The 144179-nt window shown below is 47.0% G+C and overlaps 1 protein-coding gene and 1 pseudogene across 1 annotated transcript; one reads left to right on the plus strand and one right to left on the minus strand.

Annotated features, from left to right (window-relative positions):
- The first annotated feature begins 34159 nt into the window (after positions 1-34159).
- On the plus strand, positions 34160-36887 carry LOC123727323 (dynein heavy chain-like). Its single transcript, XM_045696121.1, has 2 exons — positions 34160-34507; positions 35526-36887. The coding sequence occupies exons 1-2, from the start codon at positions 34160-34162 to the stop codon at positions 36885-36887; spliced, it is 1710 nt and encodes a 569-aa protein (XP_045552077.1).
- A 3348-nt stretch (positions 36888-40235) lies between these two features.
- LOC106573003 (constitutive coactivator of PPAR-gamma-like protein 2) lies at positions 40236-116928 on the minus strand (annotated as a pseudogene).
- Positions 116929-144179: the final 27251 nt, after the last annotated feature.

The following is a 144179-nucleotide window of genomic DNA, read 5'->3' on the forward strand; positions in this document are numbered from 1 at the left end:
TCTCTGTCTCTGTCTCTCCCTCTCTGTCTCCATCTCTACTCTCTCTGTCTCCATCTCTACTCTCTCTGTCTCTGTCTCTCCCTCTCTGTCTCCATCTCTCCCTCTCTGTCTCCATCTCTACTCTCTCTGTCTCTGTCTCTCCATCTCTCCCTCTCCCTCTCTGTCTCTCCCTCTCTGTCTCCATCTCTCCTTCTCTGTCTCTGTCTCTCCATCTCTCCCTCTCTGTCTCTCTCTCTCTAAGGCACACTATCTCATGTCCTTGTTTCTGGCCTTGTCTCAGACATATTACTCCCGCTACACCCACACACAAACTCTCAGACCCTTTCCTCCGATAGCTGATTAAATCAGTTTCCGGTAAGAGACTCAGCCTGTCTAGCTGAAATACTGTAGTATAGACCAGGGTACAGCAGAGAACAGGACAGAGAGAGTGGATAGGGAGAAGAGAAGGAGGGGGAGGGGGGAGAGAGAGAAAGTAGTACAGAGGGAGAAAGAGAGAGTGAGAAAACGTTTAAGGAATAGTGAAAGGGGTTAACCACTTTATCCAATTAGAAAATAATAAATCCACTCATGCATTAACAGACATTACACTTACTGACACACACACACACACACACACACACACACACACACACACACACACACACACCATACACACAGACATCACACACACACGCACTGTACACACACACACACAACGTACACACACACAACGTACACACACACACACACACACACAATACACACACACACACTGTACACACACACACACCGTACACACACACACCGTACACACACACACACACACACACACACACACACACACACACACACACACACACACACACACACACACACACACACACAGTAGACACACAGTAGACACACACACGCACTGTACACACACACACACCTTGCCTCTCTATGCTGGTCCTGCATGGTTCCAGTGCTGTTCTCAGTGTGCTGACAGCTCCCTCTAGAGGATATTGGACGATTCACACGTCAGATAAATAATACTACTAATGAAATCCAGCAGATAGTTCCCTCTCCTCATAAGGAAAACATTTACCCATAAGATCCACCGTGATGGAATTTACGCTATTTACAATTTTGCAAAAACACAACAAAAACGCTTGTCTTTTGATATGGCCGATGTGCACGAAACTTGATATTTGGCATCTATGGACAAAGGTCTCTCAACTCAATATTTTCCAGATTCGGACCTAAAACAAGATGTCCGCAATTGACCAATAAACATTAACATGGGTGTGGTCTTGCACAAAAATACAGAAAAATCAGTCAAGGATATTCAAATCAAATCACATTTTATTGGTCACATGCATGTGTTTAGCACGTGCATTTAGTACAAAAAAAATGCATGAAATGAAAATGAAATGTATGTATTCACTGGATAAGAGCGTCTGCTAAATGACTAAAATGTCAAATGTAAAATGTAGCAGATGTTATTGCAGGTGTTGAGGACTGGCCACCCCTCATAGCCTGGTTCCTCTCTAGGTTTCTTCCTAGGTTCTGGCCTTTCTAGGGAGTTTTTCCTAGCCACCGTGCTTCTACACCTGCATTGCTTGCTGTTTGGTGTTTTAGGCTGGGTTTCTGTACAGCACTTTGTGACATCAGCTGATGTAAGAAGGGCTTTATAAATACATGTTATTGATTGGTTGACGGAGAAATGATTGTGTTTCTAGCTCCGACAGTGCAGTAATATCTAACAAGTAATATCTAACAATTCCACAACAAAAACCTAATACACACAAATCTAAGTAAAGGAATGGAATTAGAAGGTATAAATATATGGATGAGCAATGTCACAGCGGCATAGAATAAGATACAGTAGATAGTATAGAATACAGTATATACATATGAGACGAGTAATGCAAAATATGTAAACATTACTAAAGTGACCAGTGATTTCCAGTTTATGTATATAGGCAGCAGCCTCTAATGTGCTAGTGATGGCTATTTAACAGTCTGATGGCCTTGAGATAGAAGTTGTTTTTCAGTCTCTCGGTCCCAGCTTTGATGCACCTGCACTGACCTCGCTTTCTGGATGATAGCGGGGTGAACAGGCAGTGGCTCGGGTGGTTGTTGTCCTTGATGATTGTGACAGGATGCTCTCATTTGTGTATCTGTAAAATTTTGTGAGGGTTTTAGGTGCAAAGCCAAATTCTTCAGCCTCCCGAAGTTGAAGAGGCCAGTTGCGCCCTATTCACTACACTGTCTGTGTGGGTGGACCATTACAGTTTGTCTGTGATGTATACGCCGAGGAACTTGACACTTTCCACCTTCTCCATAGCGGTCTCGTCAATGTGGATAGGGGGCTGCTCCCTCTGCTGTTTCCTGAAGTCCACGATCACCTCCTTTGTTTTGTTGACATTGAGTGAGATGTTATTTTCCTGGCACCACACTCCCAGAGCCCTCACCTCTTCCCTGTAGGCTGTCTCATCATTGTTAGTAATCAAGCCTACTACTGTTGTGTCGCCTCAATTGGGTTGAGGTCAGGTGATTATGGAGGCCAGGTCATCTGATGCAGCACTCCATCACTCTCCTTCTTGGTCAAATAGCCCTTACACAGCCTGGAGATGTGTCGGGTCATTGTCCTGCTGAAAAACAAATGATAGTCCCACTAAGCGCAAACCAGATGGGATGGTGTATCACTGCAGAATGCTGTGGTAGCCATGATGGTTAAGTGTGCCTTGAATTCTAAATAAATCACTGACAGTGTCACCAGAAAAGCACCACCACACCAGCACACCTCCTCCTCCATGCTTCACATTGGGAACCACACATGCGGAGATCATCCCTTCACCTACTCTGCATGTCACAAAGACACGGCGGTTGGAACCAAAGATCTCCAATTTGGACTCCAGACCAAAGGACAGATTTCCACCAGTCTAATGGCAATTGCACATGTTTCTTGTCCCAAGCAAGTCTCTTCTTCTTATTGGTGTCCTTTAGTAGTGGTTTCTTTGCAGCAATTTGACCATGAAGGCCTGATTCACACAGTCTCCTCTGAACAGTTGATGTTGAGATGTGTCTGTTACTTGAAGTCTGTGAAGCATTTATTTGGCCTGCAATTTCTGAGGCTGGTAACTCTAACGAACTTATCCTCTGCAGCAAAGGTAACTCTGGGTCTTCCATTCCTGTGGCGGTCCTCATGAGAGACAGTTTCATCATAGCGCTTGATGGTTTTTGCGACTGCACTTGAAGAAACATTCAAAGTTCTTGAAATTTACCGTATTGACTGACCTTCATGTCTTAAAGTAATGGACTGTCATTTCTCTTTGCTTATTTGAGCTGTTCTTGCCGTAATGTGGACTTGGTCTTTTACCAAATAGGGCTCTTCTGTATACCAACCCTACCTTGTCACAACACAACTGATTGGCTCAAACGCATTCAGAAGGAAAGAAATTCCACAAATTAACTTTTAACAAGTCACACCTGTTAATTGAAATACATTCCAGGTGACTACCTCATGAAGCTGAATGCCAATTCAAATACAGGGTTCAATCCCGGGCTGTATCACAAATGGCCGTGGTCGGAAGTCCCATAGGGTGGCGCACAATTGGCCCAGCGTTGTTAGGGGAGGGTTTAAGCGGGAAGGCCGTCATTGTAAATAAGAATGTGTTCTTAACTGACATGCCTAGTTAAATACAGGTAAAAAAAATTGAATGTTATTTGTCACATGCTCCGAAATGCTTATATACAAGCCCTTAACCAACAAAGCAGTTCAAGAAATAGTAAGAAAATATTTACTAAACAAATTAAAGTTAAAAAATATATATAAAAAAGTAACACAAGAAAATTACATAACAATAATGAGGCTATATACAGGGTGTACCGGTACAGAGTCAATGTGGAGGCTATATACAGGGGGTACCGGTACAGAGTCAATGTGGAGGCTATATACAGGGTGTACCGGTACAGAGTCAATGTGGGGGCTATATACAGGGTGTACCGGTACAGAGTCAATGTGGAGGCTATATACAGGGGGTACCGGTACAGAGTCAATGTGGAGGCTATATACAGGGGGTACCGGTACAGAGTCAATGTGGAGGCTATATACAGGGTGTACCGGTACAGAGTCAATGTGGAGGCTATATACAGGGGGTACCGGTACAGAGTCAATGTGGAGGCTGTGTACAGGGTGTACCGGTACAGAGTCAATGTGGAGGCTATATACAGGGTGTACCGGTACAGAGTCAATGTGGAGGCTATATACAGGGTGTACCGGTACAGAGTCAATGTGGAGGCTATATACAGGGTGTACCGGTACAGAGTCAATGTGGAGGCTATATACAGGGGGTACCGGTACAGAGTCAATGTGGAGGCTATATACAGGGGGTACCGGTACAGAGTCAATGTGGGGGCTATATACAGGGGGTACCGGTACAGAGTCAATGTGGAGGCTATATACAGGGGGTACCGGTACAGAGTCAATGTGGAGGCTATATACAGGGGGTACCGGTACAGAGTCAATGTGGAGGCTATATACAGGGTGTACCGGTACAGAGTCAATGTGGAGGCTATATACAGGGGGTACCGGTACAGAGTCAATGTGGAGGCTGTATACAGGGGGTACCGGTACAGAGTCAATGTGCGTGGGTACAGGTTAGTCGAGGTAATTTGTAAAGTGACTATGCATGGATAATAAACAGCGAGTAGCAGCAGTGTAAAAACTAAGTGTGGGGGGGGGGGGGTGTCAATGTAAATAGTTTAGTTGTTCATCAATCTTAAGGGCTGTTTCCTGAAGTCCACGATCATCTCCTTTGTTTTGTTGACGTTGAGTGAGAGGTTGTTTTCCTGACACCACACTCCGACTGCTCTCACCTCCTCCCTGTAGGCTGTCACGTCGTTGTTGGTAATCAATCCCACTATTGTTGTGTCATCTGCAAACTTGATGATTGAGTTGGAGGCGTGCATGGCCACGCAGTCGTGGGTGAACAGGGAGTACAAGAGGGGGCTGAGCACGCACCCTTGTGGGGCCCCAGTGTTGAGGATCAGCCAAGTGGAGATGTCTCCTACCTTCACCACCTCGGGGCGGCACGCCAGAAAGTCCAGGACCCAATTGCACAGGGCGGGGTTGAGACCCAGGGGACAGTATGCATACAGTGAGGGAAAAAAGTATTTGATCCCCTGCTGATTTTGTACGTTTGCCCACTGACAAAGAAATGATCAGTCTATAATTTTAATGGTAGGTTTATTTGAACAGTGAGAGACAGAATAACAACAACATAATCCAGAAAAACGCATGTCAAAAATGTTATAAAATGATTTGGATTTTAATGAGGGAAATAAGTATTTGACCCCCTCTCAATCAGAAAGATTTCTGGCTCCCAGGTGTCTTTTATACAGGTAACGAGCTGAGATTAAGAGCACACTCTTAAAGGGTCAGGGTTAGGGTTAGCATTTCTCTACGGCTGGCCATGCTTTCCTCCTGGCTACCCCAGCCCCGGCCAACAGCTCCGTCCGCCCTGCAGCTACTTGCCCGAGCCTCCCCAGCTTCCTTAATGACAGTACTGTGCAGCCGTATTCATCGACCTGGCCAAGGCTTTCGACTCTGTCAATCACTGTATTCTTATCGGCAGACTCAATAGCCTTGGTTTCTCAAATGACTGCCTCGCCTGGTTCACCAACTACTTCTCAGACAGAGTTCAGTGTGCCAAATCGGAGAGCCTGTTGTCCGGACCTCTGGCAGTCTCTATGGGGGTGCCACAGGGTTCAATTCTCGAGCCGACTCTTTTCTCTGTATATATCAATGATTTCGCTCTTGCTGCGGTTGATTCTCTGATCAACTTCTACGCAGACGACACCATTCTGAATACTTCTGGCCCTTCTTTGGACACTGTGTTAACTAACCTCCAAACAAGCTTCAATGCCATACAACACTCCTTCCGTAGCCTCCAACTGCTCTTAAACACTAGTAAAACTAAATGCATGCTCTTCAACCGATCGCTGCCCGCACCTGCCCGCCCGTCCAGCATCACTACCCTGGACAGTTCTGACCTAGAATATGTGGACAACTATAAATACCTAGGTGTCTGGCTAGACTGTATACTCTCCTTCCAGACTCATATTAAACATCTCCAATCCAAAATCAAATCTAGAGTCGGCTTTCTATTTTGCAACAATGCCTCCTTCACTCACGCCGCCAAACTTACCCTCGTAAAACTGACTATCCTACCAATCCTCGACTTCGGCGATGTCATCTACAAAATAGCTTCCATTACTCTACTCAGCAAACTGGATGCAGTCTATCACAGCGCCATCCGTTTTGGTACCAAAGCCCCATATACCATCCATCACTGCGACCTGTATGCTCTCGTTGGCTGGCCCTCACTACATATTCGTTGCCAGACCCACTGGCTCCAGGTCATCTATAAGTCTATGTGTAACAATGTAGGTTCCGTCCCTCTCTTCGCCCCAACCCGGGCTCGAACCAGGGACCCTTGCACACATCAACAACTGACACCCACCGAAGCATCGTTACCCATCGCGCCAATGAAGAAACCCGGTGGCTGTACCGACTCTGACAACATATCCCGAGAGAGCCATGTTTCCGTGAAACAGAGAATGTTACATTCTCTGAAAGGCAACCCTTGCCCTAATTTCATCTACCTTGTTGACTAGAGACTGGACATTGGTGAGTAACATACTCGAAAGCGGTGAGAGAATGCCAAGAGTTTGCAAAGCTGTCATCAAGGCAAATGGTGGCTAGTTACTACATGATTCCATGTGTGTTATATCAAAGTTTTGATTTATACCATGGTATAGATCTGAATCATGGAACTGTACCATGGTTTTAACCTGCATTCTACCATGGTATAGATCTGAATCATGGAACTGTACCATGGTATAGATCTGAATCATGGAACTGTACCATGGTTTTAACCTGCATTCTACCATGGTATAGATCTGAATCATGGAACTGTACCATGGTTTTAACCTGCATTCTACCATGGTATAGATCTGAATCATGGAACTGTACCATGGTTTTAACCTGCATTCTACCATGGTATAGATCTGAATCATGGAACTGTACCATGGTTTTAACCTGCATTCTACCATGGTATAGATCTGAATCATGGAACTGTACCATGGTTTTAACCTGCATTCTACCATGGTATAGATCTGAATCATGGAACTGTACCATGGTTTTAAACTTTGAAGTATGATGGAACTGCCATGCACCCAAATAATACCATGTTATTGCATAATTTTTACCATGGTAGATGTGGATTATGGAAATACCATGGTTTTAACCTGCATTATACCTTCTACCAGGTTAACGCACGATTGTAATAAATGGTACCAAAAATTATCATATGGGACCATCTGTGATTAATTGAGCGTTACCATAGTACAATGGAGGTACAATGCATGAAATAAATAAACCCCACAAGGTCAAATGAAGTTGGTTGGTATTGATGAATTTATATAAACTCAGCAAAAAAAGAAACGTCCCTTTTTCAGGACCCTGTCTTTCAAATATAATTTGTAAAAATCCAAATAACTTTTAAAGCGTTTAAACACTGTTTCCCATGCTTGTTCAATGAACCATTAACAATTAATGAACATGCACCTGTGGAACGGTCATTAAGACACTAACAGCTTACAGACGGTAGGCAATTAAGGTCACAGTTATGAAAACTTAGGACACTAAAGAGGCCTTTCTACTGACTTTTTGAAATAAGTCAGTAACAGTATTTATAGTCAAGGTTGTTGTGCCTGTTTCGGCCCGCAGAGGGAGCCTCTCGCGCCTTCACGCTACAGTGGCTCTCGCGCTAGCCTGCCGAGTCAGTTGAATGAGAAAGCCAACCGCAGGGAGAAGAACCAGATAAACAATATATTACAAACGTTATCATCACGGTGAGTGAGTTATAAAGCATAGTGTATAAAACACAAAGTTAAGCGGAGTGTAATGATATAATTGTTTTTTTCTATGATGTTTTGATAATTTAATTAATTTATAAAAGACCATTAGCATAGGGTTAGGGTTAGGGTTAGGCTAAGGTTAGCTCCAGTCAAGCTAGCCTGTCGTAGTCATGGCGACAGGACAAGCAAATGTTCAGAGTGTAAACAAAGGGAAACGTTGTAATGTGCTGTTTTTAGGGATATGCCGAGAATTACATGATGAAAATGTATCTCTGACATGATAATTTATACCTTTTTACACATTTAATTTTTTTGGGAATTATTTCTGTTTAGAATTGTACCGTAGCCAATTCAGTTGAATGAGAGAGAGCCAACTGAAAATTGTATTGGAGAGACACACCAGATAAACTATTTTAAATCTTCAAGGTTTCAGACTTTCTTCATTCTTCTCACCATACCCTATCCAGATCTCAAGGTTTGAGGGATACACTACACTACTAGACCGTGTGTTGTGGTTTTTCACAATGAGTTAAACGGGTTTAAGAGGGTACTATGCCTACGCTTTGCCATTGCAGGGTGAGTAGTCCATGTTGCATTATGTGAGTATCATAAATTACTATGTTTTTGGTCACTTTACTCAAAAAACAGTGGGACACAGACCTGCATAATACATTGTAAACAGCTACCATGCTTTCATGTTTCACTACATGCTGCTAGTACAAAAACATGGTATTTTCTTCATTGTACTACCATGGTATATTTTTGTAATCAAATCAAATGTTATTGGTCACATGCACATATTTAAGGGGCACAAGTACAGTGAAATGCCTTTCTTCCAGCTCTAAACCTAACAATGCAGTAATCAATATCAATGTATTACTAAAAATAACAAACTACAACAAAAACACAAACAATTTAAATAAAAAATAAGAAAAACAAGAGAACGTAAGTAAGCATACTACACTGAACAAAAATATAAACGGAACATACAAAAATGTCAAAGATTTTACTGATTTACAGTTCATATCAGGAAATCAGTCAATTGAAATGAATTCATTTGGCCCTAATCTATGGATTTCTCATGACTGGGAACACAGATATTCATCTGTTGGTCACAGATACCTCTAAAATAAATTGGAGTGGATTAGAAAACCATTTAGTATCTGTTGTGACCATTGGCCTCATGTAAAGCAACACATCTCCTTCGCATAGAGTTGATCAGGCTGTTGATTGTGGAATGTTGTCCCACTCCTCCTCAATGGCTGTGAGAAGTTACTGGATATTGGTGGGAACTGGAGCACTCTGTCATATGCCTTGATCCAGAGCACCCCAAACATGCTCAATGGGTGACATGTCTGGTGAGTATGCAGGCCATGGAAGAACTGGGACATTTTCAGCTTCCGGGAATTGTGTCAGATTCTTGTGACATGGGGTTGTGCATTATCATGCTGAAACATGAGGTGATGGCGGCGGATGAATGGCACGTCAATGGGCCTTATGATCTCATCACGGTATCTCTCTACATTCAAATTGGGATTGTAGTGCGAGCAGTCGCACTACGCTTCGCTCCACAGGTAATATTACACTTCATTACATTACAACGGTTTGATTTGTTTGATCTGAGCAATTTTTCTTAGCTGGCTACATAGCCGTCTTTGTATCAAAGATAATTGTGTAGTTTAGAGTAATTCGAGTAATTATTGAGGTTAGCTATCTTCGTCCTAACGTAGTCATCACTGCTAGCTAGCTAGTCAACACTGCTAGCTAGCCAACCAGCCAACTTCTACCGACTAGCAGCACTGTAGAAACTATTACATTACAACGGAACGACTTGATTAGTGTAGTGTTAGTGTTAGTTAGCCAGCTACATAGTTGTCTTTGCCGTCTTTGCGTGTAAGATAATCGTGTAGTTTAGAGTAATTATCGAGGCTAGCTAGCCAGCCGCGACGCGACGCCAGACTTAGTCAACACACCTAGTCATCATTAACCCACTGCTAGCTAGCCAACTGTTACCGACTAGCAGCGCTGTAGATACTAATACTTTACAACGGAACGATTTGACTAGTGCAGTGTTAGCTAGCTAGCTACATAGTTGTCTTTGCCATAGCTTGATAATTGTGTAGTTTAGTAATTATCGAGGTTAGCTAGCCAGCTATTTCCGTCCCCCGCGACGCCATTTTTCCAAACCCAGCCAACTATTACCGACGAACAGCATTGTAGAAACTAAATACATTACAAAGGAACATCTTGATTAGTGTTATGTTCGCTAGCTACAAAGTTGCTTTTGTATCATGACATGGTGTAGTACTGAAACTATCGAGGTTACCTAGCCAGCTACACGTTCAAAGTCAACAACGCAGCCACTGCTAGCTAGCCTACTCCACCAGCCAGCAGTACTGTATCATTTTCGTCATTTTAGTCAATAAGATTTTTGCAACGTAAGCTTAACTTTCTGAACATTCGAGACGTGTAGTCCACTTGTCATTCCAATCTCCTTTGCATTAGCGTAGCCTCTTCTGTAGCTTGTCAACTATGTGTCTGTCTATCCCTGTTCTCTCCCCTCTGCACAGGCCATACAAACGCTCCACACCGCGTGGCCGCTGCCACTCTAACCTGGTGGTCCCAGCGCGCACGACCCACGTGGAGTTCCAGATCTCTGGCAGCCTCTGGAACTGCCGGTCTGCAGCCAACAAGGCTGAGTTCATCTCAGCCTATGCTACCCTCCAGTCCCTAGACTTCCTGGCGCTGACGGAAACATGGATTACCACAGATAACACTGCTACTCCTACTGCTCTCTCCTCGTCTGCCCACGTGTTCTCGCATACCCCTAGAGCATCGAGCCAGCGGGGTGGTGGCACTGGAATCCTCATCTCTCCCAAGTGGACATTCTCTCTTTCTCCCCTGACCCATCTGTCTATCTCCTCATTTGAATTCCATGCTGTCACAGTTACCAGCCCTTTCAAGCTTAACATCCTTATCATTTATCGCCCTCCAGGTTCCCTTGGAGAGTTCATCAATGAGCTTGACACCTTGATAAGTTCCTTTCCTGAGGATGGCTCACCTCACAGTTCTGGGTGACTTTAACCTCCCCACGTCTACCTTTGACTCATTCCTCTCTGCCTCCTTTCCACTCCTCTCCTTTTTTGACCTCACCCTCTCACCTTCCCCCCCTACTCACAAGGCAGGCAATACGCTTGACCTCATCTTTACTAGATGCTGTTCTTCCACTAATCTCATTGCAACTCCCCTCCAAGTCTCTGACCACTACCTTGTATCCTTTTCCCTCTCGCTCTCATCCAACACTTCTCACTCTGCCCCTACTCGGATGGTATTGCGCCGTCCCAACCTTCGCTCTCTCTCTCCCGCTACTCTCTCCTCTTCCATCCTATCATCTCTTCCCTCTGCTCAAACCTTCTCCAACCTATCTCCTGATTCTGACTCCTCAACCCTCCTCTCCTCCCTCTCTGCATCCTTTGATTTTCTCTGTCCCCTATCCTCCAGGCCGGCTCGGTCCTCCCCTCCTGCTCCATGGCTCAACGACTCACTGCGAGCTCACAGAACAGGGCTCCGGGCAGCCGAGCGGAAATGGAGGAAAACTCGCCTCCCTGCGGACCTGGCATCCTTTCACTCCCTCTTCTCTACATTTTCCTCTTCTGTCTCTGCTGCTAAAGCCACTTTCTACCACTCTAAATTCCAAGCATCTGCCTCTAACCCTAGGAAGCTCTTTGCTACCTTCTCCTCCCTCCTGAATCCTCCTCCCCCTCCCCCCCTCCTCCCTCTCTGCGGATGACTTCGTCAACCATTTTGAAAAGAAGGTTGACGACATCCGATCCTCGTTTGCTAAGTCAAACGACACCGCTGGTCCTGCTCACACTGACCTACCCTGTGCTTTGACCTCTTTCTCCCCTCTCTCTCCAGATGAAATCTTGCGTCTTGTGACGGCCGGCCGCCCAACAACCTGCCCACTTGACCCTATCCCCTCCTCTCTTCTCCAGACCATTTCCGGATACCTTCTCCCCTACCTCACCTCGCTCTTCAACTCATCCGTGACCGCTGGCTACGTCCCTTCTGTCTTCAAGAGAGCGAGTGTTGCACCCCTTCTGAAAAAACCTACACTCGATCCCTCTGATGTCAACAACTACAGACCAGTATCCCTTCTTTCTTTTCTCTCCAAAACTCTTGAACGTGCCGTCCTTGGCCAGCTCTCTTGCTATCTCTCTCGGAATGACCTTCTTGATCCTAATCAGTCAGGTTTCAAGACTGGGCATTCAACTGAGACTGCTCTTCTCTGTGTCACGGAGGCTCTCCGCACTGTTAAAGCTAACTCTCTCTCCTCTGCTCTCATCCTTCTAGACATATCTGCTGCCTTTGATACTGTGAACCATCAGATCCTCCTCTCCACCCTCTCCGAGCTGGGCATCTCCGGCGCGGCCCACGCTTGGATTGCGTCCTACCTGACAGGTCGCTCCTACCAGGTGGCGTGGCGAGAATCTGTCTCCGCACCATGTGCTCTCACCACTGGTGTCCCCCAGGGCTCTGTTCTAGGCCCTCTCCTATTCTCGCTATAGACCAAGTTTCTTGGCTCTGTCATATCCTTACATGGTCTCTCCTATCATTGCTATGCAGACGACACACAATTAATCTTCTCCTTTCCCCCTTCTGACAATCAGGTGGCGAATCGCATCTCTGCATGTCTGGCAGACATATCAGTGTGGATGACGGATCACCACCTCAAGCTGAACCTCGGCAAGACGGAGCTGCTCTTCCTCCCGGGGAAGGACTGCCCGTTCCATGATCTCGCCATCACGGTTGACAACTCCCTTGTGTCCTCCTCCCAGAGTGCTAAGAGCCTCGGCGTGACCCTGGACAACACCCTGTCGTTCTCCACTAACATCAAGGCGGTGACCCGATCCTGTAGGTTCATGCTCTACAACATTCGCAGAGTACGACCCTGCCTCACACAGGAAGCGGCGCAGGTCCTAATCCAGGCACTTGTCATCTCCCGCCTGGATTACTGCAACTCGCTGTTGGCTGGGCTCCCTGCCTGTGCCACTAAACCCCTACAACTCATCCAGAACGCCGCAGCCCGTCTGGTGTTCAACCTTCCCAAGTTCTCTCACGTCACCCCGCTCCTCCGCTCTCTCCACTGGCTTCCAGTTGAAGCTCGCATCCGCTACAAGACCATGGTGCTTGCCTACGGAGCTGTGAGGGGAACGGCACCTCCGTACCTTCAGGCTCTGATCAGGCCCTACACCCAAACAAGGGCACTGCGTTCATCCACCTCTGGCCTGCTCGCCTCCCTACCTCTGAGGAAGCACAGTTCCCGCTCAGCCCAGTCAAAACTGTTCGCTGCTCTGGCACCCCAATGGTGGAACAAGCTCCCTCACGACGCCAGGACAGCGGAGTCAATCACCACCTTCCGGAGACACCTGAAACCCCACCTCTTTAAGGAATACCTGGGATAGGATAAAGTAATCCTTCTAACCCCCCCCTTAAAAGATTTAGATGCACTATTGTAAAGTGGTTGTTCCACTGGATATTATAAGGTGAATGCACCAATTTGTAAGTCGCTCTGGATAAGAGCGTCTGCTAAATGTCTTAAATGTAAATGTAAATGTAATTGCGTTTGTCCGTAGTTTATGCCTACCTATACCATAACCACACAGCCACCATGGGGCACTCTGTTCATAACGTTGACATAGGAAACCGCTCGCTCACATGACTCTGTCTGCCATCTGCCCGGTACAGTTGAAATCGTGATTCATCCATGAAGAGCACACTTCTCCAGTGTGCCAGTGGCCATCGAAGGTGTTCATTTGCCCACTTAAATTGGCTGCAGTCAGGTCAAGACTGCAGAGGAGTGGGAGGCCCCGGTGCACAGCTGAGCAAGAGGACAAGTACATTAGTGTCTAGTTTGAGAAACAAGTGCCTCACAAGTCCTCAACTGGCAGCTTCATTAAATAGTACCCACAAAACACCTGTCTCAATGTCAACAGTGAAGAGGCGACTCCGGGATGCTTGCCTTCTAGGCAGAGTTCCTCTGTCCAGTGTCTGTGTTGTTTTGCCCAATTTAATCTTTTATTTTTATTAGCCAGTCTGAGATATGGCTTTTTCTTTGCAACTCTGCCTCGAAGGCTGACTCAATCTCAATTGCACTCCACGCTGCCCTTTCCCACCCGGACAAAAGGAACACCTATGTCAGAATGCTGCTCATTGACTACAGCTCAGCGTTCAACACCATAGTACCCACAAATCTCATCGCTAAGCTAAGGACCCTGGGACTAAACTTCTCTCTCTGCAACTGGATCCTGGACTTCCTGACGGGCCGCCCCCAGGTGGTAAGGGTAGGCAACAACACATCTGCCACGCTGATCCTCAGCACTGGGGCCCCTCAGGGGTGTGTGCTTAGTCCCCTCCTGTATTCCCTGTTCACCCATGACTGCGTGGCCAAGTACAACTCCAACACCATCATTAAGTTTGCTGACGATACAACAGTGGTATGCCTGATCACCGACAACAACGAGACAGCCTATAGGGAGGAGGTCAGAGACCTGGCAGTGTGGTGCCAGAATAACAACCTCTCCCTCAATGTGATCAAGACAAAGAAGCTGATCGTGGATCATAGGAAAAGGAGGACCGAACAGGCCCCCATTAACATCGACTGGGTTGTAGTGGAGCTGGTCGAGAGTTTCAAGTTCCTTGTTGTCCACATCACCTACAAACTATCATGGTCCAAACACACCAAGACAGTTGTGAAGAGGGCATGACAACACCTTCCCCCCCCCCCAGGAGACTGAAAGAATTTGGCATGGGTCCCCAGATCACCAAAACGTTCTACAGCTGCAACATCGAGAGCATCCTGCCCGGTTGCATCACCGCCTGGCATGGCAACTGCTCGGCATCTAACTGTAAGGCGCTACAGAGGGCAATGCGTACGGCCCAGTACATCACTGGGGCCAAGCTTCCTGCCATCCAGGACCTATATATTAGGCTGTCAGAAAAAGGCCCAAAAAATGTTCAGACTCCAGTCACCCAAGTCATAGACTGTTCTCTCTGCTACCGCACGGTAAGCGGTACCGGAGCGCCAAGTCTAGGACCAAAAGGCTCCTTAACAGCTTCTACCCCCAAGAGAGAGAATACAGTAGACGGCATGTGTCCGAAAGTGATTGATGACCTATTTTATGTGTCACGTGGTTATGCCCATTTATTTACATCCTGTCCGGATGTTCTCAAGCTATGTACATCCTGTCCGGATGTTCTCAAGCTATCGAGTGAGTGCTTATGTAACCTGATAGTGCAGCTGTTTTGGGTAAAGAATGTGTTTGCAATAAAGCTGTCCTGGTGATTGATGTGTAGTGACCTTGTTGAACTGTGGAATGTGTTTGAACATCTGAAAGAGTAGGGAAATGTTGTAGTGAACTTATGGATCTGCTGTTTGGGGAACCTGTATATGAAACAGTCATTTCTGGGGTAGGTATGCCTCAGTATAAGTAAGAGCTGTGAACACTACGAGCGACAAGAAACCTCAAGAGAGAGAAACTACATAAAACATGTCTTCTAGACCAATTGTCGGTGTATTGTGTCCTTCGTGTCATGATCACAATGACAAAACCATCGATGCCGTTCTTTGAGAGGCCATATGGGGGTACATTTTCCAACCGTATGATTCATCGGTGAAGATTTTCACAAAAAGCTACCTCATAGCACACTTTTTTCAGCCAAAAACAGTGAGTTTTTCTCCTGCATTGCGTATGAGAGAATGGCTTAAGGTAAGACTTGCTCTATGTCAGATTGAACAGGCCCTGAGTGGAACATCCCTGCCAGGGTACACATTGGAAGAGGAAGTCTGTGGGCCAGATGATTTGAAAGCCATAAGAATCTCTTCAGTGGCATATAGTCCAGACTCCAAAGTGACAATTTTAGGTTGTGCCGAATTCAATAGTTCAAATGCAACCAAATCAGTTAGTTCGTATGTATTTTCAAATGCCTGCACAGAGGTCAACTATTTTGTGTCTGTCTTTAGCTTTAGGTGGGGAGATTATTTTAAAGTCCTTGAAATGACGAAACAAGTGGAAAATCTTTTCCAACATCGTGAACATTTACAGCGATGGGCCCTTTTGTCCTCAAAACATAAGAATTTGCTACTTTTTTAAATATTTGCTACTTTGGTCTACACTGAGTGAGAGAGAGAGAGTAGTATTACACTATGAAATAATAGATTATCCCTCCCACACACACAGACAGACATGGCTTCATAGTTGTTCATCATTTATTTTCATAGCCATAGTTTCTAATTACTTGATTATTTTCAAGTCCTTGAAATTATGAAACAAGTAGCACATCCAACATTGTGAACATTTACAGCAATGGGCACTTCTGTCCTCAAGACATAACTTGGGCCTAAAGGCAAGAATGTTGATCTATCAATATATATATATAATATATCTATCTATCATGGAAAAGAAAACATACGAAACCTGGAAGGTGCTGGAGATCAGGAAGAGACAGGAAGAGATCTGTCTGAACCGGTCTTGACGAAGGAGATTTAGAGATCGATGGGGGTGTTGGTTTACAATAGATCCTTCACAAGGCCTTTTTCTCTAAGAAAGGAAATAAATAATAATTACATATAAACATGAATATGTATTATTGTTCAATAATAGCGTGTAATATGTATGCATTTCGGCACTAAAGATTTTAAAAATGTAATTTACATTGAATAAAATATCAGGCTCTCTCTCTGTCTCTTTCCCTCAAAGGTTGTGTGTGTGTGTGTGTGTGTGTGTGTGTGTGTGTGTGTGTGTGTGTGTGTGTGTGTGTGTGTGTGTGTGTGTGTGTGTGTGTGTGTGTGCGTGTGTGTGCGTGCGTGCGTGCGTCTGAAAACAGTGGGGGTCCTGTGGCGTCTGAGGAGCTCATGACCTTTGTCTCCCCCCTCGGGGTGTGTGTGTGTGTGTGTGTGTGTGTGTGCGTGCGTGCGTGCGTGCGTGCGTGCGTGCGTGCGTGCGTCTGAAAACAGTGGGGGTCCTGTGGCGTCTGAGGATCTCACCCTCGGGGATGTGACATCGTTCATGAGATCCATCAAAGAAGAGAACATGCCTGACGTGCTCACAGCATGACGATTTACAATAGCCCCTTTTTCTCTAAGTAAGGCATTAGAGAATAATTACATATAACAGGCTCTGTCTCTGTCCCTCAAAGGTTGTGTGTGAGCATGTGGGTGTGGAAGGTCTTTGAAACAACTATCTGAAAGCAATGAGGTCCTATGGCGTCCGAGGATCTTATGACCTCTGAACTTCCAAAAGACTTCTCAGCATATCCATATATAGGGTCAGCAACAACAACAAAAAATGTCAGAAAACAGACTCGTGAGGTCTCCTGGGATGGCTGTCTCAATCAATCCTACCATCCTCTTTTTGAAAGGGTAATTGTACTCTAACTTCTTATGGATGAGTGGCAGTATTGAGTAGCTTGGATGAAGAAGGTGCCCAGAGTAAACTGCCTGCTACTCAGGCCCAGAAGCTAAGATATGCATATTATTAGTAGATTTGGATAGAAAATACTCTGAAGTTTCTAAAACTGTTTGAATGATGTCTGTGAGTATAACAGAACTCATATGGCAGGCAAAAACCTGAGAAAAAATCCAACCAGGAAGTGTAGAAATCTGAGGTTTGTAGTTTTTCAAGTGATTGCCTATCCAGTATACAGTGTCTGTGGGGTGATTTTGCACTTCCTAAGGCTTCCACTAGATGTCAACAGTCTTTAGAACATTGTTTCATGCTTCTACTATGACTGGGGAGAGAATAAGAGCATATGGAGTCAGATGACTGAGAAAATGACATGAGCTCAATCACGCGCACCCGTTTGACATGTTTCTATGAATCAAATCAAATCAAATTTATTTATATAGCCCTTCGTACATCAGCTGATATCTCAAAGTGCTGGAAAGAAACCCAGCCTAAAACCCCAAACAGCAAGCAATGCATGTGAAAGAAGCACGGTGGCTAGGAAAAACTCCCTAGGAAAAACTCCCTAGAAAGGCCAAAAACCTAGGAAGAAACCTAGAGAGGAACCAGGCTATGAGGGGTGGCCAGTCCTCTTCTGGCTGTGCCGGGTGGATATTATAACAGAACATGGTCAAGATGTTAAAATGTTCATAAATGACCACCATGGTCAAATAATAATAATCATAGTAGTTGTCGAGGGTGCAACAAGCACGTCCGGTGAACAGGTCAGGGTTCCATAGCCGCAGGCAGAACAGTTGAAACTGGAGCAGCAGCACAGCCAGGTGGACTGGGGACAGCAAGGAGTCATCATGCCAGGTAGTCCTGAGGCATGGTCCTAGGGCTCAGGTCCTCCGAGAGAAAGACAGAAAGAGAGAAAGAGAGAATTAGAGAGAGCATATTTATATTCACACAGGACACCGGATAAGACAAGATAAATACTCCAGATGTAACAGACTGACCCTAGCCCCCCGACACATAAACTACTGCAGCATAAATACTGGAGGCTGAGACAGGAGGGATCAGGAGACACTGTGGCCCCATCCGATGAAACCCCCGGACAGGGCCAAACAGGCAGGATATAACCCCACCCACTTTGCCAAAGCACAGCCCCCACACCACTAGAGGGATATCTCCAACCACCAACTTACTGTCCTAAGACAAGGCCGAGTATAGCCCACAAAGATCTCCGCCACGGCACAACCCAAGGGGGGGGCAGCCAACCCAGACAGGAAGACCACGTCAGTGACTCAGCCCACTCAAGTGACGCACCCCTCCCATGGACGGCATGGAAGAACACCAGTACACCAGTACGCCAGTACTGGTGTAATATAACTTTTTTGACTTTTCGTCTAAACTTACTGCGCGAGCACAGTGCATTTGGATTACTCGACTGAACGCGCGAACAAAAAGGAGGTATTTGGACATAAAGGATGGACTTTATCGAACAAAACAAAAATGTATTGTGGAACTGGGATTCCTGGGAGTGCATTCCGATGAAGATCATCAAAGGTAAGTGAATATTTATAATGGTATTTGTGACTTCTGTTGACTCCAAAATGACGGGTATCTGTATGGATTGTTTTGATATCTGAGCGCTGTACTCAGATTATTGCAAAGTTTGCTTTCGCCATAAAGCATTTTTTGAAATCTGACACAGCGGTTGCATTAACTTGTTATGGATAGGGGGCAGTATTTTCACGGCCGGATAAAAAACGTACCCGATTTAATCTGGTTATTACTCCTGCCCAGAAACTAGAATATGCATATAATTAGTAGCTTTGGATAGAAAACACTCCAAAGTTTCTAAAACTGTTTGAATGGTGTCTGTGAGTATAACAGAACTCATATGGCAGGCCAAAACCTGAGAAGATTCTGTACAGGATGTACCCTCTCTGACCATTTCTTGGCCTTCTTTGTCATCTCTATCCAAAACAAAGGATCTCTGCTGTAACGTGACATTTTCGAAGGCTCCCATAGGCTCTCAGAAGGCGCCAGAACGTTGAATGATGACTTTGCAGTCTCTGGCTGAAAAACAGTAGCGCATTTGGTAAGTGGTCGATCTGAGAACAATGAGACGGGCGCGCGCGTGCACGTGAAGAGTCCATTTTACTTTTTCAGTCTTTGAACGAAAACAACGACTCCCGGTCTGAATATTATCGCTATTTTACGAGAAAGATCGCATAAAAATTGATTTTAAACAGCGTTTGACATGCTTCGAAGTACGGTAATGGAATATTTGGATTTTTTTTGTCACGATACGCGTCCGCGCGTTACCATTCGGATAGTGTCTTGAACGCACGAACAAAACGCCGCTATTTGGATATAACTATGGATTATTTGGAACCAAACCAACATTTGTTATTGAAGTAGAAGTCCTGGGAGTGCTTTCTGACGAAAAACAGCAAAGGTAATCCAATATTTCTTATAGTAAATCTGAGTTTGGTGAGTACCAAACTTGGTGGGTGTCAAATTAGCTAGCCCGTGATGGTGAGCTATCTACTCAGAATATTGCAAAATGTGCTTTCACCGAAAAGCTATTTTAAAATCGGACACCGCGATTGCATAAAAGGAGTTCTGTATCGATAATTCTTAAAATAATTGTTATGTTTTTTGTGAACGTTTATCGTGAGTAATTTAGTAAATTCACCGGAAGTGTTCGGTGGGAATGCTAGTTCTGAACGTCACATGCTAATGTAAAAAGCTGGTTTTTGATATAAATATGTACTTGATTGAACAAAACATGCATGTATTGTATAACATAATGTCCTAGGAGTGTCATCTGATGAAGATCATCAAAGGTTAGTGCTGCATTTAGCTGTGGTTTTGGTTTTTGTGACATTATATGCTAGCTTGAAAAATGGGTGTCTGATTATTTCTGGCTGGGTACTCTGCTGACATAATCTAATGTTTTGCTTTCGTTGTAAAGCCTTTTTGAAATCGGACAGTGTGGTTAGATAAAGGAGAGTCTTGTCTTAAAATGGTGTAAAATAGTCATATGTTTGAAAAATGGAAGTTTTCGGATTTTCGAGGAGTTTGCATTTCGCGTCACGCCCATCATTGGATATTGGAGCAGGTGTTCCGCTAGCGGAACGTCTAGATGTAAGAGGTTACGGAGAAGTGTATCTTTAATTCTGTGCATAACACTTGTATATTTTATCAAAGTTTATGATGAGTATTTCTGTAAATTGATGTGGCTCTGCAAAGTCACCGGAGGTTTTGGAGGCAAGACATTACTGAACATCACACGCCAATGTTAACTGAGATTCTTGGATATAAATATGAACTTGATCGAACAAAACATACATGTGTTGCGTAACATGAGGTCCTATGAGTGCCATCTGATGAAGATCATCAATGGTTAGTGATTCATTTTATCTCTTTTTCTGCTTTTTGTGACTCCTCTCTTTGGCTGGAAAATCACTGTATTTTTTTGGGGACTAGGTTCTGATCTAACATAATTGTTTGGCGTGCTTTCGCTGTAAAGCCTTTTTGAAATCGGACACTGTGGTTGGATTAATGAGAATCTTATCTTTAAAATGGTGTATAATACTTGTATGTTTAAGGAATTTAAATTATGAGATTTTTGCTGTTTTGAATTTGGCCCTCTGCACTTTCACTGGCTGTTGTCATATCGATCCCGTTAATGGGATTTCAGCCGTAAGAAGTTTTAAGATGGGCCCTATACTTATGACTGAAACAGATCCATTTTACCCCCTTTAAATAACCTTTTAATGCACAGGGCTAAATCAGGGGCACACAGAGTGTTTCTTGGTAGTCTTAAACATATCTACTGCGAAACAAAAGTGTACACCTCACACACAGGGTTATGGACTTAAAAAAGAAGACACCTGTAATATGTCAGATATAGTTTAAATGTATTCATTTATGAGTTTGCATCCCAATATGACACTTTAAATAAATCACAGAAGACTGAAATGTAACAAAACGCCTATTGTGTTTATTGAGATGTACACTGAGATGCTCAGTTGGTCAATATTCCCCTCCGGTGAGTCCCCAACATCTTGTCAACATGGGACCCAAAAATGGATCAGATACAGGTGAAGTCGGAAGTTTACATACACCTTAGCCAAATATATGTAAACTAAATTTTTCACAATTCCTGACATTTAATCCTAGTAAAAATTCCCCGTCTTAGGTCAGTTAGGATCACCACTTTATTTTAAGAATGTGAAATGTCAGAATAATAGTAGAGAGAATGATTTATTTCAGCTTTTATTTCTTTCATCACATTACCAGTGGGTCAGAAGTTTACATACACTCAATTAGTATTTGGTAGCATTGCCTTTAAATTGTTTAACTTGGGTCAAACGTTTCGGGTAGCCTTTCACAAGCTTCCCACAATAAGTTGGGTGAATTTTGGCCCATTCCTCCTGACAGAGCTGGTGTAACTTAATCAGGTTTGTAGGCCTCCTTGCTCACACACGGTTTTTCAGTTCTGCACACCAATTTTCTATAGGATCGAGGTCAGGGCTTTGTGATGGCCACTCCAATACCTTGACTTTGTTGTCCTTAAGCCATTTTGCCACAACTTTGGAAGTATGCTTGGGGTCATTGTCCATTTGGAAGACCCATTTGCGACCAAGCTTTAACTTCCTGACTGATGTCTTGAGATCATCAAATGATGTCAATTAGCCTATCAGAAGCTTCTAAAGCCATGACATCATTTTCTGGAATTTTCAAGCTGTTTAAAGGCACAGTCTAGTAGTATGTATATAGTGTATGTAAACTTCTGACCCACTAGAATTGTGATACAGTGAATTATAAGTGAAATAATCTGTCTGTAAACAATTGTTGGAAAGATTACTTGTGTCATGCACAAAGTAGATGTCCTAACCGACTTGCCAAAACTATAGTTTGTTAACAAGAAATTTGTGGAGTGGTTGAAAAACAAGTTTTAATGACTCTAACCTAAGTGTATGTAAACTTCCAACTTCAACTGTATATATTTACCCCAAAAATATATGGAGGATTGGAATTGACGCAGACAATTACATTGATGGAAACCACAATCTATCTGCAATATTAAAGCTGATCCACCCTATATATTGTTTTATAAATAAATACAAAATGTAAATTAAAAAACCCTCTGCATAATCATTAACAGCAGACTCGTACATTTCCTCAGGGAAAACAATGTACTGAGCAAATGTCAAATTGGCTTTTACCAAATTATTGTACGACAGACCTCATATTCACCCTGCACACCCTAATTGACAAACAAACAAAACAAAGGCAAAGTCTTCTCATGCTTTGTTGATTTCAAAAAAGCCTTTGACTCAGTTTGGCATGAGGGTCTACTATACAAATTGATGGAAAGTGGTGTTGGGGGAAAACATACGTCATTATAAAATCCATGTACACAAACAACAAGTGCGTGGTTAAAATTGGTTAAAAAAAATATATATCTTTCCACAGGGCCGTGGGGTGAGACAGGGATGCAGCTTAAGCCCCACCCTCTTCAACATATATATCAATGAATTGGCGAGGGCACTAGAACAGTCTGCAGCACCCGGCTTCACTTACTAGAAGTCAAATGTCTACTGTTTGCTGATGATCTGGTTCTTCTGTCACCAACCAAGGAGGGCTTACAGCAGCACCTAGGTCTTCTGCACAGATTCTCTCAGACCTGGGCCCTAACAGTAAATCTCAGCAAGACAAAAATAATGGTGTTCCAAAAAAGGACCATAAATACTAATTCCATCTAGACACCATTGCCGTAGAGAACACAAAAAAACAATACATATCTCGGCCGAAACGTCAGCGCCACAGGTAACTTCCACAAAGCTGTGAACGATCTGAGAGACAAGGCAAGAATTCCCTTCTATGCCATCAAAAGGAACATAAAATTTGACATATCAATTAGGATCTGGCAAAAAAAATACTTTAATCAGTGTGCGTGTGCATTTGTGTGTGTTGTTTATGTCAGGGTCATTAGATTAGCAGGTTCTGTAGAGATTAGACCTCAGAGAGAGCTGCTGCTGTAATCCCCTCCTACTGCTGCTAATGAACACGCACACACATGCATTCACACATGCGTTACGAACGCACACACATGTGCGCGCGCACGCTCGCGTAACGAACACACACAGCTTCTAAAGCCATGACATCATTTTCTGGAATTTTCCAAGCTGTTTAAAGGCACAGTCAACTTAGTGTATGTAAACTTCTGACCCACTGGAATTGTGATACAGTGAGTTATAAGTGAAATAATCAAGAAATTTGTGGAGTGGTTGAAAAACGAGTTTTAATGCCTCCAACCTAAGTGTACGTACATTTCTGACTTCAACTGTATTCTATACCAACCTATCTCTATAGACATGTATCCATAACCAGGACTAGGAGGTCCCTATAGTGTCCAAAAATCTCTCCAAAATGTGACACATTTTAAGTATCTTTATTTTCATGCATATAACTTGTCAAAAAATATTTTTATGACCAAATTCACATTCTTTGGTGTAGACATACATTTTTTATGATTTCATGACTGTTTGATAGTAGATCCCTGAATGGTAAAAAAAAAACTCTTCAAATAGAAGTATGTTTGTAGCACAAAATATCTTACAGGTAGGCCCTCTTTCACTCACTCATCATGTAACAAGCAGACAGGCTCCCAGAGGCAGGGCCATAAAAGGCCCCAGCTCACTCAACTGCCCCAGCTCACTCAACTGCCCCAGCCCAGAACAGCCATCAGCCCAGAACAGCCATCAGCCCAGAACAGCATGAAGACAGAACAGCCATCAGCCCAGAACAGCCATCAGCCCAGAACAGCATGAAGACAGAACAGCTAAAATATCATCTGGGAATCCTTTTTGAAGGTGAGTTGAATATTCAGTGGGTTGTTTGTATATAGATATATATTATTTAAGAATGATATGTCTTAATTGTTTTCATGGACATGTATGTTGTTTTAAAATGAAGGCTATTTATCCACTGAGCAGTAGCCATTGTTTTAAAATGAAGGCTATTTATCCACTGAGCAGTAGCCATTGTTTTAAAGGAAGGCTATTTATCCACTGAGCAGTAGCCATTGTTTTAAAGGAAGGCTATTTATCCACTGAGCAGTAGCCATTGTTTTAAAATGAAGGCTATTTATCCACTGAGCAGTAGCCATTGTTTTAAAATGAAGGCTATTTATCCACTGAGCAGTAGCCATTTTATTCATACTGTTTGTAAACAATAGCTTCTGTCCTCTTAGGGTCTATTTGATATCAAACCTATCAGACTAGAAACTATGATTAGAAACTAAGATTAGAAACAATAATTAGAAACTATGGCTATGAAAATAAATGATGAACAACTATGAAGCCATGTCTGTCTGTGTGTGTGGGAGGGATAATCTATTATTTCATAGTGTAATACTACTCTCTCTCTCTCACTCAGTGTAGACCAAAGTAGCAAATATTTAAAAAAGTAGCAAATTCTTATGTTTTGAGGACAAAAGGGCCCATCGCTGTAAATGTTCACGATGTTGGAAAAGATTTTCCACTTGTTTCGTCATTTCAAGGACTTTAAAATAATCTCCCCACCTAAAGCTAAAGACAGACACAAAATAGTTGACCTCTGTGCAGGCATTTGAAAATACATACGAACTAACTGATTTGGTTGCATTTGAACTATTGAATTCGGCACAACCTAAAATTGTCACTTTGGAGTCTGGACTATATGCCACTGAAGAGATTCTTATGGCTTTCAAATCATCTGGCCCACAGACTTCCTCTTCCAATGTGTACCCTGGCAGGGATGTTCCACTCAGGGCCTGTTCAATCTGACATAGAGCAAGTCTTACCTTAAGCCATTCTCTCATACGCAATGCAGGAGAAAAACTCACTGTTTTTGGCTGAAAAAAGTGTGCTGAGGTAGCTTTTTGTGAAAATCTTCACCGATGAATCATACGGTTGGAAAATGTACCCCCATATGTCCGTCAGTCGTATCCAGCACACCATTAAAACAATCAGGGGCCTCTCAAAGAACGGCATCGATGGTTTTGTCATTGTGATCATGACACGAAGGACACAATACACCGACAATTGGTCTAGAAGACATGTTTTATGTAGTTTCTCTCTCTTGAGGTTTCTTGTCGCTCGTAGTGTTCACAGCTCTTACTTATACTGAGGCATACCTACCCCAGAAATGACTGTTTCATATACAGGTTCCCCAAACAGCAGATCCATAAGTTCACTACAACATTTCCCTACTCTTTCAGATGTTCAAACACATTCCACAGTTCAACAAGGTCACTACACATCAATCACCAGGACAGCTTTATTGCAAACACATTCTTTACCCAAAACAGCTGCACTATCAGGTTACATAAGCACTCACTCGATAGCTTGAGAACATCCGGACAGGATGTACATAGCTTGAGAACATCCGGACAGGATGTAAATAAATGGGCATAACCACGTGACACATAAAATAGGTCATCAATCACTTTCGGACACATGCCGTCTACTGTATTCTCTCTCTTGGGGGTAGAAGCTGTTAAGGAGCCTTTTGGTCCTAGACTTGGCGCTCCGGTACCGCTTACCGTGCGGTAGCAGAGAGAACAGTCTATGACTTGGGTGACTGGAGTCTGAACATTTTTTGGGCCTTTTTCTGACAGCCTAATATATAGGTCCTGGATGGCAGGAAGCTTGGCCCCAGTGATGTACTGGGCCGTACGCATTGCCCTCTGTAGCGCCTTACAGTTAGATGCCGAGCAGTTGCCATGCCAGGCGGTGATGCAACCGGGCAGGATGCTCTCGATGTTGCAGCTGTAGAACGTTTTGGTGATCTGGGGACCCATGCCAAATTCTTTCAGTCTCTTGGGGGGAGGGAAGGTGTTGTCATGCCCTCTTCACAACTGTCTTGGTGTGTTTGGACCATGATAGTTTGTAGGTGATGTGGACAACAAGGAACTTGAAACTCTCGACCAGCTCCACTACAACCCAGTCGATGTTAATGGGGGCCTGTTCGGTCCTCCTTTTCCTATAATCCACGATCAGCTTCTTTGTCTTGATCACATTGAGGGAGAGGTTGTTATTCTGGCACCACACAGCAAGGTCTCTGACCTCCTCCCTATAGGCTGTCTCGTTGTTGTCGGTGATCAGGCATACCACTGTTGTATCGTCAGCAAAGTTAATGATGGTGTTGGAGTTGTACTTGGCCACGCAGTCATGGGTGAACAGGGAATACAGGAGGGGACTAAGCACACACCCCTGAGGGGCCCCAGTGCTTGTCACATACACATGGTTAGCAGGTGTTAATGCAAGTGTAGCGAAATGCTTGTGCTTCTAGTTCTGACCGTGCAGTTCTCAACACTGGGGCCCCACAAGGGTGCATGCTCAGCCCCCTCCTGTACTCCCTGTTCACCCACGACTGTGTGGCCATGCACGCCTCCAACTCAATCATCAAGTTTGCAGATGACACAACAATAGTGGGATTGATTACCAACAACGACGTGACAGCCTACAGGGAGGAGGTGAGAGCAGTCGGAGTGTGGTGTCAGGAAAACAACCTCTCACTCAACGTCAACAAAACAAAGGAGATGATCGTGGACTTCAGGAAACAGCAGAAGGAGCAGCACCCCTTCACATCGACGGGACAGTAATGGAGAAGGTGGAAAGTTTTAAGTTCGTCTGCATATACATCACAGACAAACTGAAATGGTCCACCCACACAGACAGTGTGGTGAAGAAGGTGCAACAGCGCCTCTTCAACCTCAGGAGGTGAAAGAAATTTGTCTTGTCACCTAAAACCCTCACAAACCTTTACAGATGCACAGTAAAGAGCATCATCTCTTGTCCGGGGGTATCATCGGATGGGGCCACAGTGTCTTCTGATCCCTCCTGTCTCAGTCTCCAGTATTTATGCTGCAGTAGTTTATGTGTCGGGGGGCTAGGGTCAGTCTGTTACATCTGGAGTATTTCTCTTGTCTTATCCGGTGTCCTGTGTGAATTTAAATATGCTCTCTCTAATTATCTCTTTCTAATTATCTCTTTCTTTCTCTCTTTCTTTCTTTCTCTCGGAGGACCTGAGCCCTAGGACCATGCCTCAGGACTACCTGGCATGATGACTCCTTGCTGTCCCCAGTCCACCTGGCTGTGCTGCTGCTCCAGTTTCAACTGTTCTGCCTGCGGCTATGGAACCCTGACCTGTTCACTGGACGTGCTACCTGTCCCCGACCTGCTGTTCTCAACTCTCTAGAGACAGCAGGAGCAGTAGAGATACTCTCAAAGATCGGCTACGAAAAGGCCAACTGACACTTGCTCTTGAGTTGCTGACTTGTTGCACCCTCGACAACTACTATGATTATTATTATTTGACCATGCTGGTCATTTATGAACATTTTAACATCTTGACCATGTTCTGTTATAATATCCACCCTGCACAGCCAGAAGAGGACTGGCCACCCCTCATCGCCTGGTTCCTCTCTAGGTTTCTTCCTAGGTTTTTGGCCTTTCTAGGGAGTTTTTCCTAGGGAGTTTTTCCTAGCCACCGTGCTTCTTTCACATGCATTGCTTGCTGTTTGGGGTTTTAGGCTGGGTTTCTGTACAGCACTTTGAGATATCAGCTGATGTACGAAGGGCTATATAAATACATTTGATTTGATTTGATCCTGTCTGGCTGTATCACAGCTTGGTACGGCAACTGCACCGCCCTCAACCGCAAGGCTCTCCAGAGGGTAGTGACGTCTGCACATCGCATCACCAGGGGCAAACTACCTGCCCTCCAGGACACCTACATCACCCGATGTCACAGGAAGGTCAAGAAGATCATCAAGGACAACAACCACCCGAGCCACTGCCTGTTCACCCCGCTATCATCCAGAAGGCGAGGTCAGTACAGGTGCATCAAAGCTGGAACCGAGAGACTGAAAAACAGCCTCTATCTCAAGGCTATCAGACTGTTTAACAGACCACTAACACAGACTACTGCCTACATACAGACTCAAATCATTAGCCACCTTAATAAATGGATCACTAGTCATTTAAAATAATGCCACTTTAATAATGTCTACTTATCTTACATTACTCATCTTACATGTATATACTGTATTTAATATCTATTGCACCTTGCCTATGCCGCTCGGCCATCGCTCATCCATATATTTAAATGTACATATTCTTATTCCATCCCTTTACATTTGTGTGTGTTAGGTAGTTGTTGTGAAATTGTTAGATTACCTGTTAGATATTACTGCACTGTCGGAACTAGAAGCACAAGCATTTCGCTACACTCACATTAGCATCTGCTAACCATGTGTATGTGACCAATAACATTTGATTTGTACGTGGTATGTGACATTAAAACGTGACATTTAAGTCAGGAGTGAAGATTTAAAGTTAATAATTAATGTTTGTGCATAAAGGTGATGACCAAACTGTTTTATTTATTTTTAACCTAAGTGTATATAAACTTTCGACTTCAACTGATATAGATAGATAGATAGATACTTTTTTTAGAAACCCTACCACCCTTCCCCCAATTGGAGTAAACTAATAAACAATAACACCTTGGCTTCCACCTTCAGTTTATACATATTGTACACATTTTACACAATCTATTTTACATTAGTTATATTTTGTTTGTTTTTAGTCCTTCCTCTATTTCTGATGTCCATGCAGTTTGATTTCTATTTGTAAAATGTGCTATTTCACAAAATTTCTTAACCTATATACATTTTACAGACCCCGTGTGTTTCACATTGGTTATCTACATTTTACAGACCCCGTATGTTTTACATTGGTTATCTACATTTTACAGACCCCCGTATGTTTTACATTGGTTATCTTGTTATTAGTCCCACCCTTCAGCTCCATTCAACCCCTCCCATCTATCTCTTAACACCATTCAGTTTGGATTTCTATTTGCCATATATTTAACTGTGCTGTTTCACAAAAGTACTGAACCTTTCTATTCTCATAGCTTCTACAGATTGTAAATTAAAGATAAAGTTTTTGCTAAAATAATTATTATATTGATTGATTGACTATGACTTTTCAAATCACCCAGTATTGCTATGTGCAGCATTAGTTCTAGGCAATTCTTCAGCCATTCCTGGACCTGTGACCAAAAACGAGCTACATATGGACAGTACCAAAATAAATCATCTAATGACTCTGCCTCCTCACAGCAGAATCTGCAGAGATGGGAAGATTATTATACAAAACGGGGGATACAATTTAAATTGGAAAATTAGAAGTTTTGAATCAGGCCTTGTTTTGCGTAGTCAATTCATAAACCATGTGAAATGGAATGGGTACATCGAAAATCTCTTCCCAACTATTTTGCATTTATATAGCACAGCTGTCAATTTTTTGGTCCTTCAATGAAATTGGTATATATTTTAATTTATCACAATTTTCTTTAACCATTTATGATCTTTAATGCAGACATAGAACTGCTCACTTTGGGTTGTTTGAAAACATAGAAGTTCCTTACTTTTTCCCCCCTTCTACTTGCCTCTTCCATTTTTGTGGTAATGCTGCAATTAGTTGGTTGTAATTTTGGGTAGAGCAGACATTTCCATATGTCTGTGTTAGCTGCATGTGTGACATAACTCCACCAGTCCTATGTATGATATCATTTACAAAAATTATACATTCTTTAAAATTTTATCTTAATTTTTATTTATTTTTATCAATTAGTATATTTGAGTTTAACCACAATATTTATTGTATTATTTGTTCTGTCTTGTGAGGTGGATTAAACTGAAATTGCAACCAACTTATTATTATTTCCTTTTCAAACGACTGAAAGTGAGCAGTTGTAATCTGAGTAAATGGAAAAAGGCCATTCTTGAACATAGGGTGAGACATTCCTACCAATTTATTAGAGAACCATTTTGGATTTAAGTGTAACTTTTGTATGACTGATACCTTTAGTGAGAGGTCTAATGCTTTAATATTTAATAATTTCTGCCCTCCAAATTCATATTTGTTATATAAATAGGCCCTTTTTTTGTCTGGCTTGCCATTCCAAGTAAAATTGAACATTTTTTGTTCATATAATTTAAAAAGCATGTCACTAGGTGTAGGCAAAACCATAAGCAAATAGGTGAACTGTGATATGACTAAAGAGTTAATCAGGATGATTTTTCCACTAATAGACAGGTATTTTCCTTTCCATGGTAGCAAGATCTTATCTATTATTGCTAACTTCTATAAAGATGTATTGAAGTGAGATCATTTCTTTCTTTCGGGGTATATATACTGAGTATGTCCACATCTCCGTCAGACCATTTTATTGGTGAACTACACGGTAAAGTAAAAGTTACATTTTTTAGTGATCCAATACGTAATATAACTGATCATAATTTGGTTGTAATCCAGAGAGGTCAGCAGAAGAATCTAGATCCTCTATGAGGCTGTGGAGGGATTCTAATCGTGGTTTTAAAAGAAAACATGAATTATCAGCGTACAATGACACTTATTTTTTAATCCACGGATTTCTAATCCCTTAATATTATTGTTGGATCTAATTTTAACAGCTAACATTTCGATGGCAACGATAAATAGATATGCCGATAGTGGACAACCTTGTTTTACTCCTCTAGATAGTTTAAAACTTTCTGAGATGTAGCCATTATTTACTATTTTACACCTAGGGTTACTATACATAACTTTAACCCATTTTAGAAGAGATTCCCCAAAATTGAAATATTCGAGGAATTTATATATAAACTCCATTCGTACTTTATCAAAAGCCTTTTCAAAATCAGCTATGAAAACCAGGCCTGGTGTCCCTGATTAAGTGTTTTATTAGGAATTTTCAAATCTGACTTCTCTATGGAAATTGGTTTTCTGAGCCGGGATTCAGTTAAACTGCAGTACTGAAGCAAGACTGTAGAAGCATGATTTGTTATTATGCATGCCTGCATCCTGGGAGTAGGGGAGTGTGTACTTAGGTTTTGCCCTGAGTGTGTTGCACGCTTTTTCACGTTTTGCCCAACATTCTAAATTCAACATGTGGTTACCCGCACCACTAGGCTAATCACAGGTAGCCTAGTTGTTAGAGCATTGGACGAGTAACCCAAAAGAAGTTGCAAGATCGAATCCCTGAGCTGACAAGGTAAAAATCTGTCGTTCTTCCCCTGAACAAGGCAGTTAACCCACTGTTCCCTGGTAGGCCATCATTATAAAGAAGAATTTGTTCTTAACTGACTTGTCTAGTTAAAAAGAAGGTAAAATATATATATATATTTTTTAAATTGTATGTGTGAACGATGGCCAGCTCCTCGAATGATCCCAGTCCCTTGTATTGTGCATCTGTTGTAGAAAGAATTGACGATTCGCAGAACATATGTGCTCTACACACGTTTTATTGTCTTTTGGATGCAGAGAGAATTCTGATTCATTAAAACAACCTGATCTCCAAAGTCCACGTCTATAGTCTCAATCAACCCCACACAGCGCAGAGCTACAGTACAGCACCAGTTACACACAGCGCAGAGCTACAGTACAGCACCGGTTACACACAGCGCAGAGCTACAGCGGTACAGCACCGGTTACACACAGCGCAGAGCTACAGCGGTGCGGTACAGCACCGGTTACACACAGCGCAGAGCTACAGCGGTACGGTACAGCACCGGTTACACCGCGCCCAGCGGGCATACAGCACTGGTTACACGCAGAGCTACAGCGGTGCAGTACAGCACCGGTTACACACAGCGCAGAGCTACAGCGGTACGGTACAGCACCGGTTACACACAGCGCAGAGCTACAGCGGTGCAGTACAGCACCGGTTACACACAGCGCAGAGCTACAGCGGTACGGTACAGCACCGGTTACACACAGCGCAGAGCTACAGCGCGGTACAGCACCGGTTACACACAGCGCAGAGCTACAGCGGTGCACGTACAGCACCGGTTACACACAGCGCAGAGCTACAGCGGTGCAGTACAGCACCGGTTACACACAGCGCAGAGCTACAGCGGTACGGTACAGCACCGGTTACACACAGCGCAGAGCTACAGCGGTACGGTACAGCACCGGTTACACACAGCGCAGAGCTACAGCGGTGCAGTACAGCACCGGTTACACACAGCGCAGAGCTACAGCGGTACGGTACAGCACCGGTTACACACAGCGCAGAGCTACAGCGGTACGGTACAGCACCGGTTACACACAACGCAGAGCTACAGCGGTGCAGTACAGCACCGGTTACACACAGCGCAGAGCTACAGCGGTGCGGTACAGCACCGGTTATACACAACGCAGAGCTACAGCGGTGCGGTACAGCACCGGTTATACACAACGCAGAGCTACAGCGGTGCAGTACAGCACCGGTTACACACAGCGCAGAGCTACAGCGGTACGGTACAGCACCGGTTACACACAACGCAGAGCTACAGCGGTGCAGTACAGCACCGGTTACACACAGCGCAGAGCTACAGCGGTGCAGTACAGCACCGGTTATACACAACGCAGAGCTACAGCGGTGCGGTACAGCACCGGTTACATTGGTGCCTTCTAGACCCGGATTCATCGTTGATCGACGTCAGCTCAATCACCGCGGCGCTGCTGCTCTTGAGACTATGTTAGGTACTCTTGCTGCCTTGTGGTAAAAAGCGGAACTGCAGTCTATTTTCTTTACTGTTCAGTTTTTTTTCTTTAAACGATGTATTGAGAGGTTATGGTTAACAGAAAGTTTAACATAACATTAGTGGTTTAGTGATACGTCATCTTATAATGATGAACCCAAATTCACTGCTGGGAGGTTTTTTCTCATACTCTGATCAAACCCCTGTAAAGCGTGTAGGTGCAGCAGGTTCCCCCATGTTTTGCTCCATTCTGATGAAAGCCCTTCATCTATTGTTAATCTAAATTCCCCTGTAGATTTTCTAGCTGAGCTGGTCACTCAGCTGGTCCAGGAAATGGGGAGCTCCATTAGGGAAGAACTACAGAGTGGCAGGTCCAGTACTTATGGGGTTAGGGTTAGGGTTAGGGTTACTTCACTAAACTTGCCCATGCAGAAACCAGACAGCCAAGCAAGTAGCTCGTAAACTGTGGGATCATGTCTTCTGTGGCTACGGATTTGCATCAAGGATCCATACTGATCAGGGCACAAATTTTGAGAGCGAGCTAATAGCAGAACTGCTTATGCTCTCCGGTGTCCAAAAGTCAAGAACCACAGCATATCAACCCATGGGGAATGGAGAGGCTGAACGCGTCAACAGGACTTTAGGCAGCATGCTCAGGAGTCTGCCCCTGAAACCAAAGAACATTGGCCTGAACAAATCCAGTCATTGACATTTGCCTACAATGCCACTGTTCATGAGACTACGAGCTATGCTCCATTCTTTCTCATGTTTGGTAGGATCCCTCGGCTACCAGTGGATGTGATGTTCCACAATGTTTTGGACGACTCCAGTGTTGTGGATTGCAACAAGTATGTTGAGACTCTGATCACTGGGCTGAAGGAAGCTATGAGTGTTGCCCAAAGGCACACTGACAAGCAACAGAGACGACAAGGTCGGGAGTATGATAAGCGGGTTAAAGCATCAGTTTGTCTATAGGGGATCGTGTCCTCATCGCCAACAAAGGTGAAAGGGACCGCCGCAAATTGGCTGACAAGTGGAATCCTGGGATTTTCACAGTGACTTCAGTCAATCCACAAACTCACACATACATAATCCAAGACTGTTAAGGCAGAGAGAAAGTGGTTCACAGGAATCTACTGCTGCAGGTGAGTTTCCTGCCATTTGAAATGGATGATTCAGAGCACTTCAAAAGACAGTGGTGCTGCAGGACCTTCTATCAACGTAGATGCAGGAGAGGCCACCCACTCTGGCGATGGACAGGGAAGACATGGAGGACTCTGGGGAGGAGAGTGCATCTCGGCTGGTGGAGGATTCAAGCGATTACTCCGAGCTCTGGACATCGGATGGAAAGTCAGAACCAGAAGAACCTTGCTTGCCTGAGGAAAATGACCTGGGAAGCACCTCTGAGATCCTGGAGCTGATTCCTTCAAACCCTCCTCTCATCAATGATCTAAGGCCAGAGCCAATGTTAGTCACCATGGCCACTAGCCCAGTTCAAAACATGCAGCGGCAGACCACGTTTAACAACACCTGCATAGGATCGGTACATCAGAACATCACACCTGCGGGACAGGTACAGGATGGCAACAACAACTGCCCGAGTTACACCAGGAACGCACAAATCCTCCCATCAGTGCTCAGACTTTCCACAATAGGCTGAGGGAGGCTGGGCTGAGGGCTTGTAGGCCTGTTGTAAGGAAGGTCCACACCAGACATCACTGGCAACAATGTCGCCTATGGGCACAAACCCACCATCGCTGGACCAGACAGGACTGGCCAAAAGTGCTCTTCTCTGACGAGTCGCAGTTTTGTCTCACTAGGGGTGATGGTCGGATTCGCGTTTATCGTCGAAGGAATGAGCGTTACACCGAGGCCTGTACTCTGGAGCGGGATCGATTTGGAGGTGTAGGGTCCGTCATGGTCTGGGGCGGTGTGTCACAGCATCATCGGACTGAGCTTGTTATCATTTCAAGCAATCTCAATGCTGTGCGTTACAGGGAAGACATCCTCCTCCCTCATGTGGTACCCTTCCTGCAGGCTCATCCTGACATGACCCTCCAGCATGACAATGCCACCAGCCATACTGCTCGTTCTGTGCGTGATTTCCTGCAAGACAGGAATGTCAGTGTTCTGCCATGGCCAGCGAAGAGCCCGGATCTCAATCCCATTGAGCACGTCTGGGACCTGTTGGATAGGAGGGTGAGGGCTAGGGCCATTCCCCCAGAAATGTCCGGGAACCTGCAGGTGCCTTGGTGGAAGAGTGGGGTAACATCTCACAGCAAGAACTGGCAAATCTGGTGCAGTCCATGAGGAGATGCACTGCAGTACTTAATGCAGCTGGTGGCCACACCAGATACTGACTTTGATTTTGACCCCCCCTTTGTTCAGGGACACATTATTCAATTTCTGTTAGTCACATGTCTGTGGCACTTGTTCAGTTTATGTCTCAGTTGTTGAATCTTATGTTCATACAAATATTTACACGTTAAGATTGTTGAAAATAAACGAGTTTATGTGCTCTACAAATGCTTTGTCTTTTCTTTTGGATGCAGAGTGAATTCTGATTCATTAAAACAACCTGATCTCCAAAGTCCACGTCTATAGTCTCAATCAACCCCACACAGCGCAGAGCTACAGTACAGCACCAGTTACACACAGCGCAGAGCTACAGCGGTACGGTACAGCACCGGTTACACACAGCGCAGAGCTACAGCGGTACAGCACCAGTTACACACAGCGCAGAGCTACAGCGGTACGGTACAGCACCGGTTACACACAGCGCAGAGCTACAGCGGTACGGTACAGCACCGGTTACACACAGCGCAGAGCTACAGCGGTGCGGTACAGCACCGGTTACACACAGCGCAGAGCTACAGCGGTACGGTACAGCACCGGTTACACACAGCGCAGAGCTACAGCGGTGCAGTACAGCACTGGTTACACGCAGAGCTACAGCGGTGCAGTACAGCACCGGTTACACACAGCGCAGAGCTACAGCGGTGTGGTACAGCACCAGTTACACACAGCGCAGAGCTAAAGCGGTGCAGTACAGCACCGGTTACACACAACGCAGAGTTACAGCGATACGGTACAGCACCGGTTACACACAGCTCAGAGCTACAGCGGTGCAGTACAGCACCGGTTACACACAACGCAGAGTTACAGCGATACGGTACAGCACCGGTTACACACAGCGCAGAGCTACAGCGGTGCAGTACAGCACCGGTTACACACAGCTCAGAGCTACAGCGGTACGGTACAGCACCGGTTACACACAACGCAGAGGTACAGCGGTACGGTACAGCACCGGTTACACACAACGCAGAGCTACAGCGGTGCAGTACAGCATCGGTTACACACAACGCAGAGCTACAGCGGTGCAGTACAGCACCGGTTACACACAACGCAGAGCTACAGCGGTGCAGTACAGCATCGGTTACACACAGCGCAGAGCTACAGCGGTGCAGTACAGCATCGGTTACACACAACGCAGAGCTACAGCGGTGCAGTACAGCACCGGTTACACACAGCGCAGAGCTACAGCCGTGCAGTACAGCATCGGTTACACACAGCGCAGAGCTACAGCGGTGCAGTACAGCACCGGTTACACACAGCTCAGAGCTACAGCGGTACGGTACAGCACCGGTTACACACAACGCAGAGTTACAGCGGTACGGTACAGCACCGGTTACACACAACGCAGAGCTACAGCGGTGCAGTACAGCACCGGTTACACACAACTCAGAGCTACAGCGGTGCAGTACAGCATCGGTTACACACAGCTCAGAGCTACAGCGGTGCAGTACAGCACCGGTTACACACAGCGCAGAGCTACAGCGGTGCAGTACAGCACCGGTTACACACAGCGCAGAGCTACAGCGGTGCAGTACAGCATCGGTTACACACAGCGCAGAGCTACAGCCGTGCAGTACAGCATCGGTTACACTAGCTAAATCAGCTGCGGGTCCCAGGTTATTTCCTGTTTTATTCCGTCCCGACCACCAGACCAAACCCTCGGTCAGGCTTCTATTCTATACACTTTGGGTGATAGGCCATGGGGTAGAGCTGGACCTGCCCCTAACCCTGGTCCTCTGCCCTTCCCTGTAGGTCTGTTTTCATGCCATCTGCATTAGTGATGGGTCGTTCGCGAATGAACAGCTCTTTTTGAATTGATATTTTTTTGGGTGAACGTCGGGAACCGAATCGCGTCGGTGAAAGAGCCGTTCATTTGGCTCCCTGATTTGCATACTGCTGCTTTTTGCGATCAAACCATTTTTCTGTAGATAAATGACAAAATAATTATCTAGAGGGTGAATCCTCACTTCAGAAACAATTCAGTCGGGAGAGCTCATTAATCTGGTCCACGCTGATTTGTTGCGTGCATAAAAAAAATGTTTTTTTTTTGCAGGGCATCTAATATGGCCAGGTAAACATTTGAACTCGCATTACATTGGAAATTTGCCATTTTTTTCATAGTTCAAGGTCAATTTTTAAGCATTTTGAACCAACCGGCTCAGTGAAAAGACTCGGAATGCCACCACTAATCTGCAATGGAGCGCTGGGTGCTGTTGAAAGGCTGTGTGAGATTCCATGAGTTTCCCTGCAGGCAGTTTGTGGGCTCGTTCGATGTGACCAATTTGCAGCGGGTAATGCTGCACATCTTCAACTGCGGCTGCTTGGAAAATGAGCAGTGTAGTTTGGGATAATTTGTTAGGTACTGTGAATAATAAGAAACTAACAGCATAAGAATAATCTGACCACTGGAAAGCTAAAGGTGTGGCTTGTTGCAGTGTGACTGCACATGATTGCATATTGTTTGTTCCCACAGCATTCTCACTTCCTGGTCACAAAAAGACAAGACAGTAGTACTTTTTTTTTTTTACTAAAAGAATAAATTTTATTTCAGCACTGTAAGTCGTTTCTCAACCGTACAAACACGACCACCATCTTTACATCATCAAGCCTCTCCTCCTGTTCCAGTCTTCCTTTGTGAAATCACTTCCTCCACAGCCAGACGAATATAAAAGGGCTCTCTCCACAACATTCTGGTGCTTCCATTTTAGCTAACGATGACAAATTATACCGATCATAATTATAACAGCAATAATAGTAGTGATGAAGATGAACCTTTTACTGCACTGTTGTTTTGAGGGGGGAGGGGGCTTACAGTACATGATACAGTACACATTACTGCTGGTTTACAGTTGATGTATTACATGTGTTACAGTTGCTTCAGAAGGCGTTGGTACAGATACTCACAGACTCGACACCTGTATGATGTTATATCATCATCATGTGACCTGAACTGACCGCTCACTCCATATCCTCCCTAGCTGCATCCCAAATAGCATCCTATTCCCTTTCTAGTACACTACTCATGACCAGGACCCTGCACCACAAGGTCAAAAGTAGTGCACTATTATAAGGAATGGAGTGAAATTTGCAATGTAATCAACTGTCTTTATTACCTGTAAGCCTATCTAGTCTGGACCACCAGGCAGTGTAGCCATACATGTACTGAAACCTTATAACACAGTCCTACAGTAACCAATACAGCTCTGTTCTACTCATCACAAAACTCCACTCTATAAGGGGTAAACCAATCACACGTGCTGTGATGTCATCATAGAATCGCTCTCATGATAGGCCATTGTATTTTTCTGGGGACTTCCAACTCTGTGCAAAGTACAGCTTCACTTGAGTCGACCATGAAATCTTTATAAAGGGACGTTAATAATACGAGAATATACGAACGTAGTGCAGAAACGATTATCATTTAAAAAGCTTTTGACGGGCGATATTTAACTGACATAGTAACAACGACAAGGTGATCTTTAAAATGATTTATGGCATATCAAATACCAAGAAGGATCATCGTTAATGGTTCCAATATAAATCTCTATGTTTGGCTAAAGCCTCTTAGAACTAACGGTTGCTTTGATAGATAGAAGGGGTTAGAAGACATTAAAAAGAGTAAGAAAAAAAAAGTGAAGCACAATTGAATAAAACAGATTTTTTTTGTTGCAGACTCTGGCTAGTTTACAAAGAGAAACTGATCATCAATAATAACATCGTTCACAAAGAGAAACTGATCATCAATAATAACATAGCCTCTACTGTTAGTGTGGGTGGTTAGGGGCGGGGTCAGAAAACAGCCAATAGAAATGGTCCTAGAGGAAACAGATAAGGGCTGATACAGTGATCCATCCATCGGACAGACTGCCTGTGTCGGACAGACTGCCTGTGTCGGACAGACTGCCTGTGTCGGACAGACTGCCTGTGTCGGACAGACTGTTGGTGAAAGGGTGTAAAGACTGTTGGTGAAAGGGTGTAAAGACTGTTGGTGAAAGGGTGTAAAGACTGTTGGTGAAAGGGTGTTGGTGAAAGGGTGTTGGTGAAAGGGTGTTGGTGAAAGGGTGTTGGTGAAAGGGTGTAAAGACTGTACTCTATGGGCTGCTTTAAAGCGGAACGACCTAATGAGGGGGACAGAGGGAGGAAGAGAGCGAGAACGGTGAAGACGGGGGTGAAGAGAGAGGTGGGGTTGAAGGGCGAGGTGAAGAGAGAGGTGGGGTTGAAGGGCGAGGAGGGGGGTGAAGAGAGAGGTGGGGTTGAAGGGCGAGGGGGGTGAAGAGAGAGGTGGGGTTGAAGGGCGAGGGGTGAAGAGAGAGGTGGGGTTGAAGGGCGAGGTGAAGAGAGGAGGGGTTGAAGGGCGAGGGGTGAAGAGAGAGGTGGGGTTGAAGGGCGAGGGGTGAAGAGAGAGGTGGGGTTGAAGGGCAAGGGGGGGGTGAAGAGAGAGGTGGGGTTGAAGGGCGGGGGGGGTGAAGAGAGGTGGGGTTGAAGGGCGAGGGGGGGTGAAGAGAGGTGGGGTTGAAGGGCGAGGGGGGTGAAGAGAGAGGTGGGGTTGAAGGGCGAGGGGGTGAAGAGAGAGGTGGGGTTGAAGGGCGAGGGGGGTGAAGAGAGGAGGGGTTGAAGGGCGAGGGGTGAAGAGAGAGGTGGGGTTGAAGGGCGAGGTGAAGAGAGGTGGGGTTGAAGGGCGAGGGTGAAGAGAGAAGGGATGTTGGTATATAGAGGAATATTAAAATAAGCAATAAAATCACTGATCAATAAAATCTAATACAACTAAATCAGACACGGATAACAATGGGAGAGTAATTATGTTGTTGTTGACTTTATCCATACTAGCTAGTGTCTAACTCAGGGTGTGACATCAATGTGTGTGTGTGTGTGTGTGTGTGTGTGTGTGTGTGTGTGTGTGTGTGTGTGTGTGTGTGTGAGTGTGTGTGTGTGTGTGTGTGTGTGTGTGTGTGTGTGTGAGTGTGTGTGTGTGTGTGTGTGAGTGTGTGTGTGTGTGTGTGCACGTACTCTTACGAGTGAGTCAAGAGGGATGTGTGTGTGTCAGACTGCAGCTCGGTACAACTGTAGAGTTACCAAGTGTCTCTGCTTCACCCACAGACAGTAACTGACGAGGAACAGCAACATCACTTCAGCACAAACACAGAGAGGGCTGGTAACAACTACTGTGTGTGTGTGTGAGTAAGTATTCTTACGAGTGAGTCGACAGGGATGTGCGTAATTTTGCCAGCTAGCGGAGCGACTTAAGTTAGGCCCACTCCTCCTCCTGGCTGAACAGAAATAGTCATGACCTGCAGTGTCCCGTCATCTTATTGTGCTACAGTAACGTCATGTGAAAAGGTTAAAGCATTATTCATGGAGTGCAAATTCCGTCACAATATTGTTTAGAACGTTCGTTTTGAACTGATGCACGACTGAGCATTCTACTCAATGAGCGCCGATGAAGATTTCATCAAAAGTGCATTACAGTGGCTTGGGAATACAATGACACTCAAAAGGAGGCAAATAATTAGTAGGAAAACCTTTTGATGTCGCCAGATTGACTTTAGATACAGTATAACGTTAGCTAGCTAGCTAAGATTGAGGTGAGGCCACCAGATAGACTTTAGATACAGTATAACATTAGCAAGCTAAGATTGAGGGGAGACGACCAGATTGACTTTAGATGCAGTATAACATTAGCTAGCTAGCTAAGATAGAGGTGAGGCCACCAGATAGACTTTAAATGCAGTGTAACGTTAGCTAGCTAGCCACCAGATTGACTTTAGATGCAGTGTAACGTTAGCTAGCTAGCCACCAGATTGACTTTAGATGCAGTGTAACGTTAGCTAGCTAGCCACCAGATTGACTTTAGATGCAGTGTAACGTTAGCTAGCTAGCCACCAGATTGACTTTAGATGCAGTGTAACGTTAGCTAGCTAAAATGGAGGTGAGGCCATTTTTTTTATTAGGTTTTTGACAAACTTTGCTAGCTAATGACAACATTGCAATCAAAGTAAATTTGAAGGCATGATAACGCTTGCAAACTTTTTCCTACTAAATACTTGACTACTTTAGCAATGTCATTGTATTTCCAGAATTACTTTTTTTTAATCGCAACTTTAGGGCGCCGCCGATAGAGGCCTGCTTGAGAACGTTCACAACAATGGCATGATGCGACATAGTGAGGGAGGTGCATCCTATGAATATGTACTCTCTGTGTGTGTGTGTGTATATATATAAAAAATATATGAGTCGTAGTCGTTCAGTCATGCTGGGTATTATATGACCAGTGGGGCTCTTCTCTAGCCAGTCTAGGGGTTCAAATCTGTCTGCTAGATAGCCCTGAGACGACTGGATTAAAAGACTGTTGTTGTTCTCAATACTTCATGTGGGATTAAGATCCAAAGTCTCGTTTTACAACAACCATCAGAAGGCAGAGATGATTTGCTTGTAAACAGTTCCACAACCCTTGCACGCCATGGAGTCTTGAGCCGCAGCTTTCCAAAATCATTTTGGTTGAAGTGTATTTAGATGTTATGTTTGCTTTGGCAACTTTGGGCTTTGTGGGGCTATGTAGATGCTACTAAGGTAGTTGTGGTTGGAACTGGACTATTTAGCAGACAGAATGTCACCCTTTCTGTTTGTGTTTTAACTACAGTCCTGTAGAGTTTAGTCCAATACTGTTACTACTGTCCTACAACTACAGTAACAACACTCCTAACAATTCTCTGTACGCTTCAGCAAGTCATATCAATAACCAGCCATCAATAAGACCCTGGTTTTCATTTGGTAGTTGTTTGTTGACAAGTTAACGGGCCGTTTGTTGTGTCTCAGTGTAACGGATCTTAACGGTGGGCTCAGTGATTTAAATATCAACACTGACTGTGTACCCTATGAGTATAAGGCTGAAGATCAACAACAGAGGCAGTCTTGTGGAATCCTTAGGTTCTTCACAGGAACGAAGAGGATCAGTCAGAATGTAGGGAATAGGGTGCCATTTCATCTGGGCAGGGTTTCCTTCAGTTAAACAGTTAAGATTTTAGACCAGCGTTTCCCCAACTCAGTCACCCCCCCCCTCTCCCGGGTGCACCTTTTGGTTCTGACCCAGCACTACACAGCTGATTCAATAACCAACTCATCGGCAAGCTTTGATTATTTGAATCAGTTGTGTAGTGCTAGGGGGGGGGGGGAAACCCCTTGGCGTCCCCAGGTACGAGTTTGGGAAACATTGTCTTAGGCCTAACCATCAGATAGATAGAGCATCAAGTCTTTGACATGGTCTCCTTCTGTTGCCTTGCCTTGTCAGGGGTTCATATAGGGTGCCTCCCAAATGGTACCCCATTCCCTATATAGTGCACTACTTTTGACCAAAGCCCTATGGGGGTAGCCCTATGGGCCATAAACAGAACTAGTGCAGTAGAAGGACTAGGAGTCCTTTGGGCAGCATCCATGTCCCTACGCTGGTTAAATTGAGTTGATTCAGTCCATGTTATTTCTACAGATGTCCAGGAGACAGACAGATCAATCCTACTACTCTGCTCTGTCGTCTACTAACATTAAAACAAGACAATACTCTGATTCCTCTCAGAGCACACCTATTAAGGGAATACTTATTTTGTCCTCTATCATAATTATAAAACTATTTAGGATCTTTAGATTGTGGGCAGAACATTCATGTGTTCCCACCCCAAACCCCTGCTGATTGTGGAGGTAGTTTGGGGGAAGTGCTTCTTGTTGTTGGTTAAAGAGCTGAGAACGGCTGTGCTATCGCCGTGGCGACTGCTAACCAATCACCAGGCGGGGTTGGGGAGGCGGTGCTACCAGGCCTGTCCTGATTGGCCAGCCAGCTGACAGGGCTGGTGTGGGTCTATGCTTTGGGACTTCATCAGGTCTTGTCTATAACGGCAACCTACCCCCCATAATGCACTGCTTCTGATGAACAGGAGTAGTAGTGCACCATGTAGGAAATAGGGTGCCATTTGAGACGTGCCAGTCAGAGGGGCAGCACTCTGACCCCCGACGTGGCACCATGTTTGTCCTGACTGTGTTTTAACCTGTTAGGGGATCCAGTGGGACTCTTCTGAAGACCACTGCTCACATTTAAACAGCTATTGTTAACAAGGGGCATATTAACACACAAAGGAGTCTCTAAATGTGTCTAATGTTAAAATAGATCTCTAGAGGTCAAAGAAATGTCCTAGGTCACAGGGGAACCCTATCAGACAGACTGTCAATTCATCAATAATCACAATGAATGCAACATTAGTTAAGTGCTCCCCATTGGGATATATAATAAGAGCATAGGGGATAATGCAGTAATATAATATAGGGGTAAGAGCTTCCATACGTTGGAGCGTCAGGTTAAGGTGCGTACATAAATCTGTGGTCAAGGGGGTCTCAACACGGCTGGGCTAGGCTAAATTAGCATGCTACCATATTAACGTAAGTGCTAATGTTATTCAAGGGTCTGGCCTACGTTAGCATGCTAACGCATTAGCGGTGCAAATGCTACTGAAGGGGCTAAGCTATACACCGACGCTCAGGGTAATATTTTATATTTTTGATGTAACTTTTATTTAACTAGACAAGTCAGTTAAGAACAAATTCTTATTTACAATGATGGCCTACCGGGGAACAGTGGGTTAACTGCCTTGTTCAGGGGCAGAACGACAGATTTTTACCTTGTTAGCTCGGGGATTCGATCCAGTAACCTTTCGGATACTAGCCCAACACTTTAACCACTAGGCTACTTGCCGCCCAGGTAGTGTTGTGATTAGCAAAACAACGCAGCGTAGCTAATACAGATGGGTCTGGAGGGAGGGGTTAGAGGCGCGGCTAACGCTAATAGATCATTATCGGTGGTGTATTTAGCAAACGCCATGTCATCCTCCTCTTCCTCTCTGACCTCACATGGAACACCGCTTGCCACGAGGTCCCTATGGCAACCATTTACATCTGTGGTCATGGGGTCTCAACACGGCTGGGCAACTAAACTTGTAATGGCTACCAAGCCGAGGAACTAACAGACTAGCCAACACTGTGTGTTTAGTGTCGACGTTACTGTGCGTGTAAACCCACTATTACTACCACTAAACACTGTAGTTCCAAGTCTAACTGTGCGGACCTCGGTAGGGGAGTGTAGATCACATCATCCCATTTCAATTCACAATAAATTTGACCACTAGGAAGGGATCATTACAACATGAGACAGTGTGCTGGGGCTACAACAGCCATGTGGTGGGGCCTTTATGGGGCAGAGGCGGGGCTTAGACAAAATGGACTCATGGAGAAAAACCTCTCATCGTTAAAATAAAACATGACAAAATCAAGGGGTTGGGCTTACTGCTCTGCCAAACCAATCACACGGAGGAGCAGAGAGAGGGGGGGAAAGGCTAGCGGAACGCCTCAATCAAATCGACTGATTGAGCAGAGCACCTCCCCCTCTCTGACTTCCTGGTTGGTGTGTTGGTGGGCGAGGCTAACAGACAGGGGAAGGCAGTGGAACACAGACGGCACTTTCAGAACACCCTGGTGCATTCTGGGAAAGCCTAGTCAATCCTCTTTCGTTACATTCCGTCTGAAGGACAGCTGTCAAGGCAACAAGGGGCCTCCTCTGATTGGTTGTCTTTGCTGGCTAAGGCACACGGGTTTGGCTGGGCCAGTGGAGGAAGATCCAAAGGCTGGCCAATAGCGGAGGCTGCAGGGCTGCCGTTCAGCTTCTGGGCCACACCCCCAGAGTTAAGACCCTCACCCTCAGAGGACTTGGGGGGGCTGGTGGAGGGGGGAGGGGGTGAGGTCTGGAGGGAAGGAGAAAGAGAGTTAATGCTTATTTAAAACTACATCTAACGGTCTCTTTACATTTAGTGTGACGACACACCGCTTATTCTATGGCTTGACCCTTATTCTGATGTCAAACCTTTATTCTGTTGGCAGTCACCTTTTTACCTCCTCGCCCTCCTTTCACTGGGACGTCTTTACCCCTTCTGGAGAGACGGGGGAGAGAGGGAGAGATTAGTAAAAAGTAATATCAGACTCAAGTATAGAGACAGTTTAATTTAGAGAGCAGCAGCAGTGTCTTACCCTCTCCCTGCCCCGACTGACACCACCTGCATGTTGAATCCCCCTCTGCCACGCAGTGGTTTGTTCCCGGCCCACTGGCCCACCACCATTCCGGCTATCTCCAACTTCCCTCCCTGGGGGGGGATCGACTGCAGACCTGCTCATCAAAAGACAGATTAAAGTGTGTTTGTTATCTGTTACAAAAGTGCAGATAGAACATCATCAAACTTCCTGGTGCACGAACAGCGCCTCGGAGCCGACGCCTCGGAGCCAACGCCAACGCCTCGGAGCCAACGCGCCTCGGAGCCAACGCCTCGGAGCCGACGCACCTCGGAGCCGACGCCTCGAGCCGACGCCTCGGAGCCAACGCCTCGGAGCCAACGCGCCTCGGGCCGTCGCGCCTCGGAGCCAACGCGCCTCGAGCCGTCGCGCCTCGGAGCCAACGCGCCTCGGAGCCAACGCCTCGGAGCCACGCGCGCCTCGGGCCGTCGCGCCTCGGGCCGACGCCTCGGGCAGCGCACCTCGAGCCGACGCCTCGAGCCGACGCGCCTCGGAGCCGACGCCCTCGAGCCGACGCCTCGAGCCGACGCCTCGAGCCTGCGCCTCGGGCCGTCGCGCCTCGAGCCGACGCGCCTCGGAGCCGTCGCGCCTCGGAGCCAACGCGCCTCGGAGCCAACGCCTCGAGCCAACGCGCCTCGGGCCGTCGCCTCGGAGCCAACGCGCCTCGGAGCCAACGCGCCTCGGAGCCGACGCCTCGGAGCCAACGCCTCGGAGCCAACGCCTCGGAGCCAACGCCTCGGAGCCAACGCCTCGGAGCCAACGCCTCGGAGCCAACGCCTCGGAGCCAACGCCTCGGAGCCAACGCCTCGGAGCCAACGCCTCGGAGCCAACGCCTCGGAGCCAACGCCTCGGAGCCAACGCCAGCGCCTCAGTGTCTGGATCTTTGCATTGATCTATTGGATATGTGTGTGCACTTGTGAATGTGTGTGTGTGAGATGCTCACCTGGGAAGGCTCTGGGTCTGTGCTGGGCTGGGTGTGAGTGGTGATGAGGGTGAGGATGTTGAGGGTGGTGGTGGTGTGGCATGTTGCCCATGGGCCGGGGGGTAGAGGGGAGGCAGAGGGTAGAAGGGGGAGGGGGCAGGAAGGAAGGAGGGGGAGAGGAGGAGGTGGGGGAGGAGGACGAGAGAAGTTGATGCCTTCAAGGATGGCCTGACGCATCTTCTCCACACGAGACACCAGCTCCTCCTGTAGGACAGAGAATATTATATATACTTATAAATCCCGTAAGTCGAGGAAAGCCTTTTACATGGGTCACAGAAAGCAATTCGCTGATGGGGGACAACGGCCTTCCAGCTGCCCAAGGATTGGACCCCACCCCCGACCCACCTGTCCTTCACACATGTCGAGCAGGGCTTGGCGGTCTCGGGCAGCACGGGCCAGTTTGGTCTGGAAGAGTTTCCCGTCGAAGAAGCCCCAGGGGCAGCAGTGTTCCCATGGTAACGGCTGACCACACACATCGTTGACCAACAGAGCCGTGTCCACGCCGGCCATGAAGAGAGACGCCAGCTGGACTCCCCCGACCATCCACCTTCTCCACCTATAGACACACATTATATAATGTGTCCAATCAAAACGCATCTTTTAACCAACGGGTAAAATAATATGTTAACTGTGAAGATAATCCTCTAAGGAAACCAATGTTCCAAACCTCAGGTCTCTATCAGAATCCGTTCCAAAGTTATTGGAGTTTATACCCTCGTAGGATGGCCAGAATTATGGTGACTAAATCAATGGAGGCCAGAGGAAAGAATAACGACACAATCCATAAAAATACATGACGTCAGCTAGGCTGGATGCTGTGAGGAATCAAGGCTACAAGGCTACCCTACCCAATGAAGTGGAATCCACAGGACAGAGGCTACAAGGCTACCTTACCCAATGAAGTGGAATCCACAGGACAGAGGCTACAAGGCTACCTTACCCAATGAAGTGGAATCCACAGGACAGAGGCTACAAGGCTACCTTACCCAATGAAGTGGAATCCACAGGGCAGAGGCTACAAGGCTACCTTACCCAATGAAGTGGAATCCACAGGACAGAGGCTACAAGGCTACCCTACCCAATGAAGTGGAATCCACAGGACAGAGGCTACAAGGCTACCCTACCCAATGAAGTGGAATCCACAGGACAGAGGCTACAAGGCTACCTTACCCAATGAAGTGGAATCCACAGGACAGAGGCTACAAGGCTACCTTACCCAATGAAGTGGAATCCACAGGACAGAGGCTACAAGGCTACCTTACCCAATGAAGTGGAATCCACAGGACAGAGGCTACAAGGCTACCTTACCCAATGAAGTGGAATCCACAGGACAGAGGCTACAAGGCTACCTTACCCAATGAAGTGGAATCCACAGGACAGAGGCTACAAGGCTACCTTACCCAATGAAGTGGAATCCACAGGACAGAGGCTACAAGGCTACCTTACCCAATGAAGTGGAATCCACAGGACAGAGGCTACAAGGCTACCTTACCCAATGAGGTGGAATCCACAGGACAGAGGCTACAAGGCTACCTTACCCAATGAAGTGGAATCCACAGGACAGAGGCTACAAGGCTACCTTACCCAATGAAGTGGAATCCACAGGACAGAGGCTACAAGGCTACCTTACCCAATGAAGTGGAATCCACAGGGCAGAGGCTACAAGGCTACCTTACCCAATGAGGTGGAATCCACAGGACAGAGGCTACAAGGCTACCCTACCCAATGAAGTGGAATCCACAGGACATAAAACGCCCGAGGACAGAGGGATATTGATTTTGAGACATGCAGTATTATCATGTTTAGTATAAGCTTTTCATATCAGTGCAAAGTCCCTGTTCTCATAACAACAACCATATGGACATGTAGTGATGCCATGAGCTGAACATCCTGTTCCTGTCCATGGATAATATTGAACTGTTATGGACTACTGGGTTTCTCCAAGCTCTGTCGAAGACCCTTCACACCTGGCTGAAATATCATGTGACCACACAGGACCTCTCAAGCTGGACCTCTCAAGCTGGACCTCTCAAGCTGGACCTCTCAAGCTGGACCTCTCAAGCTGGACCTCTCAAGCTGGACCTCTCAAGCTGGACCTCTCAAGCTGGACCTCTCAAGCTGGACCTCTCAAGCTGGACCTCTCAAGCTGGACCTCTCAAGCTGGAGGAGGGAGAAGAGCCATCTTCAGTAGGTCGACTACAAGGCCTGGACCGTCGCCTTTAATGGTAAGAAGTGGTGAACTGATAAGTTAGGCAAAGTACCTTTTAGGGAATGGTACCTGTAATCCAATACAGAAACTGGGACAGCAGAGCCCAGGCACTAAACACAAGTAGACAGTCTCAGAAGACATACGACTTCAAAGAGCTGAAGGGTTTTAAGCCAACCTTCAAGGAGAAGACAATGTAGAGCACAGGCGCCGCAACTCAAAGAGCCATCAGACAGTATAACCAGGGACACACCCTAAAGGATCAGCCATCAGACAGTATAACCAGGGACACACCCTAAAGGATCAGCCATCAGTATAACCAGGGACACACCCTAAAGGATCAGCCATCAGTATAACCAGGGACACACCCTAAAGGATCAGCCATCAGACAGTGTAACCAGGGACACACCCTAAAGGATCAGCCATCAGTATAACCAGGGACACACCCTAAAGGATCAGCCATCAGTGTAACCAGGGACACACCCTAAAGGATCAGCCATCAGTATAACCACGGACACACCCTAAAGGATCAGCCATCAGTGTAACCAGGGACACACCCTAAAGGATCAGCCATCAGTATAACCAGGGACACACCCTAAAGGATCAGCCATCAGTATAACCAGGGACACACCCTAAAGGATCAGCCATCAGTATAACCAGGGACACACCCTAAAGGATCAGCCATCAGACAGTGTAACCAGGGACACACCCTAAAGGATCAGCCATCAGTATAACCAGGGACACACCCTAAAGGATCAGCCATCAGTATAACCAGGGACACACCCTAAAGGATCAGCCATCAGTATAACCAGGGACACACCCTAAAGGATCAGCCATCAGTATAACCAGGGACACACCCTAAAGGATCAGCCATCAGTATAACCAGGGACACACCCTAAAGGATCAGCCATCAGTATAACCAGGGACACACCCTAAAGGATCAGCCATCAGACAGTGTAACCAGGGACACACCCTAAAGGATCAGCCATCAGTATAACCAGGGACACACCCTAAAGGATCAGCCATCAGTATAACCAGGGACACACCCTAAAGGATCAGCCATCAGACAGTGTAACCAGGGACACACCCTAAAGGATCAGCCATCAGACAGTGTAACCAGGGACACACCCTAAAGGATCAGCCATCAGTATAACCAGGGACACACCCTAACGGATCAGCCATCAGTATAACCAGGGACACACCCTAAAGGATCAGCCATCAGTATAACCAGGGACACACCCTAAAGGATCAGCCATCAGACAGTGTAACCAGGGACACACCCTAAAAGGATCAGCCATCAGTATAACCAGGGACACACCCTAAAGGATCAGCCATCAGGCAGTATAACCAGGGACACACCCTAAAGGATCAGCCATCAGACAGTGTAACCAGGGACACACCCTAAAGGATCAGCCATCAGTATAACCAGGGACACACCCTAAAGGATCAGCCATCAGGCAGTATAACCAGGGACACACCCTAAAGGATCAGCCATCAGTATAACCAGGGACACACCCTAAAGGATCAGCCATCAGTATAACCAGGGACACACCCTAAAGGATCAGCCATCAGTATAACCAGGGACACACCCTAAAGGATCAGCCATCAGTATAACCAGGGACACACCCTAAAGGATCAGCCATCAGTATAACCAGGGACACACCCTAAAGGATCAGCCATCAGTATAACCAGGGACACACCCTAAAGGATCAGCCATCAGTGTAACCAGGGACACACCCTAAAGGATCAGCCATCAGTATAACCAGGGACACACCCTAACGGATCAGCCATCAGTATAACCAGGGACACACCCTAAAGGATCAGCCATCAGTATAACCAGGGACACACCCTAAAGGATCAGCCATCAGTATAACCAGGGACACACCCTAAAGGATCAGCCATCAGTATAACCAGGGACACACCCTAAAGGATCAGCCATCAGTATAACCAGGGACACACCCTAAAGGATCAGCCATCAGTATAACCAGGGACACACCCTAAAGGATCAGCCATCAGTATAACCAGGGACACACCCTAAAGGATCAGCCATCAGTATAACCAGGGACACACCCTAAAGGATCAGCCATCAGACAGTGTAACCAGGGACACACCCTAAAGGATCAGCCATCAGTATAACCAGGGACACACCCTAAAGGATCAGCCATCAGTATAACCAGGGACACACCCTAAAGGATCAGCCATCAGACAGTGTAACCAGGGACACACCCTAAAGGATCAGCCATCAGACAGTGTAACCAGGGACACACCCTAAAGGATCAGCCATCAGTATAACCAGGGACACACCCTAACGGATCAGCCATCAGTATAACCAGGGACACACCCTAAAGGATCAGCCATCAGTATAACCAGGGACACACCCTAAAGGATCAGCCATCAGACAGTGTAACCAGGGACACACCCTAAAGGATCAGCCATCAGTATAACCAGGGACACACCCTAAAGGATCAGCCATCAGGCAGTATAACCAGGGACACACCCTAAAGGATCAGCCATCAGACAGTGTAACCAGGGACACACCCTAAAGGATCAGCCATCAGTATAACCAGGGACACACCCTAAAGGATCAGCCATCAGGCAGTATAACCAGGGACACACCCTAAAGGATCAGCCATCAGTATAACCAGGGACACACCCTAAAGGATCAGCCATCAGTATAACCAGGGACACACCCTAAAGGATCAGCCATCAGTATAACCAGGGACACACCCTAAAGGATCAGCCATCAGTATAACCAGGGACACACCCTAAAGGATCAGCCATCAGTATAACCAGGGACACACCCTAAAGGATCAGCCATCAGTATAACCAGGGACACACCCTAAAGGATCAGCCATCAGTGTAACCAGGGACACACCCTAAAGGATCAGCCATCAGTATAACCAGGGACACACCCTAACGGATCAGCCATCAGTATAACCAGGGACACACCCTAAAGGATCAGCCATCAGTATAACCAGGGACACACCCTAAAGGATCAGCCATCAGTATAACCAGGGACACACCCTAAAGGATCAACCATCAGTATAACCAGGGACACACCCTAAAGGATCAGCCATCAGACAGTGTAACCAGGGACACACCCTAAAGGATCAGCCATCAGACAGTGTAACCAGGGACACACCCTAAAGGATCAGCCATCAGTATAACCAGGGACACACCCTAAAGGATCAGCCATCAGTATAACCAGGGACACACCCTAAAGGATCAGCCATCAGTATAACCAGGGACACACCCTAAAGGATCAGCCATCAGACAGTATAACCAGGGACACACCCTAAAGGATCAGCCATCAGTATAACCAGGGACACACCCTAAAGGATCAGCCATCAGAGAGTATAACCAGGGACACACCCTAAAGGATCAGCCATCAGTGTAACCAGGGACACACCCTAAAGGATCAGCCATCAGTGTAACCAGGGACACACCCTAAAGGATCAGCCATCAGACAGTGTAACCAGGGACACACCCTAAAGGATCAGCCATCAGTGTAACCAGGGACACACCCTAAAGGATCAGCCATCAGTGTAACCAGGGACACACCCTAAAGGATCAGCCATCAGTGTAACCAGGGACACACCCTAAAGGATCAGCCATCAGTGTAACCAGGAACACCCTAAAGGATCAGCCATCAGTGTAACCAGGGACACACCCTAAAGGATCAGCCATCAGTATAACCAGGGACACACCCTAAAGGATCAGCCATCAGACAGTATAACCAGGGACACACCCTAAAGGATCAGCCATCAGTGTAACCAGGGACACACCCTAAAGGATCAGCCATCAGTGTAACCAGGAACACCCTAAAGGATCAGCCATCAGTGTAACCAGGGACACACCCTAAAGGATCAGCCATCAGTATAACCAGGGACACACCCTAAAGGATCAGCCATCAGACAGTGTAACCAGGGACACAACCTAAAGGATCAGCCAATCAGACAGTGTAACCAGGGACACACCCTAAAGGATCAGCCATCAGACAGTGTAACCAGGGACACACCCTAAAGGATCAGCCATCAGACAGTGTAACCAGGGACACACCCTAAAGGATCAGCCATCAGACAGTGTAACCAGGGACACACCCTAAAGGATCAGCCATCAGACAGTATAACCAGGGACACACCCTAAAGGATCAGCCATCAGTGTAACCAGGGACACACCCTAAAGGATCAGCCATCAGTATAACCAGGGACACACCCTAAAGGATCAGCCATCAGTGTAACCAGGGACACACCCTAAAGGATCAGCCATCAGACAGTGTAACCAGGGACACACCCTAAAGGATCAGCCATCAGACAGTGTAACCAGGGACACACCCTAAAGGATCAGCCATCAGACAGTATAACCAGGGACACACCCTAAAGGATCAGCCATCAGACAGTGTAACCAGGGACACACCCTAAAGGATCAGCCATCAGACAGTGTAACCAGGGACACACCCTAAATGATCAGCCATCAGGCAGTGTAACCAGGGACACACCCTAAAGGATCAGCCATCAGTGTAACCAGGGACACACCCTAAAGGATCAGCCATCAGTGTAACCAGGGACACACCCTAAAGGATCAGCCATCAGACAGTATAACCAGGGACACACCCTAAAGGATCAGCCATCAGGCAGTATAACCAGGGACACCCTAAAGGATCAGCCATCAGACAGTGTAACCAGGGACACACCCTAAATGATCAGCCATCAGTGTAACCAGGGACACACCCTAAAGGATCAGCCATCAGACAGTGTAACCAGGGACACACCCTAAAGGATCAGCCATCAGACAGTATAACCAGGGACATACCCTAAAGGATCAGCCATCAGTGTAACCAGGGACACACCCTAAAGGATCAGCCATCAGACAGTGTAACCAGGGACATACCCTAAAGGATCAGCCATCAGTGTAACCAGGGACACACCCTAAAGGATCAGCCATCAGTGTAACCAGGGACACACCCTAAAGGATCAGCCATCAGTGTAACCAGGGACACACCCTAAAGGATCAGCCATCAGTGTAACCAGGGACACACCCTAAAGGATCAGCCATCAGTATAACCAGGGACACACCCTAAAGGATCAGCCATCAGACAGTGTAACCAGGGACACACCCTAAAGGATCAGCCATCAGTGTAACCAGGGACACACCCTAAAGGATCAGCCATCAGTGTAACCAGGGACACACCCTAAAGGATCAGCCATCAGTATAACCAGGGACACACCCTAAAGGATCAGCCATCAGACAGTGTAACCAGGGACACACCCTAAAGGATCAGCCATCAGTATAACCAGGGACACACCCTAAAGGATCAGCCATCAGTGTAACCAGGGACACACCCTAAAGGATCAGCCATCAGTGTAACCAGGGACACACCCTAAAGGATCAGCCATCAGACAGTATAACCAGGGACACACCCTAAAGGATCAGCCATCAGTGTAACCAGGGACACACCCTAAAGGATCAGCCATCAGTGTAACCAGGGACACACCCTAAAGGATCAGCCATCAGTGTAACCAGGGACACACCCTAAAGGATCAGCCATCAGTATAACCAGGGACACACCCTAAAGGATCAGCCATCAGACAGTATAACCAGGGACACACCCTAAAGGATCAGCCATCAGTATAACCAGGGACACACCCTAAAGGATCAGCCATCAGAGAGTATAACCAGGGACACACCCTAAAGGATCAGCCATCAGTGTAACCAGGGACACACCCTAAAGGATCAGCCATCAGTGTAACCAGGGACACACCCTAAAGGATCAGCCATCAGACAGTGTAACCAGGGACACACCCTAAAGGATCAGCCATCAGTGTAACCAGGGACACACCCTAAAGGATCAGCCATCAGTGTAACCAGGGACACACCCTAAAGGATCAGCCATCAGTGTAACCAGGGACACACCCTAAAGGATCAGCCATCAGTGTAACCAGGAACACCCTAAAGGATCAGCCATCAGTGTAACCAGGGACACACCCTAAAGGATCAGCCATCAGTATAACCAGGGACACACCCTAAAGGATCAGCCATCAGACAGTATAACCAGGGACACACCCTAAAGGATCAGCCATCAGTGTAACCAGGGACACACCCTAAAGGATCAGCCATCAGTGTAACCAGGAACACCCTAAAGGATCAGCCATCAGTGTAACCAGGGACACACCCTAAAGGATCAGCCATCAGTATAACCAGGGACACACCCTAAAGGATCAGCCATCAGACAGTGTAACCAGGGACACAACCTAAAGGATCAGCCAATCAGACAGTGTAACCAGGGACACACCCTAAAGGATCAGCCATCAGACAGTGTAACCAGGGACACACCCTAAAGGATCAGCCATCAGACAGTGTAACCAGGGACACACCCTAAAGGATCAGCCATCAGACAGTGTAACCAGGGACACACCCTAAAGGATCAGCCATCAGACAGTATAACCAGGGACACACCCTAAAGGATCAGCCATCAGTGTAACCAGGGACACACCCTAAAGGATCAGCCATCAGTATAACCAGGGACACACCCTAAAGGATCAGCCATCAGTGTAACCAGGGACACACCCTAAAGGATCAGCCATCAGACAGTGTAACCAGGGACACACCCTAAAGGATCAGCCATCAGACAGTGTAACCAGGGACACACCCTAAAGGATCAGCCATCAGACAGTATAACCAGGGACACACCCTAAAGGATCAGCCATCAGACAGTGTAACCAGGGACACACCCTAAAGGATCAGCCATCAGACAGTGTAACCAGGGACACACCCTAAATGATCAGCCATCAGGCAGTGTAACCAGGGACACACCCTAAAGGATCAGCCATCAGTGTAACCAGGGACACACCCTAAAGGATCAGCCATCAGTGTAACCAGGGACACACCCTAAAGGATCAGCCATCAGACAGTATAACCAGGGACACACCCTAAAGGATCAGCCATCAGGCAGTATAACCAGGGACACCCTAAAGGATCAGCCATCAGACAGTGTAACCAGGGACACACCCTAAATGATCAGCCATCAGTGTAACCAGGGACACACCCTAAAGGATCAGCCATCAGACAGTGTAACCAGGGACACACCCTAAAGGATCAGCCATCAGACAGTATAACCAGGGACATACCCTAAAGGATCAGCCATCAGTGTAACCAGGGACACACCCTAAAGGATCAGCCATCAGACAGTGTAACCAGGGACATACCCTAAAGGATCAGCCATCAGTGTAACCAGGGACACACCCTAAAGGATCAGCCATCAGTGTAACCAGGGACACACCCTAAAGGATCAGCCATCAGTGTAACCAGGGACACACCCTAAAGGATCAGCCATCAGTGTAACCAGGGACACACCCTAAAGGATCAGCCATCAGTATAACCAGGGACACACCCTAAAGGATCAGCCATCAGACAGTGTAACCAGGGACACACCCTAAAGGATCAGCCATCAGTGTAACCAGGGACACACCCTAAAGGATCAGCCATCAGTGTAACCAGGGACACACCCTAAAGGATCAGCCATCAGTATAACCAGGGACACACCCTAAAGGATCAGCCATCAGACAGTGTAACCAGGGACACACCCTAAAGGATCAGCCATCAGTATAACCAGGGACACACCCTAAAGGATCAGCCATCAGTGTAACCAGGGACACACCCTAAAGGATCAGCCATCAGTGTAACCAGGGACACACCCTAAAGGATCAGCCATCAGACAGTATAACCAGGGACACACCCTAAAGGATCAGCCATCAGTGTAACCAGGGACACACCCTAAAGGATCAGCCATCAGTGTAACCAGGGACACACCCTAAAGGATCAGCCATCAGTGTAACCAGGGACACACCCTAAAGGATCAGCCATCAGACAGTGTAACCAGGGACACACCATAAAGGATCAGCCATCAGTGTAACCAGGGACACACCCTAAAGGATCAGCCATCAGACAGTGTAACCAGGGACACACCCTAAAGGATCAGCCATCAGTATAACCAGGGACACACCCTAAAGGATCAGCCATCAGTGTAACCAGGGACACACCCTAAAGGATCAGCCATCAGTGTAACCAGGGACACACCCTAAAGGATCAGCCATCAGACAGTATAACCAGGGACACACCCTAAAGGATCAGCCATCAGTATAACCAGGGACACACCCTAAAGGATCAGCCATCAGACAGTGTAACCAGGGACACACCCTAAAGGATCAGCCATCAGTGTAACCAGGGACACACCCTAAAGGATCAGCCATCAGTGTAACCAGGGACACACCCTAAAGGATCAGCCATCAGACAGTGTAACCAGGGACACACCCTAAAGGATCAGCCATCAGACAGTATAACCAGGGACACACCCTAAAGGATCAGCCATCAGTGTAACCAGGAACACCCTAAAGGATCAGCCATCAGTGTAACCAGGGACACACCCTAAAGGATCAGCCATCAGTGTAACCAGGGACACACCCTAAAGGATCAGCCATCAGACAGTGTAACCAGGGACACACCCTAAAGGATCAGCCATCAGACAGTGTAACCAGGGACACACCCTAAAGGATCAGCCATCAGTGTAACCAGGGACACACCCTAAAGGATCAGCCATCAGACAGTGTAACCAGGGACACACCCTAAAGGATCAGCCATCAGTATAACCAGGGACACACCCTAAAGGATCAGCCATCAGTGTAACCAGGGACACACCCTAAAGGATCAGCCATCAGTGTAACCAGGGACACACCCTAAAGGATCAGCCATCAGTATAACCAGGGACACACCCTAAAGGATCAGCCATCAGTGTAACCAGGGACACACCCTAAAGGATCAGCCATCAGACAGTGTAACCAGGGACACACCCTAAAGGATCAGCCATCAGTATAACCAGGGACACACCCTAAAGGATCAGCCATCAGTGTAACCAGGGACACACCCTAAAGGATCAGCCATCAGTGTAACCAGGGACACCCTAAAGGATCAGCCATCAGTGTAACCAGGGACACACCCTAAAGGATCAGCCATCAGTATAACCAGGGACACACCCTAAAGGATCAGCCATCAGTGTAACCAGGGACACACCCTAAAGGATCAGCCATCAGTGTAACCAGGGACACACCCTAAAGGATCAGCCATCAGATAGTGTAACCAGGGACACACCCTAAAGGATCAGCCATCAGTATAACCAGGGACACACCCTAAAGGATCAGCCATCAGTGTAACCAGGGACACACCCTAAAGGATCAGCCATCAGTGTAACCAGGGACACACCCTAAAGGATCAGCCATCAGACAGTATAACCAGGGACACACCCTAAAGGATCAGCCATCAGTGTAACCAGGGACACACCCTAAAGGATCAGCCATCAGACAGTATAACCAGGGACACACCCTAAAGGATCAGCCATCAGTATAACCAGGGACACACCCTAAAGGATCAGCCATCAGACAGTGTAACCAGGGACACACCATAAAGGATCAGCCATCAGTGTAACCAGGGACACACCCTAAAGGATCAGCCATCAGACAGTGTAACCAGGGACACACCCTAAAGGATCAGCCATCAGTATAACCAGGGACACACCCTAAAGGATCAGCTATCAGTGTAACCAGGGACACACCCTAAAGGATCAGCCATCAGTGTAACCAGGGACACACCCTAAAGGATCAGCCATCAGACAGTATAACCAGGGACACACCCTAAAGGATCAGCCATCAGTATAACCAGGGACACACCCTAAAGGATCAGCCATCAGACAGTGTAACCAGGGACACACCCTAAAGGATCAGCCATCAGTGTAACCAGGGACACACCCTAAAGGATCAGCCATCAGTGTAACCAGGGACACACCCTAAAGGATCAGCCATCAGACAGTGTAACCAGGGACACACCCTAAAGGATCAGCCATCAGACAGTATAACCAGGGACACACCCTAAAGGATCAGCCATCAGTGTAACCAGGAACACCCTAAAGGATCAGCCATCAGTGTAACCAGGGACACACCCTAAAGGATCAGCCATCAGTGTAACCAGGGACACACCCTAAAGGATCAGCCATCAGACAGTGTAACCAGGGACACACCCTAAAGGATCAGCCATCAGACAGTGTAACCAGGGACACACCCTAAAGGATCAGCCATCAGTGTAACCAGGGACACACCCTAAAGGATCAGCCATCAGACAGTGTAACCAGGGACACACCCTAAAGGATCAGCCATCAGTATAACCAGGGACACACCCTAAAGGATCAGCCATCAGTGTAACCAGGGACACACCCTAAAGGATCAGCCATCAGTGTAACCAGGGACACACCCTAAAGGATCAGCCATCAGTATAACCAGGGACACACCCTAAAGGATCAGCCATCAGTGTAACCAGGGACACACCCTAAAGGATCAGCCATCAGTGTAACCAGGGACACACCCTAAAGGATCAGCCATCAGACAGTGTAACCAGGGACACACCCTAAAGGATCAGCCATCAGTATAACCAGGGACACACCCTAAAGGATCAGCCATCAGTGTAACCAGGGACACACCCTAAAGGATCAGCCATCAGTGTAACCAGGGACACCCTAAAGGATCAGCCATCAGTGTAACCAGGGACACACCCTAAAGGATCAGCCATCAGTATAACCAGGGACACACCCTAAAGGATCAGCCATCAGTGTAACCAGGGACACACCCTAAAGGATCAGCCATCAGTGTAACCAGGGACACACCCTAAAGGATCAGCCATCAGTGTAACCAGGGACACCCTAAAGGGACCACCCAAACTCAGGACAAAGGAGAACACACAAGATATTTTTATTTTGTTCACACAAGTTTTAGAACTAGGGTTTTTCTTTATTTTTACTATTTTCTACATTGTAGAATAATAGTGAAGACATCAACACTAAGAAATAACACATATGGAATCATGTACTAACCAAATGAAGTGTTAAACAAATAAAAATATATTTGAGATTTGAGATTCTTCAAATAGCCACCCTTTGCCTTGACAGCTTTGCACACTCTGGGCATTCTCTCAACCAGCTTCACGAGGTAGTCACCTGGAATGCATTTCAATTAACAGGTGTATTTGTATTAAGTATGGATCCCCATTACTTCCTGCCAAGGCAGCAGCTACTCTTCCTGGGGTTTATTATGGATCCCCATTAGTTCCTGCCAAGGCAGCAGCTACTCTTCCTGGGGTTTATTATGGATCCCCATTAGTTCCTGTCAAGGCAGCAGCTACTCTTCCTGGGGTTTATTATGGATCCCCATTAGTTCCTGCCAAGACAGCAGCTACTCTTCCTGGGGTTTATTATGGATCCCCATTAGTTCCTGCCAAGGCAGCAGCTACTCTTCCTGGGGTTTATTATGGATCCCCATTAGTTCCTGCCAAGGCAGCAGCTACTCTTCCTGGGGTTTATTATGGATCCCCATTAGTTCCTGCCAAGGCAGCAGCTACTCTTCCTGGGGTTTATTATGGATCCCCATTAGTTCCTGTCAAGGCAGCAGCTACTCTTCCTGGGGTTTATTATGGATCCCCATTAGTTCCTGCCAAGGCAGCAGCTACTCTTCCTGGGGTTTATTATGGATCCCCATTAGTTCCTGCCAAGGCAGCAGCTACTCTTCCTGGGGTTTATTATGGATCCCCATTAGTTCCTGCCAAGGCAGCAGCTACTCTTCCTGGGGTTTATTATGGATCCCCATTAGTTCCTGCCAAGGCAGCAGCTACTCTTCCTGGGGTTTATTATGGATCCCCATTAGTTCCTGTCAAAGCAGCAGCTAATCTTCCTGGGGTCCAGTAAAGGAAGTTTTATAATTTTAAAAACCATTACATTCATTACAGATTTCACAACGCACCTTGTGCCCTCAGGCCCATACTCCACTACCACATATCTACAACGCAAAATCCATGTGTCTGTGTGTATGTTTGTGTTGCTTCAGTCCCCGCTGTTCCATAAGGTGTATTTTGATCTGTTTTTTAAATCTGATTTTACCTCTTGCATCAGTTACCTGATGTGGAATAGAGTTCCATGTAGTCATGGTTCTATGTAGTACTGTGCTCCTCCCATAGTCTGTTCTGGACTTGGGGACTGTGAAGAGACCTCTGGTGGCATGTCTTGTGGGGTATGGATGGGTGTCTAAGCTGTGTGCCAGTAGTTTAAACAGACCTCTGGTGGCATGTCTTGTGGGGTATGGATGGGTGTCTGAGCTGTGTGCCAGTAGTTTAAACAGACCTCTGGTGGCATGTCTTGTGGGGTATGGATGGGTGTCTGAGCTGTGTGCCAGTAGTTTAAACAGACCTCTGGTGGCATGTCTTGTGGGGTATGGATGGGCGTCTGAGCTGTGTGCCAGTAGTTTAAACAGACCTCTGGTGGCATGTCTTGTGGGGTATGTATGGGTGTCCGAGCTGTGTGCCAGTAGTTTAAACAGACCTCTGGTGGCATGTCTTGTTGGGTATGGATGGGTGTCTGAGCTGTGTGCCAGTAGTTTAAACAGACCTCTGGTGGCATGTCTTGTGGGGTATGGATGGGGTGTCTGAGCTGTGTGCCAGTAGTTTAAACAGACCTCTGGTGGCATGTCTTGTGGGGGTATGGATGGGTGTCTGAGCTGTGTGCCAGTAGTTTAAACAGACCTCTGGTGGCATGTCTTGTGGGGTATGGATGGGTGTCTGAGCTGTGTGCCAGTAGTTTAAACAGACCTCTGGTGGCATGTCTTGTGGGGTATGGATGGGTGTCTGAGCTGTGTGCCAGTAGTTTAAACAGACCTCTGGTGGCATGTCTTGTGGGGTATGGATGGGGTGTCTGAGCTGTGTGCCAGTAGTTTAAACAGACCTCTGGTGGCATGTCTTGTGGGGTATGTATGGGTGTCTGAGCTGTGTGCCAGTCAGTTTAAACAGACCTCTGGTAGCATGTCTTGTGGGGTATGGATGGGTGTCTGAGCTGTGTGCCAGTAGTTTAAACAGACCTCTGGTGGCATGTCTTGTGGGGTATGGATGGCTGTCTGAGCTGTGTGCCAGTAGTTTAAACAGACCTCTGGTGGCATGTCTTGTGGGGTATGTCAACACTTCTTACAAAAACAAGTAGTAATGAAGTCAATCTCTCCACTTTGAGCCATGAGAGATTGACATGTATATTATTAATGTTAGCGCTCCGTGTACTTTTAAAGGACCAGCCGTGCTGCCCTGTTCTGAACCAATTGCAATATTCCTAAATCCCTCTTTGTGTCACCTGACCACACGACTAAACAGTAGTCCAGGTGAGACGAAACTAGGGCCTGTAGGACCTGCCTTGTTGATAGTGTTGTTAAGAAGGTAGAAACTAGAGCCTGTAGGACCTGCCTTGTTGATAGTGCTGTTAAGAAGGTAGAAACTAGGGCCTGTAGGACCTGCCTTGTTGATAGTGTTGTTAAGAAGGTAGAAACTAGGGCCTGTAGGACCTGCCTTGTTGATAGTGTTGTTAAGAAGGTAGAAACTAGGGCCTGTAGGACCTGCCTTGTTGATAGTGTTGTTAAGAAGGTAGAAACTAGAGCCTGTAGGACCTGCCTTGTTGATAGTGCTGTTAAGAAGGTAGAAACTAGGGCCTGTAGGACCTGCCTTGTTGATAGTGTTGTTAAGAAGGTAGAAACTAGGGCCTGTAGGACCTGCCTTGTTGATAGTGGTGTTAAGAAGGTAGAAACTAGGGCCTGTAGGACCTGCCTTGTTGATAGTGTTGTTAAGAAGGTAGAAACTAGGGCCTGTAGGACCTGCCTTGTTGATAGTGTTGTTAAGAAGGTAGAAACTAGGGCCTGTAGGACCTGCCTTGTTGATAGTGTTGTTAAGAAGGTAGAAACTAGGGCCTGTAGGACCTGCCTTGTTGATAGTGGTGTTAAGAAGGTAGAAACTAGGGCCTGTAGGACCTGCCTTGTTGATAGTGCTGTTAAGAAGGTAGAAACTAGGGCCTATAGGACCTGCCTTGTTGATAGTGTTGTTAAGAAGGTAGAAACTAGGGCCTGTAGGACCTGCCTTGTTGATAGTGGTGTTAAGAAGGTAGAAACTAGGGCCTGTAGGACCTGCCTTGTTGATAGTGGTGTTAAGAAGGTAGAAACTAGGGCCTGTAGGACCTGCCTTGTTGATAGTGCTGTTAAGAAGGTAGAAACTAGGGCCTGTAGGACCTGCCTTGTTGATAGTGTTGTTAAGAAGGTAGAAACTAGGGCCTGTAGGACCTGCCTTGTTGATAGTGGTGTTAAGAAGGTAGAAACTAGGGCCTGTAGGACCTGCCTTGTTGATAGTGCTGTTAAGAAGGTAGAAACTAGGGCCTGTAGGACCTGCCTTGTTGATAGTGGTGTTAAGAAGGTAGAAACTAGAGCCTGTAGGACCTGCCTTGTTGATAGTGTTGTTAAGAAGGTAGAAACTAGGGCCTGTAGGTCCTGCCTTGTTGATAGTGCTGTTAAGAAGGTAGAAACTAGGGCCTGTAGGACCTGCCTTGTTGATAGTGATGTTAAGAAGGTAGAAACTAGGGCCTGTAGGACCTGCCTTGTTGATAGTGTTGTTAAGGAGGTAGAGCAGCGCTTTATCATGGACAGACTTCTCCCCATCTTAGCTACTGTTGTATCAATATGTTTTGACCAGGACAGTTTACAATCCAGGGTTACTCCAAGCAGTTTAGTCACCTCAACTTGCTCAATTTACACATTATTCATTACACGGTTTAGTTGAGGTTTAGGGTTTAGTAAATGATTTGTCCCAAATACAATGCTTTTAGTTTTGGAAATATTTTTGGTGTGCCTTCTTAAAAGTTCATTTGTGGAATTTAATTATTTCTTAAAGTGTTTCAGCTCATCAGTTGTGTTGTGACAAGGTAGGTGGTCAACAGAAGATAGTCCTATTTGGTAAAATACCAAGTCCATATTATAGCAAGAACAGCTCAAATAAGCAAAGAGAAACAACAGTCCATCATCACTTTAAGACATGAAGGTCAGTCAATCTGGAAAATGTCAAGAACTTTGAAAGTTTCTTCAAGTGCAGTCGAGAAAACCATCAAGCGCTATGATGAAACTGGCTCTCATGAGGACCGCCACAGGAAAGGAAGACCCAGAGTTTCCTCTGCTGCAGAGGATAAGTTCATTAGAGTTACCAGCCTCAGAAATTGCAGCCCAAATAAATGCTTCACAGAGTTTAAGTAACAGACACATCTCAACATCAACTGTTCAGAGGAGACTGTGTGAATCAGGCCTTCATGGTTGAACTGCTGCAAAGAAACCACTACTAAAGGACACCAATAAGAGGAAGAGACTTGCTTGGGCCAAGAAACACGAGCAATGGACATTAGACCGGTGGAAATCTGTCCTTTGATCTGATGAGTCCAAATTGGAGATTCATGGTTCCCACCGCCGTGTCTTTGTGAGACGCGGTGTGGGTGAACGGATGATCTACGCATGTGTAGTTCCCACCGTGAAGCATGGAGGAGAAGGTGTGATGGTGCTTTGCTAGTGACAGTCAGTGATTTATTTAGAATTCAAGGCACACTTAACCAGCATGGCTACCACAGCATTCTGCAGCAATACGCCATCCCATCTGGTTTGGGCTTAGTGGGACTATCATTTGTTTTTCAGCAGGACAATGACCCAACACATCTCCAGGCTGTGTAAGGGCTATTTGACCAAGACGGAGAGTGATGGAGTGCTGCATCAGATGACCTGGCCTCCAAACAAATTGAGATGGTTTGGGATTGAGTTGGACCGCAGAGTGAAGGAAAAGCAGCCAACAAGTGCTCAGCATATGTGGGAACTCCTTCAAGACTGTTGGAAAAGCATTCCAGGTGAAGCTGGTTGAGAGAATGCCAAGACTGTGCAAAGCTGTCATCAAGGCAAAGGGTGGCTATTTGAAGAAAATATATTTTGATTTGTTTAACACTTTTTTGGTTATTATAAAAATGTGTCATTTCACATTTTAGTCATTTAGCAGATGCTGTTATACAAAGCGACGTACAGGAGCAAGTAGGGTTATGTTATGTTATGTTATGCTCAAGGGCACGTTGACAGATTTTTCACCTAGGTGGCTCAGGGATTCGAACCAGTGACCTTTTGGCTACTGGCCCAACGCTTTTAACCGCTAGTCTACCTACCGCACAGCTCTTCACTGTCTCCACACATATGCTCCCTATGTACCACTTCATCAACTTGACTTGTTTCTGTCTACCACCCACACTCACTGTCCATCTCTTCTCCCGTATCCCTCAATCCCTGCCTGCTGTCCCAGCTACACCTCTGTAGAAGATCAGGTCCCTCTCTTCTAGAATGTACAGGAAACTGTTCCTCTCCTCCTCACTCCATGACTCAAACTATTGGGTCCAGAGGCGCAGTCGACGCTGAAAGATAATTGATGGGCTGTCCTTAACCTGTAGCGTACTGGCAGAGCTTTCCCCAACAGTGCCCCAGCTCAGGAACCAGCTGTACCTTCGAACTGGACTGTGTGCAGAACCAACCCTGTCTAGTGTTGCTGTACCTTGAGTTCCTGTAGCTGGTCTGGTTCGTAGAGCTGGTTAGAGACTGCCTGGGCCAGGAAGGCATCTAACTCATGTCTCTGTAGAATACGACCACCTGGCCACTGCATCATATACCTGTTAACACACACACACACACCTTAACCTGTTAGGGCTAGGGGGCAGTATTGACACGGCTGGATAAAAAACATACCCGATTTAATCTGGTTACCACTCCTACCCAGTAACTAGAATATGCATATACTTATTACATATGGATAGAAAACACCCTAAATTTTCTAAAACTGTTTGAATGGTGTCTGTGTATAACAGAACTCAAATGGCAGGTCAAAACCTGAGAGATTCCTTTACAGGAAGTGGCCTGTCTGACCATTTCTTGAACTTGTTTTCCATCTCTATCATTTACTAAGGATCTCTGCTCTAACGTGACACTTCCCACGTCGTCCATAGGCGCTCAGAGCCCGGGAAAAAACAGAATGTCGTCATTCCAGCCCCAGGCTGAAACACATTATCGCCTTTCTCAAGTGGCCGATCAAGGGACACTGGGCTTATGCGCGTGACCCCGACCGCCCCCGCCTTTGGGGTTTTTTCCTCTGTTTGCCGAAAAGGAGATTCCCTGTCGGGAATATTATCGCTTTTCTACGAGAAAAATGTCGTAAAAATTGATTTTAAACAGCGGTTGACATGCTTCGAAGTACGGTAATGGAATATTTAGAATTTTATTGTCACGAATTGCGCCATGCGCGTGACACTTTTTTACTATTTCGGATAGTGTCTGGAACGCACGAACAAAACGCCGCTATTCGGATATAACGATGGATTATTTTGGACCAAACCAACATTTGTTATTGAAGTAGCAGTCCTGGGAGTGCATTCTGACGAAGACAACAAAAGGTAATGACATTTTTATAATAGTAAATATGATTATGGTGAGTGCTAAACTTGCCGGGTGTCTAAATAGCGAGCCCGTGAAGCCTGGGCTATGTACTTAGAATATTGCAAAATGTGCTTTCACCAAAAAGCTATTTTAAAATCGGACATATCGAGTGCATAGAGGAGGTCTGTATCTATAATTCTTAAAATAATTGTTATGCTTTTTGTGAACGTTTATCGTGAGTAATTTAGTAAAATGTTAGCGAATTCCCCGGAAGTTTGCGGGGGGTATGCTAGTTCTGAACGTCACATGCTAATGTAAAAAGCTGTTTTTTGATATAAATATGAACTTGATTGAACAAAACATGCATGTATTGTATAACAATGTCCTAGGGTTGTCATCTGATGAAGATCATCAAAGGTGAGTGCTGCATTTAGCTGTCTTCTGGGTTTTGGTGACATTATATGCTGGCTTGAAAAATGGGTGTCTGATTATTTCTGGCTTGGTACTCTGCTGACATAATCTAATGTTTTGCTTTCGTTGTAAAGCCTTTTTGAAATCGGACAGTGTGGTTAGATTAACGAGAGTCTTGTCTTTAAATGGCTGTAAAATAGTCATATGTTTGAGAAATTGAAGTAATAGGATTTTTAAGGTTTTGAAAATCGCGCCACAGGCTGCCAGTGGCTGTTACGTAGGTGGGACGAATTCGTCCCGCCTAGCCCATAGAGGTTAACACACCACACACACACACGTGGTACGCACACACACCTCTCACACCCTTCCAGTCTCACCTGAGCACGCAGCACATGAGCAGAAGGTGTTGTGGGACCTGAGCAGGGTTGAGTAGGGCAGGACAGTCAGAGCGGAGACAGGCTAGGAAAGCTCTGGTCCTCCGGGAGCGATCTTCACTGGCTCTACCAAGCCACAGCCTCCGCAGGTTAGGACAGGTCCACTCTCTGAAGCACAGCGCTGGAACCAGCTCCGGGGTCAGGGCCGACTTAGACTTCCCACTGGACCACTCCTTCACTATCACTGGAGGAACTGCAGGAGGAGACAGACAGGGAGAGAGAGACACAAGACAAACAGGGAGAGAGAGACAAGACAAGACAAACAGGGAGAGAGAGAGACAAGACAAACAACCAGGGAGAGAGAGAGAGAGAGTGGAAAAGTTAGACAATTGTACAAGCAAAACGAAATTGTTCACTTCCCTCCCTCCTTCCCTCCCTCCCCTCCTTCCTTCCTTCCTTCCCTCCCTCCTTCCTTCCTTCCCTCCCCTCCCCTCCCTCCCCTCCCTCACCTTCGAGAGGTCCCCTGTTGCGCATGGCGAGTCTCTCGAGGCGTCGGTGTGTTTCGGCTAGGCTGAAGAGGACCCCATAGCTGTACTGTCTGGCTGCTCTGAACAGCAGAGAGGCTGGAGGCAGTTCACTGTTACAATCATCTTCTATACACACCGCCATCTTAATCTCTCCCTGAGAGGGGAAGAGAGAGGGATAGAGAGAGGGGGGAGAGAGAGGGGGGGATAGAGAGAGGGGGGATAGAGAGAGGGGGGATAGAGAGGGGAGGAGAGAGAGAGGCAGGGGGTGATGAGAGAGAGAGAGGGATGAGAGAGAGCAACTGCTGATTGCCCCTTTAAGTGTCACCAGAGGCTTGAGGCCAGAGATGCACCTTCACATGCCTGTTACTCTGTAACCCTACAGACACCAACAAATAGAGGCGGAAGAGGAAGTCATTATCGGACATTAGAAACTGGGGAGGTCGAACCGTGAATGCTGATTGGCTGAAAGCCATGGTGTACCACAGGTATGATAAAACCTGTATTATTATACAGGTTATAATAGCAATAAGGCACCTCTGGGGTTTGTGTTACATAACACTGCTAAGGGCTGAGTCCAGGCTGTGGTATAATGGCCATATACCACACCTCCTCAGGCCTCATTGCTTAACTATGAACGACCATAAACAAAGGGAGTGTCTGTGTTGCCTTGGTCAGTATGTGGTATATCTGTGGATACATCAGTCCTCTGTGTTACCTTGGTCAGTATGTGGTATATCTGTGGATACATCAGTCCTCTGTGTTACCTTGGTCAGTATGTGGTATATCTGTGGATACATCAGTCCTCTGTGTTACCTTGGTCAGTATGTGGTATATCTGTGGATACATCAGTCCTCTGTGTTACCTTGGTCAGTATGTGGTATATCTGTGGATACATCAGTCCTCTGTGTTACCTTGGTCAGTATGTGGTATATCTGTGGATACATCAGTCCTCTGTGTTACCTTGGTCAGTATGTGGTATATCTGTGGATACATCAGTCCTCTGTGTTACCTTGGTCAGTATGTGGTATATCTGTGGATACATCAGTCCTCTGTGTTACCTTGGTCAGTATGTGGTATATCTGTGGATACATCAGTCCTCTGTGTTACCTTGGTCAGTATGTGGTATATCTGTGGATACATCAGTCCTCTGTGTTACCTTGGTCAGTATGTGGTATATCTGTGGATACATCAGTCCTCTGTGTTACCTTGGTCAGTATGTGGTATATCTGTGGATACATCAGTCCTCTGTGTTACCTTGGTCAGTATGTGGTATATCTGTGGATACATCAGTCCTCTGTGTTACCTTGGTCAGTATGTGGTATATCTGTGGATACATCAGTCCTCTGTGTTACCTTGGTCAGTATGTGGTATATCTGTGGATACATCAGTCCTCTGTGTTACCTTGGTCAGTATGTGGTATATCTGTGGATACATCAGTCCTCTGTGTTACCTTGGTCAGTATGTGGTATATCTGTGGATACATCAGTCCTCTGTGTTACCTTGGTCAGTATGTGGTATATCTGTGGATACATCAGTCCTCTGTGTTACCTTGGTCAGTATGTGGTATATCTCGGGATACATCAGTCCTCTGCGGTGTCTGTGTTCTGCTACTCTCAACACCTCCGCGCTGACTTGAGGCAGAGGGGGCGTGGTTATGTCCATGTGACTCCGCGTCGCCATTGACAACAGCGATGGAATGTTACCGTGGGAACCATCCCCTCCGCCCCCTCGACAGGACGGATCGTCCCACCTGGAGGACTTGTCTGGCAGATGGCTGAAAAAGAGAGAGGGGAGAGGAGAGGGAGACAGGAGAGGAAAGGGGAGAGAGGAGAGGGGGAGAGAGAGGAGAGGGGGAGAGAGGAGAGGGGGAGAGAGGAGAGGGGGGAGAGAGGAGAGAGAGAGGAGAGGGGGAGGAGAGGAGAGAGAAAAGGGGAGAGAGGAGAGGGGGAGAGAGAGAGAGGGAGAGAGAGGAGAGGGGAGAGAGAGGAGAGAGAAAAGGGGAGAGAGGAGAGGGGGAGAGAGAGGAGAGAGAAAAGGGGAGAGAGGAGAGGGGGAGAGAGGAGAGGGGGAGAGAGGAGAGAGAAAAGGGGAGAGAGGAGAGGGGGAGAGAGGGGAGAGAGGAGAGGGGGAGGAGAGAGGGGAGAGAGTGAGGGGAGAGAGTGAGGGTGTTGCAGACGAAACAATGTCGCAACAGGTTGCAGTGAACACAATACCAATGGTGACGTCAAGCCACACAGCCTTTATGAATGAACTAGGAGTGTGTATTTTATGCAGGGTAGTTCATTACTTCCTGGTCCACACAGCCTTTATGAATGAACTAGGAGTGTGTATTTTATGCAGGGTAGTTCATTACTTCCTGGTCCACACAGCCTTTATGAATGAACTAGGAGTGTGTATTTTATGCAGGGTAGTTCATTACTTCCTGGTCCACACAGCCTTTATGAATGAACTAGGAGTGTGTATTTTATGCAGGGTAGTTCATTACTTCCTGGTCCACACAGCCTTTATGAATGAACTAGGAGTGTGTATTTTATGCAGGGTAGTTCATTACTTCCTGGTCCACACAGCCTTTATGAATGAACTAGGAGTGTGTATTTTATGCAGGGTAGTTCATTACTTCCTGGTCCACACAGCCTTTATGAATGAACTAGGAGTGTGTATTTTATGCAGGGTAGTTCATTACTTCCTGGTCCACACAGCCTTTATGAATGAACTAGGAGTGTGTATTTTATGCAGGGTAGTTCAGTTACTTCCTGGTCCACACAGCCTTTATGAATGAACTAGGAGTGTGTATTTTATGCAGGGTAGTTCATTACTTCCTGGTCCACACAGCCTTTATGAATGAACTAGGAGTGTGTATTTTATGCAGGGTAGTTCATTACTTCCTGGTCCACACAGCCTTTATGAATGAACTAGGAGTGTGTATTTTATGCAGGGTAGTTCATTACTTCCTGGTCCACACAGCCTTTATGAATGAACTAGGAGTGTGTATTTTATGCAGGGTAGTTCATTACTTCCTGGTCCACACAGCCTTTATGAATGAACTAGGAGTGTGTATTTTATGCAGGGGAGTTCATTACTTCCTGGTCCACACAGCCTTTATGAATGAACTAGGAGTGTGTATTTTATGCAGGGTAGTTCATTACTTCCTGGTCCACACAGCCTTTATGAATGAACTAGGAGTGTGTATTTTATGCAGGGTAGTTCATTACTTCCTGGTCCACACAGCCTTTATGAATGAACTAGGAGTGTGTATTTTATGCAGGGTAGTTCATTACTTCCTGGTCCACACAGCCTTTATGAATGAACTAGGAGTGTGTATTTTATGCAGGGGAGTTCATTACTTCCTGGTCCACACAGCCTTTATGAATGAACTAGGAGTGTGTATTTTATGCAGGGTAGTTCATTACTTCCTGGGGTCCACACAGAACACCAACACATGACAATACAGGACATTAATAGACAACAGAACTACATACATTTTATAAAAAGGCCTAAATATCAACGCACCAGTGGGTGTATCAGTGGGTGTATCAGTGGGTGTGTCAGTGGGCGTAGCAGTGGGCGTAGCAGTGGGCGTATCAGTGGGCGTATCAGAGGGTGAGGGCGTATCAGTGGGCGTATCAGTGGGCCTTTCAGTGGGTGAGGGTGCACCAGTGGGCGTATCAGTGGGTGTATCAGTGGGTGTACCAGTGGGCGTATCAGTGGGCGTATCAGTGGGCGTATCAGTGGGTGTATCAGTGGGCGTATCAGTGGGCGTATCAGTGGGCGTATCAGTGGGTGAGGGTGCACCAGTGGGCGTATCAGTGGGTGTATCAGTGGGCGTATTGGTGGGCGTATCAGTGGGCGTATCAGTGGGTGAGGGTGCACCAGTGGGCGTATCAGTGGGTGTATCAGTGGGCGTATCAGAGGGCGTATCAGAGGGCGTATCAGTGGGCGTATCAGTGGGCATATCAGTGGGTGAGGGTGCACCAGTGGGCGTATCAGTGGGTGTATCAGTGGGTGTACCAGTGGGCGTACCAGTGGGCGTATCAGTGGGCGTATCAGTGGGTGAGGGTGCACCAGTGGGCGTATCAGTGGGTGTATCAGTGGGCGTATTGGTGGGCGTATCAGTGGGCGTATCAGTGGGTGAGGGTGCACCAGTGGGCGTATCAGTGGGCGTATCAGTGGGTGAGGGTGCACCAGTGGGCGTATCAGTGGGTGAGGGTGCACCAGTGGGCGTATCAGTGGGCGTATCAGTGGGCGTATCAGTGGGCGTATCAGTGGGTGAGGGTGCACCAGTGGGCGTATCAGTGGGTGTATCAGTGGGCGTATCAGTGGGCGTGTCAGTGGGTGTATCAGAGGGTGAGGGTGTATCAGTGGGTGTATCAGTGGGTGAGGGTGCACCAATGGGCGTATCAGTGGGCGTATCAGTGGGCGCATCAGTGGGCGCAGGGTACACCAGTGGGCGTATCAGTGGGTGTATCAGTGGGCGTATCAGTGGGTGAGGGTGCACCAGTGGGCGTATCAGTGGGCGTATCAGTGGGCGTATCAGTGGGCGTATCAGTGGGTGAGGGTGCACCAGTGGGCGTATCAGTGGGCGTATCAGTGGGCGTATCAGTGGGCGTATCAGTGGGCGCATCAGTGGGTGCACCAGTGGGCGTATCAGTGGGCGTATCAGTGGGCGAGGGTGCACCAGTGGGCGTATCAGTGGGCGTATCAGTGGGTGAGGGTGTATCAGTGGGTGTATCAGTGGGTGCACCAGTGGGCGTATCAGTGGGTGAGGGTGCACCAGTGGGCGTATCAGTGGGCGTATCAGTGGGCGTATCAGTGGGAGTATCAGTGGGCGCATCAGTGGGTGCACCAGTGGGCGTATCAGTGGGCGTATCAGTGGGCGAGGGTGCACCAGTGGGCGTATCAGTGGGCGTATCAGTGGGTGAGGGCGTATCAGTGGGCGTATCAGTGGGCGTATCAGTGGGAGTATCAGTGGGAGTATCAGTGGGTGAGGGTGTATCAGTGGGCGTATCAGTGGGCGTATCAGTGGGCGTATCAGTAGCTGAGGGCGTATCAGTGGGTGTATCAGTGGGTGTGTCAGTGGGTGTGTCAGTGGGTGTATCAGTGGGCGTATCAGTGGGCGTATCAGTGGGCGTATCAGTAGGTGAGGGCGTGTCAGTGGGTGTATCAGTGGGTGTGTCAGTGGGTGTGTCAGTGGGTGAGGGTGTATCAGTGTGTGTATCAGTGGGAGTATCAGTGGGAGTATCAGTGGGTGTATCAGTGGGTGAGGGTGTATCAGTGGGTGAGGGTGTATCAGTGGGTGTATCAGTGGGAGTATCAGTGGGAGTATCAGTGGGTGTATCAGTGGGTGAGGGTGTATCAGTGTGTGAGGGTGTATCAGTGGGTGTATCAGTGGGAGTATCAGTGGGAGTATCAGTGGGTGAGGGAGTATCAGTGGGTGTATCAGTAGGTGAGGGAGTATCAGTGGGTGTATCAGTGGGTGTGTCAGTGGGTGTGTCAGTGGGTGTGTCAGTGGGTGAGGGTGTGTCAGTGGGTGTATCAGTGGGCGTATCAGTAGGTGAGGGTGTATCAGTGGGAGTATCAGTGGGAGTATCAGTGGGTGTATCAGTGGGTGTATCAGTGGGTGAGGGTGTATCAGTGGGTGTATCAGTGGGTGTATCAGTGGGTGTATCAGTGGGTGAGGGTGTATCAGTGGGTGTATCAGTGGGTGTATCAGTGGGTGAGGGTGTATCAGTGGGTGTATCAGTGGGCGTATCAGTAGGTGAGGGTGTATCAGTGGGTGAGGGTGTATCAGTGGGTATATCAGCGGGCGCATCAGTGGGCGCATCAGTGGGTGCACCAGTGGGCGTATCAGTGGGTGTATCAATGGGCGTATCAGTGGGCGTAACAGTGGGTGTATCAGTGGGCGTATCAGTGGGTGAGGGTCCACCAGTGGGCGTATCAGTGGGCGTATCAGTGGGTGAGGGTGTATCAGTGGGTATATCAGCGGGCGCATCAGTGGGCGCATCAGTGGGCGCATCAGTGGGCGTATCAGTGGGCGTATCAGTGGGTGAGGGTGTATCAGTGGGTGTATCAGTGGGTGTATCAGTGGGTGAGGGTGTATCAGTGGGCGTATCAGTGGGCGTATCAGTGGGCGTATCAGTGGGCGTATCAGTGGGTGAGGGTGCACCAGTGGGCGTATCAGTGGGCGTATCAGTGGGCGTATCAGTGGGTGAGGGTGCACCAGTGGGCGTATCAGTGGGTGAGGGTGCACCAGTGGGCGTATCAGTGGGCGTATCAGTGGGCGAGGGTGCACCAGTGGGTGTATCAGTGGGCGTATCAGTGGGCGTATCAGTGGGCGTGTCAGTGGGTGTATCAGTGGGTGAGGGTGCACCAGTGGGCGTATCAGTGGGCGTATCAGTGGGTGAGGGTGCACCAGTGGGCGTATCAATGGGCGTATCAGTGGGCGCATCAGTGGGCGCATCAGTGGGCGCATCAGTGGGCGCATCAGTGGGCGCATCAGTGGGCGAGGGTGCACCAGTGGGCGTATCAGTGGGTGTATCAGTGGGCGTATCAGTGGGTGAGGGTGCACCAGTGGGCGTATGAGTGGGCGTATGAGTGGGCGTATCAGTGGGCGTATCAGTGGGCGCATCAGTGGGCGCATCAGTGGGCGCATCAGTGGGCGCATCAGTGGGCGCATCAGTGGGCGAGGGTGCACCAGTGGGCGTATCAGTGGGTGTATCAGTGGGCGTATCAGTGGGTGAGGGTGCACCAGTGGGCGTATGAGTGGGCGTATCAGTGGGCGCATCAGTGGGCGCATCAGTGGGTGAGGGTGCACCAGTGGGCGTATGAGTGGGCGTATCAGTGGGCGTATCAGTGGGCGTATCAGTGGGCGCATCAGTGGGCGCATCAGTGGGCGTATCAGTGGGCGTATCAGTGGGTGAGGGTGCACCAGTGGGCGTATCAGTGGGTGAGGGTGCATCAGTGGGCGTATCAGTGGGCGTATCAGTGGGTGAGGGTGTATCAGTGGGTGTATCAGTGGGTGCACCAGTGGGCGTATCAGTGGGCGTATCAGTGGGCGTATCAGTGGGGGAGGGTGTCTCAGTGGGTGTATTAGTGGGTGTATCAGTGGGTGTATCAGTGGGCGTATCAGTGGGCGTATCAGTGGGCGTATCAGTGGGCGTATCAGTGGGTGAGGGTGTATCAGTGGGTGTATCAGTGGGTGTATCAGTGGGCGTATCAGTGGGCGTATCAGTGGAGTATCAGTGGGCGTATCAGTGGGCGTATCAGTGGGCGTATCAGTGGGCGTATCAGTGGGCGTATCAGTGGGTGAGGGTGCACCAGTGGGCGTATCAGTGGGCGTATCAGTGGGTGAGGGTGCATCAGTGGGCGTATCAGTGGGCGTATCAGTGGGCGTATCAGTGGGCGTATCAGTGGGTGAGGGTGTATCAGTGGGTGTATCAGTGGGTGTATCAGTGGGCGTATCAGTGGGCGTATCAATGGGAGTATCAGTGGGTGAGGGTGTATCAGTGGGCGTATCAATGGGCGTATCAGTGGGCGCATCAGTGGGCGCATCAGTGGGCGCATCAGTGGGCGCATCAGTGGGCGAGGGTGCACCAGTGGGCGTATCAGTGGGTGTATCAGTGGGCGTATCAGTGGGTGAGGGTGCACCAGTGGGCGTATCAGTGGGCGTATCAGTGGGCGTATCAGTGGGCGTATCAGTGGGCGCATCAGTGGGCGTATCAGTGGGCGTATCAGTGGGCGTATCAGTGGGCGCATCAGTGGGCGAGGGTGCACCAGTGGGCGTATCAGTGGGTGTATCAGTGGGCGTATCAGTGGGTGAGGGTGCACCAGTGGGCGTATGAGTGGGCGTATCAGTGGGCGCATCAGTGGGCGCATCAGTGGGCGCATCAGTGGGTGAGGGTGCACCAGTGGGCGTATCAGTGGGCGTATCAGTGGGCGTATCAGTGGGCGCATCAGTGGACGCATCAGTGGGCGTATCAGTGGGCGTATCAGTGGGTGAGGGTGCACCAGTGGGCGTATCAGTGGGCGAGGGTGCATCAGTGGGCGTATCAGTGGGCGTATCAGTGGGTGAGGGTGTATCAGTGGGTGTATCAGTGGGTGCACCAGTGGGCGTATCAGTGGGCGTATCAGTGGGCGTATCAGTGGGGGAGGGTGTCTCAGTGGGTATATTAGTGGGTGTATCAGTGGGTGTATCAGTGGGCGTATCAGTGGGCGTATCAGTGGGCGTATCAGTGGGCGTATCAGTGGGCGTATCAGTGGGTGAGGGTGTATCAGTGGGCGTATCAGTGGGCGTATCAGTGGGGGTATCAGTGGGCGTATCAGTGGGCGCATCAGTGGGCGTATCAGTGGGCGTATCAGTGGGTGAGGGTGCACCAGTGGGCGTATCAGTGGGCGTATCAGTGGGTGAGGGTGCATCAGTGGGCGTATCAGTGGGCGTATCAGTGGGTGTATCAGTGGGTGTATCAGTGGGCGTATCAGTGGGCGTATCAGTGGGCGTATCAGTGGGTGAGGGTGTATCAGTGGGTGTATCAGTGGGTGTATCAGTGGGCGTATCAGTGGGCGTATCAGTGGGTGTATCAGTGGGTGAGGGTGTATCAGTGGGCGTATCAGTGGGCGTATCAGTGGGCGTATCAGTAGGTGAGGGCGTATCAGTGGGTGTATCAGTGGGTGTGTCAGTGGGTGTATCAGTGGGCGTGTCAGTGGGCGTATCAGTAGGTGAGGGCGTATCAGTGGGTGTATCAGTGGGTGTGTCAGTGGGTGTATCAGTGGGTGAGGGTGTATCAGTGGGTGTATCAGTGGGTGTATCAGTGGGAGTATCAGTGGGTGTATAAGTAGGTGAGGGCGTATCAGTGGGTGTGTCAGTGGGTGTGTCAGTGGGTGTATCAGTGGGTGAGGGTGTATCAGTGGGTGTATCAGTGGGTGTGTCAGTGGGTGTGTCAGTGGGTGAGGGCGTATCAGTGGGTGTATCAGTGGGTGTGTCAGTGGGTGTGTCAGTGGGTGAAGGTGTATCAGTGGGTGTATCAGTGGGTGAGGGTGTATCAGTGGGTGTATCAGTGGGCGTATCAGTAGGTGAGGGTGTATCAGTGGTGAGGGCGTATCAGTGGGTGTATCAGTGGGTGAGGGTGTATCAGTGGGTGTATCAGTGGGTGAAGTTGTATCAGTGGGTGTATCAGTGGGTGTATCAGTGGGTGTATCAGTGGGTGAGGGAGTATCAGTGGGTGTATCAGTGTGTGAGGGCGTATCAGTGGGCGTATCAGTGGGCGTATCAGTGGGTGAGGGAGTATCAGTGGGTGTATCAGTGGGTGAGGGTGTATCAGTGGGTGTATCAGTGGGTGAGGGTGTATCAGTGGGTGTATCAGTGGGTGTATCAGTGGGCGTATAAGTGTGTGAGGGTGTATCAGTGGGCGTATCAGTGGGCGTATCAGTGGGTGTATCAGTGGGTGAGGGAGTATCAGTGGGTGTGGGAGTATCAGTGGGTGTATCAGTGGGTGAGGGTGTATCAGTGGGTGTATCAGTGGGTGAGGGAGTATCAGTGGGTGTATCAGTGGGTGAGGGAGTATCAGTGGGTGAGGGTGTATCAGTGGGTGTATCAGTGGGTGAGGGAGTATCAGTGGTTGTATCAGTGGTTGTATCAGTGGGTGTATCAGTGGGTGTATCAGTGGGTGAGGGTGTATCAGTGGGTGAGGGTGTATCAGTGGGTGTATCAGTGGGTGAGGGTGTATCAGTGGGTGTATCAGTGGGTGTATCAGTGGGTGTATCAGTGGGTGTATCAGTGGTTGTATCAGTGGGTGTATCAGTGGTTGTATCAGTGGGTGTATCAGTGGGTGAGGGAGTATCAGTGGTTGTATCAGTGGGCGTATCAGTGGGTGTATCAGTGTGTGTACCAGTGGGTGTACCAGTGGGTGTATCAGTGGGTGTATCAGTGGGTGTATCAGTGGGTGTATCAGTGGGTGTATCAGTGGGTGAGGGTCACGGCTATGCTTTGTAGTCCGTAATATTTTTCAAGCCCTGCCTCATCCGACAAGCGTCAGAGCCAGTGCAGTAGAATTCAATCTTAGTCCTGTATTGAGGCTTTGCCTGTTTGGTGGTTTGTCGGAGGGCATAGCGGGATTCCTTATAAGCGTCCGGGTTAGAGTCCCGCCCCTTGAAAGCGGCAACTTTAGCTCAGTGCGGATGTTGCCTGTAGTCCATGGCTTCTGGTTGGGGTATGTACGTACGGTCACTGTGGGGACGACGTCCTCAATGCACTTATTGATGAAGCCAGTGACTGATGTGGTGTACTCCTCAATGCCATCAGTCCTGTAGCTTAGCATCTGCATCATCTGACCACTTCCGTACTGAGCGAGTCACTGGTACTTCCTGCTTTCGTTTTTGCTTGTTAGCAGGAATCAGGAGGATAGAATTTTGGTCAGATTTTCCAAATGGAGGGCGGCGGAGAGCTTTGTACACGTCTCTGTCTGTGGAGTAAATGTCTAGAGTTGTTTTCTCTCTGGTTGCACATGTAACATGCTGGTAGAAATGAGGTAAAACGGATTTTAAGTTTCCCTGCATTAAAGTCCCCGGCCACTAGGAGCGCCGCCTCTGGATGAGCGTTTTCCTGTTTGCTTATGGCCGTATACAGCTGGTTGAGTGGGGTCTTAGAGCCAGCATCGGTCTGTGGTGGTAAATAAGACAGCGATGAAGGCTTTTGACGAAGCCGTGAGGCCGATACGTAAAGTTTATTAAATATCAGTGATACTATCAAGAGCAGTGTGCGGTTTCCTTTTCCATTCGTCTTGTTCAACTGTTACCGTGCACCTGCAAAAAAGGATTGCTTGGATGTGCGAGTGCCTTTTGAATTTTGAAATAAGACAGCTATGAAAAATATAGATGAAAACTCTCTTGGTAAATAGTGTGGTCTACGGCTTATCATGAGATACTCTACCTCAGGTGAGTAAAACCTTGAGACTTCCTTACTATTTGATTTCATGCACCAGCTGTTATTGACAGACACAGACCACCACCCCTCGTCTTACCAGAGACAGATGTACGTTATCCATGTCGTCGTTCAGCCACAACTCGTGGAAACAGAAGATTACAGTTTTATGTGCGTGTGCGTATCAGTGTGTTTGTGTGTAGCAATGTGTGCATATCAGTGTGTATCAGTGTGTTTGTATCACCGTGCGTGTGTATCAGTGTGTGTTTGTATCACTGTGTGTGTGTGTGTGTGTGGTGTGTGTGGTGTGTGTGTGTGTTGTGTGTGTGGGGTGTGTGTGTGGGGTGTGTGTGTGTGGTGTGTGTGTGGGGTGTGTGTGTGTGTGTGGTGTGTGTGGTGTGTGTGTGTGTGTGTGTGTGTGTGTGTGTGTATCTTACTTGCTGCTGTCGTTTGGTTCTTCTCCATCAGAAGATGATGAAGGAGAGGGGGAGGGCCCAGAGGGAGCGGCCGCATGGTGATTCGGTAATCTACTTCCTGCCTGGTCATATGGAGCTGACCAATCGGTGAAGGCCATTTTCCCTGCCAGCGAATCGTTGCAGTCCTGCAGGTGAGGTGGGGGGTTCTGGAACAGAGAGGTGTTTCCTGGTCCGTACGGAGCATTCTGATAGGGGGACTTTACACCCTGGAGGGGGAACTGGGAGCAGAGAGATGTTACAACTACAACGAGCTGGAATACAGCCACTGTTGCTGGTTGAGTGGTAGCAAGACTCAACTGAATACAAGACGAGAGCCAGCTTCTGTACTGCTGAGTCAATACAAGAGGAGAGCCAGCTTCTGTACTGCTGAGTCAATACAAGAGGAGAGCCAGCTTCTGTACTGCTGAGTCAATACAAGAGGAGAGCCAGCTTCTGTACTGCTGAGTCAATACAAGACGAGAGCCAGCTTCTGTACTGCTGAGTCAATACAAGACGAGAGCCAGCTTCTGTACTGCTGAGTCAATACAAGACGAGAGCCAGCTTCTGTACTGCTGAGTCAATACAAGACGAGAGCCAGCTTCTGTACTGCTGAGTCAATACAAGACGAGAGCCAGCTTCTGTACTGCTGAGTCAATACAAGACGAGAGCCAGCTTCTGTACTGCTGAGTCAATACAAGAGGAGAGCCAGCTTCTGTACTGCTGAGTCAATACAAGACGAGAGCCAGCTTCTGTACTGCTGAGTCAATACAAGACGAGAGCCAGCTTCTGTACTGCTGAGTCAATACAAGACGAGAGCCAGCTTCTGTACTGCTGAGTCAATACAAGACGAGAGCCAGCTTCTGTACTGCTGAGTCAATACAAGACGAGAGCCAGCTTCTGTACTGCTGAGTCAATACAAGACGAGAGCCAGCTTCTGTACTGCTGAGTCAATACAAGATGAGAGCCAGCTTCTGTACTGCTGAGTCAATACAAGAGGAGAGCCAGCTTCTGTACTGCTGAGTCAATACAAGAGGAGAGCCAGCTTCTGTACTGCTGAGTAAATACAAGAGGAGAGCCAGCTTCTGTACTGCTGAGTCAATACAAGAGGAGAGCCAGCTTCTGTACTGCTGAGTCAATACAAGATGAGAGCCAGCTTCTGTACTGCTGAGTCAATACAAGATGAGAGCCAGCTTCTGTACTGCTGAGTCAATACAAGATGAGAGCCAGCTTCTGTACTGCTGAGTCAATACAAGAGGAGAGCCAGCTTCTGTACTGCTGAGTCAATACAAGATGAGAGCCAGCTTCTGTACTGCTGAGTCAATACAAGAGGAGAGCCAGCTTCTGTACTGCTGAGTCAATACGAGGAGAGCCAGCTTCTGTACTGCTGAGTAAATCAAGACGAGAGCCAGCTTCTGTACTGCTGAGTCAATAGACGAGAGCCAGCTTCTGTACTGCTGAGTCAAGAGGAGAGCCAGCTTCTGTACTGCTGAGTCAATCAGAGGAGAGCCAGCTTCTGTACTGCTGAGTCAATACAGAGGAGAGCCAGCTTCTGTACTGCTGAGTCAATACAGGAGAGCCAGCTTCTGTACTGCTGAGTCAATAGAGAGAGACAGCTTCTGTACTGCTGAGTCAATACAAGAGGAGAGACAGCTACTGTACTGCTGAGTCAATACAAGACGAGAGACAGCTTCTGTACTGCTGAGTCAATACAAGACGAGAGCCAGCTACTGTACTGCTGAGTCAATACAAGACGAGAGCCAGCTACTGTACTGCTGAGTCAATACAAGAGGAGAGCCAGCTTCTGTACTGCTGAGTCAATACAAGAGGAGAGCCAGCTACTGTACTGCTGAGTCAATACAAGAGGAGAGCCAGCTTCTGTACTGCTGAGCCAATACAAGATGAGAGCCAGCTTCTGTACTGCTGAGTCAATACAAGATGAGAGCCAGCTTCTGTACTGCTGAGTCAATACAAGAGGAGAGCCAGCTTCTGTACTGCTGAGTCAATACAAGAGGAGAGACAGCTACTGTACTGCTGAGTCAATACAAGAGGAGAGCCAGCTTCTGTACTGCTGAGTCAATACAAGAGGAGAGCCAGCTTCTGTACTGCTGAGTCAATACAAGAGGAGAGCCAGCTTCTGTACTGCTGAGTCAATACAAGAGGAGAGCCAGCTTCTGTACTGCTGAGTCAATACAAGAGGAGAGACAGCTTCTGTACTGCTGAGTCAATACAAGAGGAGAGCCAGCTTCTGTACTGCTGAGCCAATACAAGAGGAGAGCCAGCTTCTGTACTGCTGAGTCAATACAAGATGAGAGCCAGCTTCTGTACTGCTGAGCCAATACAAGATGAGAGCCAGAAACTGTACTGCTGAGTCAATACAAGAGGAGAGCCAGCTTCTGTACTGCTGAGTCAATACAAGATGAGCCAGCTTCTGTACTGCTGAGTCAATACAAGATGAGCCAGCTTCTGTACTGCTGAGTCAATACAAGATGAGCCAGCTTCTGTACTGCTGAGTCAATACAAGATGAGCCAGCTTCTGTACTGCTTAGCCAATACAAGATGAGCCAGCTTCTGTACTGCTGAGCCAATACAAGATGAGAGCCAGCTTCTGTACTGCTGAGCCAATACAAGATGAGAGCCAGCTTCTGTACTGCTGAGCCAATACAAGATGAGAGCCAGCTTCTGTACTGCTGAGTCAATACAAGATGAGAGCCAGCTTCTGTACTGCTGAGTCAATACAAGATGAGAGCCAGCTTCTGTACTGCTGAGTCAATACAAGATGAGAGCCAGCTTCTGTACTGCTGAGTCAATACAAGAGGAGAGCCAGCTTCTGTACTGCTGAGTCAATACAAGAGGAGAGCCAGCTTCTGTACTGCTGAGTCAATACAAGAGGAGAGCCAGCTTCTGTACTGCTGAGTCAAGAGGAGAGCCAGCTACTGTACTGCTGAGTCAAGAGGAGAGCCAGCTACTGTACTGCTGAGTCAAGAGGAGAGCCAGCTACTGTACTGCTGAGTCAAGAGGAGAGCCAGCTACTGTACTGCTGAGTCAAGAGGAGAGCCAGCTACTGTACTGCTGAGTCAAGAGGAGAGACAGCTACTGTACTGCTGAGTCAATACGAGAGGAGAGACAGCTACTGTACTGCTGAGTCAATACAAGAGGAGAGACAGCTACTGTACTGCTGAGTCAATACAAGAGGAGAGACAGCTACTGTACTGCTGAGTCAAGAGGAGAGACAGCTACTGTACTGCTGAGTCAAGAGGAGAGACAGCTACTGTACTGCTGAGTCAAGAGGAGAGACAGCTACTGTACTGCTGAGTCAAGAGGAGAGACAGCTACTGTACTGCTGAGTCAATACAAGAGGAGAGCCAGCTACTGTACTGCTGAGTCAATACAAGAGGAGAGCCAGCTACTGTACTGCTGAGTCAATACAAGAGGAGAGACAGCTACTGTACTGCTGAGTCAATACAAGAGGAGAGACAGCTACTGTACTGCTGAGTCAATACAAGAGAGTCAGCTACTGTACTGCTGAGTCAAGAGGAGAACCAGCTTCTGTACTGCTGAGTCAATTCAAGAGGAGAGCCAGCTACTGTACTGCTGAGTCAATACAAGATGAGAGCAAGATACTGTACTGCTGTGTCAATACAAGAGGAGAGACAGCTACTGTACTGCTGAGTCAATACAAGAGGAGAGACAGCTACTGTACTGCTGAGTCAATACAAGAGAGTCAGCTACTGTACTGCTGAGTCAAGAGGAGAACCAGCTTCTGTACTGCTGAGTCAATACAAGAGGAGAGCCAGCTTCTGTACTGCTGAGTCTATACCACAGAAATGTGGAGGCCAACATGAACCCCACCCTTCCACAGTAAGCTTAGGAGGTAATAACTAGCTACATCAGAGACATGTGACTCCTACCTGGGTCTTTACAGTCTGCATCGCCCCCATGTGGCCAGGAGGTCCACCAAACGGAGCCGGCCCAAACCCTGGCACTACACACACAGAGAAATAAATTACTTGATTAATTTACTAGGTGAAGAAAAAGCTTTAGCCAATCGTGCTTGTGTCACTGACTACAAGAGATACTGTATGACGGACAGCGGCCTTCGCCAATTACGGGGTTACTCACAGAGGTAGGGGGAGGTTCCCATGGAGAGTGGGCGGGGTTTAGAGGCAGCTGAGAAATACTCCACAGCTCTCTTAAAACGCTGCACCTTGTCCTCCATACGAGACTAGAGGGAGAAAAATATATTTATTAAACCTTTATTTAAACAGGGAGTCACATTGAGATGAAACATCTATTTTACAAGAGAGCCCTGTACACATTACAATAAAAACAGAATATTAAAACACACGTGAATAAAACAATATAATTCAGCACTATAAAAAAAATTAACATTTAATAAAAGCAATCCCATTCAACTACATAGAGGTCCTCAATCAATAATGGAAACTGCCTGAGAGGCAGCGGCCCATCTAACAGCCTGAGAGGCAGCGGCCCATCTAACAGCCTGAGAGGCAGCGGCCCATCTACCCATCTAACAGCCTGAGAGACAGCGGCCCATCTAACAGCCTGAGAGGCAGCGGCCCATCTAACAGCCTGAGAGGCAGCGGCCCATCTAACAGCCTGAGAGGCCAGCGGCCCATCTAACAGCCTGAGAGGCAGCGGCCCATCTAACTGCCTGAGAGGCAGCGGCCCATCTAACTGCCTGAGAGGCAGCGGCCCATCTAACAGCCTGAGAGGCAGCGGCCCATCTAACAGCCTGAGAGGCAGCGGCCCATCTAACAGCCTGAGAGGCCAGCGGCCCATCTAACAGCCTGAGAGGCCAGCGGCCCATCTAACTGCCTGAGAGGCAGCGGCCCATCTAACAGCCTGAGAGGCAGCGGCCCATCTAACAGCCTGAGAGGCAGCGGCCCATCTAACAGCCTGAGAGGCAGCGGCCCATCTAACAGCCTGAGAGGCAGCGGCCCATCTAACAGCCTGAGAGGCAGCGGCCCATCTAACTGCCTGAGAGGCAGCGGCCCATCTAACTGCCTGAGAGGCAGCGGCCCATCTAACTGCCTGAGAGGCAGCGGCCCATCTAACAGCCTGAGAGGCAGCGGCCCATCTAACAGCCTGAGAGGCAGCGGCCCATCTAACAGCCTGAGAGGCAGCGGCCCATCTAACTGCCTGAGAGGCAGCGGCCCATCTAACTGCCTGAGAGGCAGCGGCCCATCTAACAGCCTGAGAGGCCAGCGGCCATTCTACCCGTCTAACTGCCTGAGAGGCCAGCGGCCCATCTAACAGCCTGAGAGGCAGCGGCCCATCTAACTGCCTGAGAGGCAGCGGCCATTCTACCCGTCTAACAGCCTGAGAGGCCAGCGGCCCATCTAACAGCCTGAGAGGCAGCGGCCCATCTAACTGCCTGAGAGGCAGCGGCCCATCTAACTGCCTGAGAGGCAGCGGCCCATCTAACTGCCTGAGAGGCAGCGGCCCATCTAACTGCCTGAGAGGCAGCGGCCCATCTAACTGCCTGAGAGGCAGCGGCCATTCTACCCGTCTAACAGCCTGAGAGGCCAGCGGCCCATCTAACAGCCTGAGAGGCAGCGGCCCATCTAACTGCCTGAGAGGCAGCGGCCCATCTAACTGCCTGAGAGGCAGCGGCCCATCTAACTGCCTGAGAGGCAGCGGCCCATCTAACTGCCTGAGAGGCAGCGGCCCATCTAACTGCCTGAGAGGCAGCGGCCCATCTAACTGCCTGAGAGGCAGCGGCCCATCTAACTGCCTGAGAGGCCAGCGGCCCATCTAACTGCCTGAGAGGCAGCGGCCCATCTAACAGCCTGAGAGGCAGCGGCCCATCTAACAGCCTGAGAGGCCAGCGGCCCATCTAACAGCCTGAGAGGCCAGCGGCCCATCTAACAGCCTGAGAGGCCAGCGGCCCATCTAACAGCCTGAGAGGCAGCGGCCCATCTAACAGCCTGAGAGGCAGCGGCCATTCTACCCGTCTAACAGCCTGAGAGGCCAGCGGCCATTCTACCCATCTAACAGCCTGAGAGGCCAGCGGTCCATCTAACAGCCTGAGAGGCCAGCGGCCCATCTAACAGCCTGAGAGGCCAGCGGCCCATCTAACAGCCTGAGAGGCCAGCGGCCCATCTAACTGCCTGAGAGGCAGCGGCCCATCTAACAGCCTGAGAGGCCAGCGGTCCATCTAACAGCCTGAGAGGCCAGCGGCCCATCTAACAGCCTGAGAGGCCAGCGGCCCATCTAACAGCCTGAGAGGCCAGCGGTCCATCTAACAGCCTGAGAGGCCAGCGGTCCATCTAACAGCCTGAGAGGCCAGCGGTCCATCTAACAGCCTGAGAGGCCAGTGGCCCATCTAACAGCCTGAGAGGCCAGCGGTCCATCTAACTGCCTGAGAGGCCAGCGGTCCATCTAACTGCCTGAGAGGCCAGCGGCCCATCTAACAGCCTGAGATCTAACAGCAGTGACCTCTGCAGATTGTTTTTTCATATCGAAATAACCCGTTCACTATCTTGGACGTTAGCTTCTTAGTCAGATGTTTTATTTGCGTTGCGAAGGACAACTTGTCATCAGTCCAGACACCCAGGTTCTGATACTGAGAAACATGTTCACATTGGGTTCCATGTATAGCACAGATATGCAGGTCCTCAGGGTCAACATTTCATGACCTAGAGAACAGCATGAGCTTGGTTTTACTTATATTTAACACTTAAGATCTGTCAGTGATTTCTGAATTGAATCAAAGTTGTGCTGAAGTTCACGAACGGCCTGCTGCACTGAGGCGGCACAGGAATACAAACCTGTGTCATCTGCATAGAGATGAACGTTACAAGTATTAACAGTGTTTCCTGTCATTAATATACAAGGTGAACGATAATGGACCCAAAATCGAACCCTGAGGAACACCTTTTTGAATCTCAAGAAATTCTGATTTAACCCCATCTGTCCAGATGGCCTGAGTTCTGTCGCTGTGAACCCTTTGAAATTACCTGGATTTCTGAATAAATTGGTCATAAAATTTGATCTGATCTTCATCTAAATCACAACAATAGACAAACACAGTCTGCTTAAACTAATAAAACACAAATTATTGTATTTTTCTTGTCTATATTGAATACATTATTTAAACATTCACAGTGTAGGTTGGAAAAAGTATGTGAACCCCTAGGCTAATGACTTCTCCAAAAGCTAATTGGAGTCAGGAATCAGCTAACCTGGAGTCCAACCAATGAGACGAGATTGGAGATGTTGGTTAGAGCTGCCCTGCCCTATAAAAAACACTCACAACATTTGAGTTTGCTATTCACATGAAGCATTGCCTGATGTGAACCATGCCTCGAACAAAATAGATCGCAGAAGACCTAAGATTAACAATTGTTGACTTGCATAAAGCTGGAAAGGGTTACAAAAGTATCTCTAAAAGCCTTGATGTTCATCAGTAAGACACATTGTCTATAAACGGAGAAAGTTCAACACTGTTGCTCCTCTCCCTAGGAGTGGCCATCCTGCAAAGATGACTGCAAGAGCACAGCGCAGAATGCTCAATGAGGTTAAGAAGAATCCTAGAGCAGCTAAAAACTTACAGAAATCTCTGGAACATGCAAACATCTCTGTTGGCGAGTCTACGATACGTAAAACACTAAACAGGAAGGGTGTTCATGGGAGGACACCACGGAAGAAGCCACTGCTGTCCAAAAAAAACATTGCTGCAAGTCTGAAGTTTACAAAAGAGCACCTGGATGTTCCACAGCGCTACTGGCAAAATATTCTGTGGACAGATGAAACTACAGTTGAGTTGTTTGGAAGGAAAACACAACACTATGTGTGGAGAAAAAGGCACAGCACACCAACATCAAAACCTCATCCCAACTGTAAAGTATGGTGGAGGGAGCATCATGGTTTGTGGCTGTATTGTTGCCTCAGGGCCTGGACAACTTGCTATCACCGACAGAAAAATTAATTCCCAAGTTTATCAAGACATTTTGCAGGAGAACGTAAGGCTCTCTGTCCTCCAATTAAAGCTCAACAGAAGTTGGGTGATGCAACAGGACAACGACCCAAAACACAGAAGTAAATCAACAACAGAATGGCTTCAACAGAAGAAAATACACCTTCTGGAGTGGCCCAGTCAGAGTCCTGACCTCAACCCGATTCAGATGCTGTGGCCTGACCTCAAGAGAGCAGTTCACACCAGACTTCCCAAGAAATTGCTAAACTGAAACAGTTTTGTAAAGAGGAATGGTCCAAAATTCCTCCTGACCGTTGTGCAGGTCTGATCCGCAACTACAGAAAACGTTTGGTTGAGGTTATTGCTGCCAAAGGAGGGTTAACCAGTTATTAAATCCAAGGGTTCATATACTTCTCCCACCCTGCAATGTTTACACGGTGTGTTCAATAAAGACATGAAAACGTCTAATAGTTTGTGTGTTATTAGTTTAAACAGACTGTTTGTCTATTGTTATGACCTAGAGGGTTTCTTGCCACTGTAAATCCCAGGCCCACTGTTGATCATTTCTCCCATCAACAGTGTCGAAAGCCTTTGACAGGTCAATGAACAAGGCAGCACTATGGGGTCAATTTCACACCATATGTATTGAATTAAAAATAAAATAAATAGTGAACATGAAAAATAAAGTTGAGAAGGTAAACATATTTGAGGACGGATGAAATATTGGATGTTGAAATCATAAAGCAAACAATTGAAAGCAAAATGTATAGAATTGTAAACAAAAATAAGACATAAGCAAAACCCCAAAACTTGTAAGCAAATCATTTTAAAGCGAGAGCAAAACTCTATGACAAATGATTTAAACAATTTTTTTGAAAATGAATGTAAAAATCGTTTTCGGTTCAACTTTCCCAGCAACCAATCCTATTGGATACTTTTTGCCTACGCTCTTGCCTTCATGTACAACCTTTCGGTTACGCTACTCGTATCTTTGCTTTCGACGTCTGTTTCTTTACTTTCACTGAGTCTTTTCGTTTACGGGTTATGCCATTATTTTTCCGTGAAGGGCGGAGTTTAGAGGGAGGCGTAGACAATGAGTCTCCTTTGGTCTGCTAGTTTTGCAGTGACGGTTCGTCTTAACCCAATCAATGAACATGATAGACAAGCTTTTTTTCTATTGGCTACTTAAGTAGACGGTCTGACATCACCACTACGCTCCAAGTCTTCCGCCCCGCATGCTCTGAACATGGAGAAGCAGTTACCAACACCTGCGCCAAACGCTGTGCAACAGGCAAGTCACATATTTACCTACGTAGTTAGGAGGGTCAGAGCCAGTGACACATCAAACCATTGATTGGGTTAAGACAACTGTCACTCCAAACTAAAGTCCAGAGAGAGAGAGAACAGAGAGAGAGAACAGAAAGAGAGAAGGAGGGCGGAGAGAGAGAGAACAGAGAGAGAGAACAGAGAGGAGGGAGAACAGAGAGAGAGAACAGAGAGAGAGAACAGAGAGAGAGAGAACAGAAAGAGAGAGAACAGAGAGAGAGAGAACAGAGAGAACAGAGAGAGAGAGAACAGAGAGAACAGAGAGAGAGAGAACAGAGAGAGAGAGAGAACAGAGAGAGAGAGAGAGAGAGAGAGAGAAAGAGAGAGAGAGAGAGAGAGAGAGAACAGAGAGAGAGAGAACAGAGAGAGAGAACAGAGAGAGAGAGAACAGAGAGAGAGAACAGAGAGAGAGAGAACAGAGAGAGAGAACAGAGAGAGAGAGAGAACAGAGAGAGAGAGAACAGAGAGAGAGAGAACAGAGAGAGAGAGAACAGAGAGAGAGAGAACAGAGAGAGAGAGAACAGAGAGAGAGAGAACAGAGAGAGAGAACAGAGAGAGAGAGAACAGAGAGAACAGAGAGAGAGAGAGAAACAGAGAGAGAGAGAGAACAGAGAGAGAGAGAACAGAGAGAGAGAGAACAGAGAGAGAGAGAACAGAGAGAGAGAGAGAACAGAGAGAGAGAGAACAGAGAGAGAGAGAACAGAGAGAAAGAGAACAGAGAGAGAGAGAGAACAGAGAGAGAGAGAACAGAGAGAGAGAGAACAGAGAGAGAGAGAACAGAGAGAGAGAGAACAGAGAGAGAGAGAACAGAGAGAGAGAGAACAGAGAGAGAGAGAGAACAGAGAGAGAGAGAGAACAGAGAGAGAACAGAGAGAGAGAGAACAGAGAGAGAACAGAGAGAGAGAGAGAACAGAGAGAGAGAGAGAACAGAGAGAGAGAGAGAACAGAGAGAGAGAGAAACAGAGAGAGAGAGAGAACAGAGAGAGAGAGAGAACAGAGAGAGAGAGAGAGAGAGAACAGAGAGAGAGAACAGAGAGAGAGAGAACAGAGAGAGAGAGAGAACAGAGAGAGAGAGAACAGAGAGAGAGAGAGAAAGAGAGAGAGAGAGAGAGAGAGAGAACAGAGAGAGAGAGAACAGAGAGAGAGAGAACAGAGAGAGAGAGAGAACAGAGAGAGAACAGAGAGAGAGAACAGAGAGAGAGAGAACAGAGAGAGAGAGAACAGAGAGAGAGAGAGAACAGAGAGAGAGAGAGAACAGAGAGAGAGAGAGAACAGAGAGAGAGAGAGAGAACAGAGAGAGAGAGAACAGAGAGAGAGAGAACAGAGAGAGAACAGAGAGAGAGAGAACAGAGAGAGAGAGAGAACAGAGAGAGAGAGAGAACAGAGAGAGAGAACAGAGAGAGAGAGAACAGAGAGAGAGAGAACAGAGAGAGAGAGAGAACAGAGAGAGAGAGAACAGAGAGAGAGAGAGAACAGAGAGAGAGAGAGAACAGAGAGAGAGAGAGAACAGAGAGAGAGAGAGAACAGAGAGAGAGAGAGAACAGAGAGAGAGAGAACAGAGAGAGAGAGAGAACAGAGAGAGAGAGAACAGAGAGAGAGAGAACAGAGAGAGAGAGAACAGAGAGAGAGAGAGAACAGAGAGAGAGAGAGAACAGAGAGAGAGAGAGAACAGAGAGAGAGAGAGACAGAGAGAGAGAGAGAACAGAGAGAGAGAGAACAGAGAGAGAGAGAACAGAGAGAGAGAGAACAGAGAGAGAGAGAGAACAGAGAGAGAGAGAGAACAGAGAGAGAGAGAGAACAGAGAGAGAGAACAGAGAGAGAGAGAGAACAGAGAGAACTAGTGGTGTGTGTGTGTGTGTGTGTGTGTGTGTGTACCTGTGACTGTTTGAAGACGTCTCTGGCGATAACGTCGAGGTTCCCCAGGTCTTTAATGGAGGAGACATACTCAGACACCGCCTTGATAACCACCTCACAGGGAGGCAGCACCAACTGGTGGGCACGCACCTAGAGGTCAGAGGTTAGGGGTCAGACACCGCCTTGATAACCACCTCACAGGGAGGCAGCACCAACTGGTGGGCACGCACCTAGAGGTCAGAGGTTAGGGGTCAGACACCGCCTTGATAACCACCTCACAGGGAGGCAGCACCAACTGGTGGGCACGCACCTAGAGGTCAGAGGTTATAGATGATGGGCCAGACAGCAGGGGTATAGCTTAATGTTATGGTTTAGAGGTAAATAGAAGATATCGTCAGGATTAAAGGTCAGAGGTTATAGATGACAGCAGGGGTATAGCTTAATGTTATGGTTTAGATGTAAATAGAAGATATCGTCAGGATTAAAGGTCAGAGGTTATAGATGACAGCAGGAGTATAGCTTAATGTTATGGTTTAGAGGTAAATAGAAGATATCGTCAGGATTAAAGGTCAGAGGTTATAGATGACAGCAGGAGTATAGCTTAATGTTATGGTTTAGATGTAAATAGAAGATATCGTCAGGATTAAAGGTCAGAGGTTATAGATGATGGGCCAGACCGCAGGGCTATAGCTTAATGTTATGGTTTAGAGGTAAATAGAAGATATCGTCAGGATTAAAGGTCAGAGGTTATACCTTGAGTGAGGCCAGGGGGTGTTCTGGTCCTAAAAGGTTAGAGGTTATACCTTGAGTGAGGCCAGGGGGTGTTCTGGTCCTAAAAGGCTCCAGTGGAAGGCAGCCAGATCCTCATCAGGGAGAATATGGTTGCCTGTTGGGGGGAAAGAAAAAGAGGGATGGAGAAAGCCCAGCGGTGTGTGCAGCCTTACAGCAAGAACCAAGGTTTTAATGAAGGTTTGTCAGCTTGTTCTCGTGTTTGTATTTTTGGTCTCGTCTCCTTCGCTCCTCCGTGCTGTGTGCATTTTCCCATTTACACCAGAGATGCACGACTCCGCCATAACAATAGGAGTCGTCCCAAAGGCAGGAAGGCAGGCGACAAGCTGAGGTCCTAAATAAACCCAGAGAAACGCATTGGCCTTATTTTGGACACATTTTATCTTTGCCTCTTCCTCTATGGTTTACACACACCAAGCCCCTCCCCCCGCCTCTCACGCCAAGCCCCTCCCCCGCCTCTCACGCCAAGCCCCTCCCCCCCGCCTCTCACGCCAAGCCCCTCCCCCTGCCTCTCACACCAACCGTTGAGAGATCCTCTTCCTATCTGGCGAGTGGTTTCAACTCTCTATTTGTGACTGGGGGGGAGGGCTTGGTGTGGGAAGCAGAGGAGAGGGAGAAAGATGACTCAAGTAGATAACAGAGTAAACTATAAAAACGTTTTTTTAGATTTGGGGTTGCGCATCACATTTAGCTTTTTAGTGACGGGGCAGTAATAGGAAATTCGGATGAACGACGTGCCCAAAGTAAACTGCCTGTTACTCAGGCCCAGAAGCTAGGATATGCATATCATTTGGATAGAAGATTTGGATAGAACACACTCTAAAGTTTCCAAAACTGTTAAAATAATGTCTGTGAGTATAACAGAACTGATATGGCAGGCAAAAACCTGAGGAAAATCCATCCAGGGAGTAGGCCTAACGAACAGCAAAAGCACTTGCCTATGTCAATCTACTATCCCCCATAGCACAAAAGTTGACCTATTCTATTCTGTGCATGAAATATTTATTCCAAACCTAGTCTGGGAGAGTTGTGGGATGCGATAGATCCCAACTACTTGCATCAAAAAACCTGTTTTAAGCAATAAGCCTGACAACAGATCAGAAAGTTTAGCTTACAATGTTGATAAATTATTTGGCTATTTCTTCACATTATAAGTGCAGCAATGTGCACATGGCAGTAGGCTATAAGCGAGAATGTTCCATTAGCGGAAAACACCATTATCAAAAGTGACCGCAAATGCGATTATGCACATAATGCTTTTATTATAAAAGGTGCATTTTTATGGTGAAAATGATCTTCCCCAAACTGGAAACTCACGCGCTGCTTAAATATGCCAGTTAGGCTCTACACCCCTTGTAAAGCAGATTAATGTGCTACAAACCTTATTAAAACATATAGGACTATGGGCTACTAACCTTATTAAAACATATAGGACTATGGGCTACTAACCTTATTAAAACATATAGGACTATGGGCTACTAACCTTATTAAAACATATAGGACTATGGGCTACTAACCTTATTAAAACATATAGGACTATGGGCTACTAACCTTATTAAAACATATAGGACTATGGGCTACTAACCTTATTAAACATATAGGACTATGGGCTACTAACCTTATTAAAACATATAGGACTATGGGCTACTAACCTTATTAAACATATAGGACTATGGACTACTAACCTTATTAAAACATATAGGACTATGGGCTACTAACCTTATTAAACATATAGGACTATGGGCTACTAACCTTATTAAAACATATAGGACTATGGGCTACTAACCTTATTAAACATATAGGACTATGGGCTACTAACCTTATTAAAACATATAGGACTATGGACTACTAACCTTATTAAAACATATAGGACTATGGGCTACTAACCTTATTAAAACATATAGGACTATGGGCTACTAACCTTATTAAAACATATAGGACTATGGGCTACTAACCTTATTAAAACATATAGGACTATGGGCTACTAACCTTATTAAAACATATAGGACTATGGGCTACTAACCTTATTAAAACATATAGGACTATGGGCTACTAACCTTATTAAAACATATAGGACTATGGGCTACTAACCTTATTAAACATATAGGACTATGGGCTACTAACCTTATTAAAACATATAGGACTATGGACTACTAACCTTATTAAAACATATAGGACTATGGGCTACTAACCTTATTAAAACATATAGGACTATGGGCTACTAACCTTATTAAACATATAGGACTATGGGCTACTAACCTTATTAAAACATATAGGACTATGGGCTACTAACCTTATTAAAACATATAGGACTATGGACTACTAACCTTATTAAAACATATAGGACTATGGACTACTAACCTTATTAAACATATAGGACTATGGGCTACTAACCTTATTAAACATATAGGACTATGGGCTACTAACCTTATTAAAACATATAGGACTATGGGTTGGGCTACATGAGGTGTACGACTATGATTTGAAAAGTCACAAATCAAAGGCATTTCTTCCCTTATACTGGGCATCATTCACAAGTGATAATATATAATAGTCACCCATCAGACTATTGATTTAATCTGGTCTTTACATGAACTAAATAATACATTTGTGACATTAGTTTTGGTTTAGAATGGACCATTATCATTCACCTGTATCAAAACAGGGGCAGCGGAAACACATGTCATCTATGCACTTAACTAGCGAATGGAGGACGCTTTTCCCTTGGTTCATTTTCATGGCATCCTGTTGTAAAGAGAAGCAATGTGCTTAATATTAGAAACGTTTAGAAATAAATAGTAGGTCTGGCCTATAGAAAGCTGATGGGATCCTCCGCTTTTTAATAGAGGCCATCACTCCGTTTTCCTCACACAATTGCATAGCCTATAGAAATATTGCCCAACATGAGATCATGGGCTCTCATGAAGTGTTTGATTAGATTTTAAATTACATTTGTATTGATGTCAGAATGATTACAGGGACAACAGAGTGCTGAGTACCAGGCAGTTAACCTGTCAAGGTATAGGGGGCAGTATTTTCGATTTCGGATGAAAAGCGTGCCCAAATTAAACTGGTTACTACTCTGGCCCAGAAACTAGAATACTCTGACGTTTCTAAAACTGTTTGAATGATGTCTGTGAGTATAACAGAACTCATATGGCAGGCAAAAACCTGAGAAAAATCCAACCAGGAAGTGGAAAGTCTGAGAATTGTAGTTCTTTTGATTCTCTATCGAAACTAGTGTCTGTGGGGTCACGTTGCACTTCCTAAGGCTTCCATTGGCTGTCAACAGCCTTCAGAAAGTTCTTTTAGCATTCTATCACTGGGCAGAGTATAGTAGCTCAGTCAATCAGTGGACTGCCTGGGGACAAAGAGATTGGATATGCGCGATCCCGCGAGCACGCCGTTCCTTCGTTTTTCTTCTTGAATGAATATGCTATTGTCCGGTTGGAATATTATCGCAATTTTACGTTAAAAATACCATAAAGATTGATTGTAAACAGCGTTTGACATGCTTCTAAGAACGGTAATGGAACATTTAGACCGTCTCTGGTACCACGCTCGCGCGTTATGCCTTTGGATAGTGCTCTGAACGCACGAACAAAACGGCGGTATTTGGACATAAATATGGATTATTCGAACAAAAACAACATTTCTTGTGGAAGTAGCAGTCCTGGGAGTGCATTCTGACGAAGATCAGCAAAGGTAAGAGAATATTTATAATACTAATTCTGAGTTTAGTTGACCACTTGGCGGGTGTCTGTATAGCTTGCTTTGATGGCTGAGCTATGTACTCAGAATATTGAAAAATGTGCTTTCTCCGTAAAGCTATTTTAAAATCTGACACAGCGGCTGCATAAGGAGTTCTGTATCTATAATTCTTTAAATAATTGTCATGTATTTTGTCAACGTTTATGATGAGTATTTTTGTAAATTGGTGTGCACATTCACCGGGAGGTTTGGTGGGAACATCACGCGCCAATGTAAAATGCTGTTTTTGGATATAAATATGAACTTTATCAAACAAAACATACATGTATGTGTAACATGATGTCCTAGGAGTGTCATCTGATGAAGACCGTCAAAAGGTTAGTGCTTCATTTAGCTGTGTTTTGGGTTTTTGTGACACATGTCCTTGCATGGAAAATGGCTGTGTGGTTATTTTTGTCTATGTACTCTCCTAACATAATCTAAATGTTTTGCTTTCGCCGTAAAGCCTTTTTGAAATCGGACACTGTGGTTGGATTAACGAGAAGTTTATCTTTAAAATGGTGTAAAATAGTCGTATGTTTGAGAAATTGAAATTATGATATTTTTGCTGTTTTTTATTTTGCGCCATGCTATATATCACTGGCTGTTGAATAATGTGGGACGGTCACGTCCCACCTAGCCCAGAGAGGTTAGCAATAGACAACAGAGTGCTGAGTACCAGGTAGCTAGCAGGTTTGGTGTGCTACTAATGACCATCAGCAGCACCAGAGCTGGGAGAAGACTAACTACAGTGACTAAACGGTCACGTGGGATTTGACTGCCATCATGACTCGTGACCACTGGTGTGGCGGTAATATGGTCCCCGTGGCGGTAATATGGTCCCCGTGGCGGTAATATGGTCCCCGTGGCGGTAATATGCTCCCCGTGGCAGCCCTACTCTCCCCCCCCCACATGCCCGTTGGTGCTGCGTGTTATGTTCGTCACTGTTTTTAGACCGGACACAATTTGCATTGAGTTATTCCGTATGCTAATTTGTAACATTGCAGAAAATGTTTAAATACCTTAAGGAAAAACCACATTGTGTTTATCCACCAGTGTGTTCTATACACAATCAGCATACATCGATCGGCATATTTTGATGGGACTTTAAAAATCGACAATTTCCTAGCTATCCTCCAGCAATATCAACTATAATAATCTGATGAGCCCCTCTGGAGTTCTGCCCAAGCAAGGCATTTCATTAGTTTGACGCGTTGCGAGGCGTTACTGATTTACAGCGGGTTACCACACCTATTTATCTACCATGGACTTCCCCAGGCTTCAAGTTCTGGTTAAGTAGGTACCTACCCAGCAGAGCAGTGAAGCAGGGCAGGTGTTGTGTCTTCAGACCCAGCTGTCTGGCAGCTTCAGAGAGCAGGTACTGGTGGGTGGTCAGGTTCTTGCCGTTCCAGGACAGTTTGAGGGCATGTGAGGAGAAGTAGGCGGGCACGTTGCAGAGGGCAAACTCTGAGTCCTGGGCGATCAGGCCGCAGAAACCAAAGTCCCTGTAGAGGGACAGCACCTCCTGGTGGTGGTCCTCCAACGTCTGGACAACCTGGATAATACAACAGAACATTACACACCCTTTGACCCCTCACCCTGACAGTAGTAGTGAATCTAGGGGTCAGTCAGTCTTTAGTCCAGTAGATTCTACAGATATCACATGCCGAGTTTAGCATTAGCTTAGTCTCTCAGTATCAGAGGCTCTAAATTATGTTTCATAGGTAGCACTGGTATATGCGTTTTAATTGATTGAGATACAGAATATTGGGCCTGTATGAATTCTATATCTCAATCAATTAAAACACAGAATTCATTCAGGCCCAATATTCTGTATGTTTTAATTGATTGAGATATAGAATATTGGGACGATGAAATCTAGCTGCTTTTGAAGCACGTTGTGCTCTATAAAACTAATATTTAACCCTGTAAAGACGAAAAACCTATCATTGAAATTACAAAGTCATTTACGGAATATTAAGTTTGTAACATTGTGTAAAAGCGCTACTGTTGAAATGTATTACATTGAAAATTCAACAAGGTCATTTTAAGAGCATCACGTTTTGTGAGTGATGACATGCAAGAGATCAGTCATTAAAGCTTTAAGATTGTCACATGCACTAGTACAGTTGTGGACAAAACTTTTGAGAATGACAAATATTAATTTTCACAAAGTCTGCTGCCTCAGTTTGTATGATGGCAATTTGCATATACTCCAGAATGTTATGAAGAGTGATCAGATGAATTGCAATTAATTGCAAAGTCCCTCTTTGCCATGTAAATGAACTGAATCCCCCAAAAACATTTCCACTGCATTTCAGCCCTGCCACAAAAGGACCAGCTGACATGTCAGTGATTCTCTCGTTAACACAGGTGTGAGTGTTGACGGGGACAAGGCTGGAGATCACTCTGTCATGCTGATTGAGTTTGAATAACAGACTGGAAGCTTCAAAAGGAGGGTGGTGCTTGGAATCATTGTTCTTCCTCTGTCAACCATGGTTACCTGCAAGGAAACACGTGCCGTCATCATTGCATTGCACAAAAAGGGCTTAACAGGCAAGGATATTGCTGCCAGTAAGCTGGCACCTAAAATCAACCATTTATCGGATCATCAAGAACTTCAAGGAGAGCGGTTCAATTGTTGTGAAGAAGCCTTCAGGGCACCCAAGAAAGTCCAGCAAGCACCAGGACTGTCTCCTAAAGTTGATTCAGCTGCAGGATTGGGGCACCACCAGTACAGAGCTTGCACAGGAATGGCAGCAGACAGGTGTGAGTGCATCTGCACGCACAGTGAGGCGAAGACTTTTGCAGGATGGCCTGGTGTCAAGAAGGGCAGCAAAGAAGCCACTTCTCTCCAGGAAAAACATCAGGGACAGACTGATATTCTGCAAAAGGTACAGGGATTGGACTGCTGAGGACTGGGGTAAAGTCATTTTCTCTGATGAATCCCCTTTCCGATTGTTTGGGCGCATCCGGAAAAAAGCTTGTCCGGAGAAGACAAGGTGAGCGCTACCACCAGTCCTGTGTCATGCCAACAGTAAAGCATCCTGAGACCATTCATGTGTGGGGTTGCTTCTCAGCCTAGGGAGTGGGCTCACTCACAATTTTGCCTAAGAACACAGCCTTGAATAAAGAATGGTACCAACACATCCTCCGAGAGCAACTTCGCCCAACCATCCAGGAACAGTTTGGTGACGAACATTGCCTTTTCCAGCATGATGGAGCACCTTGCCATAAGGCAAAAGCGATAACTAAGTGGCTCGGGGAACAAAACATTGATATTTTGGGTCCATGGCCAAGAAACTCCCCAGACCTTAATCCCATTGAGAACTTGTGGTCAATCCTCAAGAGGCGGGTGGACAAACAAAAACCCACAAATTCTGACAAACTCCAAGCATTGATTATGCAAGAATGGGCTGCCATCAGTCAGGATGTGGCCCAGAAGTTAATTGACAGCATGCCAGGGCGGATTGCAGAGGTCTTGAAAAAGAAGGGTCAACACTGCAAATATTGACTCTTTGCATCAACTTCATGTAATTGTCAATAAAAGCCTTTGACACTTATGAAATGCTTGTAATTATACTTCGGTATTCCATAGTGACATCTGACAAAAATATCTAAAGACACTGAAGCAGCAAACTTTGTGGAAATTAATATTTGTGTCGTTCTCAAAACGTTTGGCCACGACTGAACACTGAAACGTCTTTCTTTCGCTTTCCCAACAATGCAGTAATATAAAAATAAATTAAATAGAACATATACAGGGTCAGTTACAGGGTCAGTAGCTATATACAGGGTCAGTAGCTATATACAGGGTCAGTAGCTATATACAGGGTCAGTTACAGGGTCAGTATCTATATACAGGGTCAGTAGCTATAGACAGGGACAGTAGCTATAGACAGGGACAGTAGCTATATACAGGGTCAGTAGCTATATACAGGGTCAGTAGCTATATACAGGGACAGTAGCTATATACAGGGTCAGTAGCTATATACAGGGTCAGTAGCTATATACAGGGTCAGTAGCTATATACAGGGACAGTAGCTATAGACAGGGACAGTAGCTATATACAGGGACAGTAGCTATATACAGGGACAGTAGCTATATACAGGGTCAGTAGCTATATACAGGGACAGTAGCTATATACAGGGTCAGTAGCTATATACAGGGTCAGTAGCTATATACAGGGTCAGTAGCTATATACAGGGTCAGTAGCTATATACAGGGTCAGTTACAGGGTCAGTAGCTATATACAGGGTCAGTAGCTATATACAGGGACAGTATCTATATACAGGGACAGTAGCTATAGACAGGGTCAGTAGCTATATACAGGGACAGTAGCTATAGACAGGGACAGTATCTATATACAGGGACAGTATCTATATACAGGGACAGTAGCTATAGACAGGGACAGTAGCTATAGACAGGGTCAGTAGCTATAGACAGGGACAGTAGCTATAGACAGGGACAGTAGCTATAGACAGGGTCAGTAGCTATAGACAGGGTCAGTAGCTATATACAGGGTCAGTAGCTATATACAGGGTCAGTTACAGGGTCAGTATCTATATACAGGGTCAGTAGCTATAGACAGGGACAGTAGCTATAGACAGGGTCAGTAGCTATATACAGGGTCAGTAGCTATATACAGGGTCAGTAGCTATATACAGGGTCAGTTACAGGGTCAGTATCTATATACAGGGTCAGTAGCTATATACAGGGTCAGTAGCTATATACAAGGTCAGTAGCTATATACAGGGACAGTATCTATATACAGGGACAGTAGCTATATACAGGGACAGTAGCTATATACAGGGACAGTAGCTATAGACAGGGACAGTAGCTATAGACAGGGACAGTAGCTATATACAGGGTCAGTAGCTATATACAGGGTCAGTTACAGCCTCAGTAGCTATATACAGGGTCAGTTACAGCCTCAGTAGCTATATACAGGGTCAGTAGCTATATACAGGGTCAGTAGCTATATACAGGGTCAGTAGCTATATACAGGGACAGTAGCTATATACAGGGACAGTAGCTATATACAGGGACAGTAGCTATATACAGGGACAGTAGCTATATACAGGGTCAGTAGCCATTTACAGGGACAGTAGCTATATACAGGGACAGTAGCTATATACAGGGTCAGTAGCTATATACAGGGTCAGTTCCAGGGTCAGTAGCTATATACAGGGTCAGTAGCTATATACAGGATCAGTAGCTATATACAGGGTCAGTAGCTATATACAGGGTCAGTAGCTATATACAGGGACAGTAGCTATATACAGGGTCAGTAGCTATATACAGGGTCAGTAGCTATATACAGGGTCAGTAGCTATATACAGGGTCAGTAGCTATATACAGGGTCAGTAGCTATATACAGGGTCAGTAGCTATATACAGGGTCAGTTCCAGGGTCAGTGGCTATATACAGGGTCAGTAGCTATATACAGGGTCAGTAGCTATATACAGGGTCAGTAGCTATATACAGGGTCAGTAGCTATATACAGGGACAGTAGCTATATACAGGGTCAGTAGCTATATACAGGGTCAGTAGCTATATACAGGGTCAGTAGCTATATACAGGGTCAGTAGCTATATACAGGGTCAGTAGCTATATACAGGGTCAGTAGCTATATACAGGGACAGTAGCTATATACAGGGTCAGTAGCTATATACAGGGTCAGTGGCTATATACAGGGACAGTAGCTATATACAGGGACAGTAGCTATATACAGGGTCAGTAGCTATATACAGGGTCAGTAGCTATATACAGGGTCAGTAGCTACAGTTGAAGTAGGAAGTTTACATACACTTAGGTTGGAGTCATTAAAACTTTTTTTTCAACCACTCCACAAATTCCTTGTTAACAAACTATAGTTTTGGCAAGTCGGTTAAGACATCTACTATGTGCATGACAAGTAATTTTTCCAACAATTGTTTACAGACAGATTATTTCAATTATAATTCACTGTATCACAATTCCAGTGGGTCAGAAGTTTACATACACTAAGTTGACTGGGCCTTTAAACAGCTTGGAGAATTCCAGAAAGTGATGTCATGGCTTTAGAAGCTTCTGATAGGCTAATTAACATCATTTCAAATCAAATCAAATGTTATTTGTCACATACACATGGTTAGCAGATGTTATTGCGAGTGTAGCGAAATGCTTGTCAATTGGAGGTGTACCTGTGGATGTATTTCAAGGCCTACCTTCAAACTCAGTGCCTCTTTGCTTGACATCACGGGAAAATCAAAACAAATCAGCCAAGACCTCAGAAAAACATGGTAGACCTCCACAAGTCTGGTTCATCCTTGGGAGCAATTTCCAAACGCCTGAAGGTACCACGTTTATCTGTACAAACAATAGTACGCAAGTATAAACACCATAGGACCACGCAGCCGTCATACCGCTCAGGAAGGAGACGTGTTCTGTCTCCTAGAGATGAACATACTTTGGTGCGAAAAGTGCAAATCAATCCCAGAACAACAGCAAAGGACCTTGTGAAGATGCTGGAGGAAACAGGTACAAAACTATCTATATCCACAGTAAACAAAGTCCTATATCGACATAACCTGAAAGGCCGCTCAGCAAGGAAGAAGCCACTGCTCCAAAACCGCCATAAAAAAGCCAGACTACGGTTTGCAACTGCACATGGGGACAAAGATGGTACTTTTTGGGGAAAATACCATTACTCTACCACGCACCTTAGAGCTGCTGTACATAGACATGGAACGATGGTGACTTCAATGTTTACAGAATGCTTTAATTGCATATGTAAATACAGTATATAGTCAAGGACAATCCTATTTAACTACTGCTGGACAGGAAAGTTCAGTCCCCTTGACTTTTTCTACATTTTGTTACGTTAGACTTAATTCTATAATGGATTACATTTTTTTTTATCAATCTACACACAATACCCCATAATGACAAAGAAAAAGAGGTTTAGAATTTTTTGCTAATTTATTACAAATCCAAAAAATGAAATATCACATTTACATAAGTATTCAGACCCTTCAGCACCTTCGGCAGTGATTACAGCCTCGAGTCTTCTTGGGTATGACACTACAAGCTTGGCACACCTGCATTGGGGGAGTTTCTCCCATTCTTCTCTGCAGATCCTCTCAAGCTCTGTCAGGTTGGATGGGGGGCGTTGCTGCACAGCTATTTTCAGGTCTCTCCAGAGATGTTCGATCGGGTTCAAGTCCGGTCTCTTGCTGGGCCACTCAAGGACATTCAGAGACTTGTCCCGAAGCCACTCCTGCGTTGTCTTGGCTGTGTGGGTCGCGGTCCTGTTGGAGGGGAACCTTCGCCCCAGTCTGAGGTCCTGAGCGCTCTGGAGACGGTTTTCATCAAGGATCTCTCTGTACGTTCATCTTTGCCTCGATCCTGACTAGTCTCCCACTCCCTGCTTGAAGGGATGGTGCCAGGTTTCCTCCAGACGTGATGCTTGGCATTCAGTCCAAAGAGTTAAAAATGTATTTCTTCAGCACAGAGAATGTTGTTTCTCATGGACTTAGTCCTTTAGGTGCCTTTTGGCAAACTCCAAGCGGCTGTCATGTGCCTTTTACTGAGGAGTGGCTTCTGTCTGGCCACTCCTCAATAAAAGGCCTGATTGGTGGAGTGCTGCAGAGATGGTTGACATCTGGAAGGTTCTCCCATCTCCACAGAGGAACTCTGGAGCTCTGTCAGAATGACCATCGGGTTCATGGTCACCTCCCTGACCAAGGCCCTTCTCCCCCAATTGCTCAGTTTGGCCGGGCGGCCAGCTCTAGGAAGAGTATTGGTGGTTCCAAACTTCTTCCATTTAAGAAGCACTATGGACAATTCCTTCGACCTCATGGCCGTTCCAAATAATGTCCAAATAATTTACCACAGGTGGACTCCAATCAAGTTGTAGAAACACCAAGGATGATCAATGGAAACAGGAAGCACCTGAGCTCAATTTGGAGTCTCAAGGTAAAGGGTCTCTATACTTATGCATTTGCAAACATTCCTAAAAACCTGTTTTCGCTCTGTCATTATGGGGTATTGTGATGTCATTATGGGGTATTGTGATGTCATTATGGGGTATTGTGATGTCATTATGGGGTATTGTGATGTCATTATGGGGTATTGTGATGTCATTAAGGGGTATTGTGTGTAGATTGATTAAATTAATTTTTTCCCCCTCATCAATTTTAGAATAAGGCTGTAACGTAACAAAATGTGGAAAAAGGGAAGGGGTCTGAATACTTTCCGAATGCACTGTACATAGATACGCTAGCCTATTAGCCACATTATGACTGACTTGTGATCATTGCTAGTTTGATTGTATTGACAATCCCAGGCTTAGTTACAATCGTCAGTTTTGGTCCAGAATATTGAGTCATTGAAACTTAAACAGTTCATCCTGAATGGAGGCAGGAAACAGTATACCAGGCCAGCTGGGATTCATAACCTGATAGCAATATGTTCTGGACTACCAACAGGAAACAGTATACCAGGCCAGCTGGGATTCACAACCTGATAACAATATGTTCTGGACTACCAACAGGAAACAGTATACCAGGCCAGCTGGGATTCATAACCTGATAGCAATATGTTCTGGACTACCAACAGGAAACAGTATACCAGGCCAGCTGGGATTCATAACCTGATAGCAATATGTTCTGGACTACCAACAGGAAACAGTATACCAGGCCAGCTGGGATTCATAACCTGATAGCAATATGTTCTGGACTACCAACAGGAAACAGTATACCAGGCCAGCTGGGATTCATAACCTGATAGCAATATGTTCTGGACTACCAACAGGAAACAGTATACCAGGCCAGCTGGGATTCATAACCTGATAACAATATGTTCTGGACTACCAACAGGAAACAGTATACCAGGCCAGCTGGGATTCATAACCTGATAGCAATATGTTCTGGACTACCAACAGGAAACAGTATACCAGGCCAGCTGGGATTCATAACCTGATAGCAATATGTTCTGGACTACCAACAGGAAACAGTATACCAGGCCAGCTGGGATTCATAACCTGATAGCAATATGTTCTGGACTACCAACAGGAAACAGTATACCAGGCCAGCTGGGATTCATAACCTGATAGCAATATGTTCTGGACTACCAACAGGAAACAGTATACCAGGCCAGCTGGGATTCATAACCTGATAGCAATATGTTCTGGACTACCAACAGGAAACAGTATACCAGGCCAGCTGGGATTCACAACCTGATAGCAATATGTTCTGGACTACCAAGAAATGTATTGGTGAATTATATTAATCATGCTTTGAACTACATCCACCTATTCTGCCAACAATGTTTTAGTGTACGTCACGGAACATTAAGTCAAATATAACCTATTTTTAAAACCTTTTATAAAATTGGTTTTGTAGCATAAACAGGGAATTTTATATTTTTAGTGATATGACTGTTTTGAAACACTGTCAGGTCAACAGTTACCTTGTGTGCTAAATGTGAAGTGTTTTTTGCAATGGGAAGTAATAGTTGTACATTCAGATTGGGAAATGCTTAATGGTTGTGTTTTTGGATTCTTATAATTGGGACCTACAGGCTTATTATGTGGGTTTATGGACTGCTTATCCTTTAGTTTAACCTCATGTGTGTGATTGCTGTCTTTCCATCAGCCCTATCCAGTGGAGTAGTGGTGCTTCAACAAGCACAGCACTTACACAAATGATGTGGATAAAGAGTTACCTGTCTAACAGAACACAGAGGGTGTTCTTTAATGGAAGCCTCTCCAACATAATCCATGTAGAATCAGGAATTCCCCAGGGCAGCTGTTTAGGCCCTTTACTTTTTTCAATCTTTACTAACGACACGCCGCTGGCTTTGAGTTAAGCCAGAGTGTCTATGTATGCGGATGACTCAACACTGTACATGTCAGCTACCACAGGAACTGAAATGACTGCAACACTTAACAAAGAGCTGCCGTTAGTTTCAGAATGGGTGGCAAGGAATAAGTTTGTCTTAAATATTTCAAAGACAAAAAGCATTGTATAAGGGACAAATCATTCACTAAACCCTAAACCTCAACTGAATATTGTAATGAATAATGTTGAAATTGAGCAAGTTGAGGTGAATAAACTGCTTGGAGTAACCCTGGATTGTAAACAGTCATGGTCAAAACATATTGATACAACAGTAGCTAAGATGGGGAGAAGTCTGTCCATAATAAAGCGCTGCTCTACCTCCTTAACACCACTATCAACAAGGCAGGTCCTACAGGCCCTAGTTTCTACCTCCTTAACAACACTATCAACAAGGCAGGTCCTACAGGCCCTAGTTTCTACCTCCTTAACAACACTATCAACAAGGCAGGTCCTACAGGCCCTAGTTTCTACCTTCTTAACAACACTATCAACAAGGCAGGACCTACAGGCCCTAGTTTCGTCTCACCTGGACTACTGTTCAGTTGTGTGGTCAGGTGACACAAAGAGGGATTTAGGAATATTGCAATTGTCTCAGAACAGGGCAGCACGGCTGGTCCTTTAAAAGTACACGGAGAGCTAACATTAATGATATACATGTCAATCTCTCATGGCTCAAAGTGGAGGAGAGATTGACTTCATTACTACTTGTATTTATGAGAGGTATTTACATGTTGAATGCACCGAGCTGTCTGTTTAAACTCCTGGCACACAGCTCGGGCCCCCATGCATACCCCACAAGACGTCTCTTCACAGTCCCCAAGTCCAGAACAGACTATGGGAGGAGCACAGTACTACATAGAGCCATGACTACATGGAACTCTATTCCACATCAGGTAACTGATGCAAGAGGTAAAATTAGATTAAAAAAACAGATAAAAATACACCTTATGGAACAGCGTTGACTGTGAAGAGACACACACACATGATAACATACGCACTATACACACATGGATTTTGTACTGTATGTGGTAGTAGTGGAGTTGGGGCCTGAGGGCACACACTTAATGTATTGTAATGTTTTTAACATGTATAAACTTGCTTAATTTTGCTGGACTCCGGGAAGAATAGCTTCTGCCTTGGCAGGAACTAATGGGGATCCATAATAAACCCCAGGAAGAGTAGCTGCTGCCTTGGCAGGAACTAATGGGGATCCATAATAAACCCCAGGAAGAGTAGCTGCTGCCTTGGCAGGAACTAATGGGGATCCATAATAAACCCCAGGAAGAGTAGCTGCTGCCTTGGCAGGAACTAATGGGGATCCATAATAAACCCCAGGAAGAGTAGCTGCTGCCTTGGCAGGAACTAATGGGGATCCATAATAAACCCCAGGAAGAGTAGCTGCCGCCTTGGCAGGAACTAATGGGGATCCATAATAAACCCCAGGAAGAGTAGCTGCTGCCTTGGCAGGAACTAATGGGGATCCATAATAAACCCCAGGAAGAGTAGCTGCTGCCTTGGCAGGAACTAATGGGGATCCATAATAAACCCCAGGAAGAGTAGCTGCTGCCTTGGCAGGATCTAATGGGGATCCATAATAAACCCCAGGAAGAGTAGCTGCTGCCTTGGCAGGAACTAATGGGGATCCATAATAAACCCCAGGAAGAGTAGCTGCTGCCTTGGCAGGAACTAATGGGGATCCATAATAAACCCCAGGAAGAGTAGCTGCTGCCTTGGCAGGAACTAATGGGGATCCATAATAAACCCCAGGAAGAGTAGCTGCTGCCTTGACAGGAACTAATGGGGATCCATAATAAACCCCAGGAAGAGAAGCTGCTGCCTTGGCAGGAACTAATGGGGATCCATAATAAACCCCAGGAAGAGAAGCTGCTGCCTTGGCAGGAACTAATGGGGATCCATAATAAACCCCAGGAAGAGTAGCTGCTGCCTTGGCAGGAACTAATGGGGATCCATAATAAACCCCAGGAAGAGTAGCTGCTGCCTTGGCAGGAACTAATGGGGATCCATAATAAACCCCAGGAAGAGTAGCTGCTGCCTTGACAGGAACTAATGGGGATCCATAATAAACACCAGGAAGAGTAGCTGCTGCCTTGACAGGAACTAATGGGGATCCATAATAAACCCCAGGAAGAGTAGCTGCTGCCTTGGCAGGAACTAATGGGGATCCATAATAAACCCCAGGAAGAGTAGCTGCTGCCTTGGCAGGAACTAATGGGGATCCATAATAAACACCAGGAAGAGTAGCTGCTGCCTTGGCAGGAACTAATGGGGATCCATAATAAACACCAGGAAGAGTAGCTGCTGCCTTGGCAGGAACTAATGGGGATCCATAATAAACCCCAGGAAGAGTAGCTGCTGCCTTGGCAGGAACTAATGGGGATCCATAATAAACCCCAGGAAGAGTAGCTGCTGCCTTGACAGGAACTAATGGGGATCCATAATAAACCCCAGGAAGAGTAGCTGCTGCCTTGGCAGGAAGTAATGGGGATCCATAATAAACCCCAGGAAGAGTAGCTGCTGCCTTGACAGGAACTAATGGGGATCCATAATAAACCCCAGGAAGAGTAGCTGCTGCCGTGGCAGGATCTAATGGGGATCCATAATAAACACCAGGAAGAGTAGCTGCTGCCTTGGCAGGAACTAATGGGGATCCATAATAAACCCCAGGAAGAGTAGCTGCTGCCTTGACAGGAACTAATGGGGATCCATAATAAACCCCAGGAAGAGTAGCTGCTGCCTTGCAGGAACTAATGGGTATCCATAATAAACCCCAGGAAGAGTAGCTGCTGCCTTGACAGGAACTAATGGGTATCCATAATAAACCCCAGGAAGAGTAGCTGCTGCCTTGACAGGAACTAATGGGGATCCATAATAAACCCCAGGAAGAGAAGCTGCTGCCTTGGCAGGAACTAATGGGTATCCATAATAAACCCCAGGAAGAGAAGCTGCTGCCTTGGCAGGAACTAATGGGGATCCATAATAAACCCCAGGAAGAGTAGCTGCTGCCTTGGCAGGAACTAATGGGGATCCATAATAAACCCCAGGAAGAGTAGCTGCTGCCTTGGCAGGAACTAATGGGGATCCATAATAAACCCCAGGAAGAGTAGCTGCTGCCTTGACAGGAACTAATGGGGATCCATAATAAACACCAGGAAGAGTAGCTGCTGCCTTGACAGGAATAATGGGGATCCATAATAAACCCCAGGAAGAGTAGCTGCTGCCTTGGCAGGAACTAATGGGGATCCATAATAAACACCAGGAAGAGTAGCTGCTGCCTTGGCAGGAACTAATGGGGATCCATAATAAACCCCAGGAAGAGTAGCTGCTGCCTTGGCAGGAACTAATGGGGATCCATAATAAACCCCAGGAAGAGTAGCTGCTGCCTTGGCAGGAACTAATGGGGATCCATAATAAACCCCAGGAAGAGTAGCTGCTGCCTTGGCAGGAACTAATGGGGATCCATAATAAACCCCAGGAAGAGTAGCTGCTGCCTTGACAGGAACTAATGGGGATCCATAATAAACCCCAGGAAGAGTAGCTGCTGCCTTGGCAGGAACTAATGGGGATCCATAATAAACCCCAGGAAGAGTAGCTGCTGCCTTGACAGGAACTAATGGGGATCCATAATAAACCCCAGGAAGAGTAGCTGCTGCCGTGGCAGGATCTAATGGGGATCCATAATAAACACCAGGAAGAGTAGCTGCTGCCTTGGCAGGAACTAATGGGGATCCATAATAAACCCCAGGAAGAGTAGCTGCTGCCTTGACAGGAACTAATGGGGATCCATAATAAACCCCAGGAAGAGTAGCTGCTGCCTTGCAGGAACTAATGGGGATCCATAATAAACCCCAGGAAGAGTAGCTGCTGCCTTGGCAGGAACTAATGGGGATCCATAATAACCACCAGGAAGAGTAGCTGCTGCCTTGACAGGAATAATGGGGATCCATAATAAACCCCAGGAAGAGTAGCTGCTGCCTTGGCAGGAACTAATGGGGATCCATAATAACCACCAGGAAGAGTAGCTGCTGCCTTGGCAGTAACTAATGGGGATCCATAATAAACCCCAGGAAGAGTAGCTGCTGCCTTGGCAGGAACTAATGGGGATCCATAATAAACCCCAGGAAGAGTAGCTGCTGCCTTGGCAGGAACTAATGGGGATCCATAATAAACCCCAGGAAGAGTAGCTGCTGCCTTGGCAGGAACTAATGGGGATCCATAATAAACCCCAGGAAGAGTAGCTGCTGCCTTGGCAGGAAGTAATGGGGATCCATAATAAACCCCAGGAAGAGTAGCTGCTGCCTTGGCAGGAACTAATGGGGATCCATAATAAACCCCAGGAAGAGTAGCTGCTGCCTTGACAGGAACTAATGGGGATCCATAATAAACACCAGGAAGAGTAGCTGCTGCCTTGGCAGGATCTAATGGGGATCCATAATAAACACCAGGAAGAGTAGCTGCTGCCTTGGCAGGAACTAATGGGGATCCATAATAAACACCAGGAAGAGTAGCTGCTGCCTTGGCAGGAACTAATGGGGATCCATAATAAACCCCAGGAAGAGTAGCTGCTGCCTTGACAGGAACTAATGGGTATCCATAATAAACCCCAGGAAGAGTAGCTGCTGCCTTGACAGGAAGTAATGGGGATCCATAATAAATACAAATCTGCTAAATATGTGCATGCGACCAATAACATTTAATTTGATTTCGATTTTGGGATGATTGAGTGTATGTGCGCCATAACCAGCCTTTCAAAGCACTTCATGACGACAGATGTGAGTGCTACAGGGCAGTAGTCATTCTGCCAGGTAGCCTTAGAGTTCCTGGGAACAGAAATTATGACTAGCTTGAGATGTGTGGTAATTACAGATGGAATGATAGTGAACATGCCTGGCAGCTGTTTTTTGCATGCTCTGAGAACGCGCCCTGGAATAACATCCGGCCACGCGGCCTTACGAGTGTTGACCTGATTAAAAACCTTACCCACGTCAGCCTCAGAGCGAGATCACCCAGTCCCTTGGGTCAGCGGGGGCTCCTTGTCGTAGCCTCACAGTTGTCTGCGATAGCTTTGTCTTTTAGTTTAGCACCAGCCTCTGTTTAATCCAGGGCTTTTGATTAAGGAAGCAGGGAAACTACACTGTGGGGACAACTTCGCCGATGCATTTCCTAATGAAACTGGTCACCGAGGTGGTTTGCTCGTCTATGCTATCGGCAGAGTCCCGGGAACATATTCCAGTCAGCGCAAGCAAAGCAGTCTTGTAGCATAGCTTCCGATTCGGATGACCATTTCTCAACAGAGTGCATCACGGGTACTTCCTGTTTGAGCTTCTGCTTGTAGACAGGAAACAGGAGTATAGAGTCATGATCTGATTTGCCGGAGGGGGGGAAGAGGGAGGCCATTATACAGTGGCAAGATAAAGTATGTGAACCCTTTGGAATTACCTGGATATCTGCATAAATTGGTCATAAAATTTGATCTGATCTTCATCTAAGTCACAACAATACACAAATATATTGTGCTTAAACTAATAACAGAAATTGTATTTTTCTTGTCTATATTGAATACATCATTTAAACATTCACAGTGTAGTTTGGAAAAGGTATGTGAACCCCTAGGCTAATGACTTCTCCAAAAGCTAATTGGAGTCAGGAATCAGCTAACCTGGAGTCCAACCAATGAGACGAGATTGGAGATGTTGGTTAGAGCTGCCCTGCCCTATAAAAAACACTCACAAAATTTGAGTTTGCTATTCACATGAAGCATTGCCTGATGTGAACCATGCCTCGAACAAAAGAGATCACAGAAGACCTAAGATTAACAATTGTTGACTTGCATAAAGCTGGAAAGGGTTACAAAAGTATCTCTAAAAGCCTTGATGTTCATCAGTCCACGGTAAGACACATTGTCTATAAACGGAGAAAGTTCAACACTGTTGCTCCTCTCCCTAGGAGTGGCCATCCTGCAAAGATGACTGCAAGAGCACAGCGCAGAATGCTCAATGAGGTTAAGAAGAATCCTGGCAGCTAAAGACTTACAGAAATCTCTAGAACATGCTAACATCTCTGTTGGCGAGTCTACGATACGTAAAACACTAAACAGGAAGGGTGTTCATGGGAGGACACCACGGAAGAAGCCACTGCTGTCCAAAAAAAACATTGCTGCAAGTCTGAAGTTTACAAAAGAGCACCTGGATGTTCCACAGCACTACTGGCAAAATATTATGTGGACAGATGAAACTACAGTTGAGTTGTTTGGAAGGAAAACACAACACTATGTGTGGAGAAAAAGGCACAGCACACCAACATCAAAACCTCATCCCAACTGTAAAGTATGGTGGAGGGAGCATCATGGTATGTGGCTGTATTGTTGCCTCAGGGCCTGGACAACTTGCTATCACCGACATAAAAATTAATTCCCAAGTTTATCAAGACATTTTGCAGGAGAACGTAAGGCTCTCTGTCCTCCAATTAAAGCTCAACAGAAGTTGGGTGATGCAACAGGACAACGACCCAAAACACAGAAGTAAATCAACAACAGAATGGCTTCAACAGAAGAAAATACACCTTCTGGAGTGGCCCAGTCAGAGTCCTGACCTCAACCCGATTCAGATGCTGTGGCCTGACCTCAAGAGAGCAGTTCACACCAGACATCCCAAGAAATTGCTAAACTGAAACAGTTTTGTAAAGAGGAATGGTCCAAAATTCCTCCTGACCGTTGTGCAGGTCTGATCCGCAACTACAGAAAACGTTTGGTTGAGGTTATTGCTGCCAAAAAAGGGTCAATCAGTTATTAAATACAGGGGTTCATATACTTCTCCCACCCTGCACTGTGAATGTTTAAATTATGTACTCAATATAGACAAGAAAAATTAAATAATTGTGTTTTATTAGTTTAAGCACACTGTGTCTATTGTTGTGACCTAGATGAAGATCAGATCAAATTGTATGACCAATTTATGCAGGAATCCAGGTATTTCCAAAGGGTTCACATACTTATTCTTGCCACTGTCTGCTTGTGGGTAGAGCAACAGTGGTCTAGGACTGTATTGCCCCTAGTGACAAAGGAGACGTGTTGATGGAAGTCGGGAAACAATGAAACCTTCATGTTCATACTGAGTTAATGAGGAAGTGTATAGGAGATGTTGTACCCACCGTGACTATTAAAACCTACCCTAACCAGAAACCGTGGATAGATGGGAGCATTCACACAAAACTGAAAGCACGAACCACCACATTTAACCATAGCAAGGTGACTGGGAATATGGCCGAATACAAACAGTGTAGTTAATCCCTCCGTAAGGCAGTCAAACAAGCTAAACATCAGTGTAGAGAGAAAGTGGAGTTGCAATTCAACAGCTCAGACACGAAACCTATGTGGCAGGGTCATCAGACAATCACGAATTACAAAGGGAAAACCAGCTACATTGCGGACACCTGGACAATTTAAACACCTTCGCCTGCTTTGAGGATAACACACTGCCACCGAAGCGACCCGCTCCTTCTCCGTGGCCGACATGAGTAAGACATTTAAGCGTGTTAACCCTCGCAAGGCTGCCGGCCCAGGTGGCATCCCTTTCCGCGTCGTCAGAGCATGCGCGGAACAGCTGGCTGGAGTGTTTAAGGACATACTCATTCTCTCCCTATCCCAGTCTGCTGTCTCCACATGCTTCAAGACGTCCACCATTGTTCCTGTTCCCAAGAAAGCGAAGGTAACTGAACTAAATGACTATCGACCCGTAGCACTCACTCCTGTCATCATGAAGTGCTTTGAGAGGCTAGTCAAGGATCATATCACCTCCACCTTACCTGACACCCTAGACCCACTCCAATTTGCTTACCGCCCCAATAGATCCACAGACAACGCAATTGCACTGCACACTGCCCTATCCCATCTGGACAAGAAGAATACCTATGTAAGAATGCTGTTCATTGACAATAGCTCAGCATTCATCACCATAGTACCCTCCAAGCTCATCATTAAGCTCGGGGCCCTGGGTCTGAACCCCGCCCTGTGCAACTGGGTCCTGGACTTCCTGATGGGCCGCCCCCAGGTGGTGAAAGTAGGAAACACCACTTCGCTGATCCTCAACACTGGGGCCCCACAAGGGTGCGTTCTCAGCCCCCTCCTGTACTCCCTGTTCACCCATGACTGCGTGGCCATGCACACCTCCAACTCAATCATCAACTTTGCAGATGACAACAGTAGTAGGCCTGACTACCAACAATGACGAGACGGCCTACAGGGAGGAGGTGAGGGCTCTGGGAGTGTGGTGCCAGGAAAATAACCTCTCACTCAATGTCAACAAAACAAAGGAGATGATCGTGGACTTCAGGAAACAGCAGAGAGAGCACGCCCCAATCCACATCAATGGGACCGCAGTGGAGAAGGTGGAAAGCTTCAAGTTCCTTGGTGTACACATCACTGACGATCTGAAATGGTCCACCCACAGACAGTGTGGTGAAGAAGGCGCAACAGCACCTCTTCAACCTCAGGAGGCTGAAGAAATTTGGCTTGTCACCTAAAACTAGGGATGCACCGATATGGAACTTTTGCACGATACCGATATGATATTTTCCTAGCCAAAAAACCTGATACCGATATTTATATATTTTGCGGCTTTTTAAGCATTCTAGTACAGATAACCTGTTAGGGCTAGGGGGCAGTATTGACACGGCTGGATAAAAAAACGTACCCGATTTAATCTGGTTACTACTCCTGCCCAGTAACTAGAATATGCATATAATTATTGGCTTTGGATAGAAAACACTCAAAAGTTTCTAAAACTGTTTGAATGGTGTCTGTGAGTATAACAGAACTCAAATGGCAGGTCAAAACCTGAGAGATTCCTTTACAGGAAGTGGCCTGTCTGACCATTTATTGTCTTTCTTTGACATCTCATTCCATTACAAAGGATCTCTGCGGTAACGTGACACTTCCCACGGCTCCAATAGGCTCTCAGAGCCCTGGAAAAACCTGAATGTCGTCATTCCAGCCCCAGGCTGAAACACATTATCGCCTTTCTCAAGTGGCCGATCAAGGGACTGTGGGCTTAGGCGCGTGCACTGGCCGCCCCCGTCTTTGTGATTTTTCCTCCGTTTACCGAAAAGGAGATTCCCGGTCGGAATATTATCGCTTTTTACGAGATAAATTGCATAAAAATTGATTTTAAACAGCGGTTGACATGCTTGGAAGTACGGTAATGTAATATTTAGAATTTTTTTGCCACGAATTGCGCCATGCGCACGACCCTGATTTACCATTTCGGATAGTTTCTGGAACGCACGAACAAAACGCCGCTATTCGGATATAACGATGGATTATTTGGGACCAAACCAACATTTGTTATTGAAGTAGAAGTCCTGGGAGTGCATTCTGACGAAGACAACAAAGGTAATAACATTTTTGTTATAGTAAATCTGATTTTGGTAAAGGCTAAACTTGCCGGGTGTCTAAATAGCTAGCCCGTGATGGCTGGGCTATGTACTTAGAATATTGCAAAATGTGCTTTCACCAAAAAGCTATTTTAAAATCGGACATATCGAGTGCATAGACGAGTTCTGTATCTATAATTCTTAAAATAATTGTTATGCTTTTTGTGAACGTTTATCGTGAGTAATTTAGTAAATTGTTAGTAAATTCCCCGCAAGTTTGCGGGGGAATGCTAGTTCTGAACGTCACATGCTAATGTAAAAAGCTGTTTTTTGATATAAATATGAACTTGATTGAACAAAACATGCATGTATTGTATAACATAATGTCCTAGGGTTGTCATCTGATGAAGATCATCAAAGGTTAGTGCTGCATTTAGCTGTCTTCTGGGTTTTGGTGACATTATATGCTAGCTTGAAAAATGGGTGTCTGATTATTTCTGGCTGGGTACTCTGCTGACATAATCTAATGTTTTGCTTTCGTTGTAAAGCCTTTTTGAAATCGGACAGTGTGGTTAGATTAACGAGAGTCTTGTCTTTAAATAGCTGTAAAATAGTCATATGTTTGAGAAATTGAAGTAATAGGATTTTTAAGGTATTTGAAAATCGCGCCACTGGATTACACTGGCTGTTACGTAGGTGGGACGATTACGTCCCGCCTAGCCCATAGAGGTTAAATAGTTTTTACACACACACTGACCAAAAAGTTATTTTGTTGGCATTTACGTAGGTCCCCATTACCAGTAAAACATAATCAAAACCTATTTCTTTCACATACCGTAATTTCCGGACTATTAAGCGCACCTGAATATAAGCCGCACCCACCGAATTAAAAAAATAAATATATTTTGAACATAAATAAGCCGCACAATTCTATAAGCCGCAGGTGCCTACCGGTACATTGAAACAAATTAACTTTACACAGGCTTTAACGAAACACGGCTTGTAACAAAAAATAAAACATTTGCAGTAAGCTTTAGTTGTCTCACACTGCTGTTTCCAACGTTTTATCATCGACTCATTAAACAACCATCACTAGGCAGCTTCCACCCGGTTACGTAACCCTGCACCTTATACCTCGAACACACTGACAGCATCATCTGGATATGTCTGCAACAAAAGTTCAACATTCACCTTCTGCAACCATTTCTGTCAAGCCGTCTACTCATAGTTTGACGCGTACATTCGAAAATCCAACATCTGCACCACACCGAACGCACTGCAACTGCCTCTGCAACACAATGCTGCAAGGCAAACGCAGCGTTTCATTGGAAACTGATGTAATTCTGGTGTACCAAAATGCCATGATGCTGTCGGTATGATTGAAGCATTAGAGTCTGCTGCCCAAAATACAGACTTGAAATCACTGGCCACTTTAATAATGGAACACTGGTCACTTTAATAATGTTTACATACTGCTTTACTCATCTCATATGTATATACTGTATTCTATTGTATTTTAGTCTATACCACTCCGACATTGCTCATCCTAATATTTATATATTCCTTAATTCCATTATTTTACTTTGAGGTTTGGGTGTATTGTTGTGAAGTGTTAGATATTACTTGTTAGATATTACTGCCCTGTTGGAGCTAGAAAGACAAGCATTTCGCTACACCCACAATAACATCTGCTAAACACATGTATGTGACCGATACAATTTGATTTGACTTACTTTCCTTACGTTTCCAAAACTGTATCGTAAGTGATGCGTATTGACGTCTAGAGAGCAAGCATCTGGGCTTTTAACAGAAGACCCCCAGGAAGAAGAGGCTTCATCAACAGGTGCTAAAGGTAGATAGCCTCTATGAATGGGGGTAGCAGCTACTGCTCTTTACTCACCCGCACTCTGAAGCGGAACATGGCGAGGCGGACACAGTGGCTGAGGCAGGCTGGAGGCAGGAACCAGGCGCGGGGAGGCGGGGTAGCCTTACTGCCGACGTGGTTAACGATGAGCTGGGCCGTCTGGCGTTGCCCCTGGGCCCGGCGTGCCCACTCCGGCCACCGTTCCTTCCCCAGGGTCCCGTTGAAAACCACGACCAGCTCCAGCCCGCCCTGGTACAGACAGGCCTGGGACAGAGCGGACAGGTATCCCAGCATGGCGTTCCACTCCCCGCCGCACACCCAGTCCGTCTGGTAGCCGCCGTACAGCCGCTGCAGGCCGGAGTCAGCATCGATGAGTATCCGGGCCGGTGGTGGAGGGGGCAGAGGGCCGGGGTGATGGGGGTGGTGGTGCGGGGGCTGGCGACCCGGTGTACGGGCTAGTTTGAGGAGGTCCACGGGGACAGCTGCCCCGGGACACCGTTTCTCAAGATACTCCTGGAAGCCCTGCACACCCATCCCGGTGTTGTTGAGCCGGTGGGTCTGGCCAGGGGAGGGGGGCTCCGGGTACGTTCGGAACGCCGTGGTGATCGCTGATGTGAGGGTCGAGACTGTAGCTAGCTAGAACCTGGCAGCTAGCTAACGTATCTCTCTGTGTGAGTGACTGAACGACTGTTGCTGCACCTTGCTACTGCCACCCTCAACTCTGATACGAGTGACCAACCCTGCAAAGGCTAACTAGCCTAGTACGCTAGTTGGCCAGGCCGAGAGGTGCACTTCCTAACAGCAAGTAAGAAAGCTAGCTAACTTTGTTAGCTAACTAGTTAATGTGCAAAGCCAATCTTCTATATTTGGTCGTGTGTGTACAATTGTGTGTCCATCCCTAGCAGTATTTTGGTCAACTGCCAGCAAAGCCAGCTAGTCTAATTCTCCGGCTAAAGTTTAACTACCCCTCTAACTAGCTAGCCAGCTAGGTAATAACACATGAAATGTTGATAACTGATGATGGCTAGTGGCTAACTATAGTAATGGTATGATTTACTCAAAAATTATAATCCTGATTCACACGAAGAAACGTTGCGCATTAGTTAGCGAACATGACGGTCGAGTAATTCTTAATCTGACAGTATATTGATATTAGAACCGTTAGACAATTTCAAATTAATGAGACGTGCTAGTTAGCTGGCCGATGAGATATCAAAATATAATTTAGTTAGCTAGCTAACCAGCTATCTCGCTGGCTAACGTTAACCGCTGTAGCTAGCTGGCTAATTTAGCTAGCTGGGTCCCCGGCGTGACTTGACGCGTCAACTCTCAAAGACAACTCTGGGACAGAGACGACGCGAAATGAAATGGATGTTTGGAGAAATTAACTGCAGGAAAAAAAAAAAAAGTTAATAAAAACAAACGGCCGATGGTGCCTCCCTCGCTTTCTTCCACACTCACGACTTCATGTTGAGGAAGGGGACATACTTTCAAGCGATGTCAGCCATCTTGCGACTTCCTCACGGACCAACAAAAGTGGGAGGGAAGGCGGAGAGCGGTGATGACGCCGAGGGAACTATAGGGAAATGTAGTTAAACAAGCTCACATTTTTCTCTAAAGGTGCCTGGAATGTTAGGGTAAAAGACTCTAACTACCAAGAATACATGTGACGCCCTCTGCCTTGGCATGAAACGTCGGACGGTCGTTGCTACTGGGGATCTTTGGAACGTATCATATCTACCATATTGAAGTTGAAATGTAAAACGGTTATGGTTAGGAAAGGAATTTATGGTTAAGTTTAGGTTAAATGTATGGGTTTTAAGGTTACGTTTAGGGTCGTCCCGTCCCAAAGATTCCGGATTGCACTAAGCAAAACCAGAGGAGCGCTTTCGACTGAATGTTAAATTATGATCAGCAACACAAGTTAAACTACTAAATCGATGATTGTCATGCACATTCTTCTTGCAGACTTTGCCCCCCTGCTAGAATGGACTATAGATTAATCAATCAGACAAATGCTTAATATTTATATTAGATCAGGTAAAGTATACATTGCATTGCATGGTAACACTAGGTGAGAGACAGTTCAATGATGTAATGTAACCAAGCTAAAATCAGTGTAATGTAACAAGTAACCAAACTAAGATCAGTGCATTTAGTGTATGTATATATATATATATATATCGCCCTCCTGTGGAGGCATTTGGGACAGCAGGTACACCATTTATTTTTGTATTTGAACATGAGGAAAATAGACTTTCTGTGTTTCAGATCAACCCCTCCATATCCCTCTGCCCATAGCACGTTTAGCCCCGAGGCCTAGACACTACTCTCCCTGGCTGTCCCTAGCACTCCACATACAACCCTGCTATATCACACTCACTGAATACCATCCCACCACCATCATCATCATCATCATGCACGCACACAGACACATTTTGGCAACCTGGCATCCCATTTTTATGATATCATTCACAGATTGACCGCAATCGAAGTGAGTTTGTCCTGTGTGGCTCAGTTGGTAGAGCATGGTGTTTGCAACGCCAGGGTTGTGGGTTCGATTCCCACGGGGGACCAGTACGGAGAAAAAAAATTATGAAATGTATGCCTTCACTACTGTAAGTCGCTCTGGATAAGAGCGTCTGCTAAATGACTAAAATGTGAATTATGTTGCTGTCTCCCTCCACTTGTCCTCTCTTCCTCCTCTCCCCCCTCCTCCTTCTTGGTGAGTCGAAACTCAGATCGTTGCTCCTCTGCCTTGTCCTCACTGTCCTTCAGTCTGACCTTCATGTTCCTCAGCTCACCTGTCTGTCTGCTCCACCACCATGTTCCTCAGCTCACCTGTCTGTCTGCTCTACCACCATGTTCCTCAGCTCACCTGTCTGTCTGCTCCACCACCATGTTCCTCAGCTCACCTGTCTGTCTGCTCCACCACCATGTTCCTCAGCTCACCTGTCTGTCTGCTCCACCACCATGTTCCTCAGCTCACCTGTCTGTCTGCTCCACCACCATGTTTCTCAGCTTCCCCATCTGTCTGCTCCACCACCACGTCTCTAAGTTCCCTCAGCTCACCTGTCTGTCTCCTCCACCAGCTCACCTGTCTGTCTCCTCCACCAGCTCACCTGTCTGTCTGCTCCACCACCATGTTCCTCAGCTCACCTGTCTGTCTCCTCCACCAGCTCACCTGTCTGTCTCCTCCACCAGCTCACCTGTCTGTCTCCTCCACCACCACGTCTCTAAGTTCCCTCAGCTCAGTGCAGATGTCAGGGGTGTTGGTGGTCTGGCAGTCAGTAGCGGTGTGTGGGTTAAATCACTGGGGAAGCCAAGCCAGTAAAAAAGCCATGTTACAACCTACAGTATGTGCTGTGATAACTGTTTAGTTTGCTCTATAACCTGTTAGTTCATATGCCTTGACAACGTGGTATATAAGGCTAAGGTCGAGACAATTAGAATACACAGTGGCAGAATAAAATGTATCACAAAACCCGGAGAGCGACATCTGTCCAGTGGAGTCCACTTAGCATATTGCATGAACAGTAACAGACAGTTACATGACCAACAGCATGGTGAAGCAAGTTAATGTTCCCACATTTTCACCCCACTAAACAACTATTGATTTAGAACCACGTTGCCGCAAGTCGCATAGAAAATAGGAGCTGCCTTCACTATTCCAGCACCATTTCACTTCGACATTTAATTAAATAGGCAAGTCAGTTAATAACAAATTTGTATTTACAACGACGGCCCACCCCGGCCAAACCTGGACGACGCTGGGCCAATTATGAGCTGCCCGATGGGACTCCCAATCAGATGTGATACAGCTTGCATCATCAAATCACCTCTGCTTAGTCGAATACACTAAAAGATACCAATAACTATTTGGTATAATCAACGTAAGCTAAATATGATGTGGCTATCCATGATTTCTGTGTGTGTGCGTGTTCCAGCAAGTAGAAAAATATGTTGACTCACCCTGCTGGTAGAGAAACACCATCCTCCTCTCTCTCATGTTGACTCACCCTGCTGGTAGAGAAACACCATCCTCCTCTCATGTTGACTCACCCTGCTGGTAGAGAAACACCATCCTCCTCTCATGTTGACTCACCCTGCTGGTAGAGAAACACCATCCTCCTCTCATGTTGACTCACCCTGCTGGTAGAGAAACACCATCCTCCTCTCTCTCATGTTGACTCACCCTGCTGGTAGAGAAACACCATCCTCCTCTCATGTTGACTCACCCTGCTGGTAGAGAAACACCATCCTCCTCTCTCTCATTTTGACTCACCCTACTGGTAGAGAAACACCATCCTCCTCTCATGTTGACTCACCCTGCTGGTAGAGAAACACCATCCTCCTCTCTCTCATGTTGACTCACCCTACTGGTAGAGAAACACCATCCTCCTCTCATGTTGACTCACCCTGCTGGTAGAGAAACACCATCCTCCTCTCATGTTGACTCACCCTGCTGGTAGAGAAACACCATCCTCCTCTCTCTCATGTTGACTCACCCTGCTGGTAGAGAAACACCATCCTCCTCTCATGTTGACTCACCCTGCTGGTAGAGAAACACCATCCTCCTCTCATGTTGACTCACCCTGCTGGTAGAGAAACACCATCCTCCTCTCTATGTTGACTCACCCTGCTGGTAGAGAAACACCATCCTCCTCTCTCTCATGTTGACTCACCCTGCTGGTAGAGAAACACCATCCTCCTCTCATGTTGACTCACCCTGCTGGTAGAGAAACACCATCCTCCTCTCTCTCATTTTGACTCACCCTACTGGTAGAGAAACACCATCCTCCTCTCATGTTGACTCACCCTGCTGGTAGAGAAACACCATCCTCCTCTCTCTCATGTTGACTCACCCTGCTGGTAGAGAAACACCATCCTCCTCTCATGTTGACTCACCCTGCTGGTAGAGAAACACCATCCTCCTCTCTTCATGTTGACTCACCCTGCTGGTAGAGAAACACCATCCTCCTCTCTCTCATGTTGACTCACCCTGCTGGTAGAGAAACACCATCCTCCTCTCATGTTGACTCACCCTGCTGGTAGAGAAACACCATCCTCCTCTCTTCATGTTGACTCACCCTGCTGGTAGAGAAACACCATCCTCCTCTCTCTCATGTTGACTCACCCTGCTGGTAGAGAAACACCATCCTCCTCTCATGTTGACTCACCCTGCTGGTAGAGAAACACCATCCTCCTCTCATGTTGACTCACCCTGCTGGTAGAGAAACACCATCCTCCTCTCATGTTGACTCACCCTGCTGGTAGAGAAACACCATCCTCCTCTCCATGTTGACTCACCCTGCTGGTAGAGAAACACCATCCTCCTCTCATGTTGACTCACCCTGCTGGTAGTGAAACACCATCCTCCTCTCATGTTGACTCACCCTGCTGGTAGAGAAACACCATCCTCCTCTCTCTCATGTTGACTCACCCTGCTGGTAGAGAAACACCATCCTCCTCTCCATGTTGACTCACCCTGCTGGTAGAGAAACACCATCCTCCTCTCTCTCATGTTGACTCACCCTGCTGGTAGAGAAACACCATCCTCCTCTCATGTTGACTCACCCTGCTGGTAGAGAAACACCATCCTCCTCTCTCTCATGTTGACTCACCCTGCTGGTAGAGAAACACCATCCTCCTCTCCTCATGTTGACTCACCCTGCTGGTAGAGAAACACCATCCTCCTCTCTCTCATGTTGACTCACCCTGCTGGTAGAGAAACACCATCCTCCTCTCTATGTTGACTCACCCTGCTGGTAGAGAAACACCATCCTCCTCTCTCTCATGTTGACTCACCCTGCTGGTAGAGAAACACCATCCTCCTCTCTCATGTTGACTCACCCTGCTGGTAGAGAAACACCATCCTCCTCTCTATGTTGACTCACCCTGCTGGTAGAGAAACACCATCCTCCTCTCTCTCATGTTGACTCACCCTGCTGGTAGAGAAACACCATCCTCCTCTCTATGTTGACTCACCCTGCTGGTAGAGAAACACCATCCTCCTCTCTATGTTGACTCACCCTGCTGGTAGAGAAACACCATCCTCCTCTCTCTCATGTTGACTCACCCTGCTGGTAGAGAAACACCATCCTCCTCTCTCTCATGTTGACTCACCCTGCTGGTAGAGAAACACCATCCTCCTCTCTCTCATGTTGACTCACCCTGCTGGTAGAGAAACACCATCCTCCTCTCTCTCATGTTGACTCACCCTGCTGGTAGAGAAACACCATCCTCCTCTCTCTCATGTTGACTCACCCTGCTGGTAGAGAAACACCATCCTCCTCTCATGTTGACTCACCCTGCTGGTAGAGAAACACCATCCTCCTCTCTCTCATGTTGACTCACCCTGCTGGTAGAGAAACACCATCCTCCTCTCATGTTGACTCACCCTGCTGGTAGAGAAACACCATCCTCCTCTCTCTCATGTTGACTCACCCTGCTGGTAGAGAAACACCATCCTCCTCTCATGTTGACTCACCCTGCTGGTAGAGAAACACCATCCTCCTCTCATGTTGACTCACCCTGCTGGTAGAGAAACACCATCCTCCTCTCTCTCATGTTGACTCACCCTGCTGGTAGAGAAACACCATCCTCCTCTCATGTTGACTCACCCTGCTGGTAGAGAAACACCATCCTCCTCTCATGTTGACTCACCCTGCTGGTAGAGAAACACCATCCTCCTCTCATGTTGACTCACCCTGCTGGTAGAGAAACACCATCCTCCTCTCATGTTGACTCACCCTGCTGGTAGAGAAACACCATCCTCCTCTCATGTTGACTCACCCTGCTGGTAGAGAAACACCATCCTCCTCTCTCTCATGTTGACTCACCCTGCTGGTAGAGAAACACCATCCTCCTCTCATGTTGACTCACCCTGCTGGTAGAGAAACACCATCCTCCTCTCATGTTGACTCACCCTGCTGGTAGAGAAACACCATCCTCCTCTCATGTTGACTCACCCTGCTGGTAGAGAAACACCATCCTCCTCTCTCTCATGTTGACTCACCCTGCTGGTAGAGAAACACCATCCTCCTCTCTCTCATGTTGACTCACCCTGCTGGTAGAGAAACACCATCCTCCTCTCATGTTGACTCACCCTGCTGGTAGAGAAACACCATCCTCCTCTCTCTCATGTTGACTCACCCTGCTGGTAGAGAAACACCATCCTCCTCTCATGTTGACTCACCCTGCTGGTAGAGAAACACCATCCTCCTCTCATGTTGACTCACCCTGCTGGTAGAGAAACACCATCCTCCTCTCTCTCATGTTGACTCACCCTGCTGGTAGAGAAACACCATCCTCCTCTCTCTCATGTTGACTCACCCTACTGGTAGAGAAACACCATCCTCCTCTCATGTTGACTCACCCTGCTGGTAGAGAAGCACCATCCTCCTCTCCATGTTGACTCACCCTGCTGGTAGAGAAACACCATCCTCCTCTCTCTCATGTTGACTCACCCTGCTGGTAGAGAAACACCATCCTCCTCTCATGTTGACTCACCCTGCTGGTAGAGAAACACCATCCTCCTCTCATGTTGACTCACCCTGCTGGTAGAGAAACACCATCCTCCTCTCATGTTGACTCACCCTGCTGGTAGAGAAACACCATCCTCCTCTCATGTTGACTCACCCTGCAGGTAGAGAAACACCATCCTCCTCTCCATGTTGACTCACCCTGCTGGTAGAGAAACACCATCCTCCTCTCATGTTGACTCACCCTGCTGGTAGAGAAACACCATCCTCCTCTCATGTTGACTCACCCTGCTGGTAGAGAAACACCATCCTCCTCTCATGTTGACTCACCCTGCTGGTAGAGAAACACCATCCTCCTCTCTCATGTTGACTCACCCTGCTGGTAGAGAAACACCATCCTCCTCTCTCTCATGTTGACTCACCCTGCTGGTAGAGAAACACCATCCTCCTCTCTCTCATGTTGACTCACCCTGCTGGTAGAGAAACACCATCCTCCTCTCATGTTGACTCACCCTGCTGGTAGAGAAACACCATCCTCCTCTCATGTTGACTCACCCTGCTGGTAGAGAAACACCATCCTCCTCTCTCATGTTGACTCACCCTGCTGGTAGAGAAACACCATCCTCCTCTCTCTCATGTTGACTCACCCTGCTGGTAGAGAAACACCATCCTCCTCTCATGTTGACTCACCCTGCTGGTAGAGAAACACCATCCTCCTCTCTCTCATGTTGACTCACCCTGCTGGTAGAGAAACACCATCCTCCTCTCCATGTTGACTCACCCTGCTGGTAGAGAAACACCATCCTCCTCTCTCTCATGTTGACTCACCCTGCTGGTAGAGAAACACCATCCTCCTCTCTCTCATGTTGACTCACCCTGCTGGTAGAGAAACACCATCCTCCTCTCATGTTGACTCACCCTGCTGGTAGAGAAACACCATCCTCCTCTCCTATGTTGACTCACCCTGCTGGTAGAGAAACACCATCCTCCTCTCTCTCATGTTGACTCACCCTGCTGGTAGAGAAACACCATCCTCCTCTCATGTTGACTCACCCTGCTGGTAGAGAAACACCATCCTCCTCTCTCTCATGTTGACTCACCCTGCTGGTAGAGAAACACCATCCTCCTCTCTCTCATGTTGACTCACCCTGCTGGTAGAGAAACACCATCCTCCTCTCATGTTGACTCACCCTGCTGGTAGAGAAACACCATCCTCCTCTCATGTTGACTCACCCTGCTGGTAGAGAAACACCATCCTCCTCTCATGTTGACTCACCCTGCTGGTAGAGAAACACCATCCTCCTCTCATGTTGACTCACCCTGCTGGTAGAGAAACACCATCCTCCTCTCTCTCATGTTGACTCACCCTGCTGGTAGAGAAACACCATCCTCCTCTCATGTTGACTCACCCTGCTGGTAGAGAAACACCATCCTCCTCTCATGTTGACTCACCCTGCTGGTAGAGAAACACCATCCTCCTCTCTATGTTGACTCACCCTGCTGGTAGAGAAACACCATCCTCCTCTCTCTCATGTTGACTCACCCTGCTGGTAGAGAAACACCATCCTCCTCTCATGTTGACTCACCCTGCTGGTAGAGAAACACCATCCTCCTCTCATGTTGACTCACCCTGCTGGTAGAGAAACACCATCCTCCTCTCCATGTTGACTCACCCTGCTGGTAGAGAAACACCATCCTCCTCTCTCTCATGTTGACTCACCCTGCTGGTAGAGAAACACCATCCTCCTCTCTCTCATGTTGACTCACCCTGCTGGTAGAGAAACACCATCCTCCTCTCTCCATGTTGACTCACCCTGCTGGTAGAGAAACACCATCCTCCTCTCATGTTGACTCACCCTGCTGGTAGAGAAACACCATCCTCCTCTCTCTCATGTTGACTCACCCTGCTGGTAGAGAAACACCATCCTCCTCTCTCTCATGTTGACTCACCCTGCTGGTAGAGAAACACCATCCTCCTCTCATGTTGACTCACCCTGCTGGTAGAGAAACACCATCCTCCTCTCTCTCATGTTGACTCACCCTGCTGGTAGAGAAACACCATCCTCCTCTCATGTTGACTCACCCTGCTGGTAGAGAAACACCATCCTCCTCTCATGTTGACTCACCCTGCTGGTAGAGAAACACCATCCTCCTCTCATGTTGACTCACCCTGCTGGTAGAGAAACACCATCCTCCTCTCTCTCATGTTGACTCACCCTGCTGGTAGAGAAACACCATCCTCCTCTCATGTTGACTCACCCTGCTGGTAGAGAAACACCATCCTCCTCTCTCATGTTGACTCACCCTGCTGGTAGAGAAACACCATCCTCCTCTCTCATGTTGACTCACCCTGCTGGTAGAGAAACACCATCCTCCTCTCTCTCATGTTGACTCACCCTGCTGGTAGAGAAACACCATCCTCCTCTCTCTCATGTTGACTCACCCTGCTGGTAGAGAAACACCATCCTCCTCTCATGTTGACTCACCCTGCTGGTAGAGAAACACCATCCTCCTCTCTCTCATGTTGACTCACCCTGCTGGTAGAGAAACACCATCCTCCTCTCATGTTGACTCACCCTGCTGGTAGAGAAACACCATCCTCCTCTCATGTTGACTCACCCTGCTGGTAGAGAAACACCATCCTCCTCTCATGTTGACTCACCCTGCTGGTAGAGAAACACCATCCTCCTCTCATGTTGACTCACCCTGCTGGTAGAGAAACACCATCCTCCTCTCATGTTGACTCACCCTGCTGGTAGAGAAACACCATCCTCCTCTCCATGTTGACTCACCCTGCTGGTAGAGAAACACCATCCTCCTCTCTCTCATGTTGACTCACCCTGCTGGTAGTGAAACACCATCCTCCTCTCATGTTGACTCACCCTGCTGGTAGAGAAACACCATCCTCCTCTCTCTCATGTTGACTCACCCTGCTGGTAGAGAAACACCATCCTCCTCTCTCTCATGTTGACTCACCCTGCTGGTAGAGAAACACCATCCTCCTCTCTCCATGTTGACTCACCCTGCTGGTAGAGAAACACCATCCTCCTCTCTCTCATGTTGACTCACCCTGCTGGTAGAGAAACACCATCCTCCTCTCATGTTGACTCACCCTGCTGGTAGAGAAACACCATCCTCCTCTCTCTCATGTTGACTCACCCTGCTGGTAGAGAAACACCATCCTCCTCTCTCATGTTGACTCACCCTGCAGGTAGAGAAACACCATCCTCCTCTCATGTTGACTCACCCTGCTGGTAGAGAAACACCATCCTCCTCTCTCTCATGTTGACTCACCCTGCTGGTAGAGAAACACCATCCTCCTCTCTCTCATGTTGACTCACCCTGCTGGTAGAGAAACACCATCCTCCTCTCATGTTGACTCACCCTGCTGGTAGAGAAACACCATCCTCCTCTCTCTCATGTTGACTCACCCTGCTGGTAGAGAAACACCATCCTCCTCTCATGTTGACTCACCCTGCTGGTAGAGAAACACCATCCTCCTCTCTATGTTGACTCACCCTGCTGGTAGAGAAACACCATCCTCCTCTCTCTCATGTTGACTCACCCTGCTGGTAGAGAAACACCATCCTCCTCTCTCTCATGTTGACTCACCCTGCTGGTAGAGAAACACCATCCTCCTCTCATGTTGACTCACCCTGCTGGTAGAGAAACACCATCCTCCTCTCTCATGTTGACTCACCCTGCTGGTAGAGAAACACCATCCTCCTCTCTCTCATGTTGACTCACCCTGCTGGTAGAGAAACACCATCCTCCTCTCATGTTGACTCACCCTGCTGGTAGAGAAACACCATCCTCCTCTCATGTTGACTCACCCTGCTGGTAGAGAAACACCATCCTCCTCTCATGTTGACTCACCCTGCTGGTAGAGAAACACCATCCTCCTCTCTATGTTGACTCACCCTGCTGGTAGAGAAACACCATCCTCCTCTCATGTTGACTCACCCTGCTGGTAGAGAAACACCATCCTCCTCTCTCTCATGTTGACTCACCCTGCTGGTAGAGAAACACCATCCTCCTCTCTCTCATGTTGACTCACCCTGCTGGTAGAGAAACACCATCCTCCTCTCTCTCATGTTGACTCACCCTGCTGGTAGAGAAACACCATCCTCCTCTCTCTCATGTTGACTCACCCTGCTGGTAGAGAAACACCATCCTCCTCTCATGTTGACTCACCCTGCTGGTAGAGAAACACCATCCTCCTCTCTCTCATGTTGACTCACCCTGCTGGTAGAGAAACACCATCCTCCTCTCTCTCATGTTGACTCACCCTGCTGGTAGAGAAACACCATCCTCCTCTCCTATGTTGACTCACCCTGCTGGTAGAGAAACACCATCCTCCTCTCTCTCATGTTGACTCACCCTGCTGGTAGAGAAACACCATCCTCCTCTCATGTTGACTCACCCTGCTGGTAGAGAAACACCATCCTCCTCTCTCTCATGTTGACTCACCCTGCTGGTAGAGAAACACCATCCTCCTCTCTCTCATGTTGACTCACCCTGCTGGTAGAGAAACACCATCCTCCTCTCATGTTGACTCACCCTACTGGTAGAGAAACACCATCCTCCTCTCATGTTGACTCACCCTGCTGGTAGAGAAACACCATCCTCCTCTCCATGTTGACTCACCCTGCTGGTAGAGAAACACCATCCTCCTCTCATGTTGACTCACCCTGCTGGTAGAGAAACACCATCCTCCTCTCTCATGTTGACTCACCCTGCTGGTAGAGAAACACCATCCTCCTCTCATGTTGACTCACCCTGCTGGTAGAGAAACACCATCCTCCTCTCATGTTGACTCACCCTGCTGGTAGAGAAACACCATCCTCCTCTCTCTCATGTTGACTCACCCTACTGGTAGAGAAACACCATCCTCCTCTCTCTCATGTTGACTCACCCTGCTGGTAGAGAAACACCATCCTCCTCTCTCTCATGTTGACTCACCCTGCTGGTAGAGAAACACCATCCTCCTCTCTCTCATGTTGACTCACCCTGCTGGTAGAGAAACACCATCCTCCTCTCTCTCATGTTGACTCACCCTGCTGGTAGAGAAACACCATCCTCCTCTCATGTTGACTCACCCTGCTGGTAGAGAAACACCATCCTCCTCTCATGTTGACTCACCCTGCTGGTAGAGAAACACCATCCTCCTCTCATGTTGACTCACCCTGCTGGTAGAGAAACACCATCCTCCTCTCTCTCATGTTGACTCACCCTGCTGGTAGAGAAACACCATCCTCCTCTCTCTCATGTTGACTCACCCTGCTGGTAGAGAAACACCATCCTCCTCTCTCTCATGTTGACTCACCCTGCTGGTAGAGAAACACCATCCTCCTCTCATGTTGACTCACCCTGCTGGTAGAGAAACACCATCCTCCTCTCATGTTGACTCACCCTGCTGGTAGAGAAACACCATCCTCCTCTCATGTTGACTCACCCTGCTGGTAGAGAAACACCATCCTCCTCTCATGTTGACTCACCCTGCTGGTAGAGAAACACCATCCTCCTCTCCATGTTGACTCACCCTGCTGGTAGAGAAACACCATCCTCCTCTCATGTTGACTCACCCTGCTGGTAGAGAAACACCATCCTCCTCTCATGTTGACTCACCCTGCTGGTAGAGAAACACCATCCTCCTCTCTCTCATGTTGACTCACCCTGCTGGTAGAGAAACACCATCCTCCTCTCATGTTGACTCACCCTGCTGGTAGAGAAACACCATCCTCCTCTCATGTTGACTCACCCTGCTGGTAGAGAAACACCATCCTCCTCTCATGTTGACTCACCCTGCTGGTAGAGAAACACCATCCTCCTCTCTCTCATGTTGACTCACCCTGCTGGTAGAGAAACACCATCCTCCTCTCATGTTGACTCACCCTGCTGGTAGAGAAACACCATCCTCCTCTCATGTTGACTCACCCTGCTGGTAGAGAAACACCATCCTCCTCTCTATGTTGACTCACCCTGCTGGAAGAGAAACACCATCCTCCTCTCATGTTGACTCACCCTGCTGGTAGAGAAACACCATCCTCCTCTCATGTTGACTCACCCTGCTGGTAGAGAAACACCATCCTCCTCTCTCTCATGTTGACTCACCCTGCTGGTAGAGAAACACCATCCTCCTCTCTATGTTGACTCACCCTGCTGGTAGAGAAACACCATCCTCCTCTCATGTTGACTCACCCTGCAGGTAGAGAAACACCATCCTCCTCTCATGTTGACTCACCCTGCTGGTAGAGAAACACCATCCTCCTCTCATGTTGACTCACCCTGCTGGTAGAGAAACACCATCCTCCTCTCTCTCATGTTGACTCACCCTGCTGGTAGAGAAACACCATCCTCCTCTCATGTTGACTCACCCTGCTGGTAGAGAAACACCATCCTCCTCTCTCTCATGTTGACTCACCCTGCTGGTAGAGAAACACCATCCTCCTCTCATGTTGACTCACCCTGCTGGTAGAGAAACACCATCCTCCTCTCATGTTGACTCACCCTGCTGGTAGAGAAACACCATCCTCCTCTCATGTTGACTCACCCTGCTGGTAGAGAAACACCATCCTCCTCTCATGTTGACTCACCCTGCTGGTAGAGAAACACCATCCTCCTCTCTCTCATGTTGACTCACCCTGCTGGTAGAGAAACACCATCCTCCTCTCTCATGTTGACTCACCCTGCTGGTAGAGAAACACCATCCTCCTCTCATGTTGACTCACCCTGCTGGTAGAGAAACACCATCCTCCTCTCTCTCATGTTGACTCACCCTGCTGGTAGAGAAACACCATCCTCCTCTCTCTCATGTTGACTCACCCTGCTGGTAGAGAAACACCATCCTCCTCTCATGTTGACTCACCCTGCTGGTAGAGAAACACCATCCTCCTCTCTCATGTTGACTCACCCTGCTGGTAGAGAAACACCATCCTCCTCTCTCTCATGTTGACTCACCCTGCTGGTAGAGAAACACCATCCTCCTCTCATGTTGACTCACCCTGCTGGTAGAGAAACACCATCCTCCTCTCATGTTGACTCACCCTGCTGGTAGAGAAACACCATCCTCCTCTCTCTCATGTTGACTCACCCTGCTGGTAGAGAAACACCATCCTCCTCTCTCTCATGTTGACTAACCCTGCTGGTAGAGAAACACCATCCTCCTCTCATGTTGACTCACCCTGCTGGTAGAGAAACACCATCCTCCTCTCTCTCATGTTGACTCACCCTGCTGGAAGAGAAACACCATCCTCCTCTCATGTTGACTCACCCTGCTGGTAGAGAAACACCATCCTCCTCTCTCTCATGTTGACTCACCCTGCTGGTAGAGAAACACCATCCTCCTCTCCTCATGTTGACTCACCCTGCTGGTAGAGAAACACCATCCTCCTCTCATGTTGACTCACCCTGCTGGTAGAGAAACACCATCCTCCTCTCTCTCATGTTGACTCACCCTGCTGGTAGAGAAACACCATCCTCCTCTCTCTCATGTTGACTCACCCTGCTGGTAGAGAAACACCATCCTCCTCTCATGTTGACTCACCCTGCTGGTAGAGAAACACCATCCTCCTCTCTCTCATGTTGACTCACCCTGCTGGTAGAGAAACACCATCCTCCTCCTCTCATGTTGACTCACCCTGCTGGTAGAGAAACACCATCCTCCTCTCATGTTGACTCACCCTGCTGGTAGAGAAACACCATCCTCCTCTCTCTCATGTTGACTCACCCTGCTGGTAGAGAAACACCATCCTCCTCTCATGTTGACTCACCCTGCTGGTAGAGAAACACCATCCTCCTCTCATGTTGACTCACCCTGCTGGTAGAGAAACACCATCCTCCTCTCTCTCATGTTGACTCACCCTGCTGGTAGAGAAACACCATCCTCCTCTCATGTTGACTCACCCTGCTGGTAGAGAAACACCATCCTCCTCTCTCTCATGTTGACTCACCCTGCTGGTAGAGAAACACCATCCTCCTCTCTTCATGTTGACTCACCCTGCTGGTAGAGAAACACCATCCTCCTCTCATGTTGACTCACCCTGCTGGTAGAGAAACACCATCCTCCTCTCTCTCATGTTGACTCACCCTGCTGGTAGAGAAACACCATCCTCCTCTCTCTCATGTTGACTCACCCTGCTGGTAGAGAAACACCATCCTCCTCTCATGTTGACTCACCCTGCTGGTAGAGAAACACCATCCTCCTCTCTCTCATGTTGACTCACCCTGCTGGTAGAGAAACACCATCCTCCTCTCTCTCATGTTGACTCACCCTGCTGGTAGAGAAACACCATCCTCCTCTCATGTTGACTCACCCTGCTGGTAGAGAAACACCATCCTCCTCTCTCTCATGTTGACTCACCCTGCTGGTAGAGAAACACCATCCTCCTCTCATGTTGACTCACCCTGCTGGTAGAGAAACACCATCCTCCTCTCATGTTGACTCACCCTGCTGGTAGAGAAACACCATCCTCCTCTCTCTCATGTTGACTCACCCTGCTGGTAGAGAAACACCATCCTCCTCTCATGTTGACTCACCCTGCTGGTAGAGAAACACCATCCTCCTCTCATGTTGACTCACCCTGCTGGTAGAGAAACACCATCCTCCTCTCATGTTGACTCACCCTGCTGGTAGAGAAACACCATCCTCCTCTCTCTCATGTTGACTCACCCTGCTGGTAGAGAAACACCATCCTCCTCTCATGTTGACTCACCCTGCTGGTAGAGAAACACCATCCTCCTCTCATGTTGACTCACCCTGCTGGTAGAGAAACACCATCCTCCTCTCTCTCATGTTGACTCACCCTGCTGGTAGAGAAACACCATCCTCCTCTCCATGTTGACTCACCCTGCTGGTAGAGAAACACCATCCTCCTCTCTCATGTTGACTCACCCTGCTGGTAGAGAAACACCATCCTCCTCTCTCATGTTGACTCACCCTGCTGGTAGAGAAACACCATCCTCCTCTCTCTCATGTTGACTCACCCTGCTGGTAGAGAAACACCATCCTCCTCTCTCTCATGTTGACTCACCCTGCTGGTAGAGAAACACCATCCTCCTCTCATGTTGACTCACCCTGCTGGTAGAGAAACACCATCCTCCTCTCTCTCATGTTGACTCACCCTGCTGGTAGAGAAACACCATCCTCCTCTCATGTTGACTCACCCTGCTGGTAGAGAAACACCATCCTCCTCTCTCTCATGTTGACTCACCCTGCTGGTAGAGAAACACCATCCTCCTCTCTCATGTTGACTCACCCTGCTGGTAGAGAAACACCATCCTCCTCTCTCATGTTGACTCACCCTGCTGGTAGAGAAACACCATCCTCCTCTCATGTTGACTCACCCTGCTGGTAGAGAAACACCATCCTCCTCTCATGTTGACTCACCCTGCTGGTAGAGAAACACCATCCTCCTCTCATGTTGACTCACCCTGCTGGTAGAGAAACACCATCCTCCTCTCTCTCATGTTGACTCACCCTGCTGGTAGAGAAACACCATCCTCCTCTCTCTCATGTTGACTCACCCTGCTGGTAGAGAAACACCATCCTCCTCTCATGTTGACTCACCCTGCTGGTAGAGAAACACCATCCTCCTCTCTCATGTTGACTCACCCTGCTGGTAGAGAAACACCATCCTCCTCTCTCTCATGTTGACTCACCCTGCTGGTAGAGAAACACCATCCTCCTCTCTCTCATGTTGACTCACCCTGCTGGTAGAGAAACACCATCCTCCTCTCATGTTGACTCACCCTGCTGGTAGAGAAACACCATCCTCCTCTCATGTTGACTCACCCTGCTGGTAGAGAAACACCATCCTCCTCTCTCTCATGTTGACTCACCCTGCTGGTAGAGAAACACCATCCTCCTCTCATGTTGACTCACCCTGCTGGTAGAGAAACACCATCCTCCTCTCTCTCATGTTGACTCACCCTGCTGGTAGAGAAACACCATCCTCCTCTCATGTTGACTCACCCTGCTGGTAGAGAAACACCATCCTCCTCTCATGTTGACTCACCCTGCTGGTAGAGAAACACCATCCTCCTCTCTCTCATGTTGACTCACCCTACTGGTAGAGAAACACCATCCTCCTCTCATGTTGACTCACCCTGCTGGTAGAGAAACACCATCCTCCTCTCATGTTGACTCACCCTGCTGGTAGAGAAACACCATCCTCCTCTCTCTCATGTTGACTCACCCTGCTGGTAGAGAAACACCATCCTCCTCTCATGTTGACTCACCCTGCTGGTAGAGAAACACCATCCTCCTCTCTCTCATGTTGACTCACCCTGCTGGTAGAGAAACACCATCCTCCTCTCTCTCATGTTGACTCACCCTGCTGGTAGAGAAACACCATCCTCCTCTCATGTTGACTCACCCTGCTGGTAGAGAAACACCATCCTCCTCTCATGTTGACTCACCCTGCTGGTAGAGAAACACCATCCTCCTCTCATGTTGACTCACCCTGCTGGTAGAGAAACACCATCCTCCTCTCATGTTGACTCACCCTGCTGGTAGAGAAACACCATCCTCCTCTCTCTCATGTTGACTCACCCTGCTGGTAGAGAAACACCATCCTCCTCTCTCTCATGTTGACTCACCCTGCTGGTAGAGAAACACCATCCTCCTCTCTCTCATGTTGACTCACCCTGCTGGTAGAGAAACACCATCCTCCTCTCTCTCATGTTGACTCACCCTGCTGGTAGAGAAACACCATCCTCCTCTCATGTTGACTCACCCTGCTGGTAGAGAAACACCATCCTCCTCTCCATGTTGACTCACCCTGCTGGTAGAGAAACACCATCCTCCTCTCATGTTGACTCACCCTGCTGGTAGAGAAACACCATCCTCTCTCTCTCATGTTGACTCACCCTCCTGGTAGAGAAACACCATCCTCCTCTCATGTTGACTCACCCTGCTGGTAGAGAAACACCATCCTCCTCTCTCTCATGTTGACTCACCCTGCTGGTAGAGAAACACCATCCTCCTCTCATATTGACTCACCCTGCTGGTAGAGAAACACCATCCTCCTCTCATGTTGACTCACCCTGCTGGTAGAGAAACACCATCCTCCTCTCATGTTGACTCACCCTGCTGGTAGAGAAACACCATCCTCCTCTCTCTCATGTTGACTCACCCTGCTGGTAGAGAAACACCATCCTCCTCTCTCTCATGTCGACTCACCCTGCTGGTAGAGAAACACCATCCTCCTCTCTCTCATGTTGACTCACCCTGCTGGTAGAGAAACACCATCCTCCTCTCTCTCATGTTGACTCACCCTGCTGGTAGAGAAACACCATCCTCCTCTCTCTCATGTTGACTCACCCTGCTGGTAGAGAAACACCATCCTCCTCTCCATGTTGACTCACCCTGCTGGTAGAGAAACACCATCCTCCTCTCTCTCATGTTGACTCACCCTGCTGGTAGAGAAACACCATCCTCCTCTCATGTTGACTCACCCTGCTGGTAGAGAAACACCATCCTCCTCTCTCTCATGTTGACTCACCCTGCTGGTAGAGAAACACCATCCTCCTCTCATGTTGACTCACCCTGCTGGTAGAGAAACACCATCCTCCTCTCTCTCATGTTGACTCACCCTGCTGGTAGAGAAACACCATCCTCCTCTCTCTCATGTTGACTCACCCTGCTGGTAGAGAAACACCATCCTCCTCTCATGTTGACTCACCCTGCTGGTAGAGAAACACCATCCTCCTCTCATGTTGACTCACCCTGCTGGTAGAGAAACACCATCCTCCTCTCATGTTGACTCACCCTGCTGGTAGAGAAACACCATCCTCCTCTCATGTTGACTCACCCTGCTGGTAGACAAACACCATCCTCCTCTCTCTCATGTTGACTCACCCTGCTGGTAGAGAAACACCATCCTCCTCTCATGTTGACTCACCCTGCTGGTAGAGAAACACCATCCTCCTCTCTCATGTTGACTCACCCTGCTGGTAGAGAAACACCATCCTCCTCTCTCTCATGTTGACTCACCCTGCTGGTAGAGAAACACCATCCTCCTCTCTCTCATGTTGACTCACCCTGCTGGTAGAGAAACACCATCCTCCTCTCATGTTGACTCACCCTGCTGGTAGAGAAACACCATCCTCCTCTCTCTCATGTTGACTCACCCTGCTGGTAGAGAAACACCATCCTCCTCTCTCTCATGTTGACTCACCCTGCTGGTAGAGAAACACCATCCTCCTCTCATGTTGACTCACCCTGCTGGTAGAGAAACACCATCCTCCTCTCATGTTGACTCACCCTGCTGGTAGAGAAACACCATCCTCCTCTCATGTTGACTCACCCTACTGGTAGAGAAACACCATCCTCCTCTCTCTCATGTTGACTCACCCTGCTGGTAGAGAAACACCACCCTCCTCTCTATGTTGACTCACCCTGCTGGTAGAGAAACACCATCCTCCTCTCATGTTGACTCACCCTGCTGGTAGAGAAACACCATCCTCCTCTCTCTCATGTTGACTCACCCTGCTGGTAGAGAAACACCATCCTCCTCTCATGTTGACTCACCCTGCTGGTAGAGAAACACCATCCTCCTCTCTCTCATGTTGACTCACCCTGCTGGTAGAGAAACACCATCCTCCTCTCATGTTGACTCACCCTGCTGGTAGAGAAACACCATCCTCCTCTCATGTTGACTCACCCTGCTGGTAGAGAAACACCATCCTCCTCTCATGTTGACTCACCCTGCTGGTAGAGAAACACCATCCTCCTCTCATGTTGACTCACCCTACTGGTAGAGAAACACCATCCTCCTCTCTCTCATGTTGACTCACCCTGCTGGTAGAGAAACACCATCCTCCTCTCTCTCATGTTGACTCACCCTGCTGGTAGAGAAACACCATCCTCCTCTCTCTCATGTTGACTCACCCTGCTGGTAGTGAAACACCATCCTCCTCTCTCTCATGTTGACTCACCCTACTGGTAGAGAAACACCATCCTCCTCTCTCTCATGTTGACTCACCCTGCTGGTAGAGAAACACCATCCTCCTCTCATGTTGACTCACCCTGCTGGTAGAGAAACACCATCCTCCTCTCATGTTGACTCACCCTGCTGGTAGAGAAACACCATCCTCCTCTCTCTCATGTTGACTCACCCTGCTGGTAGAGAAACACCATCCTCCTCTCATGTTGACTCACCCTGCTGGTAGAGAAACACCATCCTCCTCTCATGTTGACTCACCCTGCTGGTAGAGAAACACCATCCTCCTCTCTCTCATGTTGACTCACCCTGCTGGTAGAGAAACACCATCCTCCTCTCATGTTGACTCACCCTGCTGGTAGAGAAACACCATCCTCCTCTCATATTGACTCACCCTGCTGGTAGAGAAACACCATCCTCCTCTCATGTTGACTCACCCTGCTGGTAGAGAAACACCATCCTCCTCTCATGTTGACTCACCCTGCTGGTAGAGAAACACCATCCTCCTCTCATGTTGACTCACCCTGCTGGTAGAGAAACACCATCCTCCTCTCATGTTGACTCACCCTGCTGGTAGAGAAACACCATCCTCCTCTCATGTTGACTCACCCTGCTGGTAGAGAAACACCATCCTCCTCTCATGTTGACTCACCCTGCTGGTAGAGAAACACCATCCTCCTCTCATGTTGACTCACCCTGCTGGTAGAGAAACACCATCCTCCTCTCATGTTGACTCACCCTGCTGGTAGAGAAACACCATCCTCCTCTCTCTCATGTTGACTCACCCTGCTGGTAGAGAAACACCATCCTCCTCTCTCTCATGTTGACTCACCCTGCTGGTAGAGAAACACCATCCTCCTCTCATGTTGACTCACCCTGCTGGTAGTGAAACACCATCCTCCTCTCTCTCATGTTGACTCACCCTGCTGGTAGAGAAACACCATACTCCTCTCTCTCATGTTGACTCACCCTGCTGGTAGAGAAACACCATCCTCCTCTCTCTCATGTTGACTCACCCTCCTGGTAGAGAAACACCATCCTCCTCTCATGTTGACTCACCCTGCTGGTAGAGAAACACCATCCTCCTCTCTCTCATGTTGACTCACCCTGCTGGTAGAGAAACACCATCCTCCTCTCTATGTTGACTCACCCTGCTGGTAGAGAAACACCATCCTCCTCTCTCATGTTGACTCACCCTGCTGGTAGAGAAACACCATCCTCCTCTCATGTTGACTCACCCTGCTGGTAGAGAAACACCATCCTCCTCTCTCTCATGTTGACTCACCCTGCTGGTAGAGAAACACCATCCTCCTCTCCTCATGTCGACTCACCCTGCTGGTAGAGAAACACCATCCTCCTCTCTCTCATGTTGACTCACCCTGCTGGTAGAGAAACACCATCCTCCTCTCATGTTGACTCACCCTGCTGGTAGAGAAACACCATCCTCCTCTCATGTTGACTCACCCTGCTGGTAGAGAAACACCATCCTCCTCTCTCTCATGTTGACTCACCCTGCTGGTAGAGAAACACCATCCTCCTCTCATGTTGACTCACCCTGCTGGTAGAGAAACACCATCCTCCTCTCATGTTGACTCACCCTGCTGGTAGAGAAACACCATCCTCCTCTCATGTTGACTCACCCTGCTGGTAGTGAAACACCATCCTCCTCTCATGTTGACTCACCCTGCTGGTAGAGAAACACCATCCTCCTCTCATGTTGACTCACCCTGCTGGTAGAGAAACACCATCCTCCTCTCTCTCATGTTGACTCACCCTGCTGGTAGAGAAACACCATCCTCCTCTCTCTCATGTTGACTCACCCTGCTGGTAGAGAAACACCATCCTCCTCTCTCTCATGTTGACTCACCCTGCTGGTAGAGAAACACCATCCTCCTCTCATGTTGACTCACCCTGCTGGTAGAGAAACACCATCCTCCTCTCTCTCATGTTGACTCACCCTGCTGGTAGAGAAACACCATCCTCCTCTCATGTTGACTCACCCTGCTGGTAGAGAAACACCATCCTCCTCTCTCTCATGTTGACTCACCCTGCTGGTAGAGAAACACCATCCTCCTCTCTCATGTTGACTCACCCTACTGGTAGAGAAACACCATCCTCCTCTCTCTCATGTTGACTCACCCTGCTGGTAGAGAAACACCATCCTCCTCTCTCTCATGTTGACTCACCCTGCTGGTAGAGAAACACCATCCTCCTCTCATGTTGACTCACCCTACTGGTAGAGAAACACCATCCTCCTCTCTCTCATGTTGACTCACCCTGCTGGTAGAGAAACACCATCCTCCTCTCTCTCATGTTGACTCACCCTGCTGGTAGAGAAACACCATCTTCCTCTCTCTCATGTTGACTCACCCTACTGGTGAGTCAACAGTTCACACTTATAATATATTTTTGTGCTAGTCTACCTGGCTAAAATGCTTGCTCGCTAGCCTAACTTCCTTTCATTGCCAACGTTAGCTAGTTAACATTAGCCTTCTACATCTAGCTACATATTGATCTTCCATCCTTTTAGGCCAGGGGCACAACAATGTAAGAATTAATGGTTTGATCAGAGTCGCTGTTATAATCATTGGCCAGTACGGAGAATTATGTAAAACTATTAGACCAAATGCCTATCTCCTAGCTAGCCACCGGAATACAGATTACTGTTTTCGGTGACAAGCCACATTTTTTCAGCCTCCTGAGGTTGAAGAGGCGCTGTTGCACCTTCTTCACCACACTGTCTGTGTGTGTTTACCATTTCAGTTTGTCGGTGATATGTACACCGAGGAACTTAAAACTTTCCATCTTCTCCATAGCTGTCCCGTCATTGTGGATAGGGGGGCTGCTCCCTCTGCTGTTTCCTGAAGTCCACCATCATCTTTTGTTTTCCTGACACCACACTCCCAGGGCCCTCACCTCCTCCCTGTAGGCTGTCTCGTCGTTGTTGGTAATCAAGCCTACCACTGTAGTGTCGTCTGCAAACTTGATGACTGAGTTGGAGGCGTGCATGGCCAAGCAGTCATGGGTGAACAGGGAGTACAGGAGAGGGCTGAGAAAGCACCCTTGTGGGGCCCCAGTGGTGAGGATCAGCGGGGTGGAGATGTTGTTACCTACCCTCACCACCTGGGGGCGGCCTTTCAGGATTCCATATGGGGTTGAATGCTGAGCTGTAGTCAATGAACAGCATTTTTACACAGGTATTCCTCTTGTCTAGATGGGATAGAGCAGTGTGCAGTGTGATGGCGATTGCGTCGTCTGTGGACCTATTGGTGCGGTAAGAAAATTGGAGTCGGTCTTGTGTGACAGGTAGGGTGGAGGTGATATGGTCCTTGACTAGTCTCTCAAAGCACTTCATGATGACAGAAGTGAGTGCAATGGGGCGATAGTCATTTAGTTCAGTTACCATTGCTTTCTTGGGAACAGGAACAATGGTGGTGTTCTTGAAGCATTTGGGGACAGCAGACTCTATGGTTTCTGGTTAGGGAAGGTTTTAATAGTCACAGTGGGTACAACATCTCCTATACACATCCTTACATCCTAACCCCGGCCCGCTAGCTGTCTGAATCGCTGTGTCTCCGGCCCGCTGAGCTACTCACTGGACCCCTATGATCACTCGGCTACGCATGCATCTCCCTAATGTCAATATGCCTTGTCCATTGCTGTTTGGTTAGTGATTATTGCCTTATTTCACTGTAGAGCCTCTAGCCCTGCTCAATATGCCTTAGCTAACCCTTTAGTTCCACCTCCCACACATGCAGTGACCTCACCTGGTTTAAATGATGTTTCTAGAGACAATATCTCTCTCATCGTCACTCAATGCCTAGGTTTACCTCCACTGTATTCACATCCTACCATTCCTTTGTCTGTACATTATGCCTTGAATCTATTCTACCGTGCCCAGAAATCTGCTCCTTTTACTCTCTGTTCCGAACACACTAGACGACCAGTTATTTTAGCCTTTAGCTGTACCCTTATCCTACTCCTCCTCTGTTCCTCTGGTGATGTAGAGGTTAACCCAGGCCCTGCAGCGCCTAGCTCCACTCCTATTCCCCAGGCGCTCTCATTTGTTGACTTCTGTAACCGTAAAAGCCTTGGTTTCATGCATGTTAACATTAGAAGCCTCCTCCCTTAGTTTGTTTTATGCACTTCTTTAGCACACTCTGCCAACCCGGATGTCCTAGCCGTGTCTGAATCCTGGCTTAGGAAGACCACCAAAAACCCTGAAATTTCCATCCCTAACTATAACATTTTCCGACAAGATAGAACTGCCAAAGGGGGCGGAGTTGCAATCTACTGCAGAGATTGCCTGCAGAGTTCTGTCTTACTATCCAGGTCTGTAACCAAACAATTTGAGCTTTTACTTTTAAAAATCCACCTTTCCAGAAACAAGTCTCTTACCGTTGCCGCTTGCTATAGATCACCCTCTGCCCCCAGCTGTGCACTGGACACCATATGTGAATTGATTGCCCCCCCCCATCTTTCTTCAGAGCTCTTGCTGTTAGGTGACCTAAACTGAGACCTGCTTAACACCCTGGCCATCCTACAATCTATGCTTGATGCCGTCAATCTCACACAAATTATTAATGAACCTAAAAGGTACAACCCCAAATCAGTAAACACGGGCACCCTCATAGATATCATCCTAACCAACCTGCACTCCAAATACACCTCTGCTGTCTTCAACCAGGATCTCAGCAATCACTGCCTTATTGCCTGCGTCCATAATGGGTCTGCGGTCAAACGACCACCCCTCATCACTGTCAAACGCTCCCTAAAACACTTCAGCGAGCAGGCCTTTCTAATCGACCTGGCCCGTGTATCCTGGAATGATTTTGACCTCATTCCGTCAGTAGAGGATGCCTGGTTATTCTTTAAAAGTGCCTTCCTCACCATCTTAAATAAGAATGCCCTATTCAAAAAAAATTGAACCATGAACAGATATAGCCTGTGGTTCACTCCAGACCTGACTGCTCTTGACCAGCACAAAATATCCTGTGGCGTTCTGCATTAGCATCAAACAGCCCCCGTGATATGGAACTTTTCAGGGAAGTCAGGAACCAATATACACAGGCAGTTAGGAAAGCTAAGTCTAGCTTTTTCAAACAGAAATTTTCATCCTGTAGCACAAACTCCAAAAAGTTCTGGGACACTGTAAAGTCCATGAAGAATAAGAGCACTCCTCCAAGCTGCCCACTGCACTGAGGCTAGGAAACACTGTCACCACCGATAAATCCACTATAATTGAGAATTTCAATATGCATTTTTCTACGGCTGGCCATGCTTTCCACCTGGCTACCCCTACTCCGGTCAACAGCCCTGCACCCCCCACAGCAACTTGCCCAAGCCTCCCCCATTTCTCCTTCACCCAAATCCAGATAGCTGATGTTCTGAAAGAGCTGCAAAATCTGGACAACCACAAATCAGCCGGGCTAGACAATCAGGACCATCTCTTTCTAAAAGTATCTGCTGAAATTGTTGCAACCCCTATTACTGGCCTATTCAACCTCTCTTTCGTATCGTCTGAGATCCCCAAAGATTGTAGAGCTGCCACGGTCATCCCCCTCTTCAAAGGGGGAGACACTCTAAACCCAAACTGCTACAGACCTTTATCTATCCTACCCTGCCTTTCTAAGGTCTTCGAAAGCCAAGTTAGCAAACAGATCACAAACCAGTTGAAATCCCACCATACCTTCTCCGCTGTGCAATCTGGTTTTCGAGCTGGTCATGGGTGCACCTCAGTCACGCTCAAGGTCCTAAACAATATCATAACCACCATCGATAAGAGACATTACTGTGCCGCTATATTCATCGACCTGGCCAAGACTGTCGACTCTGTCAATCACCACATTCTTATTGGCAGGCTCAACAGCCTTGGTTTCTCAAATGACTGCCTCGCCTGGTTCACCAACTACTTCTCAGACAGAGTTCAGTGTGTCAAATCAGAGGGCCTGATGTCTGGACCTCTGGCAGTCTCTATGGGGGTGCCACAGGGTACAACCCTCAGGCCGACTCTTTTCTCTGTATATATCAATGATGTCGTTCTTGCTGCTGGTGATTCTCTGATCCACCTCTACGCAGACGACACCATTCTGTATACTTCTGGCCCTTCTTTGGACAATGTGTTAACCTGTTAGGGCTAGGGGGCAGTATTGACACGGCTGGATAAAAACATAACCGATTTAATCTGGTTACCACTCCTACCCAGTAACTAGAATATGCATATACTTATTACATATGGATAGAAAACACCCTAAATTTTCTAAAACTGTTTGAATGGTGTCTGTGAGTATAACAGAACTCAAATGGCAGGTCAAAACCTGAGAGATTCCTTTACAGGAAGTGGCCTGTCTGACCATCTCTTGAACTTCTTTTCCATCTCTATCATTTACTAAGGATCTCTGCTCTAACGTGACACTTCCCACGTCGTCCATAGGCGCTCAGAGCCCGGGAAAAAACAGAATGTCGTCATTCCAGCCCCAGGCTGAAACACATTATCGCCTTTCTCAAGTGGCCGATCAAGGGACACGGGCTTATGCGCGTGACCCCGACCGCCCCCGCCTTTGGGATTTTTTCGACCGCCCCCGCCTTTGGGATTTTTTCCTCTGTTTGCCGAAAAGGAGATTCCCTGTTGGAATATTATCGCTTTTCTACGAGAAAAGTGTCGTAAAAATTGATTTTAAACAGCGGTTGACATGCTTCGAAGTACGGTAATGGAATATTTAGAATTTTATTGTCACGAATTGCGCCATGCGCGTGACACTTCTTTACTATTTCGGATAGTGTCTGGAACGCACGAACAAAACGCCGCTATTTGGATATAACGATGGATTATTTTGGACCAAACCAACATTTGTTATTGAAGTAGCAGTCCTGGGTGTGTATTCTGATGAAGACAACAAAAGGTAATCAAACTTTTATAATAGTAAATATGATTATGGTGAGTGCTAAACTTGCCGGGTGTCTAAATAGCGAGCCCGTGAAGCCTGGGCTATGTACTTAGAATATTGCAAAATGTGCTTTCACCAAAAAGCTATTTTAAAATCGGACATATCGAGTGCATAGAGGAGGTCTGTATCTATAATTCTTAAAATAATTGTTATGCTTTTTGTGAACGTTTATCGTGAGTAATTTAGTAAAATGTTAGCGAATTCCCCGGAAGTTTGCGGGGGGTATGCTAGTTCTGAACGTCACATGCTAATGTAAAAAGCTGGTTTTTGATATTAATATGAACTTGATTGAACAAAACATGCATGTATTGTATAACATAATGTCCTAGGGTTGTCATCTGATGAAGATCATCAAAGGTGAGTGCTGCATTTAGCTGTCTTCTGGGTTTTGGTGACATTATATGCTGGCTTGAAAAATGGGTGTCTGATTATTTCTGGCTTGGTACTCTGCTGACATAATCTAATGTTTTGCTTTCGTTGTAAAGCCTTTTTGAAATCGGACAGTGTGGTTAGATTAACGAGAGTCTTGTCTTTAAAATGGTGTAAAATAGTCATATGTTTGAAAAATTGAAGTTTTTGCATTTTTTTGGTTTTTGAATAACGCGCCAGAGGATTACACTGGCTGTTACGTAGGTGGGACGATTTGGTGCCACCTAGCCCAGAGAGGTTATCCTACCTCATTTGCATACACTGTATATCGACTTGTTCTATTGTATTATTGACTGTATGTTTGTTTATTCCATGTGTAACTCTGTGTTGTGGTTTGTGTTGCACTGCTTTGCTTTATCTTGGCCAGGTCGCAGTTGTAAATTGTTCTCAACTAGCCTACCTGGTTAAATAAAGGTGAAATACATTTTTTTTTTAAATACTCGCTCACCGAGTCAGCGTTTACATCAATGTTATTGTCTGAGGCTACCCGGAACACTTCCCAGTCCTCGTGATTGAAGCAATCTTGAAGCGTGGAATCCGATTGGTCAGACCAGCGTTGAATAGACCTAAGCACGGGCGCTTCCTGTTTTAGGTTCTGCCTATAGGAAGGGATCAAGAAGATGGAGTCATGGTTGGATTTGCCCAAAGGAGGGCGGGTGAGGCCCTTGTATGCATCGCAGAAGTTAGAGTAGCAATGGCCGAGCGTGTTACTCGCTCATGTACTGCATTCAATATGCTGATAGAATTTAGGTAGCCTTGTTCTCAGATTAGCTTTGTTAAAACCCCCAGCTACAATAAATTCAGCCTCAGGATATATGGTTTCCAGTTTGCCTGAAGTCCAGAGAAGTTCCTTGATGGTCGTCTTGTTAACCCCTTGTTGGGGGATATACACAGATGTGACGATAACCGAGGAGAGTTCTCTTGGGAGATAATACGGTCTGCATTTGATTGTGAAGAAATCTAGGTCAGGTGAACAAAAGGACTTGAGTTATTGT

This window comes from Salmo salar, chromosome ssa15 (genome assembly GCF_905237065.1).
Source record: "Salmo salar chromosome ssa15, Ssal_v3.1, whole genome shotgun sequence".
Classification (NCBI taxonomy): domain Eukaryota; kingdom Metazoa; phylum Chordata; class Actinopteri; order Salmoniformes; family Salmonidae; genus Salmo; species Salmo salar.

Excerpts from the sequence above, each read along its gene's own strand:
- LOC123727323 (XM_045696121.1), top strand. The coding sequence starts at position 34,160 with ATGCAGGAGAGGCCACCCACTCTGGCGATGGACAGGGAAGACATGGAG. Across the intron at positions 34,508-35,525 it reads ACATCACACCTGCGGGACAG|TCCACGTCTATAGTCTCAAT; the intron begins GTACAGGATGGC and ends TGATCTCCAAAG.